Source organism: Mastigoproctus giganteus, chromosome 1 (assembly GCF_048544385.1).
Source record: "Mastigoproctus giganteus isolate SK-2022 chromosome 1, ASM4854438v1, whole genome shotgun sequence".
Taxonomy (NCBI): Eukaryota; Metazoa; Arthropoda; class Arachnida; order Uropygi; family Thelyphonidae; genus Mastigoproctus; species Mastigoproctus giganteus.
This window is the reverse complement of record NC_143575.1, coordinates 208,959,159-209,100,729: the sequence shown is the minus strand read 5'-3', so window position 1 is coordinate 209,100,729 and position 141,571 is coordinate 208,959,159. Positions and strand designations below refer to the sequence as shown.

General features: G+C 36.3%; 1 protein-coding gene across 2 annotated transcripts; it reads right to left on the bottom strand.

The window, feature by feature from the left end:
• Nucleotides 1–23,468: 23,468 nt before the first annotated feature.
• Nucleotides 23,469–127,283, bottom strand: Gos28 (golgi SNAP receptor complex member Gos28). 2 transcript variants are annotated; one of them, XM_090384125.1, is made up of 8 exons: nucleotides 127,193–127,283; nucleotides 92,911–93,016; nucleotides 91,674–91,761; nucleotides 84,463–84,662; nucleotides 69,936–70,007; nucleotides 65,365–65,394; nucleotides 38,055–38,137; nucleotides 23,469–23,596 (listed from the first exon to the last, which is right to left on the bottom strand). In XM_090384125.1, the coding sequence occupies exons 1-8, from the start codon at nucleotides 127,218–127,220 to the stop codon at nucleotides 23,469–23,471; spliced, it is 735 nt and encodes a 244-aa protein (XP_090240251.1). In that variant the 5' UTR covers nucleotides 127,221–127,283. The 2 variants fall into 2 exon arrangements, with proteins under 2 accessions (XP_090240251.1, XP_090240260.1); XM_090384134.1 differs by having other exon boundaries at nucleotides 23,469–23,593.
• Between the last annotated feature and the right edge of the window lie 14,288 nt (nucleotides 127,284–141,571).

The following is a 141,571-nucleotide window of genomic DNA, read 5'->3' as shown; positions in this document are numbered from 1 at the left end:
TCTTTTCTTCCCCCTTCTCCCAAATATAAAGGGATATTGCTAACAATACTGATGAAACAAACTGCAGCAGTATGATAAACACCACATAATAGCTTCCCTTATAAAGCATTTTCCTTGTTTATAGTTACTTTTACAGCAAAACAATAATCAAAAGTTGAGAGCCATTTTACACAAGAAAGGCAGAATTGAAATTGAATATTTTTAAAAGAGTAACATAATTAATCAGTTAAATGATTCAAAAGAAGAATCTTTGAATTATTAATTCTTATACTTAATAGTATTACTTGCATAGTAGAGGAAATGGTATACTGTAAACTAAATTAAAACAGAGAATAAGAGTCTCAGTCAAAAAAAAAAAAAAAAAAACTTATGACTAGTTGTGGGGAGGTCGTGGATTTTGGTTTGGTTCATAAAGGGGTTTCCAAAAGCAGAGGCGCCTCCGTGGGCAGGAGCAGCAGAGCGTAGCACACGCTTCTTGATTAGACCGGGGTTCGAGCCCGTGACCACCAAATATGGAGGATGCGGAAAGGTCAGGGAATGACCACTGCATATCCCCGTAGTAATATGGCCTTAGCTGCTAATGCTACTTCGAGCCCGTCACCACCAAATACGGAGGATGCCGAAAGGTCAGGGAATGACCACCGCATGTCCCGGAGTAATATGGCCTTAGTTGCTAATGCTCCTAAAAACCAAAATAACATAACATAACATAGCTAATGCTACTAAAAACCAAATAACAACAACAACCAAAAGCAGAAGTTTGAGAAATAGTATATTATTTTAAGGAAAGCAAATTCCTCAAAGTCCTATTAGGGATTGAAGTTTTATATAATTGATGATTATGTACCCAAGGCAGTTGTAATATGTCTGATTTAATGTTAAAATACTGTTTGTTCCTGTAGTTCCCAAACAGCTGATATGCAGTGTGATTTTTTGTTATTCATTAGAATGTTGCTGTTACTTGTCAGTTGAAGTGTGAACAAAAAACACCCTGTACATAAACAGAGATTGACATATGCTTGAGTATACAGTTACACATCTTTTGTCTCCTTGCAGTCTTTTATTGTCTTATTTGATACATCATTGTTGGCTAGCACCTCTCAGGTTAATATATTTTAGGAATCATTAAGAGATTTATTTTTGTAAAAGTCATTAAGTATTTAAAAATCATATTAGGGATTGAAGTGTTATAATGATTGATAATTTTGTACAGTAAAGAATCTGTTTTACAATTTTAAATATTTTATGCTATTTTTGTAACATGATAATGAACTTTTTGCTGTTGTTAAAATATGTTAAAAACACTCAATGTATGGTACTTGTTTTTGTTCGGAAAGGTTTGTGAGAAAACTCATTGTTCTAAACTTTAATCCAAGAATTCAGAAGGGAAAAAAAATGTCAAGTTTGCAAAAAACAGTTTAGGTATTTTCTGGCTGAAAATCCTGGCCTCATCTTTAATACAGCTGCACTTCTTGATTCAGATTTGATCATGCTGTATTTATGTGCAAGGCTTAACAAATATTGGCTTAGTTTGACCAGCTCAAAGAAAAATACAAGTTTAACTGTAGAAATGCAAAAACTTTACCTTTATTTTGTACCTAAAGCTATATATTCAGATAGTGAGCCATGCCTTCAATGGTGATAGAGAACAAATGAGAGGAGACCTAACCAGGAGTTCACATCTGGTGAGTATGGGCTTGCCACAGGATATCATTATTCTTCTTGTTTTTGGTGATTCCCTCCTACTTTCTCTCTCTCTCTCAGGGTACTCAAATTTTTTTTTGGCTGGTGCAGAATAAGCCTCAGGCTTCCTTGCGCCATATTGCTAATAATAATAATAATCTTGTTGTTCCAAAAAATTTGTGTTATTTTGAGTTCATTGCAGAGATGGTGGTGTGGGCTTGTTATATCAATGGTAACAACTTAAGACCTGTGATGAAGATTCTGTGAAGTGTTTTTGATTGGGGGGGGGGGTGTTTATGTTATCTGATTGTTCTGCGATTTTAGGCTGTTTTCAGTCTTATCTTGATGATGTGATAGTCATGGCTATGTCTTTAAATGCACTTTTGCAGACTTCAAAAGACCCCTGTTACCTGTTGTACTGTTCCATAGATATAGTCTTTACATTTGTCACCCCAGTTAAGTTGATTTATAATGATGTATAACTGACAGCCATGTTGCACTAGTTACTGAATTTGTCTTTGCAAACTGGCTGACACTAAATTATTTTCCTTAATGAAAAGTCATTTTAACAACTTGTTTTCTCTACAAATGTGATGGGAAACATTTCCTGTAAAGATTTAAAAAAATAAATAAATAACTTAGAGTTAAATTATCATTTGGTATTTGAAAACTTGCTGTCTCGTGCATTTAGTGTGTGATGAATACCTGCACGTATGAATCATCTTGTATCTTCTTGCAATAGCAACAAAATTTTATACTATTTTTCTTCTGGCTGTCTGTGTCATTTTATCATTAAATGTTCTTTTCCAAAGTGGAATTTAGGCCTAGATAAATAAGGAAATTTCAAGAGGCCATAATTTGACATATAAATTAGTGTTTCAGCATCATTATTTAGAAATTTTCTCATCCCTTTCCTCCCCACGTAGAATAATGCAGTGTATGAATATTTTGTCTAGGGCCTGCAAACTTATAAAACCCACCCCTGTTCTTATGTCTGGAAATGTTGCTGTTAAAGATTTTTCTGTAATGTTTGATATATGGTTTGGCTTTGTAATGGTTAGTTGATGAGTAGATGTTTTCAGAATGTTTAAATATAGTACCAGCTCTAGTATTTTGGTGGGTGGTTTAAAGTGAAATTTAAGACTCAATAATGTGTAACTTGACCCCACCATCCTTTGTAGCTTTTGTTATCTCCAAACTGTCTCTGCTCCTTACTCATCTAACCACCAACCTGTTTACACTCTCCCATCTAAAACATTGCCACCAGTTAACCATCTTCTGAAGTCTGTGTACACAACAGGATTATCATTATTTACAGTGCAATAGTCTCAGGATCTTGCTGATCATCCAGATGCTTTTATTTGTTATATATTTATGTCATCTGAAATATCTGCATGGTTTATGCTTTAACTTGTCTGCTGGCATTTTTACCCACTTTTCTCTTTCCACGTGCAAAGAGCATTGCATCTGTTAATAACTAATGAGAACAACCATTACTTATATGGATATATTGCTACCAAACTTCAGGTTATTTGATAATCATGGATGTGTAGTAATTTTACCAAAATGCACTGTGCAGAAATGGAGGAATGCATGGCTAGAAAGCTAAATACAAAATAAAGGTATGGTTTTATAAACCTGAAATGTAGTAGTACTGTTTTATTACATAAAACAGTACTACTACTTATTACATAAAGCTGTATTTTTATTATTGCTATTTTTTTTATTATATACTTATTCATCTTTGCTTGTTTGTATACAGTATGTAGAATGGTCTTATATATGTAGTGTCAGCATATGGTGTATATAGAATGGTCATATGTAGTGTCAACCAGGTAATGACAAAAAGTACAATTCATTATTCCAGTTATAATTATAATAAAGGAATTGATTACATTCCTTTATTATAATTATCCCTATCTGTATAACCTTTTTCCATACTTTTGATAATGGGAAGTTCAGTCTCTTGGAGACTGATCTCTCTCTCTAAGATATAAGATATCCTGGGTGTTTTTATTGTCCTCTCCAGAGAGCTTTCATTTGGAGAATTAAAGTTGCAGGGACTCTCCTTGACCATAAAATTCCGGCAAGAGCCAAGAAATGCAAGGGAGATGCTAAATCATGACCGCTACAACTGCAAGAATACCATTCTTCATTGTGCTCAGTGGATAGTATTACTAATCATGTACTCCATGACAGTATATGGTTTCACCACTCATTGCTTATTTGGAGAGGTTCGACTTTGAATTCACTGACGACTTTAAGAATTCTAAAAGGCAGATGTAAGTCTTCTTTCTTTCTATATTGAGTTTTTAGTTTGTTGTATCCATTCAGTTTTCCAGTCTGATTTGGGGTTGTAGTTAGCCAGTCTGTGGTAGAGGGAGTGGCCCACCTCCACAAGTAATTGTGGGTTTTTAATACTGTACAACATGCAGATCAGTGCATGGACACAACTGTACAGATATAATACATGTCAAAACCCTATGACTTATAAAGACCTAAGAACTGTCACATGATGACCTGAGGTCACTGAATATACCAAAAATTTCCAAGAACTGCTACTTGTTATTTGCACCATCTCAAATCTAAACTTCTTCAAGGGTAGAGACATTTGTTAGAGACACTTTCCCATTGTCTTGCATAACAGTACACATTGTTATGGGGTAATACCTATCAAGAAAATGTAGACTGGTCTCTTATAGACATTGATAAAAACCGCTCTATAGATGGAATTTCTCAGTCACACTGAATATGGGGAAAGCTTCTGCAGATGGGTGGTCAAGTCCCTTCATTATTTTGAAGAAATGTAATTAATAGCTGTGTGATAATAAATTATACTTTCCTGTTATTTGCCTCCTACTTTCTCCTCAACTTGTGTATACATAAACAGCAGTATTTTATTTTTTCACATATCAGAAATGAGAATATGAATGGTTGTCAAGCCTTATCTAATAAAATCAAGCTGCACTTAAAAGTTGTATTTTAGGTATACCATCATGAATTTTACAAACTAATCTATTTTTATTTTATTTTTTTATTTATTTATTTTTTTTTAAATACTAATTTTAATCACTTATTGAATTATAATTACTAAATAAGATTGATTTTACAAAGTGAGTGCTGGCTGTAGCATTTTCCAAAATGTCACAGACGTTATGGTGTTTTTAGAAACAAATGTGTGATATATATCTAACAAATATATGTATATATATGTGAAATATGTATAGTGTACTACAAATTAAAATAAGATATTTTTCAAAATAGTTTCTTAGGTTTTTTTTATTATTGTCATATAAATGATGTTACTTAAGTTTGTTGTTAAATATCCGTTTTAGCACAATATACTCAGACATATGGCCTGTGGAGTTGTTAAAACTGGTGTTGGCATTGGATTTCTGATTACAACACTAACTGATGTCTAGTTTTGTGGGAGTTGCTTTAAATTGCCATGTGCATGTTTGATGGCTGAGGGTGGTAATTCACAGTTCATGCATGCCAAGACTAGTCCTACAACAATAACACTGGGATTCTGTGGGAGTAGTTGAAACCCATTTTCAAGTTGCTTCTTCAAGTTTGGAATAGTGCAAAGCCTTTTTGCTGCCAGTTATTGTTAAATTTTTGATATTTTCAATAGTCTTCTATTGAAATAGTGGTATGAGAGTATGTAGAATCTGAATGTATATGGTGTAGAGCTGGGCCACCTATCAAAAATACTATTAAATAATGAGACTGTTGTAATAAAATAAATATAATGAAATATTTCTTATAAGGTTATCCCCTTCAAAATAATTGCCTTTGGCTTGCATACGCTGTTTCATACATTTATTCCAAGCACAAACATTTCTGTAAGCGCTTTTAACACTTCGGTTTTTTTCTGAATGGCTTTAATGGACTGAAAATGAGTTCCCTTAAGTACACTTTTCAGTTTCGAGAAGAGAAAAAGTCATAGGGGACTAGGTCTAGCAAGTAGGGTGCATATTCACATTCAGGTATTTGTTCTTTTGTCAGAAACTGGCAAACAGAATGTATGTTGGAGAATTGTCTTGATGTAGCATCCTTCCACAATTCAAGTCTCTTCCTTCGAATTTTTTTGTGCAAACTTGTCAGAACTTTAATATAGTATGTTTAATTGACAGTCTGATTTGGTGGAATGTATTCAGCCATAATAATTCCTTTAATACTGAATAAAACAAGCATGGTTTTCCATGGAATCTATATTTCTATAATGAGCATTCTTATACCATGTTAGAATATTAAGGCAGTTTAAATAAACTATCTTAATAGTCTAACCTTTTGGAGTTAATAAATAGCTATTAACTAAATCACTATACATTAAGGTAACGTACCTTCCAGGAACCCATCCTCAGCTGCATATAGTCTTATACCACATGAATATTAAGATAGTTTATTTAGCTATTAACTAAATCACTATACATGAGCCGACCGGGCTAGCCGGGTGGGAAAAGTGCCTGCCTGGCAACTCAAAGGTCGCGGGCTTGGATCAGAGTAGTGCAAAAACCTTGGGAGGTGCATTATGGCCACAGAAGCCGATGCACCAACAACTAACAAAAAAAAAAAAAAAAAACTATACATGAAGGTAACACTTTTGGAACCATGGCAACAACCCATGTATTGTCTAATATTTTTGCACACCTGACATCTTTAAGGACATAGCAATAGGTAGGTGCACAGTGAATTTTGCAAACAATTAATTATTATTATTTTTATGTGTGTGTGGCCTCAGACATGAAATATAATAGAACCTATATATATTCAAAATCCTTTAAAATGGTCCCCAGGGGAATGGAAAAAATGTCAATATAGATAGTTCATAAAATCAGGAAAATAAAGAATAGTTTTAATCAATAATAATATAGTACAATACAATATAATCAAGAATTAGAACTTGTACTTTTTTTTTTGACAGTAAGGCTGCACTTGCAAAAAACTACACAAGTTCTAATCCTTGACGATGAACATCCTTTAACAGAACTTGCTCAATCACAGTAGGTTCCTCTTCATTGCTACAAATTATAAGTTCCATTGCATCTGCAGTGAGTTCTCTTCATTTGGGCATATCTTGAAACACAAGTCCATGTTCACTTTGGCATAGTATGCAAAGCTTCATTTGTGGAGGCAACAAATCCAATTAGAAAACAGGCCTTGTGTGTTGGGTTGCATTACATCATCAAGCAGGTGGCAACACTTAAGTCAGCCTCATCCCATGTTGAAACAGAGGTGTTTCCTGCAGTATATCTATTTTGCATTTAAGACAGCATAATTTTGTTTAATAACATTGATAGTTTTTCTTAAAAAACAAGTATATATTGACCAAGTGGCTAAAGTACTGATGTCATTAACTACTCAATAGTGACTGTACATAGACTGTTCACTTGCAGTGAACATTTAATGTAAGTGCAGTAATTGACAAAAAACAGAATTTTTCTGTTCTCAGAAATTAAATCTGAATCTGCAATCTAAAAATGATTCATTATTTGTTTTTTGGTTTGCTTGATTTCATAGTCAGCAATGTCTTCAAATTTTTAAAGTATTGGGGACTTCTGCGCTTTCTCAGTACTTAAGAGAAGAAGCATCTCTGTGTAAACACTAGATGTGTTTGCCACTAGGAGAATGGTAATCTCTTCTGGTTTTTTTTTAATCTGCCACGACATATCCCACTTTTAATGTGTGTTTTATCCAGTAGCAGTTTTAAAAAAAAACAAAATCAGTTCTTCAGCATTGAAGATATCTTCAAATTCAGCCATAATTTTAAGAGTATTTTTGTTTATGGGAATGTTTTTTGTATGCCTTATTAACAAGATCTAAGACACCTTTCATTCTGTGATCCTGTGAAGTCTTTCATTCTGTGATGCTAGTGCAGCAATTCTAAGTTTTCAATTTCTCAGAATAGTGAAAAGTGTACTTTTAGGAATGCTGAACTGCAATGATATTGGTCTTAAAACACATGCATATCTATAGCATGTAAAATCTTAAATTTCTGTAATTTAGGTACCCACTCTATAGGAGCCATAGCAATAAGCATAGTCTGTACATACTTTATAATGAAATGAACTTCTAGTCAAAGTTAATTTCATTTTGTCAACGAGCATGTGCAATCACCACATGATTTCTCAGGGGCAGCCTGCAAGATCCTCATTTGCATCAATAAATTTAGGGTTCTTTCATTTTGAGATACAAATATTGTAAAAAAAGTAAAATGCATGTTAAGGTGATTGAAAATTTGGGTCTTTCAAGGACATTATAACATGATTGACAACAAAAATGGGTACTGTCAGCCTGCACAATATTGCAGGTTGGCTAATGAATATGCACTTGCAAAAAATGCAGTTGCCAACCTTCCAGATTTACAATGGACAAACAGTCTATTTTACTTGATTTTTTTCTCTATCTCACTTTCACATGTAGTTGGCTACAAAAAAATTTCTCTGCCTTTTTGCAGTAACATAGATTTCATGTTTTTTAATAAATCTGGAATTGTTAAAACATTCGGCAAACTTCTGCTTATTTTCTTTAATGAATTGGCTGTCAGCCTTGCGAGACTACATTGCAAAATAGAAACATAGGATAAAGAAAGAACCCTAAATTTATTGATGCAAATGAGGAGCTTGCAGGCTGACCCTGAGAAATCGTGATTTCATATGCTCGTTGGCAAAATGAAATTAACTTTTGACTAGAAGTTCATTTCATTATGAAGTATGTACAGACTGTTTATTGTTCTCTGTAATGTGCAACCATTTCATTGTATTTGTTGTGGGCAAGCTAATTAACATCCTTTCAGTAAGATTTCAAAAAAGAACAATTTCTGAAGGCATACACAAAATTTTACATTGTAAAGTTGGGAAAAAAAAGAAGTAACATGTTTGCCTTGTGTAATTTTGAGGAAATTGCCATCATTGGAAGAAAATTTTAGAAAAAAAATGAAGTGCCTGAACTTGAAAAATTACTTTAACACTTCCACATTTAACCATTTTTAAGTATAAAACTTCATTCACAAGAGACATCACAGGGTGGAGTCATCAAAATAGAATTTAAAATTCTTGCTTTTTTTTTTTATCACATTTGATAACTTGATAAAAATTGGCAACAATCCTAAATCATAATTAGAAATCATGCATTGGAAGCAAAAGGGATTGCCAACCCTGACAATGTTTAGAACAACCATCAGCTGGAAAAGTGTTGGCCTTAGTTTTCTGGGACATAAAAGGATTGTTAATTGATTACCTTACACCTAAGACCACAATAATGAAAATATTTTGCCATCCTTATGCCAGAGTTAAAAAGCTGCAATTTGAGAAAAAAGATGAGGAAAGTAAGGTCATTGGGTTGCTTCTCCATGACAAATGTACCCATGCACAAAGCCCAGGTTGCATAGGCTAAAATTGTTGAATGTAGATTCGAACAATTAAACCACTCCTGATCTGGCCTCAAGTGGCTATTATTTGTTGTTCAAAAACCTCAAGTCTCATCTTCATGGAATTCATTTTAAAGATGAAGAGCTAACAGTAGCTATGCATGGCTAGGTTGATGCCCAACCTGAGGGATTAAATTCTTTGCAGAGTAAATACAATAAGTATATTGAATTTCAGATGAATATACTGCGGGAGAATTTGTACCTAATGTATTTAATATACTTCATTCTGAGAACTTTTTGACCACACCTCAAACACCTGATTTTTTTCACTTTAATTGGGAAATAAGCTATTTGATAACAATAACTATTAGATTAAATAGATTTACAATCAGAAAGTACCTTTATGCCTCCCATACATACATACATCCTTTAATGACAGTAAGACAATCTGTTATGTGCAAGTGTTAGGGGTTGCAGTTTCCCTGAAAAATAATTACTCTGAATTGTTTGTGCCACGGTTCTTTCAAGTTTTCCAGTTCATATGGTTACTAACAGATAAAAACCATAGTTTTTATTCCAGTAGCAGAAATATGAGAACTTTTCGTGAGGGGTGCAGCCATGTTCAGCTGCATTCCAGAATGTATAGTGCATGTTCAATATTTAGTGCAAAGCACTTCTAAAACAACTGTGCCTCACAGCTTAGAGGGACCCCGACCTCTTTCTAAACAGAATTTCCATCAAATATTCACCCACTTTCAGAAATGGCATGTAGCTCCCTTTGTCATTTTATTCATTTGTGCTGAAAAGGGAGCTGCATGCTATGTGCAATATTTTGTGGAAATTTACTATCTAGAAAAATAGATTTAAACTATTTCAACTGATGCATGCCACTGACAATTATGTGAGAGAACAAGCTTATAGCATCAGCCAAAAAAAAAACTTCCCATTCACCTCTCTATCAGCTCCAAAAGTTTGTTCCAGCAATCAACTACACTCTGGCTAAAGGCAAATTTCTTCACATCTATTCTGCAACTACCTTTCCTCAGTTTGAATTTATTCCCCCTAAAATGCATAATCTGAGCAAAAGGAATAAACCCATCAGCACTGAGCTTGCTGAAACCATTTAAAGCATTAAACACCTCAAAGATCATCTGGCAGGTGCCTAGCCTCCAGACGCTGCAATTTGCAGAACTTAAGCCTTACAAATGCAAAGTACTGCATATGGGTAGCAGTAACCGAAGAGAAGTGTACCAACTGGGTAGTACTACACTCAGGGAAGTGGAAAGTGAAAAAGACCTGGGGGTAATTGTGCAGCAAAATATAAATTTGCAGTGCAGATGGACTGCCAGGGCAGGTCATGGAGTCTTGTCAATGATATATAGGAATTTTGCTAGCAGGGACAGGGAGGTGATAATCTCGTTATACAAGGCAATGGTTAGGCCACACCTAGAGTACTGTGTACAGGTTTTGGGGCCTCATTTTAGGAAGAATGTAGAATTGCTAGAACGAGTACAAAGAAGGGCAACAAGATATTAGTGCCTACTCTCCAGTGCCTGGAGAGTAAGCACCTGCGAGGTGATCTGATTGAAGCTTATAAGGCCTTGAATGGGTTGAGCAAGCTGAATGCTGATGAGATTCTTCGTCTTGCTCAGACTAAGAACCTGAGAGGGCACAGTTTCAAATTGAGGAAAGATAGTTGTAGAATAGATGCACGGAAATTTGCCTTTAGTCAGTGGGTAGTTGATTGGTGGAACAGGCTTCCATCTTTTGTTGTGTAAGCTAATAGGAATTTAAGGCTGAGCTGGACAGGCATTTGGAACGAATGGAGGGATGAAATGGGAGGTTTTTTTTTGGCTGATGCTGTATAAGCTTGCTTTCTTGCATCGTATGCCTCTACTAATGCTAATGCTTTCTCTTACCAAATTTCTTTGTTCCACTCACCAATCCCATTGCCCTTCTCTGTACCAAGTTACCAAGAAAGGCCTTTCTAAGATCCAAATATCAAAGTTATTCCCTGGACCCAGTTCCATTGTGACCACGTCATAGTATCCAATCAAATTTGTCAGACAAGACTTCCCCTTAACAAAACCATGCTGTGTCCGAGCTATAACTGAAGGTCTAGATGATCCTACAGTGCTTCTTAAACCAGTGCCTCCATTAATTTCCCTAGAACAGAAGTTAAACTAACAGGTTTATAATTACTTGTTGTCCTTTGATCTTCCTTTGTGAATTGGGGTTACATTTGCACTTCTCCAGTCCATGGGTACCTCCCACGAGTCCAAGGAAGCTCTCAAAATTATGTCTAAGGGTTTGCGTACTTCCTTTGCTGCCTCCTTTAACATAACTGGTAGAACCCATCTACCCTGGGTGCCTTTTTTATGTTTATGTTCAATCTCTCCTCCACTTTCCTGTTATTACAAAATCATCTAGCTCGCTGCCAGAGTTTAATTCACCTCTGGCATTCCCCTCCCTGAATAACTCCTGTGTGAATGTAGATGCAAAATACTCATTTAGTTTTTTAGCCACCTGAGCAGGATCATCAACAGTTGAACCATCGATATCAAGTGGACCAATCTGATTCATCCCTTTCCTTCTAGAGTTTAAAGAACTCTTTGCTGTTTTTCTTTGCATCCTTTGCCAAAGATTTCTCATCTGCCTTTGTCTGCCTAATCTCCTTTGTGACTTGATTACAGACCAGCTTATATCTATCATAAGCTTCCATGTCACCCATTAATTTGTATGTATCCCATGCATTTTTATTCTCTGCCACATGTCTCATTAGTTCATCTGACATCCATTTAGGCCTTGAACAATATTTCTTAGTTGGTATGTAAAGCCTAGTAGCTTCCAAGATAAGTTCTTTGAATGTTTCCCATTTTGAATTTGCTGTTGGTAACATCATCAGTTGGCCCCACCGTATAGAATTTAAATACTGTCTCAGACCTTCATAGTAGCCTTTACGAAAGCAAAAACCCTTCCCTTTTCCCCGATGGTAGTTACCTCTTTGAGTAAATCCCACTTCAGCACACTATGATCACTGCCACCTAGTGGTTCCTTTATCTGCAGATTCTTAATGCATGAAGAATCACTACTGATAATCAGATCAAGAATATTACTCCCTCTAGTTGCCTCCCAAACGTGCTGATGTAGAAAACAATCATCCAATAAATCCACAAAAGCCTTGCTAGTGTGTGAGTGAACAACCCACAAATTCCAGTCAATATCTGGGAAATTAAAATACCCCATTAAGCAATTAATCCCCCATAATCGCAGAGTAATATGCCAAATGTGGAGCAACTCAGGGTAATGGAGAATTAAAAAGACCTGGGGATAATTGTGCCATCAGATATGAAGTTTTCAGAACAGAGCAGCCCATGGGGGTTTTGTCTGTATACAGGAAGTGAATATTTTTGTATAAGGCAATGGTCAGGCCACACCTTGAGTGCTGTATACAGGTCTGGAGGCCTCATTTTAAGAAGGATGTAGAGCTGTTAGAACGTGTACAGAGAAGGGCATCAAGGTTAGTGAATGGAATGAAGGGTTGCTCTTACGAAGAAAGGCTTAAGTTTTGCAGATTAGTGTCTGGAGACTGGGCACCTGTGAGGTGATCTGATTGAGGTGTATAAAGCCTGGAATGGTTTGAGCATGCTCATTGCTGATGGGATTCTTCCTCTTGCTCAGAATAATCACCTGAGAGGGCATAAATTCAAATTGAGGAAAGAGAGATGTGCGGACACGTGTTCCTTTAGCCAGTGGGTCATTGATTGGTGGAAGACTTCCATCTTTTTTTGTGGAAGTTGATAGCCTAAATAAATTTAAGGCTGAGCTGGACAGGTATTTGGAACAAACGGAGGGGTGAAATGGGAGCAGGTTTTTTTTTTTTGGTTGACGCTGCATAAGTTGCTTTCTTGCATCGTATGCCTCTACTAATACTAATTACTGCTACCCATATGCAGTACTTTGCATTTGTCAATGTTAAACTGCAATTGCCATTTCTCAGCCCATCTGCCTAACTTTTATAGATCTTGTTGCAGTAGCATACAATCATTAATATCCTTGCTATCTTTGTAGCATCTGCAAACCTAAACATTGGGGGCTCACATCTGGTGAGTATGGGCTTGGCACACCCAGGGTCCTGAGCTGGATATCATCATTCTTCTCTTTCTTGGTGATTCCCTTCCTCTCTCTCTCTCTCAGGGTTATTCGGGAACTTTTTTTTTTTTCCTGGTGCAGCATAAGCCTCAGACTTCCTTGCATCATATGGATATTAATAATAATAATAATAATAATAATAATAATTAAGCCTGATATACACTGTGCTGCCGCTTTATTAGGTACACCTACCTAGTAGCGTGTTGAGCCTTCAAAACAGCCTGAATTTGTCTAAGCATGGATTGAACAAGATGCTGAAAACATTGTGCAGGAATGGAGTACCATGCACATGTGAGTGTCACACAGTTCCTTGAGATTCGACAGAGGTGTAGGCCTGCAGCGAACAGCCCTTTCCAGCTTATCCCAAAGATGTTCAATAGGATTGAGATCTGCCAACTGAGCGGCAAAGAAAAGTCATTCTGATGTTTCTGGAACCATTCCATAGTGATATAGGCTTTGTGCACCAGTGCATTATCCTGCTGGAAGTAACCATCTGACTGAGGATGTCAACATGAACGGATGTACTTGGTCACCAACACTGTCCCCACCACCTTGCACAGTAGTTGTCAGACATGACAGGTCCATGGATTCGTATTGTTTTCGCAAAATTCTGAGCCTTCCATCAACATGATGCACCAGGAACTTCGACTCTTCAGACCAAGTAAGTTTTCCAATCCTTGATAGTCTGGTGTTGGTGTGCCCACAGGAGGCATGCTCTTTTGTTCTTCTTCATTAATAACAAAGGTACGTGATGTGGCCTTCGGCAGTTGTAGCCCATTCGCGACTGGTGGTCCATTGCATTATTTTGTTCTGCGCACCAAGGTTGTGTTATATTCTGACATGTGCGACACTATGGCCCATCTGTTTGCTTGCACAATTCTAGCCATCCTCCTCTGACCTCTCGTCAACAAGCGATTTTCTTCCACAGGAGTGCCATTGAGGATATTTTCTGTTCATTGCACCATTCTTGCTACACCCTTGAAACTGGTATGTGAAAAGTTCAGAACTGCCGTTTCAGACATGCTTTGTCCAGTATGTCAGGTGCTCTCATAATTATGGCTAAGGGTTTGCTTATCTCCTTCACAGTTTCCTTAATATAATTGGATAGATCCCACCACTCCACATCCCTTTCTTATGAGCATGTTTAACTTCAACTTTCCTGTCGGTTATTACAAAATCATTTAGCTCCCTGTTAGTTATCCCAGAGGTTAGATAATGCATCTGGAATTCCTCAGATGCATGTAGAATGAAAAATACTTATTCAGTTTGTCACCAATCTGCCCTGGATCATCAACAGTTGAACCATCGATATCAAGTGATGCAATACACAACATTGTTCATCCCCTTCTACTGTTTACATAAGTAAAGGCTTTGCTGTTTTTCTTTACATCCCTTGCCAAAGATTTCTCATAATCTGCCTTCACTTGCCTAATCTCCTTTGTGACTCAATTACAGACTGGTTCACATTTACCACAAGCTTCTGTATCACCTGATAACTTATATGCATCTTTCTTCTCTGACTTCAGTCATTAGTTCATCTGACAATTGTAGGCCTCTAAAAATATGTGCACCTGGACCCCAGACTACCTATATCTGGCTGTGTATAGCTTTATTTTAGTAATTAAGTGATCTTTTATAATATGTTAAATGAACTTGGCTTCATTAGTTACAAACATTTCTTCAATTCTTATATACACGCATTCCTCGACTTACGTACAACTCGCAGATACGTAAAAAGCTGCTGTTATGTTTGGTTATAAGAATCAATTTTGAAAACCTTCATATTTTTCTAAAGCAGATTTCTGGAGGTCACTACCATAAAACAAAAACAGTTAGCAGTTTACAGGGCTTTTCTTTTAGCGCAAACTATTATAAATGGGTAGTAAACTCGATCTTAATGCATTTGAAACTGTACCGATTGCTGGAATTCTGTGGAATTTCACATTATGGTGCTCCCCCTTAATTGAAATCTTCAATCATATAAAAAAACAAATTTTCATAATCTTCTCTTCATTCCTATTTTTTGAGTTTTGTAAACTTGTCGCTCCGTATCTCACTTGCACGTAACATCATGTTAGTTGCAATTTGTGCATTCAGTTATTGATTGCTTATTTTCTTACTGTTTTAAATTTTACGACAAAAAACAGTCAGTGAACAGAAATATCAATTAGTTACAGCATTAATTATGTATGTAAATATAAATTTATTTTTATTTTGCTAACCTGAGGGAAATATTCTTCCTCTTTTCATGCATCATTTAATTTTGTTAATTGGAGGAAGTAAAGTGTAAATTTGTGCTCTATATCTTTACTTTTATAGCCTGTGGATATTTCTCCTATTTTCACTTATTAGAACAGCTGTTTAATACAATTAAAATTCAGTTTGCAAACGGGATCACAATGACCAGTGCTTACTACATATCGTATAGTGAATGGTATTTTATTTTGATTGTAGAGTAGATTAAATTATGTATCATATTTATTTTAAATTAGTTTTGAATAAATACTGTACTCTACATTATTATTCATTGTATGTTTTTTCAGCCTCATTTAACTTGGTGACAAATCGTAAAATGCTGTACATGAAGTTTGTTGGAGGTTATAATCTCGGTGTGTTGTACTGTACATGTATTTTGTATCTACAAGGCCGAAGTTGACGTACAAAACGGACTAGTGCACGTGGGGAAAAAAAAAAAAAAAAAAGATTTTTTTTAAGTTCGTAAGTCTAGGAGTGCCTTGTAATTGGTTCTTTCTTGTTTTAATGATTTACCATGTTTAAAGTTTGTGTCTGCTGCCACATAGTTCACTAAACCATTTTGAAGTCTTCATGGAGAGCTGTGTTAAGATGGAAGAACTGACTACATTCAAACTAAATGGTATTACTGGAACTGTGTAGTGGAGATAGGTTGCCATTTTTACATCCTGGTCTTGATAAGGCCGTTTTTGTGGAGGCCTCAGTATATAAGATGTAACTATCCATTCCACAGCCAGGTGATTATTTAGCATTTCACCGCATACCAGTTAATTTCTATGTCAAAATGTTCTGAGAATGGAGTATAAAAGCCAGAATTTTGTACCCATGTTTTTAATCTTTAAAAAAAAAAAAAAGTTGGGCATCAAACTAGGCTTACAGAGCTTGCTTTTAGCTCTTCATCTTGCAAATGAGCTCCGTGAAAGTGACACTGAAGGTTTCTGAACAAATAATCACTTAGGACCAGATCTGAGCTTGTACTAGGATGGTTTAATTGTTTTAATCCACATTCATCAAATAACCTGGACTTTGTGTATGGTGTATTGTCATGGAGAAGCAAAACACGACTCCACTTTCCTTGCATTTTTTTTTTTTTTTTTTGCCAATTTAACTTTTGTGACAGTATACTATTCCTGTTAGTGGTTTTAAGTGCAAGGTAATCAGTTAACAATCCTTTTGTGTCCCATAAAATTGAGGTCAATGCCTTTGCAGCTGATGATTGAAACATTTTCAGGGTTGGGGATCCCCTATGCTTCCTAATTAAGATTTAGGATCTTAAAACTTCAGCATCATCAAATAGGATAAAAAAAAATCTATCTGGATTAGCAAAAAATTAATTTTGAATTTTCTTTTAATGACTCTACCCTCTGATGTCTGTCATGAATGGAAAGGTTTCCTTTGAACATTCCAACTGTTTGTATTATAGTTAAAATGCTTCCATGGGAACTGTTAAGTACCTTTTCACAATCAGACACTAATTCTGTTTTCTAATTTAATTTTCTTCAGTGATTGCTTCAAATTGCTGACCAGACCTTGGCTCGTCCTTGTTGAACTCTGCTGACCATCTTGCAACTGTACCATAACTGAGTGATACTTCTCCAATGACTATATTCATTCTTTCATAGATTTCTTTAACATTTATGCCTTCTTTGGTAAAAAAAAAAAAATTGATTACTGACATGCTAGGTGGTGGAAATCTGGATATTCATTATTTTTCTACCTACCAACATAAAAAAAAAATTAATTTTATTAACTGTTTAAGACATTAAAGCTATCAAAAAAACCTATTCTGCAATTTATTATACATTTTATATACCTTATTCTCAGAACTTTTTGACCACCCCCTTGTATATAATCTCATTTCATTGTGGTAATTTACTATGGTATGAGTTTGCCAGTAGAGTTCCAATTTAGAACACCACTCTGATTCATGTTTACCCTTTAAAAGGTTTTTGGTTAGTAAATTTCCAAAAAAATTTTTTAAAAAATGTTAATCATTTTTGGAAGTTATTGCTCAGCTCTGGGTAACAATATTTCATGGGAAATTTTGTTTAAAAAGCAGTATAAGACAATTTAATGTTTTTTTTTTTATTTCTGTTTAAGAAGTGTGCATTTTCAAAACAGTGATGCTGACTATAAGATCTTAAGTACGAAAACAATTAATTAAGTTCTAGCCAAAAGCTTCTTTCTTGTGCATAGCTTTGAGCAAACTGAGTTTGCTACTTAAGTCTCATAGTGTGGAGGAACTTTTTCTGAGTTGCCCTGGTAATGTACTACTCTAAATAAGAAGCATTGCTCCAATGAGAAGTATATTGCTTTTTTATTAAAAATATATACTACTGTCCAGATCTGGGTCTGGAATCTTATTGGTGGGAAGGAAGGCTTGTCATTTTATATACAGTAGACCCTTGCTAATCCAGATTAAGTGAAGCAAAAGATTGCCCTAAAGACAAAAAAACTAAGAACACAAATAAATAGAAAATTTAATGCCATAGGTAGTGCTAATGAAAATAAATAAAAAAATATCACTGTAGAACCTTTATTTAAAAACTATAAAATGACAATACATTTATCCATTGATAGAAGATACTCAGAAGTTGTACAGCAGACTCAATTAACTGGGGCACTTCAAGACTCCAAAGTAACAAAAAAATATATACAGCAGAAATCATAAAATTCATGTAATAAATAGAATGGTATAAACAGATGTTTTGCAAGTCGTAACAAGAAGTGCCATTATAAGTTGTGATTGGGAGATGAATGTTACCTATTATCCCACAACCCCTGCTGTCTTCACACCAGCCACTCAAAAAAATGGAGAGAGAACAAATGTTTAGTTTGTTTTAGTGCATCATGTGGATTGTTGTGCTCCGTCACACCGAGAGAAAAAAAAAAAAAAAGTTATGTCACTAGTGTCAATCTTTGTTGTAGTAAATATTTTTTTTTTTGGTTTAGAAATCATGAAAATAATGGATAAACACAAAAGAATTGTGCTTACAATTGAACAAAAACTTGAAAACAGTGCATCCGTTAAATCTTTAATGAACCATTATAATGTTGGTATCATACCGTAATCAACATTGTAAAAATTAAAGGGAAGCTATTAGATTTTGCACATCTGAAAGCATTAAAGGTGTGACTATCAGAAAAACAGTGAAACCATCTGCATATGTAGACAATTACATAAACTCATAATATATACCCATCTGACTCAGTCAACAACATGCAAGACAATGTGATGTATGTTCAGTCTCTTTGAACAGTGCACTCATTGCTCGTCTGCCTTCCTAAATCCCATGTGTCTTTCAAAGTACAGTATTCAACTGTGAAAGAATTTTTCGTATTTCAATTCAGATTAACTGTAGCCAGATTAGTGAGGGTTAACTGTATTGTGATGACCTGAACAATGCAGTGGCGGTTGACCGTCAATTGCCACATTTCAGTCAATCTCCCTAATATATGTTACATATATAGGGAGACAACCTTGGAGTAACACACCCTGATTCTTTTATCGGTCACCCTTTATATTATGAGCAAACTGAAACAATCAGTTGATCCTGTTGGAAGTAGTTTTTTTTCCTACAAGCTTTACATTTTCATCCAGAAAAACAAACACTGTTCATGGAATACATGTAATTCTTGGAAAGCAACTTTTTCCAACAAATACTTTGAATCCAATCCCCATGTGAGGCAGGGAAATGGGCAATTTTAAAAACTCAGTAATTAAAGTATATGTATTTGCCATCTTAAAGTACATACATGCCATTTATTTTTTGGAGGTGACCTCAGTCTCTGCGAAGACATTCTTCTAATCATCTTCCATACATGTTTCCCATAACACAGATGGCATCTCCAATAAAATTCCAGCAATATCTTCACAAATTCTTTCTTTCAGCCCTTCAATACTGTGTGTGGGCAATGAGAATCCATCTTGCTTTTGAAGTGCCCCCATAAAAAAAAAGTCGGGAGAACTTGGAGGCCAAGAAATTACACCATTCCTGGAGATGATCATGAGAAAGAAGTATGGCATTCACTGACAGCCTGGTGATATGCCATATCATGCCATCTTGTTGAAACCAACTGGCCTCTAACTTGAGGAAACCTAATCAACTTAATCAGCCAAAAAAAGATGCAATCATGAACAAAATTTTTCTTCAGAAAATACAGGACAATAATGGCATGAGATGGAATGGGCAGGGGGTTCTCTTCCAACCAATAATGAAGTTTTGTTTATTCACAAAACTGTTTAGATGAAAGTGAGCTTCATCAGACATCCAGAGATAAGAATAAAGTCTTCATCCTGATCCATTTGAGTTAGCACATCTTGACAAAGCTTTTTACAGGTAAAGAAATTGTAAGATTTTAATTCTTGCAGTATATATACCTTGTAAGAATGGAAATTTAAGAGAAGTCCACGAACACTGCGTGCCGAAGTGCAGAATACTTTGGACTCTGTATAAGAGCAGTCCTAACAGCTACAGTGTCTTTTTTTGAGAGCAGAACCAGTTTCTTAAAAATTATATACCCATGTTTTAATGGCATGGTACAGGATCTTAATGCTTAAGCTAAAAGTGAAAAAGAAACATTAAATGACTTCATAACTATTGTTGCTTTTGTAAAATGTCAATGGCAAAACTGAATCACTCTGCTGTTCTATGGTTACTAAATGGTATGATGTGCATAAGAGTATACTGAGTAATGCAATCCTCCCCACCACACACCAGTTTTTAAAATTCCCAGTTTCCTGCCCCATCCTCTAATTATATAAATCAATTACCCTGTAATTAGTTTTTTCAGAAGGTCAAATCCAATCCACACCATCCTATTTTGTTATTGATAGTAAAACTAACTGGAGAAGCAACTATTAGTCCTTTTCAGTGGCACTTTTTTTTTTTAATGCAGCTTTAAAACTCATCTTACTGCTTCTATTGATATTAACTGAGAGTTCTGCATTTAGAACAATCCTCTCCTGCCACTGTGAATTCATGTGCAGCATATCTGCTACTGACATGCTCTATATAATGACAATGCATGGCAGTACACACTTAATGGGCCAGTGTTTCATGTGATAAATGGGAATACATGGCCAAAGATGATCTAACTTCCAATGGTGGATGATCAGTGGGGCCAGTTTAGTGACTTCCTTTGTCCAATGTTCCCACAGAATCAAGACATGCATATCTCAAGTGGACCAACCATGAAAGAATTGCCAGCCAGAGTTGATTCTTCTTGACATACCCACATTGTTAAGTCAAGAAGGCAAAAGTATATGATGGCAAACCAGTAATGTAGTATTCTCACATCAGAATAAGGACAAGTGGCAAGCTATATTTTAACATGCTTGAAAACATTTGTCTTATACCAAAAGATTGTTGACATTTAGCTTATGAAATTGCTAAATTGCTAGCATTAGTGCAGTCCTCGGAAAAGTTAGAATGAACTAGCAGGAATTGAGTAATTTTGAAATTTCCTGAATTTTCAAAAATCTGAAATTTTTGAAAATTCTAAGTTTCTGAGAGTAAAATGCAGTCTATGTGAAAGGCGCCTCCGTAGCCAGGTGGGAAGGAGCAGCAGTGCATAGCACATGCTTCTTGATTAGACCAGGGTTCGAGCCTGTCACCACCAAATATGGAGAATGCGGAAAGGTCAGGGAATGACCACCGCATATCCTCGAGCAATATATGGCCTTAGTTGCTAATGCTCCTTAAAAAAAAAAAAAAAAAAAAAAACCAAACCAACTGCAGTCTATGTATTCAGGGTAATTTGTTATTTTTTTATTAGACAACATCTGATCCTGGCGTGTGGAAATTATTTATGGAATATAACAAATTTGGCAACTGCTGGGATGGTTTTATTTTTATTTTTATTTTTTTTTTGTTGAAATCCAAATATCAAGCAATGAGAGACATGTTAAAATGATTTTTCTGGAACCAGTGTTACATGGAAACAAAGCATCCACTAGCACATCTTATCAAAATTCTTGATTCTATAATTATTCACTAAAATGTGATGGACAAGACTTCAAATCTGATTTGATGATAATGTCGTTTTGAAGTGATATTTTTATATATAGCCTGTATAGTTTCTCTCCTTACTTGTCTCCAAGTATTCAATATTTATTGTAACTTCAGATGTAAATTTACCCAATGAAATTGAGAACTAAGTTGGTGCCATTTAATAAATGCCACCATTTGTTTCTTCATAATCCTGGGTGGGATAAAAACTGGAAAAAAAAAAAAAAAAAAAAAAGGGTTATCTGTTTTAGGATTTTGGTGTGACCAACATTAAATATAGGTGTAGTAAGTGCTTTATCATTAGGCATGTTTCATAAGAAAAATAAATCCAACAAAAAAATGTTACATCAAATAGGATGGAAAATTTTTTTGTTGGGTTCACTGACTTTTTTTTTAACCCCTAAGTTCCCCTAATAAAGAATGCTCTTTTTAAATAAAAATCTGCAAACAGTTCCATAATTATTGTAATTATCACTTTTCACTGTTTGTAATACAAACTGACATCCTCAAGTTATCAAATATAGTTTTTCTTGACAGAAAAAATGATTAAAAGTTGAAAATTCAATTTACTGACTTTTCCAGTAAATAAAAATCAGACGACAAATATGAACTGTAACAACAACTCTACTATTGTATGAAACTGAATCAGAAATTTACTGTTGTAAATTACTTGTCTCATATGTTTATGTTTTTAAATAAACAATTTCCAACAGATGCTTTAATGAGTCATAAATTTGATCTAATTATACTGTTGTTTTGACTGAAAATTAATTTCATTTCTTTAATATTTAACATATTACTAATTAAGTAAATACATGTTAAGCTTTACCACTGTGATTCTTGCTCTTTAAAGTTGATTATAGAGTAGGGCACAAAAATCTATATACATGAAAAATGATCAAGTATTTTAAAGACAACCAAAGTATCAAAACTGGCAAAAGAGAAAATCCAATTTTGATGCTAATTGGCATGTGGCTGGGGAAAAAAATCCCCTACAAAATAATCCAAACAACAGGAGAGTAAATAAGGTCTTCAGTGCATATTTAGTTATTATATTCAGTGGGGAGTCGATGTTTTGCTTCAGTAGATGTGCAAATCAATTACAGTAGTTAATACTGCTCAGCTAAAAACTCTAATTAAATATAATGAGGATAAATTCTCATATTTTGAATCATCCATTTTGAAAGCTGAAGATGCCCAAGTCAGGCTTTGGAAAATGAGAACAACAAGGTGACGATCTGCCGTATTAAGTTGAACATAGATGGATACATAAATCCTAGTGAATAATGTAGGTAGGAACATGGAATGTTATCATTCCCTTTTTTTTTTTTTTTTTTTTTAATGTCACAGGAGAAACATCTCTACATGCTCTCTCCAATCTATTTTTGAACCAAAATTTGAGGATGTACCACCAAAAGAATGAGCATCTAATGCATTTTGATTTCAAGGTACCTAATTTTTTCTAAGTGGTTTATTCAGAATTAAGTGGAATAGCTGCCTATCTCACTCCTTGAGAGAGATTCTCAGTTTGGAAATAATCCAATCTCTCAATTTGATTTGGGATGATGAATTGAGTGCCACTGTGTAAAATTCTTGACAACAAACGAGTTTGCCACAAAAAAAAAAAAAAAAAAAAACTAATTTCAAAAGGGAATTAAAAACAGGAAATTATGTTAATGAAAATTTGTTTGACCACTTGTTAAAACAAAATAAACCATGTATATTCCAACTTTTCTATACAAGACCAATTAACAGGGTACAGCCAAAATGGCTTATTTCTTATGAAAATATGCAAGATGAATGTTTTTACAGAAGCAATAATTCCAGAAATTTTTGCAACTGGAATTCTAAAATGTTAAAATTGCATGCCATATGAAATTTCTTTTCTTCCATGTTATATCACTTATAAAATCTAAAGCCAAAATGCATAAAATGCAATATCATTCAGTATATTTTATACACATATACACATTAAAAAGTAAACATCACTTTTTGTTTTAATGGAAGGTGTAGATGATAATCAATATGATGCATATGCTAATGACTACACCAAGGATAATAGAATCTCTTCTTTTTCTTAGGTTAATCCTTTGCACAAGACTGTTGATCAATGGAAAGTGATCTACTTATAGTTAAGGATAAAAAAAGAATAGTATAAAAAAACATGTCCATTATTATTAAAGGTTAATGACCACCTGCTATTATCAAATTCCTTCAAAACAGTTTTAATAAAAAAATGATTTTTTTTAAAATTAAAAATTGCACTATTACCTTTATTCATGGTTTATATATTTTATTTATTTTTTGTACATTTCTTTTATAGCTAATGTATTCTACTTATTAAAATACAAAAATCTCTTGGGATGAATCTATTAAAAATATCTAATGTTAAATAAGCTTTCCTTTTAGCACTTCTCTCTAGATGACAGAGAATGTCTACCAAGCATTCATCCACTTTCACAAAAAGGCATGTACATCCTTTTTCAGCACACAAATTTAATAAAATGACAAAAATCACCTATAACACCAGTGCTCAATCTCCTTGCCATTCCAGTTTTTAGGCCTACCATAAGAGGAGCATGATCAATCAACACCAAGTTCCAGAAAGTTCAATTCATCACCTTCAAGTGCTTGCAATGAGAACAAGTCACTTTCATTACGATTTTTTTTTTTTTTTTTTTTTTTTTTTTTAACAAAAGTTCTTCACATTGAGATATATAGCTTACAATCACTTTGACTATTGCCATCTGTATTAATTGAAAATGGCCCACTTTTCAGAACCGTCACTACCTCTTCTTTCCCTATCTGCACAATTTTGTTATGTTACGATGCCTGTTTTTATTGTTCTTTCACAATGCATTTTTTTTTTTATATAGCACGTTAGAGAGCAATAGTCTTGTTCTAATTATTAGCAGTGATTCTTCATGCATTAAGAATCTGCATATAAAAGAACACTAGATGGCAGTGATCACAATGCATTGATGTGGAATTTACTCTGACTTCCTTTCTTTGAAAATCTGCTTTATCCAATCTAACTTCTAATCAGAAAGGTAATTTCCTTTGGTGATTTTAATGTTAACACCTCCCGTTGGCTTCAGTTTTATAGTTACACAGAACCAGCTGGTTAAGATGGTGAGGCTTTTACAATTATAACCCTGCACAGCTTGTTCATTTACTTATCAGAATACCAGGTAATCCTAACCACACACCCATGATCTTTTTCTCCCCATTAATCCTTCAAAGTATACGGTCCACATTACTGGTCCTCTATGTACTTCAGGTCACAACTTGGTGATAGTCTCTTCTCCAGTAGACCCAATATCAGCCTCATGTTATTTGGCATTAAAGGAATGCAAAATTGGATAATCTGTGTGATTTATCTTCTTTTCCTTGGTTGGAATACTGTTTTAAATCTGATCCCAGTGTTTGCTCTAGGTGTGCTAATGAAATCCTTTATTCTGCATTTCATCCTAAAATCTCACCCCTTATCAAAAACCTTGATCTTCCGATAAATGTTCTTTTTTTTTTTTGGTAGTTGTTGGCACATCAGCTTCTGTGGCCATAATGCACCTCCCAAGGTTTTTGCAGTACTTTGATCCAAGCCCGAGGCGGGATTCGAACCCGCGACCTTTGGGTTGCCAGGCAGGCACTTTACCCACCTGGCTAGCCCGGTCGGCGATAAATGTTCTAAGGCTGTTCAAGGTAAAAATATAGCATATCACAACCAACTTGTATCCAAATTTTTAGTTTCTTTTTCTTTCTACACTAAGGCTTGCAACAATTTTAAAACAGTAAGCAAGCAGTCCAAACTTGATTTTGAACAAGCTAAGAGCAGTAAACTTGCTTCCTGTCCAAATGGTAGTTGAGCATTCTGATCTCCTGTCAGAGTAACTAGCCACAACTTCTGTCCATCATTACCCCCAACATCTGTTACCTGTTGATTTGTTGGTTCTATTGTATCATTAGCTAAAGACAAAGCCAACTTACTACTACCCTATTTTCCTTCTAACTCTTAGGTGTGTATTGGAATGACAGGAATGATCTCCTGTCATTCCAATGCACACCAGTCAATGCCTGCCATGACCTTCCAAAAGAATATTGTTAAAAGAATTCTGAACAATCTTGATTCAAAATAAGGTCTTGATGGCTTTTCTGTACTTACGTAAGCCCCAGTTACATAACTTTGGACTTACGTAATCATTTTTCACTCAAATTTCTTTTTAAAGGATTGTAAAATTTAAAACAGTAAAAAAATAAAAAATAAAAAGCAATCAATAAAGACAAACACAGCACGCACAAATTGCACAAGTGAGATACCAAGTGGGTAACAAGTTTACAAAGCTTAAAAAATAGGAATGGAGAGAAGACTGAAAATTAATTTTTTTTTTTATATATGACTGAAGATTTCAGTGAAGGGGATGCAAATTTCACCATAATAATGTAAAAACCCACAGAATTCCAGCTATCAGTATTATTGCAAATGCAATAAGATCGAGTTTACTATCCATTTATAATTAGACTGCAGTAACAGAAAAGCCTAATAAATCGGAAAGCACAAATAGTTTTGTTTTATGGTCTTGACCTCCAGAAATGTATTTTAGTAAAATGCGAGCTTGCGTGAGGTGATAATAGTGTACTTCTGCCTTAACCCTGTGAAGTTCTTGACAGAAAATTTAATTTTGACCTTTATCATGGTGCGGCCTGAGAGAATAAGTGACAGTGGTATTAGTATATCTACCGAGAAAAGGAAAGGGATAGATTTGGATCAGAAAATTAAAATAAGGGTGTATGAAAATGGTCAAACATTTACAAATATCGTGGAAATTTAGATTTTTCGGTGTGAACAGTGATTTGGTTGTGTTTTTTTTTTTTTTTTTTTAGGAGCATCAGCAAACTAAGGCCATATTGCTCCAGGGATATGCGGTGGTCATTCCCTGGCCTTTCCACATCCTCCGTATTTGGTGGTCATGGGCTCAAACCCTGGTCTAATCAAGAAGTGTGTGTCAACAGTGAACACAATAATAAAGGGTAAAGACAAAATAGGAGAAGCGACGAAGGGATCGGCACCCATCCAATTTCTAAAAAGGATGAGAAATCCCACCCTCCCAATTATTGCTCCATTGCATTTACCTTTACTCTTTTCAGTTATGATAACCAAGACATCAGTTTTTACACTAACATGCACTTTTTGTTCCTTTCATGTTTTCTTTTATGTGCCACTCCGGCTACTTCACTGCTGTCCTCAGATGAAGTTTTTAATTGAACTAATTAAAAACGTACAACTAATATATAAAAAATAACTAATTAATTGAAAAATATATAACTATTTTTCTTCATTTTTCTGAGGATAGTATGTGGTTTTTGTAATTTTGGCATATCAGGGATATAGTAGCAATATTTTATTAGTCATTCCCGAGTTACGTAAAACTCAACTTACGTAAGAAATCCTGAAATGTATCTCTTACGTATGTCAGGGACTGGCTATACTTGTTCTCAAAATATGTTATTTCTGAGCTTGTTCTGTGTTGCCTTTTTATGCTTTCTTATTGCACTTGTTTTTCCTTTTACTCATATCCATCCAATTTCTAAAAAGGATGAGAAATCCCACCCTCCCAATTATTGCTCCATTGCATTTACTTTTACTCTTTCCAAAATAATGGAGAAAATCATCAAACACGAACTCAAACTATCTTGAAACCTTTCATAGTGGTGATCATTGATTGCCAATATGGCTTCCTTCAGTGTCATCTACTGGTGATAGATTATGTTGCTCATCTTTGGGCAAGTTCAATTAAAAAACCTGTTGCTCTTGACATTTTGAAGGCTTTTGATTATTTAGCAGACAGGTCTCATACACAAGATCATATCTATGGCTTGCCGATTGCTTTTTTGCAATTGGATATGGAGTTCTTTCTCTCTGAATGCTCAGTGCAAGTGATGTTGAAGTTCTCAGCCTTCCACTGTCTCCACTATTTCTGGCTTTCCCTAAGGTTCAATTCTTTCTCCCACTTTTTCCTCCTGTATATTAATGACCCTTTTCCTCACTGAAAATTTTATCCATAGTTTTGCTGATGCTAACACACACATTCCACCTTCCATTTTGAGAAATCTTGTCCTGCACAAACAACCACAACTTGAATATCCACCACCAATGACTTAAATGTTGATCTTCAGGTAATTTTCCAGTGAGGCACAGAAAACTTAACTAACTTCAATCTTTCCTAAACTCGGTCCTGTCTTTAGTCTACTGCTCATCTTTGATGATTATATCTCAGGTTTCTAGACAAGATCACATCTCTATTAGGAATCACCTGACTTATACTATATCTTGGCTTAAGCACACCACAAATACTGCTTTCTCAGCATCAAAAAACAAGTTTTTCTTTTTTGCTCTCGGTGTTACTTTTCTTTTAAACTTGCTCTGTACAAATCTCAAATCTGAACTCTCTCTATACAAATCTCAAATCTGCCATAAAAGGAATATTATTCCTGCACGTGAGGTGGTACCCACAAAACCTCTCTTGAGTTGATCATTGGTCCATCCCTCAAATTCTGTACTCTGTCTCATAGATGTTCCACTTCTACTGCCTGCCTTTTCTATGGGCACTGTTCTTCTGAATTGCATTCTGTAATTGACCCATTCTCTTCCAAACAAGTCCTAACTTGTGCCACAAGCAATTAATATCCATTCGCTGCCCAACTCAAACCTCACAGAACCAACTTTTTCCTTTTTTTTAGAAGGGATTCAGTATCCCTTCTACTTCTGTTTCCTGGAACAATCTTCCTTCACATGTATTTTCAGAAAAATTAAAATTCAACACGCTGTTATTTTCAATGAAACCCCCAAACACGAAAGATATTAGAACCTATAGGTACTAAATACTATAGGTTCTAAATACCTTTCGTGGTTGGGTTTTTCATTAAAAAAAAAGTAACATTGCCTTCACGAGTTTCTCTGGCCTATTAGACTACTTTCAAATAAATGGCATCTCCAAAATGTTAATCTGCCATATAGTTAAGAAATGAGACAGTGGCTGAATAGCAAATTAACTTTGGCGATGTCATGATTATGAGTATATTCAAATTTAATACATTCAGTATCACACTAAGAAGCCATTCATAAATCAAAGTGTGTGTGTGTGTGTGTGTGTGTGTGTGTGTGTGTGTGTGTGTGTGTGTGTGTGTGTGGGGAACATGTTGGTCTGGCTATCACCCAATATTTGAGTTCATCCCATAGGTGTTTCAAATCTGAACCTTGCACCAGCCATTCCAACTTTTGCACATGTCCATGTCCCATTCTCAATCAGTAATGGCAGAATGGCATGGGAAAATATTGTACTGAAACAAACGTGGGTCTGTATCAAAGAAATGCCACATATGTCAAAATAGAATGTAAAACATTTTTTGCAATAAATATTACCTATAATTAGAATGAGTGTTTATTTAGGTGTTAAATAATTCTCTAAGTTCACAAAATTGCAAAGAATAGCTTTCAATCATTTTCTTTTGTTTCTGAATGCAGTTTTTATTCAGAAATAAAAGATAAAATAAATACAACTGTGTACGTTCATGAATCAAAAAAATTCTGTATAAGAAAAATAAGCATACATACAAGAATCTATCTATAACTATAATTTCATTAATATTTTTGACTCTGTGTGCAGAATGAGAATCACTTCGTGCACTTCCCTCATGCTGTTGTGTGGCTGGTTGTCATACAAAATAATTAATGATTATGATTATGTTAGGTTAGGCATTAGCACTTCAGCTTCCTCACACAACTACCACAGGTCCTACTGCCACATCATGAGAAACAGCCTCCACACCCTAACACCTCCTCCAAATTTCACTGTTGGATGCACTCCAGCAGGAGACATTCCACAGGCAACCTGTATGCCTACCCATCTGTTTGCAATAGGCTGTAGTGGAGTTTGTCACCCATTTTCACTGCTCTGTATCACACTAATTTAATAGCAATCAGTGGTCTTGCTTTGCAAGACCACTGATTGCTATGAAAAATTGATGTTTAGCTGATTCTCAGCAACTCTACCATGAAAACCAAGGCTGTGGAGCTATGTATATATATAGTTAAAGCTCGATATAACGACCCCCCCCAGGGGAATGAGAAAAATGGTCGTTATATTGATTATCCATAAAATCAGCAACAAAACAAGTAAAAGCTTGAACATTTAATGTAATTCTACTGATACAATATAGCATAATCCTATTTATAATATGTACTATAGTACTAAACAAGAAAATTATGATTGTAGAGTGCAGTAAGGTTATAATTAAATTGTAAATTTCACTACATAGGCTACATTACCTATCAAGATCTAATAAGAGAATTGTTTCATACTTTAAAATAATTGGTGAAAACATGCTGTTTTAATGCTAGAGCATGTTTTAAAATAGAATTATGAAGGTGCACGATAGCAGTTATTTCACTTTCGTAGTTAGGCTGTGCTTGGGGGGGAAAAAAAAAAAGCCATACAAGTTCTAATCCTTGATGAGAATCTGTCACTGAAACTTTGTTCAACCACAGTAGGTTCCTCATCTTCATCACTACAAATTTCAGAAGATGGCATTACGTCTGCAACAAGTTCCTCTTCATTCATGTATATCCTGAAACATTCAATGTCTGCATCCACTTCTGCATAATCTTTTAAGCTTAAGTTTTCCTGTAAGTTTAGGTGATGATGCATGCTCAAATATTTCTTCCCTATTATCTATCAGACTGCTCTTTGCAATGAATAGAGGAAGAAGAATGCAAAACTTCACACATTGCCTCACTCAAGGCAGTAAATCCAGCATGTTTGAAGCAGTTTGCGAACACTTTTTCATAACTTCATCCATTGCCGAAACACATAAGAACATTGCCTGTAGGATGTCAATTTCGCATTGAATGTTGCTTTCAAGACAGCACAATTTTGTTTAATAGCATTCTTCGGTAGTTTTTCTTAAAACAATGGATTACAGCCTTTATCAAGTGGCTGAAGAACTGACGCTGTATTTGGTGGCAGGCACTCAACAGTGATTGAATGTAGGTCATTTACTTGACAATGAGGGGTCAGTTATCTACAAACAGCAAAATTTTTCTATTCTCACTCATTCTGCATTCTGTCTCAATCCATTCTTCATAGATATGTGATGTCATCCATGCCTTTTGGTTTGCTCGATACAGTCTTCAAACCTTTAAAGTATCAAGGCTTCTGGGCTTTCCTAATGATTAAAAGAGGAAGCTTCTCTGGGCCAGACATGTTTGCTACTGGGAGAACGGTAATGCTTGGCCTTTTTTCTGGCACTACATTTCTCACCATTAAATGTAAGGGTTTTATCCAGTGGCAATTTAAAAAAAAAAAAAAAAACAGTCCAGTTTCATCAGCATTGAAGATGTCATTGTGGTTTATGTAAGCAAAACATTTAAACAATTTTCCTTCCATTCCTTTGTAGCATCAAAGTCCAAGGCTGCACTTTCACCACACTTTGAAAGACAGGCCATGATAAGTCTTAAATTTTCTGAATCATACATCTGAACTTTTAAATTCTTCAATATCCATTTGATGCACAAACAATTCAGGCTTATGTCTAAGAATATATAAATTCATACACCGACCATTGAATAAAATTTTAAAATTTAATATGACTACAATCTTTACACAAAAAAAAAAAAAAAAAAAAAAAATTTACAATAAACTATTACGGAATGCTAAAAACTGTAATAAAAGATCATTTACAATAAAATTTGCTAAAATATAAAACATTAAAAGCGCTAAAAATCTGAAGCTTTCGGGAGCATCAGCTCCCTTCTTCAACAGTGATATGACTTCCTGCAACATCTCCTTAAGTAGCAGGCTCACGGTACCTCCACACGTGGTATTTCTCCACGTGATTCAATCGGCACATGGTCAGAACTGGAAGCAGAAATGTCTCGGGAACGTGGCAAAGAAAATCGTTCATCCGACCTTAATATAATTGTTTCAAAATATGTTTGAAACAATTATATTATATTATTATTTGAAACAAAAAATATGTTTGAAACAATATAATTGTTTCAAAATATGTTTGAAACAATTATATTAAGGTCGGATGAACGATTTTCTTTGCCACGTTCCCGAGACATTTCCGCTTCCAGTTCTGACCATGTGCCGATTGAATCACGTGGAGAAATACCACGTGTGGAGGTACCGTGAGCCTGCTACTTAAGGAGATGTTGCAGGAAGTCATATCACTGTTGAAGAAGGGAGCTGATGCTCCCGAAAGCTTCAGATTTTTAGCGCTTTTAATGTTTTATATTTTAGCAAATTTTATTGTAAATGATCTTTTATTACAGTTTTTAGCATTCCGTAATAGTTTATTGTAAATTTTTTTTTTTTTTTTTTTTTTGTGTAAAGATTGTAGTCATATTAAATTTTAAAATTTTATTCAATGGTTGGTGTATGAATTTATATATTCTTAGACATGAGTTTTCCCGACCTCAGAGGCCTCTTTCAGGAAATTCAGGCTTAGCTTTTAAGATTTTCATCTATGGGAACATTTTTTGTGCATCATCATTAGCCATTTCAAAAGTACCTTTTCAAGATCTGGATACTTTGCCTTTCATGCTTGAACCCTATCCTGTGCAGGAAATCTCTAAACTTTCAATCTTTTTCTGATCTTTCAGAACAGTGAACAGAGTACCCTTAGGACTGCCGAAATGTTTGGTGATGTCAGTCTTAAGAATGCACACCATTTACAGCTTGCAAAATCCTAATTTTATCTGGAATTGGCAAAACTATCTGCTTTCTTGGAGCCATACTAATCAACATATACTCTAACTAATGAAATTAACTTCTAGCCCATGTTCATTTCATTACCGCACTGCAAGAAAGAGCATGGGAAATCTTAACGAATGATTTCTCACGGTAGGGCTGCAAGCTCGTCAATTACTTTAATATATTTAAAGCGTTCTGTCATTTTTAAATGTGAATATCACAATGTCTTTATAATAACATTAGGTTAATGAGAAATTGGCTGGGACCACCCATAGGACGTTATAACGAGTCTCTATAAAGAGTTGACTGTAGTGTGTTTGCACAAACCTCAGCCCCTGGTGATGCCTTAAACTGGTTAATTTTTTTGCAGGAATGTCTGATGGGATTTTTGTACTACCCTACTAAATAGTTATTATGCATCTACATTCACACATGAAGAATTTTTTAGGAAAAGGGATGCCAGAAGTTTATAAAACTTTAACTGGGAGCTAAATGATTTTAAGATAACTGAGAAGAAAGTAGAAGAGAAATTGTTGAAACTAAAAATAAAAAAGTGCGTAGGGTGTATAGAATCTATCCCATTATACTAGGGAGGCAAGCAAACCCTTAGCCATAATTAAGAGAGCAGCTCTGGATTCAGGGAATTTCCGGTGGACTGGAGATGTGCAAGTGTATCCCAAATTTATAAAAGGTGATCAAAAGGTGACATGAGTAATGGCAGACCTCTTAGCTTAACTTCTGTTCCAGAGAAAATATTTAAGTCACTGGTTAAAGAAGTTGTTGTTATTTGGTTTTTAGGAGCATTAGCAACTAAGGCCATATTGCTCCGGGGATATGCAGTGGTCATTCCCTGACCTTTCTGCATCCTCCGTATTTGGTGGTCACGGGCTCAAACCCCGGTCTAATCAAGAAGCGTGTGCTACGCACTGCCGCTCCTGCCCACCTGGCTACAGAGGCGCCATGGTTAAAGAAGTAATTATACTGCAGTCACAGCATGGATTTGTTAAGGGGCAATCTTGTCTGACCAATCTGATTGGATACTATGATGCAGTAACAAAGGAATTTGGATGCAAAGAATAATCTTGATTCCATATATTCTGATTTCAGGAAAGCTTTTCATGCTGTTGCACATAAAGGATTACTGTACAAATTGGAGTAGTGCAGCATTAAGAGAAAATTAGTGCTATGCATAAAAGGATGCTTGAGTGGAAGAAGACAGAGTGGTTATTAATGGACACTGCTCTTCCTGGACTAATATTATTAGTGGAGTTCCCCGGGGTTCAGAACTAAGCCCACTGCTGTTTTCCATATTTATTAATGATATTAATGAAGGTATATCAGGGTTAATGTTTGAGTTTACAGATGATACAAAGGTTGGCAGGGTGGTTAATGACAGTAATCAAGGTAAGCTACTGCAATATGACCTTTAAAAATTAGGCAGATAGGGTGAGAAACAACAGTTGAAGTTTAACATTGACAAATGCAAGGAGCTGCAAATGGGTAGTACTAATTCCAGTTTAATGATGGTAATAAGGTATAGTAACAGTACTGTAAGGTGCAGAAAAATTAGGCAGATGGCTAAGAAATAGCAGTTGAAGTTTAACATTGACAAATGCATGGTACTGTATATGGATAGCAGTAATCGCAGATTAACATACGAACTGCGTGGTACTACACTCGGGTTAGTGGAATATAATATTAATGAAAGATATTAAGTTCTCTGAGCAGGGATAAGGAGGTGATTATCCCTTTGTACAAGGCCACAGTTAGGCTGCATCTTGAGTACTGCATACAAGCCTGGAGGCCTCATTTTAAGAAGGTTGTTGATCTGCTGGAATGGGTGCAGAGAAGGAAAACGAGATTAATGGAGAGAACTAATGGGTGGTCTTACCAAGAAAGGTTCCATTTCTGAAAACCACAGTGTCTGGAGACCAGGCACCTACAAGATGATTTGAGGTGTTTAAAGCTTTGAATGGATTGGGTTGGGGGTGGCATTCTTCCTCTTGTTCAGATTGCAGAGGAGGCATAAATTTGAATTGAGGAAGAATGGTTGCATTATAGATGTGCGGAAGTTTCTTCAGCTAGCAGGTGGTTGATTGTTGGAACAAACTTCCGTCTGTTGTTATGGAAGTAGGTAATTTGAATAAATTCAAGGAAGAACTAGAAAGTTATTGGAGGGGATGGACAGGTGATGTGGTTTTTATTTTATTTTGCTGATGCTGTATAAGCTTGCTTTCTTGAACACTACTAATACTCTTCCAAGTAACTGGTGATAATGTGGAGGGAGATCCCTATGTCTTCCTCTGCACTGCTGGACGATGGTGGTACAGTTGTGCTTCCATTTCAGTGGATGATGTAGGCTATCAGCAACTGTACTAATCAACAAGCCAGCAATGTGAGAGCTGACAACACCTCTTTAAATCAGTCAGCATAGTTCTACATTCTATGATGAGAACAACCAACTAGTGTGGCTCATAACATCTTCTTTATATAGCAATTTGAGTCACTTGTTCAATGTTCGGTGGGCTATGAAAACAGATGTTTGGATGGTAGTGTATGTTATGATTGGGAGAGGAGTTAAAAATTTACAAAACAGTTCTTCCATAAATTAAATATATAATTTGAATTTGGTTATTCTGTTATGTAATAATGAGGAGGTAATCAAAGCTGTTGCTATAAACCATTAATAAGATGGGGAGATTAAAAAAATCATTACATAATTTGTGATTGACCCATGAGGTTTGTTTGCAAATATCTCAAATGTAAAGGTATGCTATTCTTATTTAGCACTTTCTGTAAATTGGTCTGATAACCATATAATGGTAATGATATTTAGTAAAAAAGTTATATAAAAATTACGTCAATGTCACTACAATCTATGAGTCATATGATTATGAAATATTGAAATTATTTGTCAATACTATATGGTACTGTAATATTAGCTAATATAGGGTGACCAAAATGTAGATTTGTGTCAAGGGTCTAATATTAATTTAGCTTTAGTTCTCGTTGCACAACTGTTTAGTAATTTCCCAAATTCCATGGTCTTATAGCTAGTTCCAGATTTATTAGTGTCCTAAAATATCTCAGTAGGTCCTATACTTCCCCCCCCCCACTCATTTCCAAGTCAGTATATGTCCCAGAATCCTATTGAAGCAGTGCAAGAATCTGATCTACCTTTGTTTTCAATTCAATCCATTCCTCTGTTCAGGGCTTCCAAAAAACCTAACTTTGCCTCACCTCTTCTGTTCAAGTGTATCCTTCCTTTAGAAAGGCAGTGCTTTTCTGTTTACAACAGGCTACAGTGAGAAAAATTTTACCCCACTTCTTTCACTAGTATTGCAGTGTGATATGCAACAATGAAGGAAAGAATTGAATGAAAGTGCTAATATGAATCTATTGTTTGGCCTATTACAATCCATGAAAATGAAGATGTCAATATTTACCATCTCCAGAGCCACCATCAAGTTACATGGCTGTATCCAAGTGCCTTGCTCCAGTATTTAAGTGCTGCTACTGTAAGAATTAACTGTTGATGAAGACAATATACGAGGTGATTCAGGAGGAATAGTAAATATTTTGGGAGGTTATAGTATCGATTATTCTGAATAAAAAAGTTCATATAAACATGTGTCCAATTCTCAATAGATATGGAGATACAGCTGTTTGAAAATGGTGCACACAGATTCCTGAATCAGATGTGACCAAGAAGCAGTTATAACCTGACGCTGTTTGAAGAGTTGTTAAGAATGTCACATGTGCTGAATATATATATACCGATGTTGTTTGTCTATAGTTTTCGTGGTGGAAGTGCTACTGCTGCTTGTAGAGAATACTGTCGACAGTTTCCTAACCACAGACTACCAGATTCAAGAGCGCTTACTATTGTTTACACCAAACTGGTACAGTTCCCAGCGCTCATATTTATTCTGAACATGCAAATGAACAAAATGTGCATGAAATAGAACACATTCTTCAGTAGGTAGAATGTAGTCCTATTATTAGCACACAAAGAATTTCTACGCATATCAGTGTTCCACAGACAACAGTCATACACTATGGCGAACATTATGTGAGCACGGCTTATATCCATTTCACATACAGTGGGTGCAACACCTTCAATCAGGAGACAATGCCTAGCGATTGGAATTTTGTTGGTGGGTAAATGCTAATAGCCGATTAAGTCCATTAATACTGTTCAGTGACGAAGCTACTTTCACCTGTGACAGTATCAACAACACCCGTAACTTGCATAGGTGGTCAGACGAAAATCCACATGCCACTGTAGAAACAAATTTTCAAAATCACTTCTCTGTAAATGAGGTGCGATATCATCAACAATCAGTTGATTGGGCCTGTTGTGTTATAAAATCGTCTTACATGGCCCATTTACCTAGAATTTCTACAAAACAAACTTCCACTACAATTGGAGGAAGTTTCCTTGGCTACAAGGATTGGTATGTACTTTCAACATGACTGAGCTCCTGCAAATTATACCCATCTGGTATACAATATCTATATATAACTTTTCCTGAACGATGGATTGGCCATGGTGGTCCCGTTCATTGGCCACCAAGATCTCCAAGACCTCACTCCATTAGATTTTTGTTTGTGGGGATGGATGAAAAGTGCAGTATAGAAAAGAAAAGGTGAATACAAAACTAACTGTTCACTCGCATTTTGGATACTGCTGCCCTCACATAAAGGAATACCAAGATGATCTCAGAAGAATAACACATCATTTTGCCACAAGAGTTGCAAGTGCACTGAGGTTGGCAGTGGGATTTTCGAACATTTATTGTGAACTGTAAAAAATTTCTCAATTATTTGTGTTTTGTATCATTCAAAAAGTCAATAAATACAGACAAGTCATTTATCGTTCTTTAATACCTCTCATAATGGCTTTGTGTGCACGAGTTTCAAACAGCTGTATCTCCATATCCATTGAGAATTGAACACGTTTATATGAACTTTTTTTACTCAGAATAATCAATACTATAACCTCCCAAAATGTTTACTATTCCTCCTGAATCACCCTGTATAAACGAAGTGCTCCCCAGTGATTAATTATACACAGTATTTTATTTTAATTAATTTTATTGTATATATCCAAAATTTAATTGTGCAGAGTCATAATAGATATTTTTCAATACCTGTTCTGTAGCTCTAATATGGATTTAATCTAAAACTAAATCTAATTTGGATTTAACTCTAATGATAGTTATGACTAAAAATAAAAATTTAGTCATAACTATCATTAGTCATAATGCTTCTAATCAAAGTATATTATAAACTATTAGTTCCCGGTACTGATCATTGTAAATACTGCTCTAATTTAATGGTATCAAATAATTATAAAAGTTAACTACAATATTATTTATAGCAAAACAAAATTTGCTTTTAAGTTACATATACTTTTTATAATTCCTATAGTTTGTGACAAGAATAAAACTTCAGACCTTCTTTCAAACAAGTGAACAACAAAGCCACTAAACTGCCATGGAGGTCCAAATTTCTAGCTAGCTAATTTTACCCCATCCAACATAAACATTTCCCTCCCTCCCTCCCTCTCACTCCTAGTTGAAAAGAGCCCATAATTATTTGCATCCTCTTATCAACTGCCACCCTTGCCAATGCTTAGTGAGGACTCAAAAAAAAAAAAAAATAATAATAATAATAAAATAAATAAAATAACACACACACACACACACACTATAACTAATGCCAACAATAACAACTTTCTCCTTGTGGCCTATGACAGAAGAAATTAAAACCAGGTACATCTTATGTTAAGAAAAATGATTTCATTTCATGATAGCAAAAGGATACTTGCTAAATTAGTCATCTTTGTCTGAATAGCTTTTGCTGCAATTCTCTGATTGATTAATTCTTCTTTTGTCTTCATTGCTATACTAAAAAATTAAAAATGATAATTAAAAAAGCTTTTACTTTATGTGCAGTTTTTCTCATCAATCATTCTTGATGACGATAAGAAACAAATTCTAACAAAAAAGTAGACAAAATACCATAGTTTTAGCCAATGTATTAAACTATCAATTCATTATACTAATATTACTTGCTAACAATATTTTGTTAAAATATCAAATGTTTTGTGATTAACCATATAACATGTAGTATCATTATTTCTCTTTAGAGAAATAAAAAATAAAATAGAAATAATGATAAAAGAGAAATAAAATAGAAATAATGATAAAAGAGAAATAAAATAGAAATAATGAAATAGAGAAATAAAAAATTAATCATCTTTGGAATGATAACGAGATATCAAGCTGAGTAGGCAACACATGACTGGACTTCTGGAAATGACCTTTTTGCGGGGTTAAGTAGAAGGGTACAGGTTACAAGTTCCCTTTGCTAACTGATGTGAATGGCTTGAAGACAAAGATCACTGCACAGACCGAGCAGTTACACCAGTCATGTTAGAGTGTCTCTCGCAACAGACTGATTACCACTGCAATTTGAATGCATGTCAAAATGTAATTATTTCCATCACAACTTGATACCGGGAAAAGATTAGTACAAACTAAATGTTTTTTCTACATAAACATAATAGAAAGTGATAAGGCATCAAACGTGTTAAGCTACATTTTACTTTTCCTGCATTAATGAAGGTGTTTAATATTCAATGAATTATTACAGGATATAAGTCTCCCATTCAGTTTAGTGAAAACAATCAATTTTTATCGCCACATTTTTTTTTTTTTTTTTTTTAATGAAAGACAGGTTGAAAATTTTATAACAGCTAATTTTGCCATGTCTAACAATAACTTAAGGGCTTCAAAATCCTTAATGAGTTGATGTAATTACATTGCTGCTAACTAAAAAAGATTGCATTGTTTTATTTTTTAACAAGATAAAAACAAGTAAAAAAAAAAATACTGAAGATATTTTCTTTATAGGGGGATGTTCACAGGTATTTTTCTACCCCCCCCCCACCCCCAACTCAGCTGAGAATAAATTTCCACTAAATGAAGGACAAGCAATTTTTGAATTCAATTTCATATAAAACAAATTAAAAAATGAATTAATATTTTTTTTTTTTTTTTATGGAAACCCCAAACACGAAAGGTATCAAAACCTATAGTACTTAGTACCGTGCATGGGTTGAAAGAGAAGTATTTATAACACTAATATTATATATTACTGCTTCCCATATGAACTGGGGATACATTTGCACAACTTCAGTCTGTGCAGACTTCCTGAATCCAAGGATGCTCACATGATTATGGCTGAGGGTTTGCTTATTTCCTTTGCCACCTTTAATATAATAGGATGGATCCCATCCACCCCATGAGCCTTTGTGTTTAACTTCAACAGTATTTCCTCCACTTTGCTCTCAGTTATTACAAAATCATTACAAATCATTAAGCATCCTGTTACAGTTTGATAAACTTCTGGCATTTTCCTCCCTTAACTCCTCATGTGTGAATGTAAATGCAAAATACTCATTCAGTTTGTTAGCTATCTGAGCAGGATCATCAACAGTCGAACCAAACTGATTCATCCCCTTCCTTTTAGAGTTTATATAAGTAAAGAAGTCCTTGCTGTTTTTCTTAGTATCCTTTGCCAAAGATTTCTCGTAATCTGCCTTTGCTTGCCTAATCTCCTTTGTGACTTGATTACAGACAAGATTATATCTGCCATAGGCTTCTGTGTCACCTGAATTTATATGCATCCCATGCATTTTTCTTTTCTACCACAAGTCTCATTAGTTTATTTGACAACCATTTAGGCCTAAATCTTGAACAATATTTCTTAATCGGTATGAAAAGCCTAGTAGCTACTATGATTAGTTCCTTGAATGCTTCCCACTTAGAATTTGCTGTTGGTGACATCAGTTGGTCCCAATGTACAGAATTTAAAAACTGAGACCACTGTAGTCAAAAACTCTTCCCTTTACAGCTGGTGATAATTATATCTTTGAGTAAATTCCCATCAGTACACTGTGATCACTGGCACCTAGTGGTGTTCCTTTACCTGCAAACTCTTTTTACACGAATAATCACTGCTGATAACCAGATCAAGAGTATTATCCTCTCTGGCTGCCTCTCGAACATGCTGCTGCAGAAAACAATCATCCAATAAATCCATAAAAAGTCTTGATAGTGTATGATTTATTAGATGATTGATACTGTTGCACATGGAAGACTGCTGCACAAATTGGAGCAGTGTGGCATTGGAGGAAAATTGCTGCTATGGATAAAGGGGTGGTTGAGGGGGAGAAGACAGAGAGTGGTAATCAATGGACACTGCTCATCATGGACTAATGTTATTAGTGGAGTCCCTCAGGGCTCAGTGTTGGGTCCATTATTGTTTTCTGTATTTATAAATGATATTGATGATGGTATATCAAGCTTAATGTCCAAGTTTGCAGACGATACAAAGGTTGGCAGGATTGTCAACGACACTACTGACACTATGCTGCTGCAACAGGATCTGGAAAGGTTGAGCAGATGGGCTGAGAGGTGGCAAATGAAGTTTAACATTGACAAATGTAAAGTACTACACATGGGAAACAGCAACCCCAGAGCAACGTATCAACTCTGTGGTACTACACTGACAGTGGTAGAGAATTAAAGGGACTTGGGGGTGGTTGTGCAGGCAGATATGAAGTTCTCTGAGCAGTGCAGACGGGCTGCAAGAGTAGCTCATGGAGTATTGTCAATGATATACAGGAATTTTTCCAGCAGGGATAAGGAGGTGATTATTCCCTTGTATAAGGCAATGGTCAGGCCACACCTAGAGTACTGTATACAGGTCTGGAGGCCTCATTTCAAGAAGGATGTAGAACTGCTGGAACGAGTACAGAGAAGGGCAACAAGATTAGTGAATGGAACAAAGGGGTGCTCTTACGAAGAAAGGCTTAAATTTTGCAAATTACAGTGTCTGGAGACTAGGCACCAGCGAGGTGATCTGATAGAGGTGTATAAAGCCTTGAATGGTTTGAGCATGCTCAATGCTGATGGGATTCTTCCTCTCGCTCAGAATAATCACCTGAGAGGGCATAAATTCAAATTGAGGAAAGACAGATGTAGGATAGACGTGCGGAAATTTGCCTTTAGCCAGCGGGTGGTTGGTTGGTGGAACAGACTTCCATCCCTTGTCGTGGAGGTTGATAGCCTAAATAAGTTTAAGGCTCAGCTGGACAGGTATTTTGAACGAACAGAGGGGTGAAGTGGAAGTGGGTTTTTTTTTTTTGGCTGATGCTGCATAAGCTTGCTTTCTTGCATCAAATGCCTCTACTAATGCTAATGAGTGACTAAGCCACAAATTCCAGTCAATATCTGAGGTTATAATCCCCCATTATAATACAATCTGATTTACTGGCCCATTCTATTTCTCTGTACAACTGTCTGTTGTGCTCAATAAAGTCATTAGGCCTATAACACACTCCTACTCTCATTTTTGCTTTCCCAACACTTATGTCACACCAAACTGACTTAGCATTGCACTGTCCATTTATGTCAACTGGATGGACTTCCTTAGATTTTGTTTTTCTTAATTAATAGCCTAACCCCTCTTTCCTATCCTGCCTATCCTTTCTGTACACAGTGTACTCCCCAAATTCCAATTCTCTCGCACACTAGCAAGACTTTTGTGGATTTATTAGATGATTGTTTTCTGCAGCAGCATGTTCGAAAGGCAACCAGAGAGATTAATACTCCTGAACCGGTTTATCAGCAGTGATCACAGTGTACTGATGTGGGATTTAATTAAAGATAACCATCATCAGGAGTAAAGGAAAGGGTTTTTGCTTTCATAAAGGTGATTAAAATGGTTTCAGACAGTTTTTAAATTCTAGACAGTAGGACCAACTGATGTGATCAAGAGCAAATTCTACAGGGGAAGCATTCAAGGAAGCTACTAGGCTTTTTATTCCGATTAAGAAATACTGTTCAAGGTTTAGGCCAAAATGCATGCCAGATGAACTAATGTGACTCGTGGCAGAGAAGAAAAATTCATGGTATGCATATAAATTATCACATAGAAGCCTATGGTAGATACAAGCTAGTCTGTAATCAAGTCACAAAGGAGGTTAGTCAAGCGAATGCAGATTTCAAATCTTTGGCAAAGGATGCTAAGAAAAATAGCAAGGACTTCTTTACTTATATAAACTCTAGAAGAAAGGGGATGAATCAGATTTGTTCATTTGATATTAATAGTTCAACCGTTGATGATCTTGCTCAGATAACTGACAAACTGAGTATTTTACATATACATTCACACAAGAGGAATTCTTTAGGGAAGTGGAGGACAGAAGCTCATTAAACTCTAACAGGGAGCTTATTGATTTTGTAATTACTGCGAGCAAAGTGGAGGAGAAATTGCTGAAGTTAAACATAAAAAAGGCATCTGGGGTGTAAGGGATCATCCAGTTATATTAAAGGAAGCGGCAAAGGAAGTAAGCAAACCCCTAGCCATAATTATGATGGCATCCTTGGACTCGGAGGAAGTCCTCACGGACTGGAGATGTGCAAATGTATCCCGAATTCACAAAGGGGGATAAAAGGGTGACACGAATAATTAAAGATGCATTACAGAATCATCAATGATATACAGGAATTTTGGTAGAAGAGAAAAGATGATTATTCCTTTGTATAAGGCAATGGTCAGGCCACGCCTTGAGTACTGAGGACTCCAAGACCTGGAGGCCTCATTTTAGGAAGGATGTAGAGTTGCTTGGGCAAGTCGGAATTACTTGACAAGTACAGGTCATTGATGAAAAAAAGCCGTGAATTAGGGTTGAAATTGAAAGTGTCTGCAATTCTGCCCAGACACGATAGGAGGTAGTATATGATGAGAGCCCTGTCAATCAATTCGGCCCTGGAAAGATTGTGCAGGGCTCAAGGGGTAGAATTTTTTCAGCCTGGTCTGTACTTGTTAACAGGAGAGACTGCTTCTACAGGGATGGGATACACTTAAATAGAAAGGGTGCAAGAATGTTTGCTGATGCTATCGAGGCAGTGTTAGGTGGGTTGGAAAACTGCTAGATTGGGGGGATACAAGGACTAATAGATTAACAGTAGCCACTGGCAGAGGTGAAAGTGATTCTTGCATTGCTTCTGGAATGAGCCGCAGCCTGGAAAATAAGATGCAGGATATTTCAGAGACTGCTGGGAATCATTGGGGTACAAGTAAACACATGGGTTGTGTTAGGGTAGCTAAGAAAAAGAACAGGTGCATGTATACTTGTGTGTACACCAATGCTAGGAGTTTAGTAAATAAATTTGATGAATTTGAGGTATTGCTCAAAACATCAAAGGCAGATATTGTGGGGATTTCAGAGACGTGGTGAGGATAGGAAGGGAGGAGGGGTTATGCTATTAGTTAAAAAACACAAAATCCAAGGAAGTGAAGCCAGTCGACATCGCTGGACAGTGCAGTGTCGAGTCAGTTTGGTGTGACATAAGAATTGGGAGATCAAAATTGAGAGTAGGAGTGTGCTATAGGCCTAATGACTCTGATGAGTATAATAAGAAACTGTTCGGAGAAATAGAGTGGGCCAGTAAATCAGAGTCTTATAATGGGGGATTTTAATTTCCCAGATATTGACTGGAATTTGGGGGCTGGTCACTCACACAGTAGCAAGGCTTTTGTGGATTTATTGGATGATTGTTTTCTACATCAGCATGTTCGGGAGGCAACTAGAGGGAGTAATACTCTTGATTTGATTATCAGTAGTGATTCTTCATGCATTAAGAATCTGCAGATAAATGAACCACTAGGTGGCAGTGATCACAGTGTGCTGAAGTGGGAGTTACTCAAAGAGGTAACTACCATTAGGGGTAAAAGGAAGGGGTATTGCTTTCGTAAAGGCGACTACAATGGACTGAGACAGTATTTAAATTCTATACAGTGGGATCAACTGATGATATTGCCAACAGCAAATTCAAAATGGGAAGCATTCAAAGAACTTATCTTGGAAGCTACTAGGCTTTACATACCAACTAAGAAATATTGTTCAAGGTTTAGGCCTAAATGGTTGTCAGATGAACTAATGAGGCATATGGCAGAGAAGAAAAATGCATGGGATACATACAAATTAACACGTGACACGAACGCCTATGATAGATACAAGTTGATCTGTAACCAAGTTACAAAGGAGGTTAGGCAGGCGAAGGCAGATTACGAGAGATCCTTGGCAAGGGATGCGAAGAAAAACAGCAAAGAGTTCTTTACTTATGTAAACTCTAGAAGGAAGGGGATGAATCAGATTGGTCCACTTGAGATCGATGGGTCAACTGTTGATGACCCTGCTCAGGTAGCTAACAAACTAAATGAATATTTTGCATCGACATTCACACACGAGGAGTTATTCAGCGAGGGGAATGCCAGAGGTGTATTCAACTCTAGCAGTAAGCTAGAGAATCTTGTAATAACTGAGAGCAAAGTGGAGGAGAAATTGTTGAAGAAAAAACACAAGAAAGGCACCTGGGGTGGATGGAATCTATCCAGTTATATTAAAGGAGGCAGCAAAGGAAGTAAGCAAACCCTTAGCCATAATTATGAGAGCTTCCTTGGACTCAGGGGAGGAACCCATAGACTGGAAATGTGCAAATGTGACCCCAATTCACAAAGGGGGATCAAAGGTTGACACAAGTAATTATAGACCTGTGAGTTTAACTTCTGTTCCCGGAAAATTAATGGAGGCACTGGTTAAAGAAGCACTGCAGGATCATCTAGACAAGACTTCAGTTATAGCTAGGACACAGCATGGTTTTGTTAAGGGTAAGTCTTGCCTGACCAATTTGATTGGATACTATGATGCAGTCACAAAGGAACTGGATGCAGGGAATAACTTTGATATTATATACTTGGATCTTAGAAAGGCTTTTGATACTGTTGCACATGGAAGACTGCTGCACAAATTGGAGCAGTGTGACATTGGAGGCAAATTGCTGCTATGGATAAAGGGGTGGTTGAGGGGGAGAAGACAAAGAGTGGTAATCAATGGACACTGCTCATCGTGGACTAATGTTATTAGTGGAGTCCCTCAGGGTTCAGTGTTGGGTCCTTTATTGTTTTCTGTATTTATAAATGATATTGATGATGGTATATCAAGCTTAATGTCCAAGTTTGCAGATGATACGAAGGTTGGCAGGGTTGTCAAGGAAACTACTGACACTATGCTGCTGCAACAGGATTTGGAAAGGTTGAGCAGATGGGCTTCGAGGTGGCAAATGAAGTTTAACATTGACAAATGTAAAGTACTACATATGGGAAACAGCAACCCCAGAGCAACGTATCAACTGTGTGGTACTACACTGACAGTGGTAGAGAGTGAAAGGGACCTGGGGGTGGTTGTGCAGGCAGATATGAAGTTTTCTGAGCAGTGCAGACGGACTGCAAGAGTAGCTCATGGTGTATTGTCAATGATATATAGGAATTTTTCTAGCAGGGATAAGGAGGTGATTATTCCCTTGTATAAGGCAATGGTCAGGCCACACCTAGAGTACTGTATACAGGATTGGAGGCCTCATTTCAAGAAGGATGTAGAGCTGCTGGAACGAGTACAGAGAAGGGCAACTAGATTGGTGAATGGGACAAAGGGGTGCTCTTACGAAGAAAGGCTTAAGTTTTGCGAATTACAGTGTCTGGAAACTAGGCACCAGCGAGGTGATCTGATAGAGGTGTACAAAACCTTGAATGGTTTGAGCATGCTCAATGCTGATGGGATTCTTCCTCTTGCTCAGAATAATCACCTGAGAGGGCATAAATTCAAATTGAGGAAAGACAGATGTAGGATAGATGTGCGGAAATTTGCCTTTAGCCAGCGGGTGGTTGGTATGTGGAACAGACTTCCATCCCTTGTCGTGGAAGCTGATAGCCTAAATAAGTTTAAGGCTCAGCTGGACAGGTATTTCGAACGAACAGAGGGGTGAAGTGGAAGTGGTTATTTTTATTTATGTTACTTTTTTTTTTTTTTTGGCTGATGCTGCATAAGCTTGCTTTCTTGCATCAAATGCCTCTACTAATGCTAATGCTAAGTACAGAGAACGGCAATAAGATTGATGAGGGTATGAAGAGGTCCTGTTTCCAAGAAAGGCTAAAGTTCTGTAAATTGCCTAGCATCCTAGGCACCTGTGAGGTGATCTGATCAAGGTGTATAAGGTCTCGAATTGATTGAGCAGGCTAAATGCTGATAGGATTCTTCCTCTTGCTCAGATTACAAACCTGTGAGGGTTTGTAATAGATGTGAGGAATTTTGCCTTTAGCCAGTTGGTAGTTGATTGCTGGAAGAAACCTCCATCTGTTGTTGTGGAAGTTGATAGCTTAAATAAATTTAATGAGAAACTGGACAAACTTTTAGAGGGAACGGATGTGTGAAACTGTTTTTTTTTTTTTTTTTGCTGATACTGCATTAGCATTAGTAGAGGCATATGATGCAAGAAAGCAAGCTTATACAGCATCAGCCAAAAAAACCCTTCCGATTTCATCCATCCATTCATTCCAAATGTTTGTCTAGTTCTGCCTTAAATTTATTTAAGCTCAACTTCTACGATAGATGGAAGTTTGTTCCAGCAATCAACCACTCGCTAGCTAAAGGCAATTTTCCACACATCTATTCTACAACTGTCTTTCCCCAATTTGAATTTATGTTCCCTCGGGTGATTAATCTGGGGAAGAGGAAGAATCCTATCAGCACTGAGCTTGCTCAAACCATTCAAGGCCTTATACACCTCAATCAGGCTACATAAGCTCATGCACTTGCTTTCTTGCATCACATGCCTCTACTACTAAATACAATACATGATTATAGTACATTTTAAAAAGATGAACATAAATATGAGCTGAAATTTTATATTGCCCACCATTTTCAAAGGAAATAAAATGAAACAAATATTTTCATTAAATTAATTTTTCCCTTTTACAACTAACATCTGAAGCCTTATTGCTCTACATCCAACAAGCAGCAAGACCATATCAAGATTTGTAACCCTTTCAGTGGTGAGTCTGCCATGCACAGTAAATTTTTATCCAGGCTTTGTGAAGCAAGTTTATTTATGAATTTAGAAATTTTGCAAAAATTCTTTAAAATATTAATACAATTAATACTGGGGTCCTTATCCAGAAAGCTTGGATGAGTGGCTTTTTGGATTATGAGTCCTTGGCAAGAGAAATTAGATATATATGAAATAAATAATTAAAAATCTTATATAAAAATAAAGACAGTACACAAAGTCCCAAAAATTAAGCGCAGGTGAGTGTTAAAAAGCAGATAATAAAATATAATTAGAGCCTATATAAGAAAAGAACGTGTAATTAAATACACTAGAACCTCAGTATGGCGGCTTTGAAATTTTGTCCTCTCAAATATCAGCACTTTTTTACAATGTACATTAAGTACAGTAGAACGTCAGTTATCCGGAATGATTTGAAAGGTTGATTTTTCTTCTTTTTTTTTTTTTTTTTTTTTTTTTTATTAATGATAGTACAGTAAGCTCCAGTTATTGTGATCACATTTGCAAATCGAATTTTGATTCTAATAAGCGAAAGATCAAGTTTACTACCTGTTTATAACAGACTGTACAAACAAAAAGCCCAATAAACTGAAAACTGCAAATTGCTTTATGGTTGTAACCTCTACAATTCTATGTGACCTTCAGAAAAGTGCTTTAGAAAAATATCACAGAAACTAATGGATTTTCTTGGAAATCACGAGTGAATTTCAGATTAGTATTATTCTTACCAGATTTGGTAAGAATAATATCAGCCCAAAACTGTGCGATTTATTATTTGTTTCAATTTTTTATAGTAAAATGTAAATGAAAAGAAAATGCATAGTTTTAACATTGCAACAAAAAATGGAAATTATTAATAGAATTAAAAAAGGCGAAAATTTAGGAAATCTCTCCAAAGAGTTAGTTTAATGTGTGGACTTCAACAATTTATGACATCAAGAAAAATTCCAAGGGTATAACAGAGTTTGTGTCGATTATGGACAGTAAAGGAGGAACTGGCAGGAAAAATACAATGTCAAAACCTGAAAATGACGCTTTAGTAGTAGTAGTGACATGTGATGCAAGAAAGCAAGTGTATGATCTTATGCAGCATCAGCCAAAAATAAAAAAATAAATAAAAATAAATCACACCATTCCCTCCAAATGCCTGTCCAGTTCCTCCTTAAATTTATTTAACCTATCAACTTCCCCAACAACAGATAGAAGTTTGTTCCAGCAATTAACCACCCGCTGGCTAAAGGCCAATTTCCGCACATCTATTTTACATCTGTCTTTTCTTAATTTGAATTTATGCCCCCCTAGGTTCGTAATCTGAACAAGTGAAAGGATCCCATCAGAATTCAGCGTGCTCAACCCATTTAAGGCCTTATACACCTCAGTCTGATCACCGTGCAGGTGCCTAGTCTCCAGCCACTGCAATTTGCAGAACTAAAGCTTCTCTTGGTAAGAGGATCCCTTCATTCTCCTCACTAATCTTGTTGCCCTTCTCTGTACATGCTCAAGCAAATCTGCATCCTTCCTAAAATGAAGCCTCCAGACCTGTACTCAAGGCGTGGCTTGACCATTGCTTTATACTGAGGGACAATCACCTCCTTTTCCCTGCTAGCAAAATTCCTATATATCTGCATTGCTCAGAAAACATCATATCTGACTGCACAATTACTCCCAGGTCTTTTTCATTTTCTACCACCTTAAGTGTAGTACCACACAGTTGGTATGTTTCTCTGGAGTTACTTCTACCCATATGCAGTACTTTGCATTTGTCAAGGTTAAACTTCAGTTGCCACTTCTTAGCCCATCTGCCCAAATTTTCTAGATCCTGTTGCAGTAGCACACTGCCCTTACTGTCATTAACAACCCTGCCAACCTTTGTATCATCTACAAACTTCGACACTAAGCCTGATATACCTTCATCAATATCATTGATAAATATACAAAACAACAGGGAATCATTGATAAATATACAAAACAACAGGGAACCCAACACCGAACCTATGGGACTCCACTAATAACATTAGTCCACAAAGAGCAGCACCCATTGATTACCACCCTCTGTCTTCTCCCACTCAACCATCCTTTTATCCATTGTAGCAACTTACCCTTAATACCATTCTGCTCTAATTTGTACAATAGTCTTCCATGCACAACAGTGTCAAAAGCTTTCCTGAAATCCAAATATATGATATCAAAATTATTTTTTGCATCCAATTCCTTTGTAACCACATCATAATATCCTATCAAATTTGTCAGACAAGACTTCCCCTTAACAAACCCATGCTATGTCTGAATTATTGCTGCAGTCTTGTCTAGATGATCCTGCAATGCATCTTTAAACAGTGACTCCATTATTTTACCTGGAACAGAAGTTAAACTAACTGGTCTGTAATTACTCGTGTCACCCTTCGATCCCCTTTGTGAATTGGGGATACATTTGCACATCTCCAGTCCGTGGGGACCTCCCCTGAGTCCAAGGATGCTCTTATAATTATGGCTAACAGTTTGCTTAGTTGCTTTGCCGCCTCCTTTAATATAACTGGATAGATCCCATCCATCCCAGGTGCCTTTCTTATGTTTAACTTCAACAATTTCTCCTCCACTTTGCTCTCAGTTATTACAAAATCATTAAGCACCCTGCTACAATTTGATAACCTTCTGCCATTTTCAAACCTTAATAACTTCTCACGCAAACTTCGACACTAATTTAGATGCAAAATACTCATTCAGTTTGTTTTCTATCTGAGCAGGATCATTAACAGTCGAACAATTGATATCAAGTAGACCAATCAGAAATCCTTTGCCAAAGATTTCTCGTAATCTGCCTTCACCTGCCTAACCTCCTTTGTGACCTGATTATATGCATCCCATGCATTTTTCTTCTGTCTCGAGTCTCATTAGTTCATTTGATAACCATTTAGGCCTAAACCTTGAACCATATTTCTTAATAGGTATGAAACTTTTAGTAGTTTCCACGATTAATTCCTTGAATGCTTCCCACTTAGAATTTACTGTTGGTAACATCATCAGTTGATCCCACTGTACAGAATTTTAAAACTGTCTCAGACCACTGTACTCACCTTTACAGAAGCAAAAACCCTTTCCTTTACCCCTGATGGTAATTATGTTTAAGTAAATCCCACATCAGTACACTGTGATCACTGTCACCTAGTGGTTCCTTTATCTGCAAATTCTTAATAAACGAATGATCACTGCCGATAACCAGATCAAGAATATAACCCTCTCTGGTTGCTTCTCGAACACGCTGCTGCAGAAAAAAATCATCCAATAAATTCACAAAAGTCTTACTAGTGTGTGAGTGACCAACCCACAAGTTCCAGTCAATATCTGGGAAGTTAAAATCCCCCATTTTAAGACATTCTGATTTACCAACCCACTCTATTTTTCTGTACAATTGTTCATTGTACTCATTCGAGTTATTAGGCCTATAACACACTCCTACTCTTATTTTTGCTTTCGCACTGCTTATGTCACACCAAACTGACTCAACAGTGCACTGTTCATCTACATCAACTGGATGCACTTCTTTTGATTTTATGTTTTTCTTAACGATAATGAAATTATAGTAATCTTATAATACCGTGATAAATCTGACTAAAAATGAATAGCAAGTGCTTAAAAAATGGTGCTCACCTTGTATAAATCTGCAATAAATTTATTGTTAGATGGTAGTTAAATTTAGGTTGGAAGGTGCATTAAAAAGGAACTAAGGCAAAGAGTGGGGTGAAAATATTTTAAACAGATTTTAAAATGAGCACAAGGAAGTAGAAATGCAGATCTTCAATCCTTGGTTGTTGTAAAGAGCTTTAAGGACGCAAGTGAAAAAAAGATTGGTGATGCCAATAGTCGTTACGAGGGACTTTCGTTGAATAGAACGTCATCAGTTGGCAAATGGGAGAGAAGTGAGCGCGTGTTGTATTTAAAGTTTATCTATACTCTCGTGATGCTCTTTTTGACATGACACGTGTCAAAAAGAGCATCTATCTGTAATTACTCGTGAGAGATTGAAGCCGGTGAGAGGTTGAAGGGAAGTTTGGTGTTAATAATATTGAGATCGGAATGGTGTCAGTACCATTCAATGGTGAGGGCTTCATACTGAAGATTTCTGTAGCTCGATCTAAGTTTAATAATGGTGATGGCAGAGTCAACAAGGGGGGGGGGGTGTGGTTGTGGGTTTGAGCGTGTTTTTCTTAATTAACAGCATGACACCTCCTCCCTTCCTATCCTGTCTATCCTTTCTGTACACATTGTACTCCCCAGATACATTCTGCATTCCTAATATCAGTGTGACACCACGTGTCTGATATCCCAACAATATCCGCCTTTGATGTCTTGACCAACACTTCAAATTCATCAAATTTATTTACTATACTTCTAGCATTGGAATACATGCAAGCATACATGGACCTATTCCTAGTTACCCTGACACATCCCATATACCCACTTGTTTCATGATGACTGCGATCAGTCCCTGAAACCTCCAGCACCCAGGTCGCTACTTATTCTAATAGAAGTATAGAAGTTGTGCAAGAATCACCTTCACCTCTGCCTGCAGCTGCTTTTAACCTTTTAGTCTGTGAATCTCCCCAAGCTAGCAGTTTTCCGACACACCTAACACTGTCTTGATAGCATCAGCAAATATTCTTGCACCCTTTCTATTTAAGTGTATCCCATCCCTGTAGAAGCAGTCTCTCCTGTTAACAAGCACAGACCATGCTGAAAACAATTCTACCCCTTGAGACCTTGCACATTCCCTCCAGCTCAATTGATTGACAAGGTTCTCATCATGTACTCCCGCCTATCGTGTCTGGGCAGAATTGCAGACACTTTCAAAATTTAACCCTAACTCATGACTTTTTTGCAACATTGACCTGTACTTGTTATGTAAATCTGCATATCTCCTACTCTTAATGTCATTGGTGCTAACATGTACAACAATATCACCTGTTGTGCCCTTAAAAGATGATATATGCTTTACAGCGTCATCAACTTTTGCTCCTGGCAGACATACCCTGGTCCTGTTCCATCTATCCTTTTTACACAATATATTCCCTGTCTCCCTGACAATAGAGTCGTCAACATTAACTAGTTCCTTTGGGATCAGCGTATTCTGCCTTGGAGATTGCCGCTGTGTTACCTGATGCCCAGGAGTGAGCTCTGGTGTTGAGTTGGGCAGCTGAGAGCTTGACAGGCCCCTCATTAATAATAGAGAGTGCATTCTATTTTTTTTGTTTTCTTCAAAGCACAATTTAGGTGAACCAGTGTCTTGCCCAATGTTGTGTGAAAAAGCATTGGATTTTAATCGAAAATTAATAGGTAATGAAGACTAAGGCATGCACAGGTTGGCTGAAAATCTTTAAACTGAGACACGTATATATTATCTAGATATTCAAGGCGAGACACTTTCTGCAGATGAATTGGCAGCGGTGTCCTTTAAAAGTAAGTTCTTCTCAGTTAAGCAAATTATGAGAAAGAAAATGTTTATAATGTTAATGAGACTGGCTTATTATGGAAAGCAATTACCAAGAAAAACCCTAGCCACTAAAAGAAAAATGCCTGCACCAGGTTTTAAGATGAGAAAAGAGTGAGTTAGAATTGCTATGTGTGCAAATGCTACTGGAAGCACAGATTGTCCGTGTTTGTTATTGGTAAGTCGAAAAAAACCGAGAGTATTTAAAAATCTTTGATTTTCCTGTTTTGTATAAAAATCATAAAAATGCCTGGATAGATGTTTCTGTTTTCCAAGATTAGTTTATAATTTTTTTTATTTAATTAATCTTATTTAATTTAATCGTAAGGTAAGATTGAAATAATTTTCAATGTGTCAATACATGCAGTACAATGTAGGATACTGCAGGTGTTAAAAGGTATCTTAATGCAGGTGTTAAAAGATATCTCAGGCACCTGCATTATTGCAGGTGTCTGAGATATCTTTTAACACCTGCGTTACAGCCAAAATACAAAGTTTTTTTCTAATCTTAATATGAATATGTGATGACTTAAGCATTTTTATTGTAAGCAATTTCATTTCGGCAATTGTGTATGGTGATTAATTTTCATATTTGAAGATGTGCTTGAACCCCCCCCTCCAATCAATCACTCTGTAGAATCGCTAAGTGAGAATGATGTGTGCCTTCTGTGTTATCTATGGAAAGAATATGGCTGTATTTATCTCGTTTTCATCATCAAAAGCAAAAGATAAATTTAATTTTTATTTTCATGAAACAAAAATAATAAATTTTTATTATCTATTATATTCATGGCATAGATCAGCTTTTTGCTATGTCATGTTTTCCATCCTAATATCACACAATAGTGCATCAATTGTCAACAGGGGCTTTTGCTGTAAAATAATTTATTTGCCCCAAGTTTAATTTTCAGCCATTTAAGATAACCTCTTACAAATCCTCTTCCTCTGGGGGAGAGAATTGCTGTATGACACCGTGGCTGTTTACAGTGATTATTCTGCAGTATGATAGTGATTTATATTTTGTTTAAATAATAAATACAAATGAAACTTATCTCCCCCTTTTCAATCTCCATCTGATACCCAAAGTAACAAAGCTTAATTATGGAATAAAATGTATCATATCACACCCCCCTTGCGTGATTAATGAATTCCAAGCCACACCTTGCATTAGGCTTTCAGCAGTTTTTGCCATTTTATATGATTTCATAGCTTTGAAAAGGATGTTGCATGCAGTTGTTTACAAAAATTCATAACTGAACATATCACATTTCCCCCTCTCAGAGGAAAAATATTTATTTTGTATACAACTACTGTGTCTGATGTACTGTGGGGTTTGTTTTTTTTTATTGCACCTCTGAGGCCAGATAATAGGAGAAAATCTGAACATCTACAGCCATTAATCAGGATGTCTTATTTATAAAAATTTAATTGTCTAATTGGAAAAAATATAGCATACAAAGTAATACATTAGCTGTGCATTTGGAAACCATTGCATTAGCTGGTTTGCTTTCTATGAAGTATAGTTTGCTATTGTCAGTGTCTATTAGGAATGTGTGTATTTGCTATAAAATGCATTATATCCCAAAATCTTGGTAACGAGGTGTGGTATATTAGGGTGGCACTGTATTTAATAGGGATGTTATTTGTCATAAAATTTGATTCCTACATTTTCCGGTTATCACTAGAAAATGAATTTAAAAAATAATTTTTAACCATTCAGCAAGGAATAAAATTACTTGGATTATCAACAAATTCTATGATATTTGGTTGATTTACTTGCTTTACACTCTCCCTTTAATTTTCTTTATTTTATTTATTTTTTTAATTACTGGGTGTCCTCTTGAGTCATTGATCAAAATGTGATGCCATGACAATAGTGTCAGTCACAGGAAGGCACAGCTGACTTTTTGTATGTAAAAAAAAAAAAAAAGGTAAAGTGCAGCCATTATCAACCCACTGCAGGATGGAAGCCTCCTCAACAATTCATGCTGAGGGAAACAGCCCTTTTGTATGTAAACAGCCCCAATTGAAATTAATTAAGTCACATACTGGTTCTGAAATTTTTATTTAACATCTTAAGGGGATGATATGGTGTTGTTGTTATTTGGTTTTTAGTAGTATTAGCAACTAAGGCCATATTGCTACAGGGATATGCGGTGGTCATTCCCTGACCTTTCTGCATCCTCCATATTTGGTGGTCACGGGCTCGAACCCCGGTCTAATCAAGAAGTGTGTGCTACACACTGCTGCTCCTGCCCACCTGGCTATGGAGACGCCATGATATGGTGTAACGAGGAACAGAAATTGAAAGCTTCCTCTTGTACTGGTGGTAAAATTGGACAAATCATTTGTGATCACAAACAAGTGCATTGGGTTGAAAAAGTTTTCTATGAAATGCAGCCATAACACACAAGTGAGCCATTTACAATAGAAGGAACCTTTGCCATAATCTCCAGCAATATGCTACTGGAAGTCAGAGAAGAGGCCATAGATAGGACAAGAGAAAGAGCAGGATGGCAGATAAAATTCAGTAATTCATTCATTTATTGAATGTAGTAAATAAAAAAGAACTGTAATAAAGTTCCTTTAGTAAATAAAAAAGAAATGTCACTTATCAAATAAGCATAGCAGCCATTAAAATTTGATGAAAAAATGATTATCAGTCTACCAAGAAGTTCTGATAACATAGGTCTTTATTGCCCAACACCAGATTAAAATTGTCAAAATTCAAGACACAATTAAAAAATATTCATACATACAAAAATTGTAAATAAAACCAGTCAATACTGTTTTGATGCAACTGTCAATACTATTTTGAAAATATCTGTGATGACTATATATGACAATGTTCTTGTATTCTCTCTATCTTGTGAATTCTTCTGATCTTATGTGGCCAGAGTATAAACAGAATTTTACACACACACGCAGTTCCCGCTTTACGAGTTTTTTTTTTTTTTTTCTCAAGCATCAAGTATCAACAAAATCGAAAATATGAACATTAATTGCAAAAAATGAATGTTAAACATTCATAAATACTGCATTTCAAACCACGCGTGTAGAAATACAATACAGTGTACCCTGCTTTACGATATGAATTAATCCGTTCGAGAAGCACCATGGTATCATGAAAATATCGTAATTGAATCTAATAACACATTGTTTTTTGGTAATTTGTTCCACGACCTTGGAAGTTGAAATTTGCTACATAACTCTCTGAAAGGTTGTTTTTATAGTGTAAATTGCATTAGTTACCAATTCAAATCATTAAAATGCACTACACTTTTATCATTATCATATGTTCTGTTATAAGAACCAACTTTGAATGGCTTTGTAATATTTTTCTAAAGCACATTTCTGAAGGTCACGACCATAAAACAATAAAAACAATTTGCACTTTCCAGTTTATTGGGTTTTTCTGTTACTGCAAGAAATTATAAATGGGTGGTAAATTTGATGTTATTGCATTTGCGAAAATACCGATAGCTGGAATTGTGTGGTTCTTTATGTTATTATAGTGAAATGTGTTTCCCCTTTACTGAAATCTTCAATCATATATAAAAAAAAAATTTTCAGAATATTCTCTTTGTTCCTTTTTTTTTTTAAGCTTCGTAAACTTGTTACTCTGTGCAAATCGTGTTAGCTGCAATTTGTGCGTTCTGTTAAAAAATGCTTATGCATGCTATTGAAATTTATAATTACGCTAACTTCTCAGCAAACAGCCCTATTAAATAAAGGTTTAAATTATAATTTACCGCCGAGATTCCCCCCCAAGAAACAAATGATTATTGACCTCGAGTTCGCTCTTAGAGATTGGCCACAAAAAAACGTATTAATCCAACAAACCAATCGAATCATAAACCAAGCTATCCCCTCAATATCAAAACGACATAGAGAAGAAGCAAGCTTTACACACACTTAGACAAAACCGAGATATCATTATTCAAAAGGCCGACAAAGGCGATACAGTAGTTATTCTCAATAAAGGAGACTATATAAATAAATTATACACCATTTCAGACACAACGACATACGAAGAGGTTGCACCATCAGAGTTCAACAGCTTAGTTAACAAATATAACAAATTGCTCAAACAAATTAAAGCCCGCACATACAATATCCCATCCTTATTCGGCCAAGTAAAATTACACAAAACAGGATACCCAATATGTCCCATCGTGTCATATAAGAATTCAGCTTTTGCCTCCTTAGCCATGTTCATCTACCCAATTCTAAAACCACTCCGAGAACTCCTAACATATAACATAAAAAACTACGATGCGTTATTCATGAACCTCAAAGATCTCCATATCAAGGAGGATATGAAGTTATATTCACTCGATGTGACTTCACTATACACTAATGTAAATGTACCCTACGCCTTAGACATAGTCTGGGCCTACTTAAACGATAACACAAAAATTAATAACACCAGACTCCCCAAAGACAGAATATTCGAACTAACAAAACTATTAGTAAATGCAAATTACATTCTATTCCAAGAAAAAATATACAGACAGATTTTTGGCCTCCCAATGGGCCTAAACATTAGTGGACTCATTGCCGAACTATACTTAGACAAATTAGAAAAGATCCATCTTGATCCATTTATACCACAGATCACATATTACGGAAGATATCTGGATGACATCCTAATCATCACAGACCACTTGACCATAAACAATATTCTACAGGTTTTTAATAACATCCATCAGAGACTAAAATTTGAATTAGAAACTGAAGCAGAATCCCACTCCATAAATTTCCTTAATTTCACCATACACAGATTAGGACAAAAACTAAATTTCAGCATATATAGAAAACCCACTAATAAAGGGATGCTTCTGCACTTCCACAGTTACCATCCCCAACCATACAAAAAATCGGTCATGCTGAACCAATTTCAAAATGCCTTTAAATATTCTTCCACCCAGATTTCTCTAACCACTGAAATAAATGAACTAACTAGAAGATTCTCAAATAGGGGTTACCCACTAACCTATATAAACAATAGCCTGTGATAAAATAAATAACAACAATCTCACAACAAACATTGCAAAAAAATCCGACAAGACCAAAATATATTTCATCACCATTCCATATATCGAGCACTGGTACAAAAAACTTAACCAAATATGCAAGGGAACCGACATGAAAATCATAGCAAAACCCATGAACAAATTATACACATTCTTCAGAAATCGACCTTCAAATACCACATTCCAATCACAGCATGACCTAGTATACAGTATACCATGCAAAAATTGTGACGCTGTCTACGTAGGATCGACCATGGGAGTGGCACAGTTTCGAGCAAAACAACACGAAGCTTCAATGCGGGCGGGTCGTTCAAATGCATCGGAACTTTCGTTCCACGCCATAAATGAACAACATACATTCGGCTTTAATGAAACTAAAATTATAAATATTCAACACAACTACTACAAACTACTTATTGCAGAAACCTTAGAGATGAAACTACATGCAACTTCAATCAATATCCGTAGGCCATTCCTATTGTCCGACGATTGGTCAACTTATACGCATGCATGAAGAACAAACACTACAACATAAGACAAAAGTTTCGGATTAATTGTGAGTAGCTCTCTTCCTGTGAACATGACACCCCGAAAAGTTCTAGTCCGACTTAAGGAATGTAGAGAATAACCCCCACCCCCCCCACCCCATATCCAATTATTAGACCCCTAAATTTAACTCAAAATTCCCGCCACAGCACCAAAAAGAAAAAAAATCGATCCTTAATTATTAGCCAGCTTAGACCTCCAAAATCTAACTTTATGACAATGTCTTGCAAAATTGATATCACCTTCCCCATGAATTAGTAGCGAGTTGGACAAGGAGAGTTGGAAAAGAAGCTTCCTATATCAAAAACAAAGGTAAGCCCTGTTGATTCATAATAATATAATAGAATATAGGAAATATCGAGCACTTAATAGCTCTCTAGTATGAAATTTATAAAGAAAAGAGAAGATTATCTTGGAAATAAATGCCTCTTGAAGCATTTCTGAAGAAGACAACTCCTTGTGCAACAAACCGAGTGCCAAGCCAATAATGAGTGATCAATGAGTGTGCATTTAGTCAATGATGATGAAGAATAAACTTTCTTTGACATTTGTAAGACACAAATAATTTCTTTATTATTATAATTTGCTTGATTTTACAGACTATGGTTTCATTTCTTTGAATAAATCAACCATTGTTTAAACAAAACTAATTAGCTAACTAATTTCATTGTTGAAAACATAACCCCTATTTTTAACATTATGTCCATGGGAAATAAATTCCTGCTTTATGAAGTTTTTGCTTTATAAGCTAGGAATGAATTAACTAGCAAAGTCAGGAACTACCTGTGTGTGTGTTATTTTTTTTTTATTTTGGTTTCATCAAATTTTGGATCTAAATTCCACAGAAATTCTTCAATCAATTTTGGTTTTTATAAAGTCAAAATAGGACAACTGAGGTCAATAGGTAAGACCCTTCTAATTCTAAAGCTATTGTCATGCTACCATATATAAACCATCTACAATTAGCTGGAAACACAGACAAGAGATGGTAGCATATACAAGAAAAATTTAGGAAAATTCTACATTAAAGGAACATTGTTTGAAGTGGTCTTCACTTAGATCTGTGTACATATTGTTGAAAATATTTTATTCTCAGACAGAAAAGAAAATCCTGTCTTTCCTGTTTCTATTTATCTGCCACCCCATTACATGAAGATGTCCCACTGATAATTAATTTTGCTGATATTGCCCCTCCCTCCCAAGAGCTAATACTTTGGTACAATCATCTACAGGTCTCCACAGGACAGCACAAATAGTTAGCCAGCATATTAGATTATCTCTGATGAAATCTTTCTTATGTTCATTACTAATGGCACTTAGATCTGAGGGAAAAATCCTTAAATGCAAATGCAGAAAATGTACCTTTAATTGTAAAGTTAATTAAATATGTTAATTAAAGTATGAACACACGATAGTGAAATTATAGTAGTCTTATAATACCGTGACAAACTGACTAAAAAAATTGAATGGCAAATGCCTAAAAAACGGTACTCACCTTGTATAAATCTGCAATAAATTTATTGGTAAATGGTGGCTGAATTTAGTTTGGAAGAAGCATTAAAAAGAATGGGGTAAAAATATTTTTAAACAAATTTTAAAATGAGCGCAAGGAAGTAGAAGTGCAGATCTCCAATCCTTGGTTGTCATTAAAAGGTTGAAGGACGCGAATGAAAGAAAAGAGAGGACCGGTGGTGCCAATAGTCGTTGCGAGAGACTTTCGTTAAATGAACCGTCATCAGTTGGCAAATGGAAGAGAAGTGAGCGCGTGTTGTATTTAAAGTTGGTCTATACTCTCGTGATGCTCTTTTTGACACGTGGGAACTTTAGCTGCGAGAGATTCCAAGCCGGTGAGAGGTTGAAGGGAAGTTTTGCGTTAATAATATTGAGATCGGAATGGTGTCGGTACCATTCGATGGTGAGGGCTTCATATTGAAGAATTCTGTAGCTCGATCTAAGTTTAATAATAGTGATGGCAGAGTCAATAAGGGGGGTGTGGTTGTGGTTTTGGGCATGGGTTGTTAACTCAGTGCAGGATTGACCTGTCCTGAAACTGTTGAAGTGGTAGTATGCGCGGGTATTGGAAGTTGTGGAGGAACCGAATTTGGTGGTAGTGCTGCCGATGTAACAGGTATCGCAGTTTGGTTGGCATTTTATGAGATATATTATATTATTGAGATCATTGATGGGATACTTGTATGTTTCTTTATAAGAATTAAATAGGGAACCTAGTTTATTATAAGTAGAGAAAGTGAGGGAGATGTCGGTATCTTTGAATGTACGTCGGAATTGTGCTGCGAGTTCACTATGGTAAGGGAGAACTATGCGAGTATTTGTCTTGTTACTGTGTCTGATGGGGTTATTAATGTTGTTTTTAACGGTGGATATTGTGTGTTGAATGAGTTGAGGGGGATAGCTCCTGGCTATGAATTTATCAGTAAGGTATTGAAGTTCATTGTGTAGATCGTTTTGTGAAGAGCTGAATTTGATAGCATTGTAGATTTGGTTGTATAGGACGGCTTTTTTGGTACTAAGGGGATGATGTGAAGTGAAATGGAGATATTTACCAGTATGCGTGTTTTTTCTGAAAATCTTGGTATTTAAATTTGTGTCTGTTGTATAAATAGTGAGATTAAGGATTTACAAAGACTAAGCAAAACCCCAGATATCATCATCCAAAAAGCTGACAAAGGAGATACAATCGTTATCCTGGACAAGGACACCTACACAGAAAAAATGGAATTAATTTTAGCCGACCAAGATACATATACAAATGACAGCAACCACAACATTACAAAACTTAAAAATAAACTTGACACAATTCTCAGAAAACTCAGACAGAACAAAGAAATCAATCTCTTTACTTTACAACAGATAGGTATTCGCAACAACATTCTGCCCCACATGTTTGGAATAACCAAGCTACACAAACCTGGCCACCCATTAAGACCTATTGTTTCTTTTAGTAGATCAGCCTTTGCTAATTTATCCACCTTCCTTGTTAAAATTATATCCCCACTCACTCGATTCTCTACATTCAAAATTAATAATACAAACCAAGCGTTCCAAAAAATCAGCAACACCACCATATCCGACGAAGACATATTAGCTTCTTTTGACGTCATATCCCTATACACTAACGTGCATATTCCTTTCACCCTACAAGCATTACGCGTACTTCTAACAGCTGATGACACTTTAACGAAACGTACCTCTCTTTCAGTTGACCACATCCTTGAACTTACCACTCTTTTACTTGACGCTAGATATTTTAGATTTAATAATAAAATTTATCGACAAACATTCGGTTTACCAATGGGTTTAGGCATTTCTGCTCCCCTTTCTGAAATTTATCTCGCCACTATTGAAAACCAAATTTTACAACCTTTCCCTTCTGAAATTAAATTATACATCCGCTACGCCGATGACATCTTAATAATAGGCAACAGAACAACCATAGACTATCTTTTTTTAAAATTCAACACAATACATGACAGGCTAAAACTTACCCTCGAAATCGGAACGGACAACCAAATTAATTTTCTTAATCTCACTATTTATACAACAGACACAAATTTAAATACCAAGATTTTCAGAAAAAACACGCATACTGGTAAATATCTACATTTCACTTCACATCATCCCCTTAGTACCAAAAAAGCCGTCCTATACAACCAAATCTACAATGCTATCAAATTCAGCTCTTCACAAAACAATCTACACAATGAACTTCAATACCTTACTGATAAATTCATAGCCAGGAGCTATCCCCCTCAACTCATTCAACACACAATATCCACCGTTAAAAACAACATTAATAACCCCATCAGACACAGTAACAAGACAAATACTCGCATAGTTCTCCCTTACCATAGTGAACTCGCAGCACAATTCCGACGTACATTCAAAGATACCGACATCTCCCTCACTTTCTCTACTTATAATAAACTAGGTTCCCTATTTAATTCTTATAAAGAAACATACAAGTATCCCATCAATGATCTCAATAATATAATATATCTCATAAAATGCCAACCAAACTGCGACACCTGTTACATCGGCAGCACTACCACCAAATTCGGTTCCTCCACAACTTCCAATACCCGCGCATACTACCACTTCAACAGTTTCAGGACAGGTCAATCCTGCACTGAGTTAACAACCCATGCCCAAAACCACAACCACACCCCCCTTATTGACTCTGCCATCACTATTATTAAACTTAGATCGAGCTACAGAATTCTTCAATATGAAGCCCTCACCATCGAATGGTACCGACACCATTCCGATCTCAATATTATTAACGCAAAACTTCCCTTCAACCTCTCACCGGCTTGGAATCTCTCGCAGCTAAAGTTCCCACGTGTCAAAAAGAGCATCACGAGAGTATAGACCAACTTTAAATACAACACGCGCTCACTTCTCTTCCATTTGCCAACTGATGACGGTTCATTTAACGAAAGTCTCTCGCAACGACTATTGGCACCACCGGTCCTCTCTTTTCTTTCATTCGCGTCCTTCAACCTTTTAATGACAACTAAGGATTGGAGATCTGCACTTCTACTTCCTTGCGCTCATTTTAAAATTTGTTTAAAAATATTTTTACCCCATTCTTTTTAATGCTTCTTCCAAACTAAATTCAGCCACCATTTACCAATAAATTTATTGCAGATTTATACAAGGTGAGTACCGTTTTTTAGGCATTTGCCATTCAATTTTTTTAGTCAGTATGAACACACTTATTATGTATGAAAAAGATGGTTTAAAAGTTTAAACTAGAAAATTATATTTAAATATGAAGGTTCAAATAATTTATGTGATTCAAAAGTATCAAGGACAACTGATGTTGCCTCTAGACCAGCCACTAGAATTCCTCAGGACCCAATAATCTGTAATGGGAGAATAGTCATGACTAGTGCAAATAAATCAAAAATAGCCATGTGATAAGATAGCAAGGTAATATGTGGGGCAGTGTGGGCAGGATGACTACTATTTCTTTTGTATGCCAATCTACATACCATGAATTTCACTAGAAAGGATGCTTTCAAGAGTGTGGGATTTTGCGGTGGACTATATATACCTTGGTAAAATCACTAAATACTGCACCTCACAGAATCATAGAGTTCAACTAAACTTCAGGTTCTTCCCAAAGATGAGTTCCAAAAGAAGCAAGGATTATAAAGAAGATTCATTATACAAGGTTCTTCTCCAAACTATTTAACTGCAACATAGGTGAAGTCACTATTCATCCAGAATGGCTTGCATCTTTAAACAGGATGTTAAATGATTCTACCCCACAAGAGGTGGAACAAAAAATTCTGCCCTTCTCAGTCTTGCATGGCCTTCTTTCCCCCCCACACAGTAGTATTATAGTATTGCCGATGCTTTCCCTCCCCCTACCCCACCAACACGTTCTACTACTAGATGCAAATAAAGAAGGGCTTGACAATCCTTCAATGCTGCAACATACCACACAGATATTCGCCAGAATGGGGAGAAGTGGAAGAGGTCATCCTGCTCAGAGGGCATTTTGTGTCTATGTGAATCCGTGGACCCATCCTATTAGGATGGTAGGGTCACAAGAGACAGACAGTTAGTTTTGGTTCTTTTGTTCCAGTGATAATTCCTTATATTTCTCTCCATTAGAGAATCATCATTCCCTGAGGAATTCTTGGCAGCAGGTCAAAGAGCTGGTGTGCTCATAGAACTTACATCCCAAGATTTGGCAGTACAGTAGTTTTCTCCCCTGAAAAAAAAAAAAAAAAAAAAAAAAAAAAAAAAAAAGGCACCATGGGGCTGCTGTTATAATTTTTTGCACATCTGTTAGTTAATATTTTTAAACTACAGATGCTATGTTAACCTTTTTGTTTAAATATAATTTTCCGATTTAATACCTTAAGTGATTCTTTTCATATGCAGAGTGTTCCAACTTTATTTATTTTAATACCTTTAAGAATATATTGCAGCCAATTTTTTTAAATGCATCCAGAATTTCCTAAATAATAACAAGATAAGCACTGCCACAAATTTCTGTTGTATTGCCATTGCTTATGAAATTGACAATGATGATTGTAAGAGTACCATGTTTTTTCAAAGTAGGTTTCAATTCAAATGTGCTTTTCTTTGCAAGTTTTGTAACTTGCAGGCTAACACAAAAATACCTTCACTAATTTTTGCCTTCTTAATCTTGGGAATTGATTCTTTAAATATAAAAATCCATCACTATCCTTATTCATGGCTTTTAAAAAGTTTTTAATTAGACCACCAGTTTAATATGGAGGAGACTAAACTTTTTCTCTGTTTACAAAGGTTGATGCAGCCTATTTTTCTGCACTGGAATCAAGCTCTGTCTACCAGACATTCTTGAACTATGTAATGTCTGCCTTTTGCTTGACCATCCCATTCACAAGAGCAATATTTCTTATAGCCTAGCTACATCCAAAGAAGTGCTAACACTTTCAGGTTGGCCCAAAATTTCACAAGTATTTATAACAATCAATACTTTTTTAAATGCATCTGCATATCCTGGTTCTCAATTATAATATAATTTAAACCAATGGTACACTTTAAATCACTGGAGTAAAGATATGGTTTTGGGGTTTTGAAAGTCAATTCTCCACATACATAAAATTAATCAAGATTATTAATACACTTTTGAGACATTAAATAGAGCTAATTATTTCTGCAGCGCAACGGTTAGCAACTAAACAAATATCAAAACTAATATAAGAGGAAAAATAAGAAATCCTTACAGCCATTATGCAACTTTTTGTCCAGTGAGTGCACAAACATAGAAATCCTCTGACCAGTGAATGAGTGATAGCTGCTTAATTCCCTCCAATCCAAATCTTTGTGAGATGTGACTCCCCCCCCCAACTAAATTGCAAATAAATAAATCGGGGGGGGGGGGTGAAGGCAGATGAGGGAAACATCTTGAGTAACATTTTTATAGTTAAAGCATAAAAAGACAGTAAAATCTCCTAACTTTACACTACAAAGGAAATCTAATTTTATGGTGTAATTATATCCACAATTTTGCATATAATTAAACTGTTTTGATGTTTACAAAAAGATATTGCATTTCTACTTACCTAATCTGATCTCCAACCATTCTGTCAGAGCTACAATAAAATATTTTTTCATTAAGTTTAATAAAAAAAAAACGTAACAATTTTAACAATCAGCAACTAAATAAATTGGAGTTACATTTCTTTAAGTGCTATATAATTTTATTGAAAACTAATTTCTGTAGCACATCAGTTCTGGGCTATTTAAGGAATGAAGTAAGGCAACTAACACCATATATATATATATATATATATATATATATATATATATATATATATATATATATACACACAGTGCATGCCAGTTAATATTTATTGCTAGTTATCAGTATGCTGATAATGAGAAATAAATATATAGCAAACCCTCACTAATACAGTTACAGTTAATCCGGATTGAAATATGAAAAATTCTGTTCACAGTTGAGTGCTTTGAAAAACACATGGGATTTAGGCAGATAAGTCACTGACTGTGTGCAAAGAGAGATGGAACATACACTACATTGTCTTGAATGTTGTTGGGTATTGTTGTTGAACTGAAAAGTGGAATAAAAAGAAAACACATTACTTTAACTATCATTAACAAGCTCAAAGTAACAGAACAACTTGAAAATTGGGAAAAAAAATTGCTGAAGAATTTGGTATTGGCCAACAGACTGTGTGATATTAAAAAACAAAATGAATCTATACAGACATTTGCTTTAAATTCAACGTGGGAAGTGATAAAAGCAGTGTATCAAATAGACAGACATTAAAAAAGCCAAAAGTGTTTATTTCTTTTTTTAAGTGGTATTCACAGCAACGATCAAGTTCCGTTGGGGTGTGACATCAGCACCATCTGATAAATGTATAAAATGACAATACATTTATCCCTTTATCAATAGATAAATGTATTGTCTTTTTATAGTTTTTAAATAAAGGCTCTACACTGATATTTTTGTCATTTATTTTCATCAGCACTACCTATATTTTATTTATTAAATTTTTCATTTATTTGTGTTCTAAGTTTTTGTTCTTTTAAGGCTATCTTTTGCTTCACTAATCCGGATGACCTCTCCCCCAATTAATCCAGATTAGAGAAGTTTTACTGTACTATTTATATGGTAGTTATCAATAGTAAACTTCATATTCAAGCTGCATAATTACTCGCTGGGTCCTCTTCATTTTTCACCACCCTGAGTATAGTACCACACACAGAGTTATGTTAATCTGTGATTAACTACTGATATGCAGCACCTTACATTTGTCAATTTTAAACTTCAATTGCCTTTCTCAGCCCATCTGCCTAATTTTTATAGACCTTGTTAAAGCAGCATACTTTGATTACTCTAACTACCCTGCTAATCTCTTTATCGTCTGCAAACTTAAACAATAAGCCTAATGCAACTCTTTATCGTCTGCAAACTTAAACAATAAGCCTAATGCAACTTTATCAGTATCATTAATAATGAGAACGGCAATGGGCCCAGCACTGAACCCTGGTGAACTCACACAACATTAGTCCATGAAGAGCAGGGTCCAACGATAACCACTCCATCTTCTCTCACTCAATCATTCCTTTACAGATAGCAGTAACTTGCCCTCCATGTCACACTGCTCGAATTTGTTAGCAGCTTTTTGTGCAACAGTATCAAAAGCTTTCCCAAAATCCAAGTATATGGTATCAAAATTATTTTTTGCAACCACTTCCTTTGTTACTGCAGCACACTGTCCAATAAAACTGTTCAGACAAAATCACCTCTTAACAAATCCATGCTGTATAACTGCAATATAACATACTATAGTATAACTGACACCTGTCTAGAAGGTCTTGCATTACTTCTTTAACCAGTGACTCCATTATTTTTCCTGGAATAAAAGTTAAGCTAACGGGTCTGTAATTACTCATGTCACCCTTTGACCTCCCTTTGTGAATTGGGAACACATATGCACATCTCCTGTCCACAGGCACCTCCCCTGAATTCAAAGATGCACTCATAATTATGACTAAGGGTTTGCCTACCTCCTTTCTTGACTTTCTGAATATAATTGGAGAGATCCCATCCACCACAGGTGCCTTTTTCACATTTAGCTCCAACAATTTCTCCTTCACTTTCCTCTCAGTTATTACAAACTCATTCAGCCCCCAACCAGAATTTGACTCTCTTCTGGCATCCTCATGTGAACGTAAATGAAAAAATTCAGTTTGTCAGCAACCTGAGTAGGATTATCAACAGTTAATCCAATCTTATCTAGTGGACTAATTATTTCAACCCCTTCCTTCTACTGTTTACATAAGTAAAGACGTCCTTGCTGCTTTTCTTGCATTCTTTGTCAGATTCATCTTGTAAACTGCCTTAGCTTGCCTAACCTCTTTTGGGACTTGACTGCAGACCAGTTTATATCTACTGTAGCATATCACTTCATCTAACATTCATTTAGGTTCATCTATGCCTTGAACTTTTTTGGTATACTGAATGCTTCTCCATTTAGAATTTGTTGTTGGTAACTTCATCAGTTGGTCCCACTGAATAGAATTTAGAAACTGTTTGAGAATCATGTGATCATCTTTATGAAAGCAAAAGCCCTTTCACTTGGCTTTGACAGTAGTTACATTGTTAAATAAATCTCACAGCAATACATTATGATCACTGCCTCCTAGTGGGTCGTCTTTTGTGTGCAGATTTTAATGCATGAAGGATCACTGCTGATAATAAGATCAAGAGTACTGCTTCCTCTTTTTACCTCTCTAACATGCTGGTGTAGGAAACAATAACAATCATGGGTGCTTGCAGAAATTTTTCCAGGTGTGGGTCAAAATATACTGCTGGCACGGAAAAAAAAAAAAAAACTAAGAGTACAGAAATGGCTAAAACAGGGCCACAAAGCCACTATGTACAAAATTTTTGAAAGTTGCTATTTTGTGAAAATTTAAATTAAAAAATCTGTTACGATTCTGAACAAAATTAACCATTTTTTTTTTTGCTTGTCCTCTTGTGAGAAAAAAATTACTAAATTATTAATTCAGAAATCACATTTTTCATTACATGAAAAAACAATTACATAAAATTGAAAAATCCAAATGAATGGGGGGGGGGAGTTGTAAAAATGTAATGAAACAATCTCCTGATATGATTTCAAAGTCAAACTTTCAAGACAAAAAAAAAAAAAAAAAGCTTAAGGAATGGACATATCCATTATCTACCAAAATGGTGCTGTTGATCTTCTTGTAACAGAAATGGTTACAACAGCACCATTTTTTCTGTTACAAGAAGATTCTGTTATGAGAAGATCACATTTTCTTTAGTAACAGGAAATGATTACATTGTGCTTAAATAATAATGCACAAACATTCACCATGCAGTATTATAGTACCTATTAACATCATGCTGGAAAACAGGGCTTCTAAGATATAATAAAATATCTACTTTAAAATATCCTTTTAATTGCAGTATTTAAAGATCTGTCTAATACTGATGGCTAAGGTACATTTCTGCCCAGCACATGAAAAATTACCATCATAGAACAGCATACCCAAATTACACATTACATCTGTGAAAGCAAGTATACTTCCACGGTATATATGGATCAAAAGGAAGCAGTGTGCATCACTTAGTGATAACAAGAATCAGTTTATCACGTAGACATTTCAACAACAAATGTTGGGGATATGTGCCCACAAATAAGAGTCCTTGAATATTTCCTTGTATACATCTTTCAGAAATAAATCTTGAAGTTGGGGATATCCTTATCAATAAAGAACCCTCCACTCCCAAAAAGTATTATTTCACTACCTTAAGAAAGCACTATCTTCTGAAGTACTATAAAGAAACAGTAGCTAAAATGTATGCAGTGTGAAAGGATGTTTTGTAAAACAGTTCACTTTCTGTATTCTAATATGAATAAGCTAGTAACTAAGTTGTTTTAAAGCAGATGTGTCCAACCTTTTTTTTTTTTTTTTGACTATGAGCCAAAACAGATAAAATGCTAAAGATCGTGTGCTGTATAAACAAGAAAAAGCTCTTACCAGTAATGTCTTTTTCAAAACAGGATTTTAGGTTTTTGTTGACTAACATTTATATATAGCTTTTTTATTTAATAAATTAAATATGAATTATATGAATACAAAATTACAAGATGCTAAAAACCATCTTATTATATAAATCACAAGAAAGCAATAAAAAAAATGGAATTCAGAAGTTAGTAGAAACTTTTGTGACATGCTAGGCTACACAATCTGAAGCAGTTGCTGCATGCAACCCAAGGATTAGACACATTTGTTTTAAAGTAATCACCAAAGCAACTATAACAATATGGAATCATTATATTATGTCAATAAACTGCATATATTCTAGGCAAGTTTGCATGCATTTGGAAGGAAAACCTGACTAGAAAAAAGAAATAACTGTTATCAATATAAAATAATGTATTTATGTTCTCAACCTCTTAAACTGATCTTATCTATATTAGAAAGATGTCAAATAAAAGCATATACTGCCAACCAAATAACAGAATATATTCTTTCAAGGGTTTAAACAGTTAAGTCCTATAAATACTGAAATCGACATTTTATCAATCCCATTATTTAATATGCTAAACAAATCAAAATTGCTACTTACTTTCGAATATGTTCATGTTCTTTCAAGTAAAGGTCCGCCCTTCTGTTTAAACCTGATGAACTCTTGTATGCACTAAAAATTAAAAAAGTAGAAAAAACTGCTATAAACAGAAATCAGCACTCTAAATAAAAGGAATAAAAGCAAACTTTATTGCCTGTGTAATCAGCACATCTCTATGGAGCATACAGTGATGGAAATCACTATCTGTGTTTGGGAGGAGAGGCTTAATTACTATCTAGAGAGGGTTGCCAAAGCAATAACTGTCAAAAGTTGGACAGGGTTTGCCAGGGGCAAAAGTTGATGACGTTGTAGAGCGGATATCATCTTTTAAGGGCACAAAAGGTGATATAGTTGTACACGTTGGCACTAATGACATTAAGAGTGGGAGACCGGCGGAATTACTTGACAAGTACAGGTCACTGATGAAAAAAAGCCGTGAATTAGGGTTGAAATTGAAAGTGTCTGCAATTCTGCCCAGACACGATAGGAGGGAGTATATGATGAGAGCCCTGTCAATCAATTCGGCCCTGGAAAGATTGTGCAGGGCTCAAGGGGTAGAATTTTTTCAGCCTGGTCTGTACTTGTTAACAGGAGAGACTGCTTCTACAGGGATGGGATACACTTAAATAGAAAGGGTGCAAGAATGTTTGCTGATGCTATCGAGGCAGTGTTAGGTGGGTTGGAAAACTGCTAGATTGGGGGGATACAAGGACTAATAGATTAACAGTAGCCACTGGCAGAGGTGAAAGTGATTCTTGCATTGCTTCTGGAATGAGCCGCAGCCTGGAAAATAAGATGCAGGATATTTCAGAGACTGCTGGGAATCATTGGGGTACAAGTAAACACATGGGTTGTGTTAGGGTAGCTAAGAAAAAGAACAGGTGCATGTATACTTGTGTGTACACCAATGCTAGGAGTTTAGTAAATAAATTTGATGAATTTGAGGTATTGCTCAAAACATCAAAGGCAGATATTGTGGGGATTTCAGAGACGTGGTGTCACACAGATATAAGGAATGCAGAACTGGAATTTGGGGAGTACAATGTCTACAGAAAGGATAGACAGGATAGGAAGGGAGGAGGGGTTATGCTATTAGTTAAAAAACACAAAATCCAAGGAAGTGAAGCCAGTCGACATCGCTGGACAGTGCAGTGTCGAGTCAGTTTGGTGTGACATAAGAATTGGGAGATCAAAATTGAGAGTAGGAGTGTGCTATAGGCCTAATGACTCTGATGAGTATAATAAGAAACTGTTCGGAGAAATAGAGTGGGCCAGTAAATCAGAGTCTTATAATGGGGGATTTTAATTTCCCAGATATTGACTGGAATTTGGGGGCTGGTCACTCACACAGTAGCAAGGCTTTTGTGGATTTATTGGATGATTGTTTTCTACATCAGCACGTTCGGGAGGCAACTAGAGGGAGTAATACTCTTGATTTGATTATCAGTAGTGATTCTTCATGCATTAAGAATCTGCAGATAAATGAACCACTAGGTGGCAGTGATCACAGTGTGCTGAAGTGGGAGTTACTCAAAGAGGTAACTACCATTAGGGGTAAAGGGAAGGGGGTATTGCTTTCGTAAAGGCGACTACAATGGACTGAGACAGTATTTAAATTCTATACAGTGGGATCAACTGATGATATTGCCAACAGCAAATTCAAAATGGGAAGCATTCAAAGAACTTATCTTGGAAGCTACTAGGCTTTACATACCAACTAAGAAATATTGTTCAAGGTTTAGGCCTAAATGGTTGTCAGATGAACTAATGAGGCATATGGCAGAGAAGAAAAATGCATGGGATACATACAAATTAACACGTGACACGGACGCCTATGATAGATACAAGTTGATCTGTAACCAAGTTACAAAGGAGGTTAGGCAGGCGAAGGCAGATTACGAGAGATCCTTGGCAAGGGATGCGAAGAAAAACAGCAAAGAGTTCTTTACTTATGTAAACTCTAGAAGAAAGGGGATGAATCAGATTGGTCCACTTGAGATCGATGGGTCAACTGTTGATGACCCTGCTCAGGTAGCTAACAAACTAAATGAATATTTTGCATCGACATTCACACACGAGGAGTTATTCAGCGAGGGGAATGCCAGAGGTGTATTCAACTCTAGCAGTAAGCTAGAGAATCTTGTAATAACTGAGAGCAAAGTGGAGGAGAAATTGTTGAAGAAAAAACACAAGAAAGGCACCTGGGGTGGATGGAATCTATCCAGTTATATTAAAGGAGGCAGCAAAGGAAGTAAGCAAACCCTTAGCCATAATTATGAGAGCTTCCTTGGACTCAGGGGAGGTACCCATGGACTGGAGATGTGCAAATGTGACCCCAATTCACAAAGGGGGATCAAAGGTTGACACAAGTAATTATAGACCTGTGAGTTTAACTTCTGTTCCCGGAAAATTAATGGAGGCACTGGTTAAAGAAGCACTGCAGGATCATCTAGACAAGACTTCAGTTATAGCTAGGACACAGCATGGTTTTGTTAAGGGTAAGTCTTGCCTGACCAATTTGATTGGATACTATGATGCAGTCACAAAGGAACTGGATGCAGGGAATAACTTTGATATTATATACTTGGATCTTAGAAAGGCTTTTGATACTGTTGCACATGGAAGACTGCTGCACAAATTGGAGCAGTGTGACATTGGAGGCAAATTGCTGCTATGGATAAAGGGGTGGTTGAGGGGGAGAAGACAAAGAGTGGTAATCAATGGACACTGCTCATCGTGGACTAATGTTATTAGTGGAGTCCCTCAGGGTTCAGTGTTGGGTCCTTTATTGTTTTCTGTATTTATAAATGATATTGATGATGGTATATCAGGCTTAATGTCCAAGTTTGCAGATGATACGAAGGTTGGCAGGGTTGTCAAGGAAACTACTGACACTATGCTGCTGCAACAGGATTTGGAAAGGTTGAGCAGATGGGCTTCGAGGTGGCAAATGAAGTTTAACATTGACAAATGTAAAGTACTACATATGGGAAACAGCAACCCCAGAGCAACGTATCAACTGTGTGGTACTACACTGACAGTGGTAGAGAGTGAAAGGGACCTGGGGGTGGTTGTGCAGGCAGATATGAAGTTTTCTGAGCAGTGCAGACGGGCTGCAAGAGTAGCTCATGGTGTATTGTCAATGATATATAGGAATTTTTCTAGCAGGGATAAGGAGGTGATTATTCCCTTGTATAAGGCAATGGTCAGGCCACACCTAGAGTACTGTATACAGGATTGGAGGCCTCATTTCAAGAAGGATGTAGAGCTGCTGGAACGAGTACAGAGAAGGGCAACTAGATTGGTGAATGGGACAAAGGGGTGCTCTTACGAAGAAAGGCTTAAGTTTTGCGAATTACAGTGTCTGGAAACTAGGCACCAGCGAGGTGATCTGATAGAGGTGTACAAAGCCTTGAATGGTTTGAGCATGCTCAATGCTGATGGGATTCTTCCTCTTGCTCAGAATAATCACCTGAGAGGGCATAAATTCAAATTGAGGAAAGACAGATGTAGGATAGATGTGCGGAAATTTGCCTTTAGCCAGCGGGTGGTTGGTGGGTGGAACAGACTTCCATCCCTTGTCGTGGAAGTTGATAGCCTAAATAAGTTTAAGGCTCAGCTGGACAGGTATTTCGAACGAACAGAGGGGTGAAGTGGAAGTGGTTATTTTTATTTATTTATGTTACTTTTTTTTTTTTTTTTTTTTTTTGGCTGATGCTGCATAAGCTTGCTTTCTTGCATCAAATGCCTCTACTAATGCTAATGCTAATGCTAAAATGTTTTCATGCTCAAAAGTGCTTCAATAAAATGTAGTCAGCTTTTATTAATCAAAAATTCCATTTTTGATTAACATATTAATCAAAAATATCTCTACCCTCTCCAGTCCAGATTGCCTCAATAAAATAGCAGTATATTTCTGATAACTATCTGTTGGTTTTTTTTTTTTTTTTTTCAAAGAATTAAATTTAGGCATAATTAAAAAAAATAAATAATAAATGAAAATTAATATTTTTGAATTAGCTTGCAATTAATTCCCTTTTATTTAAAGGCCATTTCTTTAATATTTCTTTGAATAATTATATAATATGGGTGTAGATATACACCATAGCTAGTATTGCATTAGTTCAAATAAATAATGCTTCTCTAGTAGAGAAGACTACTGTTATTTATTTTCAGTGGATACCACCACCCAGACGATCATTTCGAAGCTAGTGGGCTTCATCATTAGTGGGTGGGCAGGTATCCTGGTAATGCAACATGCCATCACAGTTGAAGTTATTTACACAATATGAAAACTTCACAACTGTGATGGCATGTTGCATTACCAGGGTACCTGCCCACACACTGATGGTGAAGCCCACTAGCTTCGAAACTATTGATATTTATTCCTTTATGTTGTTTTGCTATTCATTTTCAAGTTGACTACATCAGATGAAATGTTTTTGTTAAACATGCCAAAAATTTAATCTTTACGCTGGTAAAAGAGCGTTATAGTGAGTTTTGACAGCATTAGATATTGGTTATAATATAAGAACAGCATTATAGCGAATCAGCGTGGAGCAAACTGCATTATAACGTGTGCGTGCGTGCGTGCGCACACGCAGCAGGCCCTAATTATAATGCAGTTTGTTTATATATATAAACAAAAGCAGAAGTATGTGCAACAGTAGGAGTTTAATAAATTTACAGATACTGACAGTTCATGAAGCACGAGGACTGATTTATAAAAAAAAACTGTGTGAACAAAAGAATATAAGTGAACAGCATATGTTTCAAGCTTGTAAATGTCTGAGCTCTTCATCAGAGCAAGTTTACGTAAGAAGCTATGAAATAGCTAATACTATTTTGGCCTTTTAAATTAAAAGTAGAGGAAGTCATCCTTTCATGGTTTTGTGACTGGCAGTACTTAAACTGCCCAGTAGATGCAATGGTCTTAATGCTCACAAAACTTACTTTATCATGGGTTTTCTGGTATTGTGCTACTTTTAACAAATTACATTGCCAAAATGTTAATTTTGTGCTTCGCTACCACTTGTTTATCATACAATTATCACTAGAGACCACCTGCGAACTTAATGAGGAATGAGTAAGCCCTGAAACAGGCTGTCAAGCATGCCTCACCTTTTAAAAAAATTAAATATTAATCTTTTAGCAACCCTATTTGTTTAAAATTGGAGCAATACCAAGAAAACTCTAGGTAAAGTGAAGTCTGTGAAACTGCGAGCATTACATTTGAGTCCGTTTAAATCCTACCAGCCAGAAAAATAAGAGATAATCATACAGTGTGTATACATGAATGGATTTAGATGATCAGTAAGCTTGTAAATGTCTGAGCACTTTGTTTCAAGCTTGTAAATTTCTCAGCACTTTATCAGAGCAGGAAATTAAGTATATCTAAGAAACTATTCATAACAGCAGTAAAACAGAGAAACAGAACTTATAAAAAATAATATTCCTGATTTAAATGTTATTTATAACCTGATACGACCACTAGGTCAGAGGAATTTACAATTAATCATTTTCACAATGAATATAACTGTGAACTATATTTAAAATGTGAACTCAAGTCCACTCAAATGTGTCTGCTAAATGCACTCTTACTCTTGACCACTCAGCTGGTTTGCATGGTCTCTCCCCCATCGCGGGGACTTTATAAACAAAAACAAACATTTTTAAAGTTGGGTTACTCATCAAGTAGCTCATACACCCATAGTATATTATGTCTGTAAATTGCATGTGTTCTCTGCTTGGTTTGCTTCTTTGCCAGGCGAAAAAAAAAATCATACCAGTCTCAGGAAGAAACACGCCACAATATGAAAAAGGTTCCTGGAGTCACTGATGGGATTCAAACTAAAGCTTTTTCCACATTGTGAAAGGACAATAGTCTTAACTATTGTTAATCATCACAAGGGATAATGCTATTTTCCAAACATGTATTACGACACTAAATTAAAAAAAAAGTCTTGTTAGGAAAATAAAACAAATTTTTAATATGAGTATGACCATCCTCACAGGCATTAATAGGGTGTCTCCATAGCTAGGTGCAGCAGTGCGTAGCACAAGCTTCTTGATTAGTCCGGGGTTCGAGCCCATGACCACCAAATATGGAGGATGTGGAAAGGTCAGGGAATGACCACCGCATATTCCCGGAGCAATATGGCCTTAGTTTTTAATGCTCCTAAAAACCAAACAACAAACAAACAAACAAGCATTAATGATGTCATTAATCATCTGGGAACATTTTCTACAAATTTTTGGTATTCACAGAGTGGAACCTTACTACTCTCCACCTATAAGAATCTGCTAGTTCTTTGCTTGAACTAGGACACCTTATTCTGGCTTTCAATTGCTATTCCAAAGCACCTCAAAAGGTGTACAACTGGATTCAGAACTGGGCACTGGTCTAGAAAATGATTAAGTTCACAACATTATTCTTTTCAAAACATTGTGCTGATGGTGCTTTGTGAAAAAAAGAGCATTGCCATGCTGACTGTCATACAGATATGACAACTCTTCAAAGAATTGCCAAAATGCAGGTGTGACAGGAGGGGGGGATGCCTTACTCAAATTCAGAAACAAAGATGGAGGGGTTAACCAAACTTTCCAGTCTGGTTTTTCCTCCCACAAATAATAGTCAGCACTGATACAGCTCATAAATGTTGACTGTTTTTCTCTACTCCTGAAAATCAAGGCACCAACACAGAAGGGAGCGATAACCTTTTGCACAGAACAGTTACAAAAAATAATTCAAAGGTTCTAGCAAATGTCATGCCCTAATTGAGATAGATTTAATTATCTACTTGAATTTGCTTTATTATTAACATGCAATTTTAAATGTTCTGCTGTGATTACTCAGGGTGCACCTTTAAGTTTCATCTTGGTATTTGGACATAAAGCATTTTTGAATGCAGTTAAATAAAAGAGAAAAACTCATCTGGAATTGATTTTTAGTTTTCTTTCATTAGAGTTTCCAATTTTACATTAAAAAAAGAAAAAAAAAAAATCAGTTTCATCAAGGCCCAAAACTTTACTATTCTTATATATTAGTACCTTATAGATCCATTATTCTGGCCACCAGCTTATTAGTAAAATTTAGACTCATATGTAACCAAAACAATGCAGGTAACATTCAGTGAACATCTTGTTTTAAAATTCACATTAATAAATTGAGCACTGATGCAACAAAGTTTTAATTCAATCAAACAATTCCTGTTTATTTAAAACCTTTTGATTTTGGCATTACTCTTCCACAGATCTTTTAATTTCTCTTGAAAACTTGGCTGCTTTTATGCAATTAAAAGACTTTAGATTCTCTTTTACATCCAATGATATTTTGAGATATAAATCATTATAATAAACGCAAGTCATACCTTATTCGTTATCGCCTCGAAAATTCTGGGGATTTTTTTGGGTTTTTTTGTGTGTTATGCTTTGCTTTTTCTTCAAGGTTGATATTTTTCTCTCAGTGGGAAAATATATACCATCTGTTACATGAAACATTCAAAAAAACTTCAGATCTGATCAATGCAGTTAACTTTGAAAATTATTCGCATCAACATAACTTCAACTTCACCAGCTGTTGAAAACTGAAGATCAAGTTATGAAAAATATTTGAAAATAACCAATTTTGCAATGCTTAGTTATACTTTCTAAACATGCGAAAAATAATAGCTAATCATTGCAAGAATATTCTCCATTAATGATAGTTGTATTTCCAGAAATAAACTTGCTCTTTTTTCTTTTTTTTTTTTTTTTAGAAATCATACCCATGCTTGCAGCACTAGCAACAACAGTGGGAAAAGATGAAACTCCAAAAAATATCTGCCTAGAGGGTAAATGCAACAAAAATGAAGTTATGACATTAACATGTGCCTTACAAAATATTATACATAGAAGAGTACAAAAATATATATTATAAACAAATTTTAACTTAGTGAGCATACTTAGTGGATAAATAATGCATTGACATCAAGAAGTAAATAAAATAATTCCAACAACCAGAGTATTAAAACACAACATTGTTCAAAATTAAAACTAATCTTTACAAACTTAATTTTTCAGTTCACTAAAGTTTTATAAAGCATAGTTCTTCTGAATAGTTCCTTCTTGAACAGCCAAAATAATAAGAAGTACTACTTATTACACAGGTAGGACAGCCTTGTTTAGTCTATCTTACATGTGTAAGAATGTAATGTCACAATAAACAGCTGCATTCATGTTTTCATCAACAAAACTGGAAACCAAATCTCAACCAGTAAAACAGGCTCACAGAAGGTGGTGCATTATATGCTGACATATTTAAATGTTTCCTAATAAACTTAATTATTCATTAATTGTTATAAATATTACGAAGCTTCCTGCTCGGACTCAAAAAACATTCTTATTTTACCACATGTTCAATATGTAGTCCATTTTAATGATCAAGTTCCAGAAATCATACACTGTGTGTATGATTAATGACATGACAACACATCTTTGTCAATCTCACAACACAACTGAGCAACTATGGTACTCAAGTCTGCAAGCATAGCAGGTTTCCTGCAGAAAAATTTCTTTCAAGAAACTTTACAAGAAAACATCATATGAGTTAAACCCTGAATTAAGAGGTAGCCAAAAATACCCACAGTTATTGTGATCAGGACAGCATTAACAATATGAAAGGGCCAAAAATATAGTGTGCAAAAAATCATAACATCAGTTGTGGCATGGTGCCATCTTGCATAAACCACTAGATGCCCACAGGAAGGTGAGTTAATATGAACTGTGGTAGAAAGTCATTCTGAAGATTATGCAGGTATCAACACCACTGAGTTAAGTTTTGTTGAAGGAGGATCCAATAAAACCATGACTTTACGGGGTTACTCAAAAGTCACTTTTCCTCCATGGTTACTTTTCTCATAAAAGCTAGAGTGAAGGCTCTACTGTCCAAAACCATACAGTCTGCTTGTTCAAGTCCCATCTCAAAGAAAATAAGCTTCATCCAAAAAGCAAATAGTAGTAATAGTAATGGCAAATGATGCAAAAAAAGTTGGCTTATATAGCCTGCTTTCTTGCATTAATTGCAACAAAAAAAAAAAAAAAAAAAAACAGTTCGCCCATTCAAGAATTACTTCAAGGCTTTAAACAACTCAGTCAGATCTCCCTGCAGGTGACTAGTCTCAAGATGCTTGCAGAACTGAAGCCTTTGTAGGTAAAAACACCCTTCTGTTCCCTTCACCAATCTGGTTGCCTTTTCTGCACCCATTCCAGCAGATCTCCATCCTTCCTAAAGTGTGCCCTCCAGACCTGTATATATACTCAAGATGCAGCCTAACCGTGGCCTTATAGAAAGTGATAATCACCTCCTTATCCCTGCTAACAAAGTTTCTGTATATTATCATTGACAAAACCCAATGAGCTAACCTGGCAGCAAGTCTACACTGCTCAGAGAATTTCGTATCTTCTGATTATACAATTGCCCCAGATCTTTTTCATTCTCTACTACCATAAGTGTAGTATCACACAGTTGATAAGTTACTCTGGGATTACTATTACCCGTGTGTAGACCTTGCATTTGTCAATGTTAAACTTCAACTGTCATTTCTTGGCCCATTGACCCAATTTCCCCCAATCTTGTTGCAATAGCTCTACCTGATAACTGTCACTAACCGCCTGCCAACCTTTGTATCATCTGCAAGCTTAGACATCAAGCCTTATATACCTTCATCAATATCATTGATAAATATCGCAAACAACAATGGACTTAGCACTGAACCCTGGGGAACTCCACTAATAACATCAGTCCACAAAGAGCAGTGCCCATTGATAACCAACCTCTGTCTTCTTCCACTTAACAATCTATCTATAGTAGTAACTTGCCTTTAATGCTACATTGTTCCAGTTTGTACAGCAGTCTTATGCGCAACACTATCAAAAGCCTTCTTGAAATCGAAGTATATGGATGTCAAAATTATTTTCTGCATCCAGTTCCTTGGTCATTGAATCATAGTAACCTACCAGATTGGTTAGACAAGAATGCCCCTTAACAAATCCATGCTGGTTTTGCAGTATAATTGCATGCCTGTCCAAATGGTCCTACATTACTTCTTTAACCAGTGATTCCATTATTTTTCCTGTAACAGACATTAAGCTAACAGGTCTGTAATTATTCAAGTCACTCTTTGATCCCCCTTTATGAATTGGAGATATATTTGCACATCTCCAGTCTATAGAGACCTCACACGAATTCAAGAATGCTCTTATAATTATGGCCAAGTGTTTGCTTACTTCCTTTGCTGCCTCCCTTAATATAATTGGACAGATTCCATCCACCCCAGGTGCCATTTTTTATGTCCATCCTCAACAATTTCTACTCCACTTTCCTTTCAGTTATTACGAAGTCATTTAGCTCCTTGTTAGAGTTTTTGATAAACTTCTGGCATCTTCTTCCCTAAAGAATTCCTCATGTGTGAATGTAGATGCAAAATACCTATTCAATTTGTCTGCAACCCGAGTGGGGTCATCAACTGTTACCCCATAGACATCAAGTGACCCAAAGTGGTTCAACCCCTTCCTTCTACTGTTAATATAAGCATAGAAGTCTGTTTTGTTTTTGTTTTTTTTGCTTTCTTTGCCAGAGACTTTTCATACTCTGCCTTAGCTTGCCTGACCTCCTTTGTGACTTGATTAAAAACTAATTTTATCTACACAGGCTTCTGTATCACCTGATAATTTATATGCACAACCCATGCACTTTTCTTCTCTGCCACATATCTCAATAGTTCATCTGACATCCATTTAGGTCTAAGCCTTGAACAGTATTTCTTTATTAGTATGAAATGCCTAGTAGCTTATTTGATTACTTCCCCATTTAGAATTTGCTACTGATAACATCATCAGTTGGTTCCACTGCACACAACTTAGCTGTCTGAGATCTCTGTAGTCACCCTTACAAAAGCAAAAGCCTTTCCCTTTACACTTGACAGTAGTTAAGGGTAAAGGGTTTGTCTTTGATTAAATTCCACATTAGTACACTGTGATCGCTGCACTCTTACCTACGGATTCTTAATGCATGAAGGATCACTGCTGATAATGAGATCATGAGTATTGCTTCCTCTTGCCTCTCCAACATGATGCTGTAGAAAAGTCTTTCAAGAAAATCCACAAAAGTATTGATAGTGTGTGAGTGACCAACCAAAGTGTCATTTAACACTGCATTTCTTCCCTCTGCTCACACAATGAGTCAAAATCTTTTGTGCTTATCATTTAAGGAAAGTTTAGGCAGCACTATCATTTTGTTGAGAATATTTGCAAATCGAGTTGAAGTATTTATTGAACATAAAGCCAAAATAATCCATGTTTATTAGCTGCTTTTCTTGTTGATTTTCTTGAACCGATCTTATTACCAATCTCCAGGTAATTTTCCAGTGTGGCAAAGACAACTTAGTTGATTTCAATCCTTCTAAAACTCCGTCCTGTCTTATATCTCGCAAAAAGGATTCTTCTGCTCCTATGCTTATCTTTGGTGACACTCCGATTTCTAGGCCAGATGATATATCTCTTTTGGAGATTACCCTGACTTCTAATCTCTCTCTTGGCACAAGCACATTACAAATATTGCTTCCTCTGCATCTAAAAAATATTTTTTTTCCCTCTTTTGCTCTCGGCGTTACTTTTTTTTCCAAAAAGCTGTTCACTCTGTACAAATCGCAAATCCGCTCTACAATGGAATATTGTTCCCACATCTGGGGCAGTGCCCCCAAAACCTCTCTCAGGCTTCTAGATTCCATTCAGAAGAGGGCAGTTAGGTTAATTCATCTCTAACAGAGTCTCTCCAACTCTGTCTCATAGACATACTGTTTCATAGACATGCTGCATGCCTTTTCTACAGATACTTCGATGGGCATTTTTCTTTTGAATTGGCCTCTATAATTCCCACTCTCTCTTTCAAAACAGTCCAAACACGTGCCGCCATCAGTCAACATCCATTTACCATCCAACTTCAAACTCACAGAACCAATTTTTCATCTCCCTTATTTATTCATTCAACTGCCGTTTTCTGGAACAACCTTCCTTCATACGTATTTCCCGAAAATTACAATCTACAGAAGTTCAAGTCCAATGTCAACAAATATCTTCTTTCGTCTTCTCAACCTCCAACCCAAGCACAGTACTAAGTACTATAGGTTCTAATACCTCTCGTGTTTGGGGTTCACATAAAAAAAAAAAATAAAAAATAATCCAGGTATGGAGCATATTTTATTTATTTCAATCTTTGAGATTAAATGTAATAAAATATATATTAATTTATGGAAAATGTATACTCAAAGCTAAATTTCATAATTTGGGGTTTAGTGTTTGGGGTTTTCATAAAAAATAAAAAAATCTGGATGAAATTGTCCTTTGGGCATATGACACTCCAAGGTGTATTCCTGATGCCTAAACTATGTAGTGTTATTCATCAGTACACATCACATCTGCCATTGCTGTAATGTCCAATGCTGGAGACAGCTTTGGTTTACCTGCAGCTACACAAGCACAGTAATCCATTCTATGAAGTGTTTTTCTGATGATAGTTGGTTTTGCATTTATCTCAGCTTCGTGAAGTCTCTCTTGAATCAGTTGATTAATGGTGCCTTTACAATTTCTTTTCACTGTCTATTTAAACTCAACGTTCTAGGAGTCATTAATGGTAGTTTATCTGGTTTGGGATGAATGATTATTATTTTTTATCTTCCACTGACAATAGTTGATTTTGAGTTTAGTGTCTCACTTTGCCATCTAGTGAATGGACATGCCTACTATGTAGAACCCTATTAAACACTTGTGAAGTAGGGGCTACATCTCTTCACAGCTAAAGAATATGAAGTAATCTACATTCTTTAGAGGTCCAATTCAGTTCCACTTACCCATCAGTGAGGGTGAATACCATTAATATCATACTTAAAATTAATACTGCCATCTACTGCTGTGATTAAGGACTAAAATGCATTACTTTTTAGTCCATCCTTGTATTAATATACCATATATACTTACAAAATTGCTGTTTCTTCTCAGGGGTAAGGTGTTCTAATTAGTGTTGCTGGAGAGTGTATTAACACTGGTAAAAATCTCACTTGTGCATATCACTGGGATGGAGGACTCTGATTCCATGATATGAGCCAAGAAAGAATGCTCTTTTCAGAAGCAAATTTTCTGAAAATAATTTTGTTGACACACACTGAGAAAGATGCAGACTTGCTTTCTGTTGAAAAGTGATTATATCCTGATGATAAACTCCTTGAATTCTTTTTTTCCCCTGCATCTAACTATGAAAAGAATTTGTGTAAATCTCTTCACCCAGTCAGCCAGCATGAACATCACACATTTTTAGCAAAATTTGATATAGCTAAGCAAAACATAGTGGGAAATAGGTCAGAGACATAAAGAAGCTATCTGTTTAAAAGAGTGAAACAACTAAGTAAAGTACAGAACATTTGACTCTTGAATTCCAATATAAACCATGTATTTTGTACATTCTATTCAAAACAAAATGTAAAAAGTAATGCCTTTTAGTTCTTAACCACAGCATTATGTGGCACAGCAAGTACAACTAGTTCTCCATGTATTTAATAGCATTTCTGTGGCTGTTCATTTATAAGTTACTATTTCGAATGGATGCTTCTGTGAACATATGGTTCAAATAATGTTGACTGTTTCTTGGGGCTCAATGACTGTAATCCAATTTGAATTTCTGGTAAAAAGGAACCCCAATCAATTCAGTTCAGACAAAAAAACCAACAAAATCGAACAAAAACAATATGGCTAGTTCTTAGCCTAAAGAATTTTACTTGAATAGCATACAAAAACTTATTAATTCATTGGTCTCCTTGTCTAACCTGTACACCGAAAACAGAAAAACATATTTTTAAATATATATTAGACTTGCAGTGTGAATTTTAGTATTCCTACAGCAAGGCATTCACTTCCAATCTGCATCATTAATTATTTTTTTAATGGGAAAAGTATAGCTTAAAATATTCTTTACAACACCATGTTCATTAAAAAGTGCCTCTACCTGTCTTAAATTTCCATACAGTTCGGTATCATTTTTCCATCCACTTTGCTACCCTGAGATTTGGCCAAACAACAAGGCTGTTGTTTCTAATGATTTTTTTATTGTCATATTATCCAATATAATTTTAAAAATTAAAGATAAAAATTTAATTTCCCATTTTAAACTATTTCTTGCCTTTTTTTTTACCCCCAGAAAAACTGATTGGTGTATAAAAATTCACCAGAGCCTGCTGTTAGATTTGAATGGATTGGGATTTGGCATGCTGGCTGAAGTGTTAAGCACTGGATGAAATGTATCAAGTTAGGTGTGGTAAGTATGCACAAAAATGATGCATCAAATTAAATTATCTACATGTATTTTTTTTTTTTTTTTTTTAATTTATTTATCTCTATTCCATCAAAAGTTATTCAGTGAGAGGCATTACTTTTCAAGCATGCCTCATATAACTTAAAAACATATCTTATCCTGTCTCTATATAAATATAAAGCATACTTTGCATCTCTGCTAACTGATCCCAACAGCTCTTCCCTTTCCCTATAAGCTTGAAGATTGGATTTTGTTTTCTGGAATTCGTGGCTGTAATCTTGCAAAATATCTCTGTGTCGTTGCAACGTATGAAAGGCTGTATCACTATGTGTTACCACTCCTTGGATTTCAATGCAAGTCCCCATTTCATCATTTATATCAGCAAGCTAACAATGCAAAAACAAGTACAATTTAATAACAAAAAATGACTTCTCAAATATTCTTAAATCAAAACTGTAATTTTGATATACAGTAGAGTCCCGATTAACCAAGACTCATTTAACTGAGGTTCTGCATTATTCGAGGTGAATTGTCGAAAAGTTGTATATACTTTGTCATCAAAGACAAGAGTACGTAGTTCAGTACAGAGCGGAAACTCTCACCAGTTGACTGTTGAGCCGTGCTGATCTTTATGTTTGCTGATTTTGTGACTTTTTATTCTCTAATTTTACTCTCTCATTTTCTATTTTTTTTTATTTGTCATGTTTCATCTATGTTATTAGGGTTAGTGTACGCACTGTGAGTGGAAAAAGGAAGCGTGTTGTTGTGTCTTTAGATATGAAGTTGAATGCAATAGAATTATTGAATTAAGGAGAAACAATAAAAAAAGTGGCTAATGACTTGGGTGTTGGTGAAGTGACTGGAGGAAAAAGAGCGGAAATTGGAAAATGGTGTTCACAAAGAGCATATTATGTGATAGTAAAAATTTGAATAGAAAAGCAATGAAGAAAGGAGAATTTGAACAAACTTCTGAAGCTTTTTTTTTTGTGGTTCACACAGATGAGAAACAAAGGAAGCCCAATTTCTGGACCGATTTTATAGGCTTAGGCCTTAGAATTTCATAAGCATTTTAATGAAGGGGAAGAATGATTTACTGCAAGTATTGGTTGGTTGGATCTTTGGAAAAAAGGTTTGGGGTTAGAAATCTGAACATCACTGGAGAAAAATTATCAGCTAGATTATCAGAAATTATTAGATTCAATTATCAATTATCAGAAGAAAATTTGAATTTGGATCAAATTTACAATTGTGACAAAATGGGCCCGAATTATAAAATGCTCTCATCCAAAACACTTGCAGCTAGAAAATAAAAATCAGCACCTGGTTATAAATGAAGCAAGGAGAGGATGACAGTACTGGCATGTTCAAATTCATCAGGGGTGGGGGGAGGGAGGCCATAAGCCTAAACCAACTCTCATTGGAAAGTCAAAAAACTCTGAGCTTTAAAAAATGTAAAATGTTTGCCTGTTAACTACAGAAATAAAAAAATAAAAATATATATATAAAAAATAAATAAATAAAAAATGCACGAATGGATTCAAGTTTGTTTAAAACATGGTTTCATGAAGAATTTGTCCCTATCACAAAAAACATTGGAACGAAAAGAAACTTCCCCATAAAACACTTTTAGTTTTAGACAATGCTCCATCCCATCCAGGCAAAAGTGAACTAGTTTTTGGTGACATCAGAGCTCTGTTTTTGCCACCTAATGTGATCCCTTCTTCAACCTCTAGATCAAGGTGTTTTGGAGACTTTGAAACACAACTATAGGTGACATTTCTTAAAACATCTGCTTCAAAATCTTGAAACAGGGACCAGTATCATTGAGAATCTTAAAAAAATAAACATCAAGGACATTATTTACTGGTTGGGAAAAGCATGGAACGATGTTAAAACAACTACTGTTGTTAAATCCTGGAAAAATATTTTATGCTTCTAAAATGAAGCAAATGAGAACAAGGTGGCAAATGAAGATGAAAGAGTTTAGGAAACTCTTTTAGAACTAGCCAATAACTTTACTGTTTCAGACACTTTCTACAGAGGATATTAAAGAGCAGATGAATTCTGATGTACAGCTGGAAGTGATTGATGACATGACCATAAAGCTTGTTGACAAACAAAAAGATGAAAGTGAAGATGATGAAGAGTGCACATAAACTACAAAAAAAAAAAAAAAAAAATTACGCACATGGAAGGTCTAAATGTTATCGAGTCAGCTTTACATTACATTGTACAGCAGGAGGGTACCATGCCCACCGATGTTTGGTTACTTTGCTTTTTAGCTGTTATATTTTGTAGGCGCCTACAAAATATAACAGCTAAAAAGCAAGGAGCTTCTATGAAACAGAAACCCATTAGGAATTTTTTATATGATATTAAGGTGTAGTGCTAATGACTGTAAGTGTACATTTTTCTTGTCTATTACTTGTAATTTTTATACATATACTAATTTTTTTAATTTTTGCAATTAAAAGTTGTAAAAGTGTTGTATTGTATAATTTAAAAGTTGTTATTTCAATAAGTAGGTCTAACCTGAAAATAGTGTGCATCATCAGGCTAATGTTTCAAATACAGTTTATTTAATAATAATTTACCAAAGCTTCCATGTTATTCAAATTTTTGATTAACCGAGGTTCCCTCGGTCCGCATTAATTTGGATAATTGAGACTCTACTGTATTTTGAAATAAAGGCTAAATAGATCCTCATTTTCACTATATAATTAATAGTAATTTGTAAAATATTAGTAGATACAAACAGCAGGACTTGCAATCATTTTTATTTTATACAATAAGTGCCAAATAAATTAAGTACATTAACTAATATTTGTGTAGGATCCCACATTAATCTTGACAGGAATTAATTTCAACATAATTTGAGCAAATGGGAAGAAAACTCACCATAGGAAACAAAATTTTTTGAATCAACTAGATGACAGTTATTTGTATTAAGCATATTAGGAAAGCACTAGGGGAAGGAATATTGTACACCTAATTATCATCCATAAACCAGGCACAACATCAGAGGGTTGACAGTACAGGAACAATTAGGAGAGAATGATCACAGGAGTTTAAGTCAGATGATGAGGAGGAAAGAAGTAGTTGTTAAAAGGCAAAGGAATGGGTTTTAATTTCAGTCAAGGATATTACAACTTAAGGTGCTACATGCCTCTATCACAACTGGGGGGGGGATAGCACAGAGCATGAACGAATTAAAATTATGATATACCTTTAAAGCTATAGTCTGAGACGATAAGAATGCATATATACCATTAATAAAATAACATTATGAGGAAGAGGATGCTGAGAGGGATGAATGATAGAGCCAGTCTAATAGAGCAGAAAAGGATGGCATGGGAAAGTTACAGGGAAACAAAAAGTATTGAAACCTATAAGCTGCAAGTTGTTCAGTAATAGTATCCCAGTAAAGATTTGTCCAGAAAAGACATGAGAAATTGCCGACAAAGAGAGCAAAGAATAGGGATAAAGAGTTTCATTTATGTGAATGCCGAATCAGTTTGAACCCTTGTATAATGGGTGAGGGAGATAACTCAGATGATGTTGCAGATGAATTTAACAGGCACTTTGCAATGATATTTATAGATGAAAGACCACACTGAGAAGAAACTGAAGCTGTGAATCATGAAATTAGCAACACTGAAATTTTAAAAGATTTATTTATTAGAAAAACTTTTGAGCCAAAAGAAAAAGTAAGGATCCTGTAGTTGATTGCGTATACTCAGTAATTTTGAGGGAAACAGAAGAGAGAATGCATTGAACCATTAAGGTTAATTATGAGGGTATCACTGGACTTGGGAAGACTCCCTTGGATTGGAAAAGTATCAATGTATCCCAATACATAAAGGCAGTTTTAAGAATGAAAGTGGTAACTGCAAACTACTCAGTCTGACTTCAATAGTAGGGAAAATCATGGAAGCAAAGATCAAGAGTGCAGCACAGGATCATTTAGATAGAAATTGAATTTGTAAATGGAAAAAAAAAATTGACATTGTTTACATGCTCTTTGAGTAGACCGGGGTTCAAGCCCCTGACTGCTGAAGACTGTCGTTCTGCCAACCCGCACTGGACCAGCGTGGTAGATTATGGTCCATTTCCCTCAGCATGAATTGTTGAGGAGGCTTCCATCCTGCAGTGGGTTGATAATGGCTGCACTTTACTTTTTACTTAGATTTCAGTAAAGCATTGGACTCAGTCCCTCACAAGAGGTTATTATATAAGCCAGAAAATGTTGGAATCACAGGAAACATCCTTAGTGGGATTGCAAAGTAGATTCAGGAGAGGTGACTGAGGGTTGTGGCTAATGACTCTTTAGATTGGGCTAACATAAGTGGGATTCCAAAATGATTGGTACTGGAACTGTTGTTGTTTCTGATTTTTTTTAAATGGCCCCTGAGACTTGTCACAGACATTCTACCAGGTATGACAAGCTAGGATTCCAAATTTTAGCTACATGAGATTCTAAAATGGTAGTGGAACTAATATTCAGGTCAAGTTCGCAAGTCAAGCAGATTGAATTTCAGCAAAGTCTGATCATTCCAAGACAAACAAATCTGCTTGAACTTTTGGATGGTAGGACTATTTACATGGATGGTAAGAATGAAACACTGCACCTGGTATACTGGAGATATACCAGTCTGACTCATGCTGCAAGCAGTCAGCATCCATTCACTGTCAAACTCCAAACTCATAGAACCAACTTTTCCTCTTCCTTGTTTATCCTTTCTACTTAAATTTTCAGGAAAGATCTTCCTTTACATGTATTTCCTGAAAATTACAATCTACAGCAATTCAAGCCTAGAAGGGATACACAAAGCATGTCAAAATTTGCAGTTGATGTCAGGATCAATAGAATAATTAATGATCAGCACCAAGCAGTGCTTCTTCAGGATGACTTAGATAGACTCCAAGGATGGTGTTTAAATTGGCAGCTAAGTTTTAACACAGCAAAATGCAAGGTCTTACACTTGGAGAATAGTAACCCCAAAATAACTTATACACTTGGTGGGGTTAAATTAAAAGCAATAGAGGAAGAAAGGGATTTGGGAGTATTGATAGTCAGACAAAAAGTTCAACGGGGACAAGAAAAACCATGGTGTCTTATAAATGACTTATCTTACAGTTTCTTGGTGGTCATAATCCCACTATATGAGGCAATTTTAAGACTGTACTTGGAATACTGTGTTCATGTATGGAGTCTGCACCTAAAGGGAAAAAAAAAGGGAAGCAAGCAAGCAAACAAAAACCTCTTGAAAGGGTCCAAAGACTGGCAAAAGCACATCCATATGATAAGACTGAATGTGGGATATTAAACTTGGTAACTAGTCATCTTTCAGGAGGAAGTAACTGTGTTTTTAATATAGTTCTCAATTGGTTGAATCTGAAAGATGTATTGTCTTAAAAAAAAAAAAAAATATATATATATATATATAGTTGTACAATAAATTGAAATTAAGTTTTAGATTAGAAATAAGTTTTAGATTAGATTTTGGATAAACTTTCAGTTTAGTTCCATTATATTTTAGACTAGTATTTTTTTCTTTTTCCTATCTATCCCTTTTTAAAAAGAACTTTTTTTTTCACACCAAACCTTCCTTGTTATGTGTTTGTATTCTTCTGACACCATACAGAAAACTTGTTTACTTTGAAGTAATTGACATGAAACCAGAATTTGCAGATCTGTGAAACTGATAGCTATCTGGTTTTCTAGGTGGGTTACCTGGCAACACTATTCCAAAAGGAGCCTTGCTGATCCTTTTCAACCATAGCCTCTGGATTCACTATGCCATCAATGTTTGTCAGCGTATATTCCTAATCTTCAGCACACAAAATACTAAAAAAGACAATTTACACTACTCATACTTTCGGAAATATTGAGGGTTGTGCAGAGCTCACTGACTGACCCTTGTATATTAAAAATATACATCTGCATGTATAAATAACAATATTATTATTTTATTTAATTTCTACTGAAGACAAGGATCATAGCACAGGTATTCTAAAGAAATTTCCAACCCTAAAAACACTAAATTTCCAATTAAATGTCTTTATTCTATGCAATGAATTTGTATATTTTAATTATTTAACTGTACACCAGTATCCTACTGAGGTCAGATACAAAACCTACACAGCATATTAGATAGTAATAAATAAATATATCATAGAACCATATTTAAAAATCAGATAAACAAATTTTTTGCATATAGTGCAAAGAACATCTTTCTCAAACAGCACTGCTTTACATAGAAAAAAGCCTGAAAATGTGTAAATAAATCACAAATTTCCACATTATATGAAACATTTTGTAAATTCAGCTGCAACTGCAATCATCAAATTTTTGATATTTAAGTTAAGATTAACAACACTGACTCAACTTTAATTAATGCCATGTAAAAAAAAGTGTAGCAATTTCACTTAACAAGCAAGACTGTTCCCAATAGTTAATTTGCTACAAATATCATCAATCTACCATTTAACATTTAGTACCTAAGTTTCAAGAATCATGTAATATGGCAAGGAAAAATTTGGACTCTCAATAAGGATGGTTTAAATGGTGTTCTATTATGAATGGGTGCTTTTTCTTCAGTGCCCACAGCATAAAAAATATTTTGGAAAATTCTGTCAAATAAAGGTTGCTTCATAGTCATTCACTGCATTACTGCTAAATTAGTTAGTTTGTCAGTAATTCAGACATCATTAGATCAAATATAAAGGACATTCAAATGAAAACTGTGAAAGTTAAACAAAAGTTGTATTTCACAAACAATATGGAAACTATGCATGTCAATCTTCAATATAACCCTATCATATGCTGTTCGATACACTTCTTCCAATGCTGTACTAATGCCTGATCCTTCAAGAGAAGTTCTGTAGTTGGCAATGAAGCCATTCATGCATTGCTGTCTTGATCTTATCTTCTTAGTGCATCATTTAGTGGTCAAAAAAAGGTGACAATCACATGGAATTAAGTCCAGTGGATATGGAGAATTGGGTAATACCTCAAATTTTATCTCCAGTAGAGTAGGCAATGTGAGAACAGGTATTATGCTGTAGCACACACCTAAGGACAGCAAACCATGATCCTTTCAAAGTGCTGGCTTTAAATAGTTCAAAAGGGCGTCATAATATTTTTCACTTGTTTCGTTTCTTTTCTTCTCTCTCTCTCAAACGTTGGCTATGCATCCAGAAGTTCTTCAAGCATCTGTCAGTGGCTTGGCACTGCATTCACCACATCCATGCAAAATGATAAATGTTCTCAAATAAAGATAAACTCAGTTTAGTTTCAGAGAAATGATTAAAAATTCCTGGAAATTGTGAAAACTAAAATTTTTCTCAACTTTTTTTTTAAGAAAAACAATTATTAAAAATTTATCAATCATTACCTTAGATAATAGTTGCTCAATCTCCAAAGCTATTGTTTCAAACATATGTTCACTATTGGTACTATTGAGTAAAGGCACTTGATCAAGACTAAAAATAAATAAATAACATGAAGAATAACAAAAAAAAAATTTTACTAAAAGTTGTTAATAAAACTTAATGGAAATAATTTAACAGCTTCTGATAGATGAATACATAATGGTTAATATATACTGGAAATATAAAAATTTAAATGAAACATTTAAATTTAAGTTATGCATTCTACACTATGATCCAATTAAAATGCAACCCAATTTCCAATAAAACAATTAAAATGCAACTCATTTTGCAATACAAAATTGTATTAAATGAATACATAATTAAAACTGCTAGAGAATATGCTGAAAATTGTGAAAAGTTGTGAAATTTTTGATTTTTTTGTAGCATTAAAATGTACCAGTTGTTTTTCAGAGAGGTTTATACTTCATTTTTTTTTTCATTTTAGCTCATACTAGATTTATTACATTAGAAATATTTTAGTACAAGTTTTCTCCTCTGCCATAAATAACATAACAAAAGCATATTATATTAAAAGAATTTTCATTATTTATATTAACTCATTTCTAACCCTCTCATGTACTCTACACCTTCTAAATTAAAGTAGGGTTCAAATTATAATACACCATCCTTAATTTAGAAAACTGAGCTTTATAGTTGCAAAATCTGCTTACTTAAGGAAATTGAAGTTAACAAAAAAAAAAAAAAAAGTAAAGTGCAGCCATTATCAACCCACTGCAGGATGGAAGCCTCCTCAACAATTCATGCTGAGGGAAATGGACCATAATCTACCACGCTGGTCCAGTGCGGGTTGGCAGATCGACCGTATTCAGCAGTCAGGGGCTTGAACCCTGGTCTACTCAAAGAGCATGTGCTACTGCACTCCCGCTCCTGACCAGTCGGCTACGGAGGATTGAAGGTAAAATTGACAAAAACAACAGACATTGGATATTTAAACAAATGCAACATCAATACATATTTTTTTACAGTATACAAGACAATTTACTTTTGTTAAAATGTAAGGTCTGCTAATGAAAGTAAATGAGTCTGTTAATGAAATATGCAAATATCTATGAGACTTCATCATAGATCAATGCCTTTTTATAAGGATTATGTCCTTTCTTAAGCAAATCTGATTTTAGACAAACTGGCATAAGACCTCTTAATATTAATGAAAACTATTAACATAAGACTGGTACTCACTTTTCATGCTTGAAGGTGTGAGAGTTATAGCTGGTTGCTAATTTACTAAATGATACTAACTTCAAGTCTATTTCATTTTCTAACTGTCTCGCACTTCTTCGTAATTCTGAACATATAAAAATTTAATTTGTTATTAAACAGAGCATTAATACAAAATGACTTATTTTCAAATTAATGTCTCTACCCATAAGAGTTTTGTATGTCTAATATATATAATATGAATGCATTAATTAATATATACATATATAAACTGAGGATGCATTCTCTTCTTTACTTTTATGTGCAATTTTAGATGCTTGACACACACACACACACACACACACACACACACACACACACACACACACACACACACACACACACACACACAGACTTGAAATAATGTCTACATGTAAAACCAGAGCTATTTTAATTTTTTTAAAAAATTAAAATACAAATAATGAGCAATAAAAATATGATTAGATAACAATGAAATAAAGATAAATTTATCAAAAACAAAATGTGAAACAAATTACACAAAACCAAATACTACAGCTCCCTTGGGTCATTTGTGAGTAGAGAATTAAATTTAAAAAAGATTATGTACTGAAATGAATAACAGAACTAAAGAACAGAAAAAGAAATACAAGTGGACATGTGTTAATGAACCAAATGCTATATATACCACCAAAAGAAACCAAGAAATCAGTCTGGGGCATGTGAAGGGGAGGAGACAGGATACTATTGGTTGATCTGTTTTTATCTAGCTGCTACATGTGCTGGTAACCTGGTGATTCCTCTAAATAATGCAACCATGCTGCCAACCATCAGTACGCAAATAGGGACACTGCAGCTTAGTTATGAGTGCAATATTATGAGTGTAATAACACTCATTATTGCACTCATAATCCCTTCTCCTGTGTGTAATAACTTCATTGTTTACTGATGTTAGTGGCCAGTTTCGTCTCAGTTGTCCTCTTTCTCTACAGTTGTGAAACTAGAGGATTGGTGGGGAAAGAGTAGAGTCTGGCCACTGTGTAAGGCTAATGTTGAAGGTACAATAGGGAAGTCACACAAACTTTTTTTGGCCATAGACCCTTCTGATTCCAAACTTACTGGCAGTCTATCAAAATAAAACATTTTGTTGTTTTATTGTTCTTAATAATAAAACATTGCAATCGACAAACAAAAATATTTCTAAACCCTTCAAAAATATACAGAAATTAAAAATTGTCTTTATGTAGTATGTTTAACACAATCATTTATATCTCGCTTTCGAAAATGCTTAAAGTCTCCAACAACTTACCTCTTAAAAATCAAAAATAGTACAATGGATGAGCTTTTATCTTTTTTTTTTACTATGCAACTCAGTTGTGGTGCATACAATTCTTGCAGATCCCCATGCATAGATCTTTCTGCAGACCCTTAGAAGGGGGGGGTTCCACAGTTTACATGCCACTTCAGTAAGGAATTAGGTAAATCCAGTGGCTTCCAAAGGAAAAAGTTCACTGCACTGGTAAAAAAACAGTTCATTAAAACTGCTTTTTAACCAATGTATTATGAATCAAACAGTTACAATTTAATATATACCAACACATTCTGACCTTTTGTTGCAAATTTTCCTCACTGGATTAAGAGTTAAAATAAAATATTTGCTCTGAACTTAAAACTTCCTTATATAATACAAGGTGTGGCTATTAAATAACAAGACTTTTGCAATAAAATAAATATAATGAAATATTTCATATCTTACACAAGTTATCCCCTTCAAAATAATTGCCTTGGGCATGCATGCATACACTGTTCCATACATTTCTTCCAAGCATAGAAACATTTATAGAAGTCATCTTCTGTAAGCCGCTTTTAACACTTCAGTCATTTTTTTTATAGATGTCTTCAGTGAACTGAAAATGGATTCCCTTAAGTGCACTTTACTTTTCAGTTTAGGGAAACTGAAAAAAAAGTCACAAGAGCCTAGTAGGGTGAATGTTCACATACAGGGATTTGTTTTTTGGCCATAAACTGGTGAACAGACAGCATGTTGTGTGCTGGACAATTGTCTTGACAAAGCATCCAGCCATCCTTCCACAATTCAGGTGTCTTCCTTTGAATTTTTTCATGCAACCCTTGTCAGATCTTCAATATAGTATGGACGACAGTCTGAGTTGGTGGGAGAAATTCAGCCATAATAATTCCTTTAATATTGAAGAATACAAGAAGCATAGTTTTCAATTTTGATTTTAACATTCTTACTTTTTGGTCTAGAACAGCATTCCCCAAACTGCAGTCCACAGATCCCTGGGAGTAGACTAATTCCAGGCAGTTTTTGAAATGAACCCACCTGAACGTGGTCAAATTATTCATTCTATGTATGGCAAATTGATGATAAATAAAGCTATTATTATATATTTATGTAAAAATAAGAATAAAGTTGAGTTGTTTTAAACATAAAACTTTGAATTTTCTTTTCAGAAAACCCAGTGGTCATACATATACACACAGGCACACAGAAAAACGTGCATACTTTTGATTTTTGATTTTTTGATTTTGATTTGGTAGTTGTTGGCGCATCGGCTTCTGTGGCCATATTGCACCTCCCAAGGTTTTTGCAGTACTTTGATCCAAGCCCGAGGCGGGAATCGAACGTGCATACATATAATATTGATAAAAAATAATAGGATATGATCACATTACTGAACAACTAAGCAAGCAAGAAAAAGTATTAAATTATTAAACTGGGTTATGGATCTGAGGCACTACTAGTTATATATACCCGTAAACCCGTACCATAGTCGGTTCCTGTCCAGGGACCGACTATGGTACGGATTTAGCAACCCAGGACAACCCGAAAACAATTATATTCCCCCTTCTTCCAATTGTTTTCTACTGTCCTTAATTACTACAACTTATTTCTCGTGCACGATTAGGCTGGCTGAAAGCAATATTGAGATGCTATTCCTCTGCTATCACTCCTTTTTTTCTTAAAAAAAGTTTAGTGTCTTTTCTACACTACCTTATTAGTCATTGATTCTCCCTTTGCTAGCAGTTTGAAGCATCCCTATTGTTCAGGTACATGGTCACAGTACTTGAATATCCAAGTGATTCTGACATTTAACAGTTTCAAAAAAAAAAAAAAAAAAAAAAAAATCAAATTTAAGAACTAGTGACAATACTGATGATAAGAGAATGAAAATGAGGACAATGAAGGTATTAAACCTAAACATGAAATGTTGGCAGTTTTTGAATCTTCATAGAGTCCTACAGTATGAAGAAAATGTTCTTGAAAATAGAAGGTATGTTAAAACAAATGCAGACATTTTTTTAATGCTCCATATACACTAAAATCCAGTATACAAACAAAAAATAACCAAATATTTTGCAAAATAATTCTTAACTGTACTAATGTTGTGTGCATTGTGCGTATGAAAAAAAAATTCTATCTTAATAATGTTATATGTTATATTAATATATCTTAATATGTTATATGTATAAATAAATTGTTTTGAAATGTTAGAAAATGTATTTATTTCCACTTATTTCTGGTTTATTTACCATCTTTTATTGTTTATTTCTTCATAACGAAATTTTTGTTTAATGAATTCTTGCAAGCGAAAAACCAATCTCGTTATATAGAGGTCCAAATGTAGATTTATTTGATTAGGGTTTATCCCACTTTTGTAGGTGTTCTGTTCATCTACACTCATTTCAGTAAACTCTTACCTTTTACTTGACTATTCCCCCTTTGTAAATCCTATTTCCTAAGGGCTTGTATTGGTTCCCCACTAGTTTTTCTGCAACTTTTACTATAATATAAGTTTGTTCAACACTAATAACTTTGTATTTGTACAATTTCAATTTAGCTGCAAGGATTTTATTTAACTGCCTGTGCAGTAAAGTGGTAACAAGACTGTGAGTGAATTAGTATTAAAAAAAATTGAACCGTAAAGTAAAAATGAAGAATTTAGTTTCTTTTCACCTTCCACAGTTAAATTAAAAACAAGTGAAAATTTGAATGAAGATTTAACTACAGAGACTGTGTCAAAGACTTTTTGTTCCTGATGGTATCCGCATCCAACAGCAAAGGATGACTGACATAAATGATTGCCCAAGTTACTGGACTGTTGATCAAAAAAAATGACTTCTGTGCAAAGTATAACTGGCTAAATTATCAAAATAAGAGACTTGGCTGTGCATTATGTAAACAAATTGGAACTTTTGGAGTGGAAAAGAAGGTGGGCATGAGCATTTCTAAGGAATGGGCAAACAATGAAGTTACCTATTTTGGCAAAAGCAGATGGCATCTTGTCTTAAAAAAAAAAAAAAAAAAAATTTTTGGTCACAAGGAAACAACGGGACATAAAGCTGCTAGCAGAAGCTGAGAAAGGATTCCCTGAAAAGCTATGTTTAAAGAGTATCTCATGAAAAATCAATAACAGCAAAAATTTTTTGCACCACATATGATGTGGCTAAAGAAAATCAGTCTTTTCATAATTATGAATCGGAGATTGACCTACAAGAATAAAATACGACTGACATGGGTTGTATTCAACTAAGCTTGCATTAACATTTTGAATCACATTACTGATGTGAGAAAAAATCTGGCTAATAAAATCGTTATGTCAAACAGTAAAATATCATTGATAATTGACCACGGCGAGTAAGAAATCCACTTTAATCGTTTACGTTTGAACTTGTACATTTGACAATGGAATGAGATCTCCTGTAAATTTGTTTTTGGACCTGATCGAACTGGAAAGTGCTATTACAAAAGGGATATTTGATTCTCTGCTCAATTGTCTTCAGTCGTACGGTATGACGGAAACCTATTTAAAAACACATTTAGTTTGTTTGTTTGTTATTTGGTTTTTAGGAGCATTAGCAACTAAGGCTATATTGCTCCTGGAATATGTGGTGATCATTCCCTAACCTTTCCGCATCCTCCGTATTTGGTGGTGATGGGCTCGAACCCCGGTCTAATCAAGAAGCATGTGCTATGCACTGCTGCTCCTTCCCACCTGGCTACGGAGGCACCCATTTAGTTTGTGTCACAAGTGATGGTGCAGTGTTATGATGGGTAGTAAAAGTGGCATTACGAAAGTAATGAAAAAAAATTCCCTTTGTGAATAGTGTGGCATTGCACTAATCACCAATTAGAACTATCAGTTTATGATATTGTGAAATCCATTGCAGGTATTGATAGATTTAAAGCATTTATTGATAAACTTTATGTCATGTATAACGTGTCACCAAAAAAATGCCAGAGAACTGAAGGTGTGTGCAAATCGCTTACAACTTCTTTTAAGTGACCAATTTATTTGGATTTTCTGTGTTCACAAGAAGTACATAAAACCATACACAAATGATATCCCCCCCCCGATATATATAAAAAATTATGGAAACCAGACAAGATTATTTATATAAATGAATGTATGAATTACTTTACATACATATGCGTTAGAGTCCACGAGTCCGAAATATTATAAGGTCTATGTATATTAATTCCGAAATATTATAAGGTCTATGTATATTATAAGGTCTATGTATATAATTAAAGAGTCGACATTTAATCTCATTTCTAATGTTTCAGCAATTAATAATTTAAAATATTCCTGTTGTGTATTAAGGACTTTCGATTCATTAAAAAGGAATGTGCTCATCACTGATCGCATGAAACGCAAGCTCTGAGGCACCTGTCCTACCTGCTCTAACCGATGCCGCATGCTGCTGTATCCTTAAAGCTTCCATGGGTTACTCGTGGAAGCTCATGATTGTTGATTAACCCATGAGCTTACTCATGGGTTAATCAACAATCTTAAATTCAGTGTTCTTAAAAATGATAATGAATTGTCTATACCAGGGGTGGCCAACTTAATTTGTGATGCGATCTACTTTTTTTCTTCAAAATCTACCATCTCGAGAATTTCACTGCACATGGTTAAAAAAGTTAATCAACACATATTGAAATATGTTGTTTATAAATTTTAAAATTAAATACAATTAAGAATTTTTATTTTAAATTCATACATATTTAAATTTTTAATTTATGTGAAGTTTGTGTCTTCGTGTCATCTGCCAAGCTTCCAAAATCGGGGATATACTGTGATAAGGCCAACCGTAAAGAATCTTCTGTATGCAAGTCCATAAGAGCACAGCGATTCTTTGTCTTTGTTTCAAATACAAAAAGGCCAATTCATATAGATATGTGCAAACAAAACAGCAACTTAAAAGTTCACTGCATTTTTTTACATTTGGGTACTTCTCTCGGCAAACATATTTCCAAAAGTCCTTTTTTGATGATCTGGCTTTTAGGAAGATATCATTTTGCAACATAATAATTTCATTTTCAGGTAGTATTTTCTGCAATTTGTTTCATATCTAAGTCGACATTAAATATATTGAACCATGTCTTCAATTGTTTCAAAATCATCCACAACTTTCTCAATTTCAGAAACATATTTCTCACTATTAAATTCAAAAACTGATTTTTGCAAATTACCTTGCATATTTGTAAAACGTTGAATTTTTTTTTTTTGTTTGAAATCCTTAGTCATTGTCAAAAATTGATATTTATATGCAGAAATACTACTAATCACGTCACCCACATTTTATTTTTTCCTTGTAATTCCAAATTCAGATCACTTAATTTACTGGTAAAATCTGCCAAAAAAGCCAGATCACACAACCACTCCACATCTTGCAGTTGCTCATAATTATCACCCTTTGATCAACAATTTTTTTAATTTCATTCAGCAAATTTCGAAATCTCTATAGAAACTTACTCAGACTCATCCACCTCACATTTGTGTGTAATATCAGATCTGGTTCATGTTCATCGAGTTGCATTTTGAAAAGTCTCCTTTGAAGAGATTCTCCTCTGATGGAATTCATGATTTGGAAAGATATGCCCATAACACTTTTAGTATTTAATCTTTTGCTGGCTAACACTTGTTGGTGGATGATACAGTGGTAACTCAAAAAAATCTGGGAATTCATCATCCTTTTGGCACAATGCGATGAATCCGTTAAGATGCCCCGTCATTGCTTTAGCTCCATCTGTTGTTATTGATACGAGCTTAAATGGTGGCAATTTTATTTTTTCAAAAGTCACTATTAGGTGGAAAATCCGATTGGTATTTACCATAGAGTGCATTGAAGTGCCTTTCTAAATTTCCTTTTTTGGATATAATCACAGAAGCATTGCAAATCAAACGACATTTTTCTTTTATCATTACAAAAAAGTATTCTAGTTCCAACTCTTGATGAAAATGATAAGTTTTACTCTTTTTTGTAGTATTCATTTTAAATCAAAGGGTATTAAATTAACAAATAAGTACTGTCCAGTTATTAAAATTAAGTAAGCTAAATAGGAATTCGACACATACACTATTGCTCTCCACAACATAACTGCGTGAATTTTCGCTACACAAGCCTAGCGGCTGCGGGGTGGCAAAAGTAGTAACGTGGTTCAACAGATTTGTAATAAGCCTATGCAGTGGGGTGCATAACAATAATAACATTTAGATTTTGACTAATCTATTTTTTATATACATTTAAAATTTGTCGTGATTGACCTTTTGGCCACCCCTGGTCTATACCAATGCTGCGTATACGAAACTTTAATAAAATGTTTATGATCCGCTCTGTCATTTGTTGCACCTATCTCCAATTTATGTTTTGCATAATGATGTTGACTAATTTGCATAATGAATAACCCCTATTTAAAAATCTTTCTGTAAGATTTAAATAAGGGTTATTCATTAGGTGTCATTATATAATAACTAATAAATTGTATAGGTTTTACTTATTTTTAGCCATTGCTGACCCATCTGTGCAAAGGCCTCTCCCAAACTTCCATATTTTTCTATCCCACACCGTGATTGGCCAGTTTCCTCCTCCAGGGTTTTGCAGGCACCATTAAATGGTAAAATGTTTTAGCTCTTAATTCATGGAATTAAAATCTTTGGCTATTAAAAGCTAAAGGGATTAATGCCTAATCCTTTTAGCTCTTAATTTGTGCTTTCTGCAGCGTCAGCTCTATTGCTTCAAGGCCAGAGGTGCGAACAATGCATACCCGGGTCTCTCGAAATTAGTTCATCATATGGAAATTTTTTTTTATTATACAGAAACTATTTTCAATGTAATAACCAAAAAAGAAATCAAAAAATTTTGCTACATGGAAGTTCGTTAAAGAGAGGTCCGACTGTATATTGAAAAATTAACTAACTGTAATATTAAGAAAATTATGAAAATTAAATTTAAAAAGTAGGAATAACAGGGCAGCATTAATGCCTGAACCACCGCATGCTGCTTAAAATACAAAATAAAATAATTAATTCAATACCAGTAGCATGGCAAACCAAATGAGCAAAAATAAAATAAATCATATATCATAACACAAAAAGGGGAGGGGAGAAGGAGAAAGGGTATTACAGAAGGAAACATTCCTAAAATAATTTATAAGCCAAAAGAAGAAAATTTAATGGCACCCCTCAGACAGGCACCCTGTTCCAAATTATGCGAAATATCACTTAAAAATGAAAGGAAAGCCAACTACAATACTGGACCAAATGAAATCAAACAAAATGAAAGACTGACCACTGTGTCCCATTTCGACAGAGGACCACAAGGCCAATAATGGTCAGGGTATCACTACATTTTGAACATTAGACAAATCCAAGCATACGTGAGCCATTACACTGATTGATCCACGGATGAAATCACAAGGTTCTGGGCACCAAAAATTTCGCCTACCACTTTGCATCAATTGTTTTATTTTATTAGCATTCTTCATAGTTGTAGTAATAGTCAATGGAGGCATATTCATAGCCCTACACAAATTACGGCGACTTTCACCAGATTCCATGAACTATTTTTACCAGACATGGCGCCTCTTTATTCTATTAAATTAAAAACTTTATAACACGATGGCAAAAACTGCACACAACTATCACTATTATTATATTTATTTTATTAATAGCACAATTATAAAAAAATGTTACTGTATAATAAATAAATAAAAATGCAGCTGTGGTCAGTGATCGGCGCTATTGCGAATTGGCGCAAATCGGACCACGCCAAACAAGGGCTACCTGTGTGTGTGTGTGTGTGTGTGTGTGTGTGTGTGTGTGTGTGTGTGTGTGTGTGTGTGTGTGTGTGCAGTATAAGCTCATAATTTTTTTATTTTCTTATTTTATGTTATTGCATTATAAAAATTTTAAGCCATTTCAAATATATATATATATATATATAGGGGTCCACAAACCTTTTTTGTTTTTTTGAAGGGGGTCCATAAACATTTTTGATTTTTGAAGGGGTCTGTAGATCGCAGTAGTTTGGGAAACAATGATCTAGATCAGCAGTTCCCAAACTGGGGTCTGTAGACCAGTTCCAGGGGATCTGCAAAAAGACCCTCTGGAACTGGTCAACTTATTCATTCTATGTATAGCAAAGTGATGATAAATAAAATTATTATTATACATTTATGTAAAAATAAGAATAAAGTTCAGTTGTTTTAAACATAAAACTTTGAATTTTCTTTTCAGTAAACCCAGTGTTCATACATATATACGCACACAGAAACATATGCACATGCGCACACATAGGGGGGTCCGTGAACTTTTTTTTTTTCATTTTTGAAGGGGTCCATAGATTTCAGTAGTTTGAGAACCACTGGTCTAGATGGTTGCTTTGTCTTCCATTGAATTGATTGTCATTTAGTTTATGGGTTGTACTTTCAACAAAAGTAATTACAGTACTCAGAAATGTCTGGATCTTAATTTTTTTCAAAACATCTTCACAAACTTGGAGTCTTCTCATTCTTTGATCTTCACTTAAAATTTTTGGGCACCATCTTGACGCACACTTTTCTCATGCCTAAATTTTCAGTTAAAATCTAACTGTTTCTTTGTCCATATTGCATTCTGATGCAACTATTCTAATGCTTAAATGATAATAACTTCTAATCAATGTCCTTGCCTAGTCCGCATTTTCATCAGATTTCATGGATACCAGAACGCCTGATCGTTCATAGTCTTCCACATTGTCTTCCTTCTAAAAATCTTTTATGTCATTCAAACATGAAAGCTCTTGACAGAAGAAATGACTTGTTCAATTCTTCTGTCATTTTTCTGGCAAACTTCAAAAACACTGCATATGGGTATCAGTAACCCCAGAGTAACATATCAACTGGGTGGTACTACACTCAGGGTAGTGGAGAATGAAAAGGACCTGGGGGTAATTGTGCAGTCAGATATGAAGTTTTTTGAGCAATGCAGATAGGCTGCATGAGTAGCTTATGGTGTTTTGTCATATACAGGAATTTTGCAAGCAGGGATAAGGAGGTGATTTTCCTCTTGTATAAGGCATTGGTCAGGCCACACCTGGAGTACTGCATACAGGTATGGAGTCCTCATTTTAGGAACTAGGTAGAGCTACTGGAAAGAGTACAGAGAAGGCCAACAAGATTGTTGAGTGGAACAAAGGGTTGCTGTTACCAAGAAAGGCTTAAGTTCTGCAAATTGCAGCATCTACAGACTAGGCACCTGCAAAGTGATCTAATTTGAGGTGTATAACGCCTTGAATGGTTTGAGCAAGCTCAATGCTGATGGGATTCTTCCTCTTGCTCATATTACTCACCTAAGGGAACATAAATTTCAAATTGAGGAAAGACAGTTGTAGAATAGATGTGAGGGAGGAAATTTGCCTTTAGCTAGTGGGCGACTGATAGCTGGAACAAACTTCCACCTGTTATAGTGAAGTCAACTTAAATAAGTTCAAGGCAGAACTAGACAAACATTTGGAGTGAATGGATGGGTGAAATTGGAAGATTTTTTTTTTTTTTTGGCTGATGCTATATAAGGCATACCATATGCCTCTACTAATGTTAACACAAAGTAATGAAAACCTGTCTTACTGCAAAGTGAATGAGTGTGTCAGAATGGGACTTGGAAGAGAACTAGGGAAAGGTTCATGGTCAACTGCTCTGCCTTTGTTTCACAGGTGGTGCTTGGTGTGCAGTGAATACATATGCAGTCTCTTTATTTTTACATATGCAGTCTCTTGATGTGCAGTGAATACATATGCACACAAACCTTTTGTGTTTGCGTGCACGTAAGAGAGAGAGAGACTATTAAATAACATTCACATGTTGTTATACCATACCATGTGATTGAAAATTGTATCTACCATACAATTTTCAACAATCTTTAATGAACTGTTTTGTTACTTTATGAGTTTTCTGGAATGTAATTCACTGAAGATGGCCCACAAGAGACAGCAGGATGTGTAAAGTAAAGTTCTAAATTTTAAGAGAAAGCAGAATGGTAAGAGTAATGTTTTTAATTTTAAAGTTAAATGTTAACTGCTTGATCCAAAATTTAGTTTTAATAAATTTTTAACACAGTGAAATGTCTTCTTTATAAGTTATCTCCATCTGCATTAAATAACCCTTCAGATGAACATATTACAAAATCCTATGGGGATGAGTTGATGATCCTCCCTGTTCTTAGTGATTTGGATTGAATTTTTCTGGCCTGCTCTTAGCAAAGTTGAGAAGATAAATTTGAATCTAGTACAATTCTTAACTGCCTTTTTTGCTGGTGTTCAAGGGAGAAAGTTTTTGGTCACAGCAGGTTGAAACAGCAGCATTCAAAGATGGAGTGCAAGATAGCATCATTATAATTTATATGCCATAGTCTAGTATTCCTAATGTGTTCATTTGATTTATAACTGGTGATATGATCCCTTGAGTCATTTATCTGGCAATGAACACCAGAGCACAGCTTTTCTTTTGAGGTGGGGTGGGGAAGATGTGGAGGAACAGAGAAAATTTTCATTTGACATTACTTTGGAAACAATTGTTTTCTGATCAACTTTCATAAACTTGTGGCTCCAGCTATAGTGGCTGAGAAGGATAACTCTGGAAGGATCAAGATGGAACAAAGTGGGATGGGATGCTGTACATCTGGAGGAGTTTTCTGGTCAAGGTGCAGAGGATTCTCTTAGCTCCTTGGTAATGTCTCATGACACTCTTTGGGTGGCAAGAATGGAAAAATTAAAGATGCGCTTTCCTTTTTTTTTTAGCTATTTTGCTAAAAAAGTAAGTTGAGAGTAAACGTCTGTAGCTTCAAGGAAGAAATAGATTTTCTGCAAATAATTGAACTTAAGGATGGCAACAACCAAATTGTTGTCAAGAAGCATCTCAAAATGCACCTTTGTCAAGGGTATGCAAAATTGACTTTTGAGTTGAACCAACACATCATACGTAATCGTGTGTACATTGCGAAGAAGTGAACAAATCAGGATGCTGACCGGGCTAGCCAGGTGGGTAAAGTGCCTGCCTGGCAACCTAAAGGTTGCGGGTTCGATTCCTGCCTCGGGCTTGGATCAAAGTACTGCAAAAACCTTGGGAGGTGCATTATGGCCACAGAAGCCTATGCGCCAACAACTACCAAAAAAAAAAAAAAAAAAAAAAAAAAAATCAGGTATGAACAAAATGAAGATGAACGAAATATCAGACAAGTAAATATTTCTGGGTAGTGAACATATCCCAGAATGATAGTCATCTCTACAAATAAAAATGTAAAACAGTCCTATGCATATGAACAATCACAGGGCTGACATTTATGAAGCTATGCATTATACTGTTATGTGTGGGACTATAAATAATTGTATTTATTAGAAATTAAGACTGATAAAATAAAATCGGTAGAGGCAAAACACTTAATTCAATTACAACAAAGATAAATTCAGGAACTGCATAAAGCCAGACATTCCATAAGTTCTAATGCTAAGCAGAAGAATTGTTTTCATCATATAGTAGAAAACTTCATTAAATTTGATAGAATATACAGACACATAAAACTAAAAGGTCACCCACCGTCACTGATGCTTTATATAGAAAAAAAAAAAAAAAAAAGCTACTGCAATGAATAAGCAATTTAAAGTGAACATCTGACAAGCAGCAACTGAACCTGATGTTGAAACATCGTGATTTATTGCCAATCCACTTATATAGCCACTACATCACAGGAAAATGATATTTTTGACTGCAAAATGGAAGCTTGTTGAGTGATAGAAATAGTTCAACCTTGATGGAGCCAGTGGCTACAAATGCTATTAGCACGATTTTTGCAAGACTGAGGTGAAGTCTCAAAACACAGAGGTGGCAGTGTAATAGTTTGGAGAGGATTATTCAACAGTAGACAAACAAGTTTAGTATATGTATTCACAAGAATGAATGCAGATGTTATCTACAGCTTCTCAATCACCATCTTAGATTTGTTGACTCGAAAAATCTACCAATTTCAAAACAATACACCAATCCATAATGCAGCTTCCAACTGGGAATGTTCCTATCTACTGGTGCCAGTGGTTAGAAATGATAATATCATGGTTTTTGCAAGACTCGCACAGAATATCAATATCAAGAATATCACATTTAAGTGGTATTCCTGTGATGGACTGGACACTGCTGCTAAGTTGGTAATATAGAAACTCTGGAAAGACCCATTTTTCATTCATGGAATAATTATAGATATGTCAGAAATTCACTGTATCTACGCCAAAGTATTTAAAGTCATTGCAAAGCAAGGTGCTTTTATAAATATTAATAAATTTTATGCTTTATCTTGAAGTTTGTTTTCTTTTGTGGCTCTATCAACTTTGGGATAAGTCCAATGCCCTGAAACAATTCTATTTTGACATTAAATTCTCATATGCTTATCTTTTGATATATTTTTGTTCACAAAAAACACATTATCATAATGGTAAATTTTGTCTTAGAAATTACTACATGTTGCTACACAACAAGTCACTTTTGGCACTATTATTTTGAGAATACAGCTTACTAATGTGTATTGTTTTATCCTGTTTGGGCAAGACTAGGGCTTTGAGCTCTCCTAAGTAAAAGTTCTTCTGTCAATTCAAAAGTTGAATTATTTGGTTATAAATTCCTTAATGGAGCAAATGATTTCTGTGGTAGGAGTAGAATGGAACATTTATGTGTAAGCCCCTCCCCAATGAGCTACAAGCAGCATGACCTATCAAATATTTGGACAAATTTTAAACTTCATCTTTATGAATGAATTCCAGTTATAAAGATGTACATTCATTATAGCTGTTATTGTTTAAGTGATTTTTGGAGAATTAATTACTTGGATCACATCACGGTTTATTCTGTATTACGATCATGAGGTTCACAAGGTGATTTCATTATGAAGCTTGAAAAACCCAAAATAACTGATGGGGAACCCTATTACCTCTGCCTGAAATTTATTAGGCTTTTATATTAGTGGCATACTATAAACTTAATAGAAAAAATTAATAATATTTCTAAAATCGGCATAAAAAACTGAGTTAAAAATAGCTATTAGTTGACAAACATAGAAACCCACACAGAATGGCATAATTCTAGCTGCTACACACCGTTTCATATCTTTAAAAGGTATGGCACCAGTTGGATATCAAATTGGATGATCAAAGAATTGACTCTATTATTTTGAAACTGGTCAGAAAAGGAAGCCTGAAATATCTAACAAAAATAGTCAGAAAACTGATCAGAAAAGGGGGCTTGAAATATCTTACCAAAAGCAGCTCAACGTCCTCCCTAAAATGGGGCCTCCAGACCTGTATGCAGTACTCAAGGTGTGGCCTGACCATTGCCTTATACAAAGGAATAATCACCTTTTCCCTGCTTGGTATGTTCATTTGCTTGCAAGCAAGCAAATGAACATACCATACTGACCCACTGTAGGAGAGAGGTGGAATCAATATATATCATCTACACTGATCCTGATAGCTGATAAGTTGAATAAGTTTTCCTGAACCTTATATTCACACAAAGATATTTTTTTAAGGAGAGAACACTTAGTTGAACTAAATATTATTCAGCATGGAATAGATTTGTGTTTAGGGAGAGCTTAGTCAATAAATTACAGGAGAAATTAAACTGATAATTTCTCCTTCGATTAAAAAAAGCAATGGGACTGACGGTATCTATCTGGTTACATTGAAAGATGTAGTTAAGAATCACTAACTAAAATCTTATCTGAAATAATGAGAGCTCCTTAAAGTAAGGTGAAATTACAGAAGATTGGAAATTGCAAATATCTGTCTCCCACATACAAGGTGGGGGATTCCAAGAGTGATCAGAAGAAATTATAGATCTGTATGACTTTTACAGCAGGAAAAATTATGGAATCTGATTAAGGGTTTCCTCCTTCAAGTATTAATAATACTTTAAGGTCACAACATAGTTTTGTTAAGAAAAGATCCTGTCCAACCAATCTGGAAAGGTACCAAGATAATCACAAAGGAACTGAGATCTAAGAGTCACAATATGGTCAGACGTGAAGTCCTCTTCTGAGCAGCATAGACAGGTAACAAGGAAGGCCTGTGATGCCCTTTCAATGACTCATTGAACATTTGCTTGTAGAGATAGTTCATAATACCACTGCATAAAGGAAATTGTGAGACCACGCTTGGAATACTGTATCCCAGTACAGAGACTACACCTAAAAAAAAAAAAAAACACTGATTTTCCTTTCAGGAAAAATTAGTGTTTTTTTTCCCCCCCAAAACATAGGTAATATGCCTAATGAGATCAACAAAATGATACCTATATGAGGACTTAAAATATGTGGGCAGCAGCAGAGCTTGAAAACTAGATACCTCAGAAGCAATTTGACTGTGGTGTATAACGCTCAGATCTGAAAATAAAATGGAAGAGTAAAATTTTTAATGTTATGATTCCAGAACTAGAGGATATAAATTCAAACTTGCAGTTAAAAATAACTGGACTGCACAAAGTTTTCTTTTGATGAAATCCATCAAATCCATGAGGGGTTAATTATTGGAATAAGTTGCCTCTTATTTATTTATTTTTTTTTTGGCAGGTGCAGCAAAAGCTCAGGGCTTCTTTGGAAGGGTAATATATAATTTAATTTAAATTTTAGAAAGGTGTTTACCAATCCAACACAAATGTCTTACGCATAAGCTGGAGAAGCATGTCACTGAGAGAAGTTTGCTAGGTTTACAAGTAGAAGGAAAAGTGGTTATAAATGGGCAATGCTCCAAATGGACAAGTGTTATCAGTGATGTCCCTCATTGCTCTGTGATAGGACCTGCCTTGTTTGTAATTTTTGTTAATAATAATCATGGTGTTATTGATGATGTTACAAGTTTCACGTGAAAACCTGTTGATATGAAGGTAGGCAAGATTGTTAGCAATGAGAATCAGGGTATGTTGTTACAGCATAATGTATTAGGAGAGTGCATGATCATGACATTTCATTATTTTCAACTTTGTGAATACTAATATGTAGGTTAGTGCAAATGCATCATTTTAACATAGCTATCTACCAAAGTAGTTAAATTAATTAAATTGGCATCGTTTTGGTTATATCTCATATTGTGACTGCCTTCACGAGTTGCCATGGTATTGTACTACCTTGAATAAATAACACTTCACCAGTGGAGAAGACTATTGTTATTTATTCTCAGCAGATACCACCACCCAGACAGCACCGTTTCAAAGCTTGTTGGCTTCTCTTCGGTGGGTGGGCAGGTACCCTGGTTGCAATAGTGAGAACCCAGTTATGAAGTATAACTTCACAATATGAGAGATGCCTGATGGTGCGTAGTGATATAGACTATAAAGTATTTAAGGGCAAAAATGACTAATATGTAGGTTCTACCTTGTAGCATGAGGCCTTGGCCCTTAAATACTTTATGGATACTAAATACATATTCTGGACATTGGCTCTGGTCAATCTGTTTTCTATTGTAAGCACATTTTTCGCACCTCTGGCCTTTATGCAATAGAGCTGATGCTGTAGAAAGCACAAATTAAGAGCTAAAAGGATTAAGAATTAATCACTTTAGCTTTTAAGAGCCACTGGCAAAGATTAACAGCCATTGGTAAAGATTAAAGCATATTCCCAACATGGACATTAGCTCTGGTCAACCTGTTTTATATTGTAAGTGCCCTATTGGAGAATTAGAAGAGAGTGATTTTCCTTTATCCCGAAAATTCATCTGTTGTTTCCCAAATATGAGCCATCCATACTTTCACTTGTCTCTGTATGGTATGTACAAGTGGTCCCTAAATCTTTTCTGTTTTAGCTGCTGTGCAAGTAACCTTACAATGTCTAGGAGGAAATCCTTGAATGTAGTGGAAAAAGCAGAAGTGCTTAATAGTGCAGACTGTGGCGTAAAAAAAAAAAAGAAAACGCTTTAAAATTTGGTATCCCTGCCAGTAGCGTGTCAATCATTCTGAAAAACAGTGTTTCAATTCTCAAACAGTTTGAGGAAACAGGACTTAGTCAGAAGCGTGTGAAATTATACCTATAAGAAGATATAGATCTTCTTAAGATCTATATCTTCTTATAGTTTTTAAGTGGATGAAGTTGAACAAGCCAATATCAGAGCCATTAATAAAAGAAAAGGCTATGGACTATGCATTTTTTCTGGGGCATAAAATATTCCAAGGCAGTTCTGGTTGGCTGGATAAATTTAAAAAGCACCATGGCTTACTTGAAAAAGTTATTTCTAATGAAAGTGGAGTTGCAATCGAAGAACACTGCACCATACATTGGAAAGAAACAGTTTTGGAAAAAAAATTATGAGGACTACGAGCCCAAAGACATAATTAACGTCGATGAAACAGGTCTATTTTTTAAATGTTTTGCAGAACAAGACACTGACTTTTAAAGGTGATAAATGTTTAGGTGGTAAAAATAGTAAGGAGAGAATTACAGTCTTGGTTGGTGCAAATATGGCTGGTAATCAAAAACTGAAGCTTCTGGTAATAGAAAAGTAAACAACTCTGATATTTCAAAGGAGTAAAGTCGTCAGAGATGGACTACAACAAAAAAAGCTTGGATGACAAGTGAAATTTCTGAATGGATTTTAAATTCCAATAGAAAGAGGATGAAAGAAAACAGAAAAATAGTGTTGATTATTGATAACTGCCCTGCCCACCTTCACTTGGTAATTTCAAAACTTAAGTGTGAAGTTTGTTTTCTTCCTTCCGAATACTTTGTTTAAACTGCAGCCAATGGGCCAAGACATTATCAAGAATTTGAAAATGCACTACCGAAAGCACATACATACTGAAAAAAATTATACTGAGAATAGAACCCAACCAACCTATAGATTCTGTTATAGATTTGTGGATGTGCATATCAGAGTTGGCGAAAGTGTGGAGTCAAGATGTGACAGAAACAACGATTAACAATTGTTTCGCAAAAGCAGGTTTTGTTAAAATGCCAATTAACAGCGATGAGAGGGATGAACTACTACATGCCATTTAGCAATCTTAGGAAGAACTCCAAGAAAGAGGTTTTATCAGTGGAGGAATCGTTCTTGAGGAATTTTTAATTGTTGATAATGATGTCATAGTAGCTGAATATCCAAGTAACTCCAACATTTTGGAGAGTATTCAAAGAACTAGTGACAATATAGACGATGAGCTGGATGAAAATGAGGGCAATATTACACCTTCCAAACATGAAATGTTGGCAACATTTGAAACTTTGCACTGAGGCCTTCAACTGTGAAGAAAATGTGCATAAAATATATTTGGGCGTTTAAAAAACATGTGAACATTTTTATGAACGATGTACAGTAAAATCCAGTGTACGATAAAAAATAACCAAATATTTTATGACATAATTCTTAAATGTACTAATATATTGGGCACATCATTAAGTAGTCATTTCCTAATATGTATGTATTAATAAATTAATTGTTTTAAAATGTTAGAAAATTTACTCATTCCCACCTATTTCCGATTTACTTTCTATTTTTTACTATATTTCTGAACATTGATTTACAGTATTTTGCATTGTTGAAAATGTCATATTTCTTTAAAATGAAATTTCTGTTTGATGAATTTTTTCAAGTGATTGATCAATTTCATTATAGAGGTCTGACTGTATTTTATTTTGTTTTGGTGGAAGATGCTACATCAGATCCTTTGCACTGTTCTGCCATTTTAATACTAACTGAATCATTACTTTGCAATCACTGCAGATAGTTAGTTCATGATGAGGAGAACCAATGATAGAAAATCTAAGCACTGTTAAATCAGTGACACGGAAATAAAAACAGGCAGTTTCCTAGAAAACCTTTTGAGGCAGGAGGCAAGTAATATCCCTGAGATGAATGGTGAAACTAAAAATTGATTTTGAGCTCTCCCCATGAAATTCATGAATGGACCCAGTGTTCTTTAACAAATATGCCAAACCAAACATTAACAATACCCCCCTTGCTGTGGTAGACCTAGTGGTATTAGCAGTTCACCACTGCCTGAGGCATATATCCAGTTTCTTTGGGAGGAAGAGGAAAAGGAATCCATCAAACCATTAAAGTTAATTACATGGATTTCATCAAACTCAAGGGCTATTCTTTTGGACTGGTGAAGCACCAAAGAAAGGCTGACATGTCAAAGTGGTTCTAAGAAAAAAGTAACTAACTACAAAATGGCCATTCTCACTTTAGTGGAAGAGAAAACTGTAGTGGTGGTGGTGATTAAACCGCTAGTCAGCACATGAATAAAGTCACCCCAACAGGTGTGTTGTATTATTTTTAGAAATAGAGTACTGAAAATAATAACGAGGATTCCCAAAAATAACGAATATTGCATATAATGAGTATTATGTGCAATACTAATTTTTGGAAATGCAAGAATTGTGAAAATGCTGCACTTCATCATACTGCTGTTTGTTCTGTTACTATACTGGACAATAAGAACAAACATTTAGTAGCAATAATTTTTAAATATTTTTTAAAAATAAATCATTTTCTAACAATCTCACTTCCAATGCACAATGATGCAGAAAAACAAAAATCAAAGCTGAAAACAACCAACAGGTGAGTGATTATCCTTACTTATACACATTTTTTTTTTTTTTTTTTTTTTTGTTAGTTGGTGCATCAGCTTCTGTGGCCATATTGCACCTCCCAAGGTTTTTGTATTTTCTACTCTAATCCAAGCCCGAGACGGGATTCGAACCTGCGACCTTTTGGTTGCCAGGCAGGCACTTTACCCACCCAGCTAGCCCGGTCGGCCTATACACTAATAATAATAATAATAAAAAATTTCTCTTTAACTCCAGGCTGACCACATGGTAAGAGGAGTTCACAAGATAGAAAGGATACAAGAAACAGCACTGTATTTAGCAGTCATGGGCTTGAACCCCGTCACTCAAGGCACGTGTACTAAGAGTATAGTAAACAAATTTTATGAATTGGAAGCACTAGTTAAGTCAACAAATACATTGTGAGAATATTACAGACATGGTACCATTCAGACATAAAAGGAAGAATTTGAATATGATGAGTACAATGTGTACAGAAAGGACAGACAGGAATGGATGGGTGGGGGAAGGAGTTATGCTCTTGGTTAAGAAGCACACAGAATCTAAGGCAGTACACCTAGACAGCTGGGTGGCCAGTAATATGTTGGATCACTGGGAAAACAAAAATGAGAGCAGGGAGTGCGTTACAGGCCAAGCAACTGTGAGGAGTATAAAAAAAAAAAAAAACTATACAAACAGATTGGGCCAGTAAATCAGAATATTTTCTAATAAGGGACTCCAGGGGAAGGGCATCCCAATGGTGCAAGGGGTGCACTGCACCCGGGCACCAACGTTCAAGGGGTGTTTGAAAACCTGAAACTTACATACACATATGAAGAAAATTTAAAGGGGGCATCAAATTTCAATTGGCATTGGGTTGCCACATACTCTAGGAACACCTCTGGGGAACTCTAATTTTCCGGATATTTCTTGTAACTTGTGAGAATAGTCATTAACACAGTAGCAAGGCTTCTTCATTTATTAGATGACTTTTCTACACCAGCACGTTAAAAAGGCAATGAGAGAAAACAATACTCTTGATATCATCATTGGCATTGACTTTTTATGTGTTAAGAATCACCAGACAAAGAAACCAGTAGGTAGTAGTGATCACAGTGTACTGATGTGGGATGTACTTTGAGTAAGATAACTAGAGTGCTACCTCGATATAGCATACCTCTTCACACTACAGTTTCAGATATACCATGGGTCATGTACCTCAAAACAAATTATGGAAAAAAAAAAAAATGTTCAAAGAATTAGCAATTTCATATTGGAAACTAGAAAAAAAAGTGAATACTGATTATACTTATATCTAATGAACATCCTACTACCATATTTCCAAGAGGGTAAATTAGCTAAAAATTAACTATATATTCACTTCAATGTTCTCCCCAGAAAATTCTGCCAGACGGGTGGCATTATGATGTAGCTGGGTGGGGAAGTGTAATAATTCCACTTAAAATGGGAACCAACTTTTCGTAATGTTTATTATGTACTTGTACATCAGGGGTGGGCAACAACCGGCCCGCGGGCCACATCCGGCCCCCTCGGTAAATGCATAAATATAGAAAATCCATACCTGCCTACACTCGCCGTAAATGTTCGGCTTAATTCGGTTCAATCGGGAATCGCAGCCAGTACAACAGTAACCAAGTGATTCTACGCAGCATCAAAGAGTTATTTCCTAATTATTATTGTAGCATCGATCGAACAAAGTTCCTTTGGGTTTGACTTCTTATTGAAAAAAATAATATTGGTGCGAGATATTTTATGTTTTATGCCTTTTCTAATTATTACAATTTTTAATTTAATATAATTTATAGCCCATAAAATGAGCCAATTAAAAAAAAAAGAAAAATTGATGCCGAATGCCGCATTTTCAATGATAATTGGACATTCAGATATTTTTTTTAAAAATACATTAATAATTTGGTAATTCAAGTAATAACATTTTTTAGGTTCTGATTTTTTTTATTAAATCGTTCAATCTATTCCGGCCCGCATCATGATGCGAAAATTTCATTCGGCCCTCATCATGATATGAAAATTTCATTCGGCCCGCTGACGAAAAAAGTTGCCCACCCCTGTTGTACATAGTAAAAAATGGATGATTGAACTGAAAAAAATGGGAAAATTATTTTATTAGACAATTTTTTTTTTTTTTTTTAATATGTTGCACAATGTAAGGTTAAGTAAAGTTTATTGAAGTTACACTATTTTTCAGTTGTACGAAATAAACAAATCTAGAGTTGTTAGTGTTTTTTTTTTTGCTGTATTTTTTCAGATAAAATTATGTCGTAGCATTTAGTTATGTCTCTAACTTCGTCCTTAACTTTTGTTACATGATAATGAAGATCGTTCTCAGAATAAATATTCTAGTGCTTGGTCAATTTTCTCAAGGAAAAAAGCTTTAATTCTTTAATTTTCAAATCCTCGTAACTGTAGGGGACTCAGATACCCCCTGTATTATAAAATTTTCTGTTATTTATAAATGATTTAAGCGATCCACAGCAAAAATTAATTGCATAATTTAACATTATATGCTCCTGTCGCATTGATCTTGAACGCATAGTATGTTCGAATTAATATTGATTGAGATCAGTGAGCAGTACCATATGGTACCACAAGAATCACTTAAATTTTTGCTGAATGGTCAGTTAAATTCACTGGGCGGTGTGCTCATTCGAGGTATTCAGTCCTGCACTTCAATGTATTCAGTATTAAGCTGCGAAGTAACTTTTATAAACAACAGGAATCACCAGGGAATAATTACTGTACAAATAATTTCTCCCCCCAGTTAGAGATGCAATAAAAGAGTAAATACCAGTGGAAGACTAATTACAAACAGCTACCTGTGGAAGGGAATACAACTACCATTCATCAAGTGTGTTGCATTAGTTACAAAGTAAATTTTTGCAAAAAAACAGCACGACATCCTTTCTTTGACTAGAAGTTACACTTAAGGTGGCAAAAACTGCCAAGGACTAAACTAGACAAAAATATACATGAACTGACAAGTGATTTAGGTAGAAATCATGTGACTTCACTTTGGCAATACCAAGCACTTTGGTTTTGATTTAGTTTTGTCAAAACATAGTAAATTCTAGGGCATCAGAAATAAATACGTGACAGCATTAGTAAATCAGTACAACTGAAGTTATTGCCACCAGAATAAAAAAATTATACAGCTGAAAACAAAAGTTAAAGATTATCATTAGTAGAGGCATTTGATGCAAGAAAGCAAGCTTATGCAGCATCAGCCAAAAAAAAAAAAAAAACCCACTTCCACTTCACCCCTCTGTTCATTCAAAATACCTGTCCAGCTGAGCCTTAAACTTATTTAGGCTATCAACCTCCACGACAAGGGATGGAAGTCTGTTCCACCAACCAACCACCTGCTGGCTAAAGGCAAATTTCCACACGTCTATCCTACGTGCGGAAATTTGCGTGTGGAAATTTATCGAAAGAGTTATGAGTGGAAAAACAAAATGCAGTATATTTTGCAAGTGTGGAATTCCAGAAGGAATGACTCGTGGTTTGAAGAAAAAGGGAGAAAAATTGCATTCGTTTGTAGACTACATAGAAGATGAAGTAAAAACAGTGATATGGATTGGTCGATATCACTGTTTTTACCATATTTGGTAAAAACAGTGATATGGACCAATGCTTATACAAGAGGTTTCTACAGAAGAAGGCAGTGAAGGAGTATTGATAAATGGGGCAATTCTGAAAGCACAGGCACTTAAATTTCATAAGCTACTTGGTGGGGACGATGACACATTTAAACATTCTGAAGGGTGGCTTTATAGATGGAATGCCAGTCATGGGATATCTCAGGCTAGTCTTGTAGGCAAATCTGCAATTGATGACATTACAGCAGCAGAACATTTCTTGAATTTCCGCGTAATGTGATTCCAGATGGTGAATCCGCAGATGAACAGTTGTAAAACTGTGACGAAACAGCATGGTACTATAAACTTCTCCCCGACAAGTCACTGGATATTAAAAAGGCACCCAACAAAGAGAATTACTGTATTACTCTGTGCAAACAAGACTGGAAATCAAGAGCTAAAGAAGCCATTGTGCAGGTCAAAGTCCCAGGTGTTTTAAGCACATCAACAAGAAATCTCTACCTGTGATTAGTAAAAATAGCTCCAACATTTGGTTAATGAGTGATATTTTTGCTTCATGGTTTGAAATTGAGTTTGTACCACAAGTGAGATGCCACTTGCTGTCAAAAAAACTCTAAGAAAAGGCTGTGTTATTGTCGGATCACTGCACATCTCACCCTTCAGCTGATGTTCTGAAATTGAAAGATAGCAAGACCAGAGTCTCGTTTCTGCCAAGGAACACAAGTGCACTAATTCAGCCCATGGATCCGGGCATTATTTGAGCCTGCAAAGCCTACTATCGTGGTGAGCTACTTGCTGGTGTTGTGAACTTGGAAATTCAAGTTTTACAATTTCTGAAAACATTAACACTGGAAGATGGATGTTGTACACAATATTGGATTAGCATGGGAGAAGGCAAGCTAAATAGCAATTGAAAACGGCTGGAAAATATGTACTGGAAAAGATGAGATCACTAATAATAATCTTGAATTAGCAGAAGTTTCAGAATAAGAAGCAAAGGATGCTTGTAACGTATTTGGTGGCAGTCTTGGAGCAAATGACCTGGCTGTTTGGACTGAGGTGGATGCAGAAGCTACAGTTGTGCATTATATGAGAGCAAGAAAGAAATTGAAGACTCTGTGAACAGTGGGAAAAACAATCGAGAAACAAAAGGCTAGTGACAGAGAAGGTTGTTGTTATTTGGTTTTTAGGAGCATTAGCAACTAAGGCCATATTGCTCCGGGGATATGCGGTGGTCATTCCCTGACCTTTCCGCATCCTCTGTATTTGGTGGTCACGGGCTCGAACCCCGATCTAATCAAGAAACGTGCTATGCACTTCTGCTCCTGCCCACCTGGCTACAGAGGGGCCGACAGAGAAGGTAATGTGGGTGCTCGTGTAAGGAAACAGCATCAGAAATTAACCAAGTGTTAGAAAACATTAATGAGGAATATCAGAGTGATAGTGAACATCTTCATTTACTACATCTGACAGCTATCAACAATTATGTACTGAAAAAATGCTATCATCAGTTCCAACAAACTAAATTACATGACTATTTCAGAATGGATGCATAAAATGGAAGTCCATAACAACATTGTATATATTAGTAGAAGGAAAAGGAACATGATATAACCTTCAATACTTTATGTATTTTAGTCTGTATACTCATAAAACATTAGTAAACAAAGTATTTATTTACTAAGTAAATAAATACACAAAGCATATTTGTGTTAAAAAGTGTGGGGGGGAGGATTTTGCCTTTGTACACAGAGCCAGAACTAGGCAATCCTACGCCTGGGGCAAAAGTGTTATAAGTATGCCCCTATTATATGCAGGTAGTCAATATTTCAGTACTTAGTGTAGCTAGGGTCGTCGATGCCCGGGGGGCAACGTGTCTTCCTGGTGCCCCTGATTGTGATAGATAATTCCTTCAGTTCATGCCTCTGAAGCTCGGTGCCTGAGGGAAATTCCCCCTATCCATTGCCCCTTGCTATGCCTCTGCAATCTTTATGAATTTATAAAAATTATTATTGCAACGGTCTACGATTTACATATATTTATTAATAAAATAATTTAAACTATAAAGCATTTAGGGCGTAAGCCTCAAGCTATGGAAAAGTCTAGACTATGTATAAGTATAGTGCGAAAGTACGAATAATACATAGCCAAATCTGAATGAACAGAATATTAGCAAAGTGGCATCGTTTTAAGTTATATCTCATATTGTGAATATGTGGAATTATACTTCATAACTGTTTTGCCGTCATTGCATCACTCGGGTACCTACCTACCCACCCACCGAAGAAAGGCCAAATAGCCCTGAAACGGTGCCGTCTGGGTGGTGGTATCCATTTGAGAATAAGTAACATTAGTCTTCTCCTCAGGTGAAGCGTTACTTATTCGAAGACTTATTCGAAGTAGTGCAATATTATGGCAACTCATTGTGAAGGTATTCACAATATGAGATATAACTTAAAACGATGCCGCTTTGCTAATATTCTGTTCATTCAAATTTGGCTATGTATTATTGATGCTTTTGCCCTATACTTATACATAAAATAATTTAAATAATAAAATGAATATAACAAAACAAACATATCAAAGCAAAAGAAACTTACAAATATTTGTTTATATCTACAGAGAATTTAATTCTATATAAACTACAAAGAAAATACATACAACGACAAAGAAATTAGAAAACCAGATAGTTTATTTTTATATATCTAGTATAAAATCATAGAAACAAATTATTGCGAAATATAGTACTTTTAACATTATAACAAACTAAAAATATGCAATAAAGGTGCATTATTTTAATTGAATTTTTTTCGCTTTGAAGGACCTTTTGAAAATGCAGTAAGATTGAGTTTACTACCCATTTATAATTAGATTGCATTAACAAAAAAGACCAATAAACCGGGAACTGCAAATTGCTTTATGGTAGTGACTTCCAGAAATGTGCTCCTCTGCTCACGCCTCACGAAATTTCTGTTCGAACAGAAAAATGTGAACTCCTGAAAACACGACCCACAATATCACGTTATCTTGTGAATACAGCAAATGACAACAGTGTGTCTAGGACCAATACAACTAAAGTAAATGGGAAATACAGCTGTCACACATTTGACATTTTTTAAGCTTTGTAAACGTATTATTGCTGTGCAGGTCACTAAGTTCAGCTTGATGCCAGGTTTTCAATTCACTTGGTGATACTCACAGATGAAATTGCACATGAGTCAATGTGAAAATCGCATTATACTCACATTCCCTAATATATCAGTCACGTTTGAGCAAATTCGAGTTGCAAAAATGCACATTAAAGAGCAGAACAGACTGTAAATTGTGTGTTCTAAGGTGCATTTTCTGTTTTGCTGGACAAAAAACCTGAGATTCCAGGAGAAAAAACAAACCATGCTACCTTCACCTAAAACCGACTAACTCAGCCATGTTGCGAAAAAGGCCCACAAAAATTCCCCCGTCATCAATGGGACTCGAACTTGGATCTTTTCCCCTGGTAGCAGGGGGAGGGCAATCCTACCAACTGTGCTATTCACAAAGGCACCAGCCTGTGTTCACATCGCAAAGGATGTCAGGCAAGCTAAATCAGATTAGAAGTCCAGAAAAAAGAATATTAGCAAAGACTTACAATATTAACATTAGAAGAAAAGGGATGAATCACACTGATCCACTAGATTTGAATGGCATAACTGCTGATGGTCCATTTCAGGTTTCTCACAAACTGAATAGATATTTTGCATCTACTTTCACATGTAAAAATTTTTTTAGGCCTGAGAGGTGGCAGAAGTATATCAAATTCTAACAGGGAGCTAAATGATTTTGTGAAAACTGAGAGGAAAGTGAAATGTTTTAATCTAAAAGTAAATAAGGCACCTGGGAAAAGAGATCTAATTATATTAAGAGAGACAGCAAAAGAGGTAAGCAAACCTTTGGCCATAATCATGAGGGTATCCTTGGAACTAGAGGAGGTTCTTATGGATTGATGTTTCAATGACTCCAAATTCACAAGCTTGACTTCTGGTCACTCCGTGACTGCTCTGGCAACCCATCAGCACTGCTCAGAGAACTTCATATCTGACTTCACAATTACCCACAGGTCTTTTTCATTCTCCACATCCCTAAGTATAGTACCACAGAGTTGGTACGTTTCTCTTGGGTTGCTGCTACCCATATGGAGTACTTTGCATTTGTCAATGTTAAACTACAGTTGCCACTTCTCAGCCCATCTGACTAACTTTTCTAGATCTTGTTGCAGTAGTATACTGTCTTTACTGTCATTAACAACCCTGCCAACCTTTGTATCATCTGCAAACTTGGACATTAAGCCTGATATACCTTCATTGATATCATTGATAAATACACAAAACAACAATGGGCCCAACACCAAACCCTGAGGCATTTTGCTAATAACATTAGTCCACATAGAGCAGTGTCCATTTATTTCCACTCTCTGCCATCTCCCACTCAACCATCCCTTTATCCATTGCGGTAACTTGAATTTAATGCCATACTGCTCCAATTTGTACAGCAGTATCAAAAGCTCTCCTGAAATTAAGTATATGATATCAAAATTATTTTTTGCATCCAGTTCCTTTGTGACCACATCGTAGTCTTGTCTAGCTGATCCTGTATCACCTCTTCAACCAGTGATTCAATTATTTTCCCTAGAGAAGTTAAACTAACAGGTCTATAATTATTTGTCAACCTCTGAATCCCCTTTGTGAATTGGGGATACATTTGTACATCTCCAGTCCATGGGGGACCTCTCCGGACTCTAAGGATGCTCTCATAATTATGGCTAAGGGTTTGCTTACTTCCCTTGCTGCCACCTTCATTATAACTGGATAGACTCCATCTGCCGCAAGTGCCTTTTTTATGTTTAACTTCAACAATTTCTTCTACACTTTGCTCTCAGTTATTACAAAATCACTTAGCTCCCTGTTAGAGTTTGATAAACTTCTGGCATTCCCCTCCTTGAATAACTCCTCATGTGTGAACGTAGATGCAAAATATTCATTCAGTTTACCAGCTACTTGAGCAGGATCATCAATAGTTGAACCACCTATGTTAAGTGGACCAATCTGATTCATCCCCTTCCTTCTAGAGTTTACATAAATAAAGAACTCTTTCCTGTTTTTCTTTGTGTCATTTGCCAAAGATTTCTCGTAATCTGCCTTCGCCTGCCTAACCTCCTTTGTGAATTGAATATAGATTAGCATATATCTACCAACGGCTTCTGTATCACCTGATAATTTATATGCATCCCATGCATTTTTCTTCTCTACTATGAGCCTCATTAGTTCACCTGACTCCAATTTAGGTCTAAATCTCGAACAATATTTCTTAGTAGGTAAAAAAAGTCTAGTAGTTTCCAAGATTACTTCCTTGAATGCTTCCATTTAGAATTTGCTGTTAGTAACATCATCAGATGGTCCCACTGTATAGAACCTAAAAAGTCTGAGACCACTGTAGTCGCCTTTACGAAAGCAAAAACCCCTTCCCTTTACCCCTGATGGTAGTTACATCTTTAAGTAAATCTCAAATCCGTAAACTGTAATCACTGTCACCTAGTGGTTCGGCTCTGGAAAGATTGTGCAAGGCTCAAGGGGTAGAATTTTTTTCAGCCTGGTCTGTACTTGTTAACAGGAGAGACTGCTTCTACAGGGATGGGATACACTTAAATAGAAAGGGTGCAAGAATATTTGCTGATGCTATCGACGCAGTGTTAGGTGGGTCGGAAAACTACTAGCTTGGGGGGGGGGCGATACAAGGACTAATAGATTAACAGTAGCCACTGGCAGAGGTGAAATTGATTCTTGCACTACTTCTATTGGAATGAGCAGCAACCTGGAAAACAAGATGCAGGGTATTTCAGAGACTGCTGGGAGTCATTGCAGTACAAGTAAACACATGGGTTGTGTTAGGGTAGCTAAGAATAGGAACAGATGCACGTATACTATGTACACCAATGCCAGGAGTTTGGTAAATAAATTTGATGAATTTGAGGTATTGCTCAAAACATCAAAGGCAGATATTGTTAGGATATCAGAGATGTGGTGTCAAACAGATATAAGGAATGCAGAACTGGAATTTGGGGAGTACAATGTGTACAGAAAGGATAGACAGGATAGGAAGGGAGGAGGGGTTATGCTATTAGTTGAGAAACACATAATCCAAGGAAGTGAAACCAGTCGACATCACTGGACAGTGCAGTGTCAAGTCAGTTTGGTGTGACATAAGCATTGGGAGATCAAAATTGAGAGTAGGAGTGTGCTATAGGCCTAATGACTCTGATGAGTATAATAAGAAACAGTACAGGGAAATAGAGTGGGCCAATAAATCAGAGAGTCTTATAATGGGAAATTGTAATTTCCCAGATATTGACTGGAATTTGTGGGTTGGTCACTCACACACTAGCAAGGCTTTTGTGGATTTACTGGACGATTGTTTTCTACATCAGCACGTTCAAAAGGCAACTAGAGGGAGTAATACTCTTGATCGGATTATCAGTAGTGAGTCTTCATGCATTAAGAATCTGCAGATAAAGGAACCACTAGGTGGCAGTGATCACAGTGTGCTGAAGTGGATTTACTCAAAGAGGTAACTACCATCAGGGGTAAAGGGAAGGGTTTTTGCTTTCATAAAAGGTCTACGATGGTCTGAGACAGTATTTAAATTCTATACAGTGGGACCAACTGATGATGTTACCAACAGCAAACTTAAAATGGAAAGCATCCAAAGAATTTATCTTGGAAGCTACTAGGCTTTACATACCAACTAAGAAATATTGTTCAAGGTTTAGGCCTAAATCCATGTCAGATGAACTAATGAGACATATGGCAGAGAAGAAAAATGCATGGGATACATATAAATTAATGGGTGCCATGGAAGCCTATGATAGATATAAGCTGGTCTGTATGCAAGTCACAAAGGAGATTAGGCAGCCAAGGCAGATTATGAAAAATGCTTGGCAAAGGATGTAAAGAAAAACAGAAGAGTTCTTTACCTATGCAAATTCTAGAAGGAAAGGGATGAATCAGATTGGTCAACAGGATATTGATGGTTCAACTGTTGATGATCCTGCTCAGGTTGCTAACAAACTAAATGAGTATTTTGCATCTACATTCACAGATGAGGAGATATTCAGGAAGGGGCATGACAGAGGCGAAGTAAACTCTGGCAGTGAGCTAGATGATTTTGTAATAACTGAGAGGAAACTGGAGGAGAAATTGTTGAGGATAAACATAAAAAAGGCACCCTGGTGGATGGGATCTATCCAATTATATTAAAGGAAGCAGCAAAGGAAATAAGCAAACTCTTATCCATAATTATGAGAGCTTCTTTGGACTCAGGGGAGGTACCCATAGACTGAAGATGTGCAAATGTGACCCCAATTCAGAAAGGTGGATCAAAGGCTGACACAAGTAATTATAGACTTGTGAGTTTAACTTCTGTTCCAGGAAAATTAATGGAGGCACTGGTTAAAGAAGCACTGCAGGATCACCTGGACAAGATTTCAGTTATAGCTGGGACACAGCATGGTTTTGTTAAGGGTGATTCTTGCCTGACCAATTTGATTGGATACTATGATGCAGTCACAAAAGAACTGGATGCAGGGAATAACTCTGATATTATATATTTGGATCTTAGAAAAGCTTTTGATACTGTTGTACGTGGAAGACTGCTGCACGAATTGGAGCAGTGTGGCACTGGAAGCAAATTGCTGCTATGGATGAAGGGATGGTTGAGGGGGAGAAGACAGAGAGTGGTAATCAGTGGACACTGCTCATCGTGGACTAATGTTATTAGCAGAGTCCCTCAGAGTTCAGTGTTGGGTCCATTGTTGTTTTCTGTATTTATAAATGATATTGATGATGGTATATCAAGCTTAATGTACAAGTCTGCAGACGATACGAAGGTTGGCAGGGTTGTCAAGCACACTACTGACACTATGCTGCTGCAACAGGATCTGGAAAGGTTGAGCAGATGGGCTGAGAGGTGACAAACAAAGTTTAACATTGACAAATGTAAAGTACTACATATGGGAAGCAGTAACCCCAGAGTAACATATCAACTTTGTGGTACTACACTGACAGTGGTAGAGAATGAAAAGGACCTGGGGGTAATTGTGCAAGCAGATATGAAATTCTCTGATCAGTGCAGACGGGCCTGCAAGAGTAGCTCATGGTGTCTTTGTCAATGATATATAGGAATTTTTCTAGCAGGGATAAGGAGGTGATTATTCGCTTGCATAAGGCAATGGTCAGGTCATACCTTGAGTACTGTATACAGGTCTGGAGGCCTCATTTCCAGAAGGACGTAGAACTGTTGAAATGAGTACAGAGAAGGGCAACAAGATTAGCGAATGGAACAAAGGGTTGCTCTTACAAAGAAAGGCTTAAGTTTTGCAAATTACAGTATCTGGAGACCAGGCACCGGCGAGGTGATCTGATAGAGGTGTATAAAGCCTTGAACGGTTTGAGCATGCTCAATGCTGATGGGATTCTTCCTCTTGCCCAGAATAATCACCTAAGAGAGCATAAATTCAAATTGAAGAAAGACAGATGTAGGATAGATGTGCGGAAATTTGCCTTTAGCCAGCAGGTAGTTGCTTGGTGGAACAGACTTCCATCCCCTGTTGTAGAAGTTGATAGCCTAAATAAATTTAAGGCTCATTTCGAACGAATGGAGGGGTGAAATGGGAGTGGGTTTTTTTTTTTTTTTTTTTTTGGCTGATGCTGCATAAGCTTGCTTTCTTGCATCATACACCTCTAGTAATGCTAATGCTAGTGGTTCCTTTATCTGCAAATTCTTAATGCATGAATAATCACTGCTGATAACCAGATCAGGAGTATTACTACCTGTCATAGACCCCCAAACATGTTGTTGTAGAACACAACCATCCAATAAATCCACAAAAATCTTGCTAGGATGACAGTGACCAATCCACATGTTCCAGTCAATGTCTGGAAAATTAAAATCACACATTACAAGACACTCTCATTTACCAGCCCACTTATTTCTCTGCACAATTGTTTGTTGTACTCACCAGAGTCATTGGGCCTATAACACACTCCTCCTCTTATTTTCCCCTTCCCAGCACTTATATCACACCAAACTGACTCAAGCCTTGCACTGTTCACCAAAGTCAACTGGATGCAATTCCTTAGATTTTATGTGTTTCTTAACTAACAGCATAACCCCTCCTCCTTTTGTCCTCTCTATACACATTGTAATCCTAAATTCCAATTCTGCACTGCTTATATCTGTGTGACACCAAGTCTCTGATAATCCCAATGATATCTCTCCTTGATGTCTTGATCCCACACTTCAAATTCATCAAATTTATTTACTATATTTCTAGCATTGGTGTAGATGCAAGTATACATGCACCTGTTCTTACTCTTAACACAGTTCATGTATTTGTTTGTTCCATGATGATTCCCAGCAGTGTTTGAAATCTCCCAGCCCTTTCCAGCCTGCTGCTCATTCTAATAGAAGCAGTGCAAGAATAACTTTCACCTCTGTCTGCTGCTACTGTTAATCTTTTAGTCTGTCTTTTAGTCAATTAGTATTAGTATTGGCAAATGATGCAAGAAAGCAAGATTATAAAGCATCACCCAAACAAAAAATAGGCACAGTAATACATTTGTAAATGTATTAGGGTAATGAAAAATGATGAAACCATTATAATTTCACAGAGAATGCTGAGAGGAAATAACAAAAGGAATGTTTGTGAAATTTTTATGGTATTAAAAGATGCTAAAACCAAGGAGCATAATTTCAAACTAAGGAAAAGGTTATTATGGACTGGATTGTGGATTTAGACAAGGAACTATTAATCATAGAAATAAATTAAATGCATGGGTATGTGAAGCTGCCAGCTAAGAGAAAGTCATGCTAGGTTAATAACTTTCTATTATAGGTACTGACCCCTCTCACTTCCCCCAAAATTTGGGGGGAGAGGGCAAAAGCCTGATTTTCTTGCCGTATATCACAGTATTAATACTAATACCTTGCAACCAGATCTTAAACGATTGAGTACCGAACACCACAGCTAATACTGTAAAGTGGAAAACTGCTAGCAGCTTAACATAACACAACATAACAGATATTGTAGAATGTGAGTTAAAAATTTGGCTCTATGATGGTGAGCATAAGATCGAGATATATATATATATATATATATATATATATTCGTATTAAAATAATACTTGTGTAAATTAAAATTCCAACTGAGAAGTCGCTGAAAAACTTTTCAACTTTAAAAGGTAAAAGCTATATGAACCCAACACTAATTTTTTTTTTTTTTTTTTAATTCAGCGTGGTTGCAAAACTGTTGTTACAGATAACCTACGCAGTTCTAAAAATTCCTTGAAAAAACTTGGAAATCCGTTTCGTTGGTTACTTGATATTAAGCATCAGTGCAACTAAGGCTATGAGGAGTCGGCAAAGTATGTAAACATCGTGCATTCCATGACCTAGAGAAAAAAAAAAGTTCGCCGTTCTCAACTGACCAAATCAACCATATATTACGGAATCCTAGCAATCCCACAGGTTTCAAACAGCGATCTACAACACTGTGAAAGAACAGCTAGCATGCTGCTGAAACGGTTGAATTGCGCATCGTTTTTATAGGAAACCATTTCAAACATATTTTCTATACAAATCGGAACTACGAGAAAATTAGAAAACACGCAAAATCGAATTTTGAATTACGGAAAGTACTAGCGTCTTCGATCCGCAGTACTCCCAAATGAGAAACCACACTTCAAAATTTAGGACACGTTTTATTTTCAGTTATTTTACCTTCCCACTGATTCACTCTAACAGCCATCCTCACGATACACAAAACAAACCCACGTAAATTAACGAAAACCACCAGCACTGTAAATACAGGCGTATGACTATAACTAAGGGCACCACCAAACGACAAAAATATGCAGTTTCCAAATATTCATAGGTAATCTAAATCCGTACACTGGTGTGCAAAATTTAAGGACCAGTCAGGTTTTCACCTGCAGCTGATCATAGGAGTGGTCTGGATATGGGAAAAGCATACCAACGGAACCTCGTGAGGTACAGAAATGATGAAGGAAACAATGCCGACACAACAACGGAAACAAAACGGTACAGAAGGACTTTATTTAACCCCGGGAGCTCACATCTGGTGAGTATGGGCTTGGCAAACCCAGGGTCCTGATCTAGATATCATCATTCTTCTCTTTCTTGGTGATGCCTTTCTACTTCTCTCTCTCTCTCTCTCTCTCTCTCTCTCTCCCTCTCTCTCTCTCTCTCTCTCACACACACACACACACACACACACACACACACACACACACACACACACACACACACACACACACACACAGGAGGGTAGCTCGGGAATTTTTTTTTTTTTTTTTTTTTTTTGGCTGGTGCAGCATAAGCCTCAGGCTTCCTTTTACCATATGGTTAATAATAATAATAATAATAATAATAATATTCAAAAATGGCAAATAGCACTGGCTGCCATGATACAGATGCATCACTGCCAGAGAAGGAACAAAGAGAAGAGGTGGTCCTCAGTAGGTGATATGGCCATTCCTAATGTCGATGCAGGCTTTGCACCGCCTGTCCATACTTAGACCAATGTTGTTGATAAGTTTTGCGGTAACATCATCCATTCCTCTGTCAGCGCCATCTTCAGCTGGTGAACATTTTCTGGTGGTTGTGGACGCGTGCCGCTAGGCGTCTGCCCAGAGCGTCCATATGTGTTCAATGGGATTTATATGGGCAGAACGGGCAGGCCAATCCATACGAACAATATCCTCAGTTTCCAAAAGCATATCAACAGCTGCAGTGCGATAGGTGTGGTGTTATCATCCATAAACACGAACTCGGAGCCAATGGCACCTCGGAACAGACGCACAGGGGAAGGATTACTCTCAGAACAGTAGCGTGCACCAGTTACAGTACCGCCTTCCAGTATCTGGAGTTGTGTACGTCTATCCAAGATAACGTTTTCCAGGCAAGAACACCTGGACCGCCATATCGATCCCTTTCAGTGAGGTTTGCGAGGCGATACCGTGTGCCAACCTCTCGCCAGATCAGCTGATGTCCAGAATCGCTGCTGAGACTGAATCTACTCTCATCAGTAAAGGGTACCTTACCCCGTAGCACTACTATCCAGTCCTTGTGTTCGATGCACCACTGTAAACGGTGTCTCCGATGGGCAGGTGTTAAAGGGACACGGCGTAGAGGTCGTCGGGCAAACAGTCCATCTTTGTGAAGTCGCCTGGCCGCAGTAAACCACGATATCCTGCATCCTGTGCAGCTGGTTTGCAATGGATCCCGCTGTCTGGTGTCCGTCCCTCTTGGACTGCAGGTGTATATAGCGGTCATCATTGGGCGTTTTTTTCGTGGACGACCACCATTGGTCCTTCGAACAGTGGTACCTGTCGTGCTGAAGGCCGACCACGCATGTGAGACGATGCTATGGTCGATACCGAACTCTGCAGCACCACTCCTCGCACTTCTAGCCATAATTATGAGAGCATCCTTGGACTCAGGGGAGATTCCCACTGACTGGAGATGTGCAAATGTATCCCCAATTCACAAAGGGGGATCGAAGGGTGACACGAGTAATTACAGACCAGTTAGTTTAACTTCTGTTCCAGGTAAAATAATGGAGTTGCTGGTTAAAGATACATTGCAGGATCATCTAGACAAGACTGCAGCAATAATTCAGACACAGCATGGGTTTGTTAAGGGAAAGTCTTGTCTGACAAATTTTATAGGATATTATGATGTGGTTACAAAGGAACTGGATGCAAAAAATAATTTTGATATCATATATTTGAATTTCAGGAAAGCTTTTGACACTGTTGCGCATGGAAGATTATTGTACAAATTCGAGCAGAATGGTATTAAGGGTAAGTTGTTACAATGGATAAAAGGATGGTTAAGTGGGAGAAGACAGAGGGTGGTAATGAATGGGTGTTGCTCTTCGTGGACTAATGTTATTAGTGGAGTCCCACAGGGTTCGGTGTTGGTCCACTGTTGTTTTGTATATTTATCAATGATATTGATGAAGGTATATCAGGCTCAATGTCGAAGTTTGCAGATGATACAAAGGTTGCCAGGGTTGTTAATGACAGTAATGGCAGTGTGCTACTGCAACAGGATCTAGATAATTTGGGCAGATGGGCTAAGAAGTGGCAACTGAAGTTTAACCTTGACAAATGCAAAGTACTGCATATGGGTAGAAGTAACCCCAGCGAAACGTATCAACTGTGTGGTACTACACTTAATGTGGTAGAAAATGAAAAAGACCAGGGAGTAATTGTGCAGTCAGATATGAAGTTTTCTGAGCAATGCAGACAGGCTGCCAGGGGCAGGTCATGGGGTTTTGTCAATGATATATAGGAATTTTGCTAGCAGGGAGAAGGAGGTGATTGTCCCTCTGTATATAAGGCAAGGGTCAGGCCACGCCTTGAGTACTGCGTACAGGTCTGGAGGCCTCATTTTAGGAAGGATGTAGATTTACTTGAGCGTGTACAGGGAAGGGCAACAAGATTGGTGAGGGGAATGAAGGGATCCTCTTACCAAGAGAGGCTTAAGTTCTGCAAATTGCAGTGGCTGGAGACTAGGCACCTGCGCGGTGATCTGATTGAAATGTATAAGGCGTTGAATGGGTTGAGCACGCTGAATTCTAATGGGAGCCTTCCACTTATTCATATTACGAACCTAAGGGGGACTTAAATTCAAATTATGAAAAGACAGAGGTAGAATAGATGTGCGAAATTTGCCTTTAGCCAGCGGGTGGTTAATTGCTAGAACAAACTTCCATCTGTCGATGTGGAAGTTGATAGGTTGAATAAATTTAAGTAGGAACTGGACAGGCATTTGGAGGGAATGGTGTGATTTTTTTTTTTTCTTTGGCTGATGCTGCATAAGCTCATACACTTGCTTTCTTGCATCACATGCCACTGCTACTACTACTACTACTTCGACCTTCCTCGCGGTTCCCAGTTATTCGACCCCGAGTAAAATCATTCAGACGTTGTCTACTGGCCATTCGGTTGTCTAAAGCACTGTATGAAACCAATCGAACATCTGTAACAATCGTGCTCACCATTCGGTAATTTTCACATAACTGCTAGCTGAATTGCTACTTTTATCTGTTTATGTGAACCCTCTCATCACGATTCAAATTTTTGCATGTGCACCAGCTTTCTACTGAACGGCCATAGTTATGCAAATCGCCAGAGGCTGTTTAGTAAATTTTTTATTTGTAACATTTAGAAATAGTGTTAGTCCTTAAGTTTTGCACACTAGTGTATATTTCTTGACTAAATATCAAAGAGTATGAAAATGGGTATTGCATCTCCATCATCTCTCTTCACCGGGTACTATGCATGCATCGTTTTATTAAATCTCATATTGTGAATACCTTCAGAACGAGTTGCCTAGGTATTGCACTACTTCGAATAAGTAACTTTGCTCTGGTACAGAAGACATAGAAGTCTTCAGTAACAATACTTCTCTACCAAAGAAGCGTTACTTATTCGAAGTAGTGCACCACATAGGCAACTCGTTGTAAAGGTATTCATAATAAGAGATATAATAAAACGATGCATGCATGCAACTTGGGTAGTAGAAATGATGGAGAGGCATTCCCCATGCATAAACAGCCTTTTTCATACTCTTTGACATTTAGTCAACAAATATATATAGATTAAATCATGCACACCATCAAGCATCTCTCATATTGTGGAGTTATACTTCATAACTGGGTTGTCACCATTGCAACAGAGTACCTGTGAACCCTGGAATTTCCGAGAATAGGTAACAACAGTCTTCCCCACTCGGGAAGCGTTGCCTATTCAAGGAGTCTGTGAGTTTTTGAGTGGTGTGAGTTGAAGGAGTTAGTCCCTTTCATTCTTCTACACGGTTTCTTTTCTCCTTCCTCTCATACTATAACTTTCTCTCTACTTTTTTTGTTTTTCTAAGACTAATAGGGACAAGTGGACAGCAGAGTTATTATCCCACACATGCCACATACACCGATGAGCCAAAACATTTTGACCACCTACCAAATATGACGTTGGTCCTCCACGTGCAGCCAAAACAGCTCGTACCCGATAAGGCATGGACCTTACAAGATTTCTAAATGTGTCGTGTGGTATCTGGTACCAACACGTAACCAGCAGATCCTTTAATTCCTGTACGGTCTGTGGTTGAGACGCCGCAGATCGGAATTGGAACAGATGCTGTTCCATAACAAACCACAGATGCTGGATGGCATTGATGTCTGGGGAATTTGGAGGCCAGGGCAATACATGGAGGTCTTCCCCATGTTCCGCAAACCAGTCTTGAACAATCCGGGCGGTGTGGCATGGCGCATTATCCTGCTGAAAGACGGCATGAAAGAGTGTACCTGGTTAGGGGTGGTTGAGGGGGAGAAGAGAGAGAGTGGTAATCAATGGACACTGCTCATCGTGGACTAATGTTATTAGTGGAGTCCCTCAGGGCTCAGTGTTGGGTCCATTATTGTTTTCTGTATTTATAAATGATATTGATGATGGTATATCAAGCTTAATGTCCAAGTTTGCAGATGATACCAAGGTTTGCAGGGTTGTCAAGGACACTACTGACACTATGCTGCTGCAACAGGATCTGGAAAGGTTGAGCAGATGGACTGAGAGGTGGCAAATGAAGTTTAACATTGACAAATGTAAAGTACTACACATGGGAAACAGCAACCCCAGAGCAACGTATCAACTCTGTGGTACTACACTGACAGTGGTAGAGAATGAAAGGGACTTGGGGGTGATTGTGCAGGCAGATATGAAGTTCTCTGAGCAGTGCAGACGGGCTGCAAGAGTAGCTCATGGAGTATTGTCAATGATATACAGGAATTTTTCCAGCAGGGATAAGGAGGTGATTATTGCACTGTATAAGGCAATGGTCAGGCCACACCTAGAGTACTGTATACAGGTCTGGAGGCCTCATTTCAAGAAGGATGTAGAGCTGCTGGAACGAAAGATAAATTGCTGCTATGGATAAAGGGGTGGTTGAGAGGGAGGAGACAGAGAGTGGTAAACAATGGACACTGCTCATCGTGGACTAATGTTATCAGTGGAGTCCCTCAGGGTCGAGTGTTGGGTCTATTATTGTTTTCTGTATTTATAAATGATATTGATGATGGTATATCAAGCTTAATGTCCAAGTTTGCAGACGATACAAAGGTTGGCAGGGTAATTAAGGACACTACTGACACTATGCTGCTGCAACAGAATCTGGAAAGGTTGAGCAGATAGGCTGAGAGGTGGCAAATGAAGTTTAACATTGACAAATGTAAAGTACTGCATATGGGAAACAGAGCTACGTATCAACCCCAGAGCAACGTATCAACTCTGTGGTACTACACTGACAGAGGTAGAAAATGAAAAGGAGCTGGGGTGATTGCGCAGGCAGATATGAAGTTCTCCAATCAGTGCAGATGGGCTGTAAGAGTAGCTCATGGGGTCTTGTCAATGATAAACAGGAATTTTTCTAGCAGGGATAAGGAGGTGATTATTCCCTTGTATAAGGCAATGGTCAGTCCACACCTTGAGTACTGTGTACAGGTCTGGAGGCCTCATTTCAAGAAGGATGTAGAGCTGCTGGAGCGAGTACAGAGAAATGTAACAAGATTAGTGAATGGAACAAAGGGTTGCTCTTACGATGAAAGGCTTAAGTTTTGCAAATTACAGTGTCTGGAGACTAGGCACCGGAGAGGTGATCTGATTGAGGTGTATAAAGCCTTGAATGGTTTGAGCATGCTCAATGCTGATGGAATTCTTCCTCTTGCTCAGTATAATCACCTGAGAGGGCATTAATTCAAATTGAGGAAGGACAGATATAGGATAGATGTGCGGAAATTTGCCTTTAGCCAGCGGGTTGTTGGTTGGTGGAACAGACTTCCATCCCTTGTTGTGGAAGTTGATAGCCTGAATAAATTTAAAGCTCAGCTGGACAGGTATTTCGAACGAATGGAGGGGTGAAGTGGTAGGTTTTTTGTTTTTTTTTTGGCTGATGCTGCATAAGCTTGCTTTCTTGCCTCATATGTCTGTACTAATGCTAATGTTCTTTTGGTCATTTAGCCGCTAGACCCCTGCTGGGCCCAACGGTTGGAAACGTTGGGCCCAACGTTTCCAACACTTCGCGTCGTGGAGCAGACCAAGTACATAGTAGTTTGAAATTTTTACTCTGGCAGGCCCTGCCACCTAATTTCCTGGTATTTCAGTGGCTAGGGCCTTAAAAAAAGCATCATAGGGGTAACCACTAAGTTCTGTCTCTGTAAAGCCTAAAGGTTTGCATAATTAGTTTAATTTAGACATTGTTAGAGTTTTACAGTGTGGGACAGGTGTTGTTGTATAAATAGGGGGAGAACTGAAGGTTTGGGGGGGTGAAAGGCAGAAGTATGGGGACGATAGAGAAGGAGTCCCCAGATTGTCAGTGAGGCAGGCCCATGGCTCGCAAGGCGAAGAACGGGGATGCAGCGGGGAGGGAAGAGACTGCAGACACTGTCTCCTCCCACCCTCTGCCAGGGGAGGAGAAAGATAGGACCACACAAGGGAACACCGTCGGGAAGGCCAATTTGGCCCTACAGCAACGTGCTTCTCTCTTTTGCTGTCATGTTAATCCACGCAGAGCAGTATCTATTACAACTCACTGCCATCTTCCACTAATCATCCCTTTATCCATTGCAGCAACTTGCCCTTAATGCCATACCACTCCAATTTGTACAGCAGACTTCCATATCAAGCATGCCCTTCAGTAGGATTAAGCAAGTCTTTGTCGTTGATATCTTTAGGCAATGAGATGTCGCCCGTAGGATCACCGGCAGGTGGTTGACCAGTGCCTCCAGTCCTGCCCTTGAATCCGCCGCCACAGTGAGGATTAGGTCATCAGCAAAGGCCTGGGATCCAACCTCCCCCAGGTCTAGAATATGATGGGCAGCCCAGCTCACCTCCCAGTGGTGGTGGCGGACAACGTAGGGTCCCATTAGGGGCCCTGCAGCCAAGAAGCCAGAGAAACAACAGAACCCAACACAATACTATACATATACAACATGCCACACACATTGTCTGCGCGGGTAGCACAGTGGTATCGTCCCCGTCCTCCCCACACCGGGTGGAAAAAGCCTGGGTTCGAATCCTGTCGATGATGCGCCGAACTTTAATGGGCTTTTTTCACTCCGTGGCTGAGTTAGTTGGTCTCGGGCGTAAATAGCAAGGTTTTTCTCCCCAGTAACTGGGGTTTTTTCGTCCAGCAAAACAGGCAAATCAACCTTAGAACATACGCAATTTACAGACACAAATACGGGTTAATGTATTTAATTACGGGCAACCCTAAAAAAAATAATAATAAAAAAAATGCCTCACAGATTTCTGGCATTTACAGAGTCCTGTATACTTCACAAGAGTACAGTTGGTGCAGTAGTGGGAGACCACAGGTGGCGCTTTACCCTAAACACTATGCCTCCCCCAGGTCCATTTCAAGAAATTCATCAAAGACAATGTTCTACAGGAGCGGCCCAGGATCGATCCCTGTGGGCAGCATCTGTGGATGTTCTTGGTCACTTTCTGGAATGGTGTGACTATCTCTATTCTCCTATCGTTCAAGTAAATCATTATGCTCTGGTAGAGGTAAAGGGGGTCTCCGCCACCCGGAATCTGGCAAGGACGTTTGACCACCAAAGTGAGTCGATCGCCCCGGCGAAGTTAACCAGGATGGCGAAGGAAGTATTTCTTGGTACATTTTTGGGCCTCAGTCTGAAGTTTCTGGATGTCTTCGATGGTTGAAAGACCAGCGACTGGGGTCTCTCTAAGTGTACCTTACAATTATACTATAAGGCTGTTTTCTTACCTATCACCATCTGTGCTGCAGGAGCGTGGTTTCACCGAGCGACCAATTGCAAAATCAAACAGAAGGTTAACTCCATCCAGGGAAGCATTATTCTTGCTACCCATCACGCTTGTAGAACTGTGTGAACTGCAGCATTGCAAGTAATATCTGGAAACTCCCCCCTGGATCCATTCCTCATGTATAGAGAACTTGCCTACCGCCTGAAGAAAAGAATCCCAACTGAAATACTGGATATTGAACTCAACCTGGACAGTGATACCAAACAGGAAAGAGCTCATTGCTATAACGAGTTAATCAATTTATGGCAGACAAGTTGGGACACGACCACAAAAGGTACTATTGCGAGAATATTTATACCGAATGTCACATTCGAAACCATCAAAGCAGTCATCAAGTGGTTCTCAATCAGCATGGAAACCTCCTATCTGATCACTGGACATGGATCCCTCAACCAGAAACTCCACCAACTAGGTTTACTAAATACTGATCTCTGTTTTTGTGGGTCTGTCGAGAGTTGGGCGCATCTACTCTTTGAATGTACTATCTACTAGGAAAATAGACAACAACTGCAGGCAGCAATATCGGGATTTTCTCCTGACCAAGTAGAACTCCTGGTACAATTCAAAACGTAACTTAGGTTTACTACAGCACTTTGCGGCATAAGTATTCAAGCATAGAAGGAGGATCATCCTAGCAGCTTCTGCAAATCAATAACTAATGGCCGCTTGCCTTAATGCCGACTCACCACTTCTTTCGTCTCGCATGGGAAGAAATTAGTTCTCTCTCTCTCTCTCTCTCTCTCTCTCTCATCTTCTCCTGATCTGCTAACACTAGTAGCCCTAGCACTCTTCTGCTAGCCTTTTCCTATCCATCCCGTGTGGGATGATTAATACAATTTGTAATTTAAAAAAAAATCCCTCTTTCTTTCTTTATTTATTTATTTTTTTTCCTCTCTTCCCATCATTCTGCTTGCTGACATCCTGGCCGACGCTCTATTCCTTTCCTTGACCAGGTTGTGGGATTTAAACTTTTTTTTTTTTTTTTTTTTTTTTGCATTCTGACGTGAGCTGGGGCTTCCCAGACCAGGAATGCTAGATGTGCTTTCCTCGTCTGGAGAGAGGGCACATCTAGAGTAGATGTGCCCTCTCTCACACTATACGTTTATTTTATTTTTTAAATTTTATTTATTGTTATTTTATTTATTATTGTATTATTATTATTTATTTTTTATTTTATTTATTTTTATTATTATTATTTATTTATTTTTATTTTATTTATTTATTATTTATTTTTTTGTATGTTTGCGTTGTTGTTCTAGCAATCCATCCTGGACTGGGACTTCCCTGGGCCGGGATAGTCCTCCTCTTTACTCCTTCCCTTTCTTCATCTATACAAGTTTTTCTTTCCTCCCTGGGAAACTCGTTCCCCAGGGAGGAGGGCGTGCAGATAGTAGGTGAGGCCTGCCCTCCTTGTACTAGGGACGAGTACCTGGAGTAAGTCATCCAGATGATCACTGCCTCCAGGTAGCCAAAAGGCCAAAACACATCATGCTACAGAACACGCACATAAGCTCACAAACAATTTCTCTTTCCTATCACTTTCTCCCGTGCGGTATGAAAAACTTTTTTTCCCTCTCTTTCTCGCCTTCCTTTTCATCCATCTTCATCCATCAATGGATGAAGATGGATTGAAAAAAAAAAAAAAAAAAATTATTTTTATTTATTTATTTTTTTTATTTATTTATATTTTTTATTATTTTTTTTTTACACGATACACACTGGCCTTACCTTCACAGAGTTTGTTAAAACTGAACAGAGCAACGAGGGGGAGATGAACTTCTGTTCTAGGAGCTGCCGATACAAAAACACAAAAATAAAATAAAAAATAAAATAAAAGACCAGACCTGAATCTGCGCGGATAGCACGGTGGTATCGTCACCGTCCTCCGCACACCGGGTGGAAAAGCCCTGGGTTAGAATCCCGTAGATGACGCAAGGAACTTTAATGGGCTTTTTTCACTCCGTGGCTGAGTTAGTCGGTCTCAGGCGTAGATACAAGGTTTTTTTCCCTGAAACTGGGGTTTTTCGTCCAGCAAACAGACAAATTGACCATAAAACACACGCAATTAACAGACATAAGACACAGCATACACGCACGGCAGATGAATTTAATTATTCGGGTGGCCTAAATATAATAGTTTTTTTTTAGACCAGGCCTGAGTCTGCGCAGGTAGCGTCCTCCCCACACCAGGTGGGAAAGGCCCAGGTTCCAACACCGTTATCGACGGTGTTGACTTTAATGGGCTTTTTTTCACTCCGAGGCTGAGTTAGTCGGTCTCAGGTGTTGATAACAAGGTTTTTTCTCCAGAATCTAGGTTTTTCGTCTAGCAAACAGACAAATCGACCATAGAACGCAAGCAATTAACAGACTTATGACACAGCACGGCAAATGAATTTAATTATTCGGGTGGCCTAAATACACGTATAATAGTTAGTTAGTTACTAACTAGACCAAAGCTGAACCCGAATTCATTAGGGTTTGTGAGGTTTGCTGCAATGTAGCGGGCTAGTATTCTATTGTGAAGTAATCTTTCGTACACTTTACTTAGAGTTGAGAGAAGGGCTATAGGACGGTATGAGTCTGGTTGGTCAGGTTGCTTAGCAGGATTTTTTTTAGATCAGCTTCAGGTTGGTTGTCTTCCAGTGTGTTAGATATTTCTCTGCTTGTAGACAGGTGTTAAAGAGATAGAGGAGGAGTTCAGGCTCTTATTCCACAGTCTTTTTGAGTATCTCTGTTTCTATCAAGTCCGGGCTAGGGTATGTTTAATTCCTAATTTTCAGTACTGCTGCCCATAGCTCATCCATAGTGAAAGGATGCTCCTGCCGTTGCGTTGTGTAATTTTTATTTCCATCACATATCATATATTTCCTGCTGCTTAGGCAGCATTAGTGTAGGTGGTTCCTGGAATATTACATTTAGAATATTGGTGACGGACTCCCTTCATGTCTTTGTTATTGTGGCTTGCGGCATCTTTGTGGAATTGTTCACCCCCCCCCCTTGGGAACTTATTGTGGTGATTTTGTACACCAAAGGCATCTACAGCAGGCATGGCAGGATCGATGGACTGCATCAACAAAAGGCGAAATCACAAAAAAAAGTTCTTACCCATTGACAGGGTGTATCCAAAGCCCCCAACTTGGTTCCATCCTGGACTGTTCACAACTTACCTACTGACCGGACACGGATCATTCAACGCAAAATTAACCAAATTGGGGATCATCGAGGACCCATGATGCACATGCAGGGAGGCAGAGACCTGGCATCACATTATATTTGACTGTACCCATTATGAGGACTTTCGCTGCCGGTTAATGACAACAATCACTTACTTCCCACTGAATCTGGAATCACATCTCCTCGACTCACCAGAAGAGTACAAGGCTTTTACTAAGTATGCACAGGAACTTTTTGCCCGATGCAGGACATTAATTGCCATCCATAGAGACCACTAGCATGGACCTTACTGATGAATGCCATGGAATTGAGTATATGACTAAACTGAATGGAAATGGACAAACTGACCTGACATAAATGACCAACAAAATAAATACTTCTAATGAAAGGCAAGTGAAAAATGACATCACCCAACTCGACAACCCGGGACTTGAAACCGTTAACTCACAGACACTGATATAGACCTTTTAAATGCATGCCATGGAACACTGACCAGAAATTGACAAACCATTTGGAAGAATTGACAAACTAATGATGCTTTCAATGAGACACACAGAGATCAACACCTAACTCTGGCTTAGTCCTATTAGAGGCAACTAAATTGGATCTGACCTCTCCAGACAATATCCATTGTAAGGCAAGGAAGACCCAAGAAACACCTGGATGAGGCAAAATAACACCAAAGCTCAAGAAACACCCAGAGAAAGCAAAATAACACCAAATGCCAGCCTCCTGAAACTACTTCTTGTCTGGGTTAATGGTCCATTACCAGACAGTGACTGGTGATATTGGCGACCTGAACGGAGCACTCTTGCCCAGTTCACTTTTAATCTCCATCCCTTGGGAAGGGGTATGGTTTTCAGTCCCGACCCCTCCCCCTCCCTGCTCCTCTCTTTTCTCTTGGTCGGGCTTGTTCCCTGCTGACCAGATTGGGTTTGTCTTCCCTATCATTCCCATGTTTCTATCTGTCCCCCCCCTCCTCTAGACTCTACTCCTACTCTAACTTGCCTCGCATTTTTTTTTACTTTATCTATTTATTTTATTTTTTATTATATTATTATTGTAATATTTTTTTCTATATATATTTTTTTTAATTTTATTTTTTATTATTTTTATTTTATTTTTTATTATTATTTTTATTTATTTATTTATTTATTTTTTTTTTTTTTAGGCCCTTACTTCTGAAATCTTCGGAAATTAGGTGGCAGAACCGGCCAGAGTACTTAAGCAATCCCTCTAGTGCCTGACCTGCCTCCTCGGGGCTACGTGTGGGCAACTGAGGGTTCCACTAGGGCCCAATGGCTAAATGGTAAAAAGAACAACATAACATGACACCACACAATGCTAACACACACACACACATTACACTTTTTAAACCTCTGGCCTTCACAGAGATCTGTGCTGCACAAACAGAGAACACAACGCGGAGATGGGGCCGTTAGATATCGAACACTTTACACTTTACGCTTGTGGAGACGAGATTCTCCCACGATTGCCTCTTATTTTTCTTGAATTTTTCGGTGTAAGCATTTCTCTTTTCTCGGCAACGCTGTCACAAGATTTACACTTCCTCTGGTGGCCACATCCTTCTTGCCTTTTGGAATTCTTTCCTTTTTCCTCTGGGCTTCCTTTCGCATTCTTCTAAGTTCAGGGGTCCACCAGGGATTTTCTCCCGTGGCTGGTTTTTTTTCCTTCTCATCGCAATCTCCGATGAGGATGTTTTGAGTTGTGTTATGTCCTACTGCAAGACATCTGGATCAGGTACGCTGGCAGCGTGATTTGTTTCGGTTTGTATGGTCATCCTGTTCTTCAGTTAGTTCGCGTTTGGCTGTAAGTATTCCCTATACAGTTCCCAGTTTACTGTTTTCATCTTTAATCTGTTCAGCATCAGTCTGCTTATGGGGTTATTGTCCGGGCATCTTGCACCCGCCAATCAGTGATGTATGCTGCAACATTTCTTGTGGCTATGGTGATATCTATGGTTGCTTCCCATAAAGTGTTGCAGTAGGTAGGTAGTTGGAAGGGTTGGTTCAGAACAGTGAAGGATGAGGTTGAGAGTCCTAGTTGGAGTCCATTGTTGGTGCCCTGCCGGTCCTGCGTTCTGCTGTGCTGGGATAATTTCTGGCGTGGAGTATTGCATTTCCTCATAAATGTTTAGTTCAGCAGTGGCCATAGTTTCAGGAGTTCGGATAATCGGAGTGTCCGGATTAGCGGTATTCAGTAGGTAAATTCGGGTAGAGGTAAAAGAGAAGATTTTTGGTTGCAGCACAATGTCCTAATAAAGGTTTAGGCTGTCCCCCAGAGGTGAAGGGGGAAACACTCAACTTGTGAAATTTCCACAGAAAGATGCGACTACTTTCTTCTGGTGTTTTCACAGCCGCGGAAGACGATGGTGAAGTCAGTTTCTCTATAGGATTTGCAGGAACAAGGATATAATTTGTTCTTGGAAAGTGCATAAAGACCGCTGGCATAAAGGGCACAGGCATAAATACCGCTGCTGAACAGATTCCCTCGGGAACTCAGCCAAAGCATGTAGTATTGATCAAAGCTGGTGAAAGCATAAGCCTCAGGCTTCCTTGCACCATATGGCTAGTGGTGGTAATAATAATAATAATAAAAAGTCACCGAGTTATATAGATTTAGCGATACAGATAGTGATGACTTCTATCGTAGAAAAAAAAATGTGGGAAAGAAGGCCTAAAAACGTGAAACGCCAGACATAAGGCCGCAGGAATACAAATATGTAAAGAAACATGTGAAACAGAAAATAAAACAAGAATAATTCCAATCAACAGGAGAAGAAAATCTAGGAATCGAAATTCTGGTGAAATTTTAGATGATCAGAGAACAGGGTCTATAGATCACGGCTCCAAACTTCCAAGTTAACAAGACGCTGTATACAATGAAATGCACTGTTTGGCTACATCTGAGGTTGATGATAGAAGGTTGAGTAAATCCATTGAAGAGCGTGCCAAAAAATCCGGCAGGCAAAAAACTTTGATGGCAACAGAACGGCAAAATTGAAAACCATGAAGAAGAAGAATTTTCGTATCCATTG

Excerpts from the sequence above, each read along its gene's own strand:
- Gos28 (XM_090384125.1), bottom strand. The coding sequence starts at position 127,220 with ATGGCTGTTAGAGTGAATCAGTGGGAAG. Across the intron at positions 93,017-127,192 it reads TAGAGTGAATCAGTGGGAAG|AATTACGAAGAAGTGCGAGA; the intron begins GTAAAATAACTG and ends TTATATGTTCAG. Across the intron at positions 65,395-69,935 it reads GAACATGAACATATTCGAAA|CTCTGACAGAATGGTTGGAG; the intron begins GTAAGTAGCAAT and ends ATTTTATTGTAG.